The sequence below is a fragment of the Schistocerca serialis genome, chromosome 2 (assembly GCF_023864345.2).
Source record: "Schistocerca serialis cubense isolate TAMUIC-IGC-003099 chromosome 2, iqSchSeri2.2, whole genome shotgun sequence".
NCBI classification, from domain to species: domain Eukaryota; kingdom Metazoa; phylum Arthropoda; class Insecta; order Orthoptera; family Acrididae; genus Schistocerca; species Schistocerca serialis.
The window spans coordinates 20,558,121-20,702,299 of NC_064639.1; the positions used below are offsets into that span (position 1 = coordinate 20,558,121).

General features: G+C 42.7%; 1 protein-coding gene across 1 annotated transcript; it reads left to right on the plus strand.

Moving 5' to 3' along the window:
* Window positions 1-3,314: 3,314 nt before the first annotated feature.
* On the plus strand, window positions 3,315-119,196 carry LOC126456742 (F-box/LRR-repeat protein fbxl-1-like). The gene is made up of 7 exons (XM_050092488.1): window positions 3,315-3,679; window positions 39,666-39,891; window positions 68,896-69,203; window positions 84,645-84,830; window positions 105,882-106,061; window positions 114,062-114,292; window positions 118,864-119,196. The coding sequence occupies exons 1-7, from the start codon at window positions 3,495-3,497 to the stop codon at window positions 119,036-119,038; spliced, it is 1,491 nt and encodes a 496-aa protein (XP_049948445.1). The 5' UTR covers window positions 3,315-3,494; the 3' UTR covers window positions 119,039-119,196.
* Window positions 119,197-144,179: the final 24,983 nt, after the last annotated feature.

Sequence of the window (144,179 nt, forward strand, 5' to 3'; positions counted from 1 at the left end):
TCTCGTAGTGCGGAGACGGACAAGCGCTGCGCCTGCGCTGTTGTGCTTAGCGGGGAGCGCTCTAGTGGGAAAGCTGTGTACGCGCTGACTACGCGGAACTATGTACACACACATAAAATGTTGGGGTGATACGAAAAATTGTGTATTCATTGTCGTAATGCAGAAATGGAGTGATCTATCTGGCATCCAGAAGTGCACGATCATAGGCTTTTGAGCCGAGGGTGGAAGCATTTTTGAAACAGATAAGTGTGTAAACTGTTTGTATGCTACCGCGATTAAAGTATACCATGTGCGGCAAAATGGCACTAACCAGAAGTGGCGCCAAGGCAACTGTGTTGCACCACAGGTTGCCGTAGGTGACAGGGGTCAAAAATAGCTGCGGAGATGTGTACAGGTGAATAAACGTGTAAGTGTCGAGCAAATGACCACCCAGATGAACCCACGGGCTACCACCGGTGTCTCCTCGGCGATCGTTCAGCAAAAGTTGGTGTGTATGGGGCTCCACAGCAGGTGCCTGGTTCGTGCATCTATGCTGACTGCTGTTCATTGGATGAAGGCTGGAATTTGCACACCAATACCGCAACTGGATGTTCACCGGGTGACGTCAGGTGGCCTTCGTGTACAGTTTTGTAAGTGTGAAAGCAAACGAGGAGAAAGCATTACGGTCTTGTGGAATGTTTGTGCGTCATTCCCAGGGCGGTATTGTCGTGGAAGCCACAGTGAATCGACAGAATTGTGCACCTATCCTCGGGCCCATGTTTAACCGTATATACAGCTCATTTATTCTGGTAGATATGATACTGCGTGAAGAGTTTGACAGAGCACTGAAGGACCTGAGTCGAAACAAGGCCCCCAAAGTAGACAACATTCCATTAGAACTACTGACGGCCTTGGGAGAGCCAGTCCTGACAAAACTCAACCATCTGGTGAGCAAGATGTATGAGACAGGCAAAATACCCTCAGACTTCAAGAAGAATATAATAATTCCAATCACAAAGAAAGCAGGTGTTGACAGATGTGAAAATTACCGAACTATCAGTTTAATAAGCCACAGCTGCAAAATACTAACACGAACTCTTTACAGACGAATGGAAAAACTGGCAGAAGCCGACCTCAGGGAAGATCAGTTTGGATTCCGTAGAAATGTTGGAACATGTGAGGCAATGCTGACCCTATGACTTGTCTTAGAAGCTAGATTAAGGAAAGGCAAACCTACATTTCTAGCATTTGTAGACTTAGAGAAAGCTTTTGACAATGTTGATTGGAATACTCTGTTTCAAATTCTAAAGGTGGCAGGGGTAAAATACAGGGAGCAAAAGGGTATTTACAATTTGTACAGAAACCAGATGGCAATTATAACAGTCGAGGGGCATGAGAGGGAAGCAGCGGTTGGGAAGGGAGTAAGACAGGGTTGTTGCCTCTCCCCGATGTTATTCAATCTGTATATTGAGCAAGCAGTAAAGGAAACAAAAGAAAAATTTGGAGTAGGAATTAAAATCCATGGAGAAGAAATAAAAACTTTGAGGTTTTGCGATGACATTGTAATTCTGTCAGACAGCAAAGGACCTGGAAGAGCAGCTGAACGGATTGGACAGTGTCTTGAAAGGAAGGTATAAGATGAACATCAACAAAAGCAAAACGAGGATAATGGAATGTAGTGGAATTAAGACGGGTGATGCTGAGGGAATTAGATTAGGAAATGAGACACTTAAAGTAGTAAAGCAGTTTTGCTATTTGGGGAGCAAGATAACTGATGATGGTCGAAGTAGAGAGGATATAAAATGTAGACTGGCAATGGCAAGGAAAGCGTTTCTGAAGAAGAGAAATTTATTAACATCGAGTATAGATTTAAGTGTCAGGAAGTTGTTTCTGAAGGTATTTGTAGGGAGTGTAGTCATGTATGGAAGTGAAACATGGACGATAAATAGTTTAGACAAGAAGAGAATAGAAGCTCTCGAAATGTGGTGCTACAGAAGAATGCTGAAGATTAGGTGCATAGATCACATAACTAATGAGGAGGTATTGAATAGAATTGGGGAGAAGAGAAGTTTGTGGCACAACTTGACTAGAAAAAGGGATTGGTTGGTAGGACATGTTCTGAGGCATCAAGGGATCACCAATTTAGTATTGGAGGGCAGCGTGGAGGGTAAAAATCGTAGAGGGAGACCAAGAGATGAATACACTAAGCAGATTCAGAAGGATGTAGGTTGCAGTAGGTACTGGGAGATGAAGAAGCTTGCACAGGATAGAGAAGCATGGAGAGCTGCATCAAACCAGTCTCAGGACTGAAGACCACAACAACAATATTCTGGGCACAATGACATCTACCGGCAGGACAATGCGACATCTCATTGTGGTTCGAAGAGCCCCAGGATGAATTTGCCGTACTCGGTTGACCGCTGTACTACCCGAATTTAAACCCGATCGAGAATCTGTGGGACCACGTCAGTCGGGTTATTCCTGCTGAGAAACCCAGCGTAGCTGACCACAGCACGTGAATCGGCACAGTTCCACACCCCCATCGGTACCGTCAGAAACCTTACTGACTCTCTTTCTGCACATCTCACAGTGATTTGTGTCATAAAAGATGGTTACTCAGGTGTCAGACAGGTGGTCACATTAATGTATCTCTAACATAGTGTATAATAATGTACTGTGTTTGACCATACAGTTAACAGAATAACTACTAGTTTCTGCACAACTGGATAGTGCTGCTGCTCTGAAAATGTGGACTGAATTGACAAGTAACTGCTCCAGTTGCTAAAAAGTACTTACGTTTACTTCATGACCAACTTTGGCTCTTAGCCACACGGGATTAGCCGAGCGGTCTAGGGTGCTGCAGTCATGGACAGTGCGGCTGGTATCGGCGGAGGTTCGAGTCCTCCCTCGGGCATTTGTGTGTGTGTGTGTGTGTGTGTGTGTGTGTGTGTGTGTGTGTGTGTGTGTGTGTGTGTGTTCCCATAAGATTTCACACAAATTTGAACATTTTTTTTTGGCTCTTACATTGAAACAATTTTCTAGTAGAATCTGAAAACTGTATTGTGGTGAAGTAAAATCAAGTTTGAAAATTGCGCTACATTGAAGCAAACTCAAAATCATATGACTTCCCTTCAACGTAGCACAATTTTCTGGTTCCATTACAAAATGAGTTCAGTATAAACCCAAAACCAGTCCTCGAGTAAAATGTAGAACTTTTTATCAACTGGAGTGATTACTCATCAGTCAGAAATAATTGCTGCTAATGAGAAATTTGTGATCAGGCAGAGTAGAAAATTTTTGTTTCAGCAGCCGGAAGCAGTCGCCACTGACAGGTGGCGACACACCAGTGCGGCTGCAGAGACGGAGCAGAGGTTCGCACCGGCCACGTGGCACGGCGAGGTTGCAGACCGACCGCATTACCGGAGGCTGCCGCGGCGAGTCAGAGAGAGACTGCCGGTCCGATACACGCCGCTGTGCCGGAGCTCACCTTCGACAGTAGTAGGACAGCTCTGAGAATGGTTGCAGGAGATGGTCAGGGGAAGAATATTCATGATCTCCCAGATGAAATAATACTAGATGTATTTTCATTCTTCAGTTTTAATGAGCTTATAGACATCTTGCAAAATGTGTGTGTGCGATGGAAGAGATTGGCACACGACCCGGTGCTCTGGTGTGACAAAGAGTATATCGTCAGAGGAAGGTAAGCAGTTATTTTTAATGTTCTGTTGTTGCTGATAGAGTCATCAGTCCAAAGAGTGGCTTCAGGTAGCTCGGTTGCTAAACTATCCTGTGCTTAACTCCGTTTTCAAATGTTCCTTTACAAAGGAAAACAGAGGAGGATTGCCACAGTTTAATCCTCATACCGCTGAAAATGTGAATGAAATATTATTGGTGTCAGTGATGTTGAGAAACAGCTGCAATTGCCAAAATTAAACAAAGCTCCAGGGTCCGATGAAATCGCTGTCAGATTCTATACTGATTTTGCAGCTGAGTTAGCCCCTCTTTTAACTGTAATCTATCGTAGATCCCTCGAAAGTGAGGTATCTTGAACGGAATGATATCCTCGATGCCAGCTAACACAGATTTCAACACACTGATCATGAGAAACGCAACTCGCACTTTTCTCACGTGACATACTGAAAACTTTGGATCGAGGCAACCAGGTAGGTGCAGTATTTCTCAGTTTCCACAATGCATATGACTCATACCACACCTACACTTATTGCCAAAAGGATGATCGTATGGGGTATCGAGTGAAATTTGTGAATGGATTGAGGACTTTTTGGTAGGTAGCACACAACATGTTATTTTAGACGGAGAGGCTTCATCAGATGTAGAAGTAACTTCGGGTCTGCCCAGGGAAGTGTGTTGGGACCCTTGCTTTTGATGCTCTACATTAATGTCCTTGCAGATAATATTAATAGTAAAAATCAGGCTTTTTGAAGATGATGCAGTTATCTGTAATGAAGTACTATCCGATAAAAGCTCTCGATCTCGATAAGATTTCAGTGTGGTGCAGAGACTGGGAACTTGCTCTAAATATTCAGATATGTAAAATTGTGCACTTCACAAAACGAAAAATGTAGTATGCTATGACTATAATATCAGTAAGTCACTGTCGGAATTGGCCAACTCGTAAAAATACCTGAGTGTAACACTTTGTAGGGATACGAAATGGAATGCTGACATAGCTTCAGTGATGGGTAAAGCAGTTGATAGAATTGTGGTTTATTAGTTTCATAACATACATAACCATTTGATCCAGGTACAGGAGACACATCAAAAGTTGGGTAAAATTTACTGTAAACATAGAAAGCTGATCTTTACATACAGAATCATAATAATAATACAATTTTGTTTTATATGCACAAAAGGCAGAGATAATAATGACAACAGTAATAAAAATAGTATCTAAAAATGTAACACTAAATTGCCCAAACTCAAATTATCATGTCATCCTCTAAAAATCCTTCTATCGAGTCACAGTAGCATTTCTCTCCCAGAATCTGATGTAGCATTATTTTTAGGATCTCTGGCTTAACATTAAATATATTTTTGCCCATTAATTTATTATATATTGTCATCCTCATATACTGTGGAGCATGTTCATATTATTTCAATTTGTGTTTAGGGAGCATAAAATTATTTTTATTTGTTGTGTTGTATGTGTGGTTAAAATGATTTTCCTCAAATAATTTTTGCCTGCTGTGTAGAAAGATAATAATTTCATAAATGTATATGGAGGGTAGAGTTAGGATTTGCAGTTGTCGAAATAATGGGTGACAAGATTCTGTTTTCTGTGTGGTACACATGTATCTGATATTCTTTTTCTGAAGTTTCAGTATATGAGAAATATTAAAAATAAATTATACCATACCTAATGACAGATTCAAAATAACTGCTGTATGCTATTTTTCATGTAGACGTGTCAGTAGAATTTGCAAGTATCTGCACTGCAAATGCAAAACTGCTTAGTTTATTTGATAAGGAGTCAATATGTGTGTTCCAGTTCAAGTTCTTGTCCACATTTAGTCCTTGGAATTTGACAGTGTCAACTTCTTCGTAAGTTGATTATTGTGTGTTATTTTAAGCTCTGTGCATTTTAAGTGTTTGGTTTGGAAATGTACCATATGGGTTTTTGCAATGTTCAGTTTCAACCCATTTAACTGGAACCAGTTTTCTAGAGTATCCAGTGTGCTCACAATGAGGCTTGGAATTTTTTCTGCATCGCCATCTTCGATTAAAACAGAAGTATTGTCTGCAAACAGAAGTGATGGGGAATTGATATTTGTGGAGAAGTCATTTACATAGAATAGGAACAAGATTGGCCCCAAAATGGAGCCTTGAGGCACACCTTGTGATACAGTATTCCACTTCGGAAAATAACTCACCACATTTGAAGTGACAGTTACCCTTTGTTTTCTGTTCTGCAGGTAAAATGTAAGCCATTTGAGAATATTGCCCGTAATTCCATATTTATCTAATTTATAGATGTGCAAGGGATGTTTTACAGAGTCGAAAGTTTTAGTAAGATCACAGAAAATACCAGCAACTTTACTCCTCTGGTCCAGTGCTTTGCATATCTTTTCAGTAAAGTTATTTATTGCATCCAGGGTGTTTTTTCCTGGTTGGAATCCAAATTGATTATTTATAATAATATCATTTTTTACAATAAAATTTTGCATCTGATTTGAAACTACTTTCTCAAACACTTTCAATAAGATTGGAAGAATAGAAATAGGACAATAGTTTCCCATTTCTTCCCTCGACCCTTTCTCGAACAGAGGTGTGACTTCAGCATACTTCAACACATCAGGAAAGCATCCCTGTTCAAAATATTGCTTAATTATTTTAGTTAGTGGAGATGCTATTATGTGATACACTGCTTTTATCACTTTAGTCGGTATCCCATCCCACCCAACTGAATATTTTTAATGACAGTATAATATTTTCCACATGCTTTATTGAGACTTTTTTTTAAATCTGTGAGATACTCAGCTCTTTGCTGGAGTCCAAAGGGGTTTACTTTGCTCTGATACTCTACTGTATCAACATCTGACTTTGCCATACTTACGAAGAATTCATTTAAACACTCCGATATTTGAGCTGGGCTTACAATAAGGCTATCATTTACTTTAATCCTAGATATTCCATTTCTATTAATTCTAACACGTAACTCTGATTTGACAACAGGCTACACTACCTTTGTTTCACTTTAATGTTGTGAAATGAACTTATTGTTTGCCATTTGTTTGGCTGCTTTCACAACTTTTTCGAACGTAGCTTTATAATGTCATACATATTCAGTAAAATACCTGTTTTTATTATATCTCATTTCATTGCCTCTTCCTAACACTAGAAATTTTTATACCCAGAGTTATCCATTTAACTTTACCAGTGATTTTGTTACATGTGGTTCTAAGTGCGAACCATGGATGAAGGGTATCAGACGGATGCCATATTCCTTGACTTCCGGAAAGCGTTTGACTCGCTGCCCCACTGCAGACTCCTAACTAAAGGACGAGCGTATTGGATTGGTTCCCAAATATGTGAGTGGCTTGAAGACTTCTTAAGTAATAAAACCCAGTACGTTGTCCTCGATGGTGAGTGTTCCTCAGAGGTGAGGGTATCATCTGGAGTGCCCCAGGGAAGTGTGGTAGGTCCGCTGGTTGTTTTCTATCTACATAAATGATCTTTTGGATACGGTGCATAGCAATGCTGTGGTGTACGGGAAGGTGTCGTCGTTGAGTGACTGTAGGAGGATACAAGATGACTTGGACAGGATTTGTGATTGGTGTAAAGAATGGCAGCTAACTCTAAATGTAGATACATGTAAATTAATGAAGATGAATAGGAAAAAGAATTCTGTAATGTTTGAATACTCCATTCGTAGTGTAGTGCTTGACACAGTCACATCGATTAAATATTTGGGCGTAACGTTGCAGAGCGATATGAAGTGGGACAAGCATGTAATGGCAGTTGTGGGGAAGGCGTATAGTCATCTTCGGTTCATTGGTAGAATTTTTTGAAGATATGGTTCATCTGTAAAGGAGACCGCTTATAAAACACTAATACGACCTATTCTTGAGTACTGCTCGAGCGTTTTGGGTCCCTATCAGGTCAGATTGAGGGAGGACATAGAAGCAATTCAGAGGCGGGCTGCTAGATTTGTTACTGGTAGGTTTGATCATCACACGAGTGTTACGAAAATGCTTCAGGAACTCGGGTGGGAGTCTCTGGAGGAAAGGAGGCATTCTTTTCGTGAATCGCTACTGAGGAAATTTAGAGAACCAGCATTTGAGGCTGACTGCAGTACAATTTTACTGCCACCAACTTACATTTCGCGGAAAGACCACAAAGTTAAGATAAGAGAGATTAGGGCTCGTACAGAGGCATATCGACAGTCATTTTTCCCTCGTTTTGTTTGGGACTGGAACAGTGAGAGAAGATGATAGTTGTGGTGCGAGGTACCCTCCACCACGCACCATATGGTGCATTGCAGAGTATGTATGTAGATGTAGATGTGGAAAAGTTTCATTAAACACCCCAAGAAAACTGCTTAAATATTTGTCAAAGTTACTACTACTTGAAATACAGTTGTCATAAAGCCATTCAACCTCTCTTAACTTATTTCTAAATACAATTAATTTTTTTCATTGGAGTTACTTTTCATAGAGCTTCTGTTGCATTGAATTTCTTTGTTAATTTTTGGTAATTCTATGAATAATGCAGAGTGGTCAGAGTTCCTTAGATCTAAGCAAAATTTATGGACATCTTCAAATACACAGTTGGTTAGGATATTATCAATACAAATGGCTGACTGTGCATTTACCCTAGTGGCTTGCTTAAAGTTTACTTTGAAGCCAAAAGTTTTTACTGTCAGTCAATTTGGACACATCATTGCTTTCACCTAGGATATTATTGTTGAAGTCAGCAGCTGTTACAACCTTTTTTCTTTTTATTTTTTTAGATTTTCAAGGAGGCACTGAAACTTGGACAGAAAAGTTTCAATTGCAGCTTTCTCTGATACTCTGTAAATAGAAACTACTATGATATTTAGGTCCCTTAACTCGATACAGCAGCTCTCAAATATACTGTCTTCATTCAAATGATTAAAATTATTTCTTATTGCATATTTTATTTCAGAATGTGTAAGTATGCAAGAGCTTCCACATGATTTCTCACATCTACAAAAGCTGTTTGCTACTTCAAAATTTTCGATTTTGTTAAGAATTTTGATATTGTCACATGTAAGCCAATGTTCATTGAGGCAAATAACTTTGATATTTTTATACTGCAAAAGAATAATTTGTAATTCGTCCATTTAATGACTTTTGTTTTGAAAGTCAGCACTTAGACCATTTATATTCAAGTGCATTATGTAGGAACATTCTTTCTTATTTATGGTTTCAAGCAGTATTTTCTTTCTTGGGTATCATTTCGGTTTTGTCATTTTTGTTACCAAACACTGTTTCTCATCCCCATCATTCCTTATAAGTTTCCCCCTTTATTCAGAATTTTACAACTATCAGTGAACAATTTACTGTGAATTTTTGATCCTAATCTGTTAAAATGAAGACCATCTTTACCCAAGCATTTATTGCTTAAGAACTTATTAGGATTTACATACACGGCTCCCATATCATTACAGCTTTCATTTATATCACTATTTATTCTCGCTATTTAACTATCACTCACAGATCTTCTGTAGACAATACCACTCACTACCATTCTAAACGTCTTGTAGACGTATCTGTCAGATCAAATTAAATTTTTTGTTTTGTTTACAATTTCCTCTTCAGTGTTGCTTGTAAGGGAATTTGTACCTACGTGGATGAATATCCCCTTGTAATTCTTCCGAGATGCCTCTGCTGAACCATCCTTCGCGTTATATATGTTGTTAAAACGTTTCTTCAGTTGATGGGTCTTGAAACCTGGGCGAATGTCTATTGTGGAATTTGGCACTGCCACATTTTAGAGCAGAGAATTGCCCATAACAAGGAAATCACTGTTTTCATTCTGTTTTACATTACTGAGGTGCTTTGAGTTCTTTTTTCTGCATGTTACACTTGCCCATTTACATTAAATTGGAGTTTTTGTGATTTCTGTGCTAGTTTCTTCTGTAGGTGTTGCAGGTGCATTGTTTTGAACAGATGTAATAGTCCGCGTGTTTTTGATGTTATTTTCGTCAATTGCCACAGCTATTTCACAAAAACATTTTCTTCCCCTTTCAGGTCCCAATTTTTTTTGCTTCTGCACTGATAGTTCTGCTTTTAAAGTGTGAATGTTGCTCCGTAGGATTTTGATAATTTCTTCCTGTGAGCTCATGGGTTATTGGTAGAATAGTGGGGGAAGTGCAATCAGTCTAAAAAGGAGATCGCTTACAAGTCACTTGTGTGACTGATTCTAGAATATTCCTCAAGGGTGTGGGACCCATACCAAATAGGACTAACAGAGGATATTGAATGAATAGAGAGAAGAACAGCATGACTGGTCACAGGTTTGTTTGGTCAGTGGCAGAGTGTCACAGAGATACTGAAAAAACTTAGTGGACTCTCTAAGACAGGCGTAAATTATCCCGAGAAAGTCTACTAACAAAGTTCAAGAACTGGCTTTAAATGATTACTCTAGCAAGAGACTACAACCCCTTATGTATCGCTCACATAGGGATGGTGAAGATAAAATTAGACTAATTACTGCATGCACAGAGGCCCTCAAACAATCATTCTTCCCGCATTCCATATGTGAATGGAACAGGAAGAAACCCTAATAACTGGTACACTGGAATGTACCCTCTGCCATGAACCTCACGGTGTTTTGTGGAGTGTAGATGTAGAGGTAGAAGTCTCTTCACATTTATATAAACACAAAAACCTACATACGAGGGTAATCCCAAAAGTAAGGTCTCCTATTTTTTTTTATAAGTACATAGACCTGTTTATTTCTACAATGGTTTACATCAGTTTACAGCTTGAACATTTAGCTATTTTTCAACATAATCACCATTTCTGACGATGCATTTTTGTAGATGCTGTGGCAGTTTTTGTATGCCCACATCATACCAGCTCACTGCCATGCTTTTCAGAAAATTATGAACCTCTTCTTACACCTCACCATTGGAGCTGAATCACTTTTCGGCCAAATGTTCTTTTAACCTAGGGAACAGTTGATAGTCACTGGCCGCCAAGTCAGGACCACAGGGTGGGTGGGTGATTATGTTCCACTGAAACTGTTGCAGGAGAGCAAAGGTTTGCCGAGCAACGTGTGGGCGAGCATTGTCACGGAGAATGTGTATGCCCTTGCTTGACATTCCTCTTCTCTGGTTCTGAATTGCCCATTCAAGTTTTTTCAGAGTCTCACAGTACCTCTCAGTGCTAACTGTGGTCCCAGCTCTGACCACAAGGTGAAAGGAGAGGTTCATAACTTTCTGAACAGCACGGTGGCGAGCTGGTATGATGTGGGCATACAAAAACTGCCACAGCGTCTACAAAAATGCATTGACAGAAATGATGATTATGTCGAAAAATAGCTAAATGTTCAAGCTGTAAACTGATGTAAACGATTGTAGAAATAAACAGGTCTATGTACTTACAAAAAAAATAGGAGACCTTACTTTTGGGATTACCCTTGTACATTTGAATTTGCTCATTGTATTCAAGTTTGGTCTTCTGTATGGCTTTTACCCATTCACCACACTTTCCTCCATTCCTTGATGCCTCAGAATGTCTTAACAACCTGTCCCTTCTTTTTGTCAGTTTGTCCCAATTAAATACAGTTAACTACTCTGACAAGGCTTTGACTTCCCTAAATTGTGCCCTGAAATGGGGTTCATTCTGTCTGACATTTTGCCTGCCACCCTCACAATCTCTGCAATATCCTTTCAGACCTCATTCTCCTTCTGCACCTCTCTCCCTGTGCTATTTCTCCTACCCCTGTGGTTGTCTTCACTGTAAGACTTGCACCCTCCTACCACCACCTGTACTAGCCCTGTAACTGGCAGAACATGTACAGTCAAAGAGAGAGCCACCTGTGAAATGACACACATCATGCACCAGCTGTTATTTAAACACTGTTCGGCCTTTTACATTGGCACAACTACCACCAAGTTATCAGTTAAGGTGAATACGCATAGGCAGAGGGTGCACACCGGCAACACGCACTATCCTGTTCCAGAGAGTGCTCTACAGCGTCGAAGTGGTGACCTCGGTGTGATTATCAGAGTGTATTTTTTTTGTTATATTTTCAAAAACTGATTATTTTTGTTTATTAGTTTAAGTGTATTATCTGATGTACCCATTCCATTTTCATCATTCACCTGTAGAACCAGATTTCAAAAACTATTATCTTTGCCTCATCTATACTATTTATTATCCATGGAAGACTACTCTCCAAATGAATGCATAACAAAATGCTAGCTAACACATATACTTAGATTAGATGATAACATACTCACTTTTTCAGAGACACATTTCCTTCTTTTGGCAGTACTAATTTTATACCCTCTTTATTTCTGATGACTTAAATTACTTTCCAGTCCAGATAGTAAATGTATCTACAACATATAGAAACTAATTTTTTTAATCCAATTCCCTCCAGCATCACCTGACTTGATCAGATTGCACTTCATTACCTTTGTTTTATGTTGTAAGGATCAGTCTACATCTACATCTACATTGATACTCCGCAAGCCACCCAACGGTGTGTGGCGGAGGGCACTTTACGTGCCACTGTCATTACCTCCTTTTCCTGTTCCAGTCGCGTATGGTTCGCGGGAAGAACGACTGTCTGAAAGCCTCCGTGCGCGCTCTAATCTCTCTAATTTTACATTCGTGATCTCCTCGGGAGGTATAAGTAGGGGGAAGCAATATATTCGATACCTCATCCAGAAACGCACCCTCTCGAAACCTGGCGAGCAAGCTACACCGCGATGCAGAGCGCCTCTCTTGCAGAGTCTGCCACTTGAGTTTATTAAACATCTCCGTAACGCTATCACGGTTACCAAATAACCCAGTGACGAAACGCGCCGCTCTTCTTTGGATCTTCTCTATCTCCTCCGTCAACCCGACCTGGTACGGATCCCACACTGATGAGCAATACTCAAGTATAGGTCGAACGAGTGTTTTGTAAGCCACCTCCTTTGTTGATGGACTACATTTTCTAAGCACTCTCCCAATGAATCTCAACCTGGTACCCGCCTTACCAACAATTAGTTTTATATGATCATTCCACTTCAAATCGTTCCGTACGCATACTCCCAGATATTTTACAGAAGTAACTGCTACCAGTGTTTGTTCCGCTATCATATAATCATACAATAAAGGATCCTTCTTTCTATGTATTCGCAATACATTACATTTGTCTATGTTAAGGGTCAGTTGCCACTTCCTGCACCAAGTGCCTATCCGCTGCAGATCTTCCTGTATTTCGCTACAATTTTCTAATGCAGCAACTTCTCTGTATACTACAGCATCATCCGCGAAAAGCCGCATGGAACTTCCGACACTATCTACTAAGTCATTTATATATATTGTGAAAAGCAATGGTCCCATAACACTCCCCTGTGGCACGCCAGAGGTTACTTTAACGTCTGTAGACGTCTCTCCATTGATAACAACATGCTGTGTTCTGTTTGCTAAAAACTCTTCAATCCAGCCACACAGCTGGTCTGATATTCCATAGGCTCTTACTTTTTTTTTATCAGGCGACAGTGCGGAACTGTATCGAACGCCTTCCGGAAGTCAAGAAAAATAGCATCTACCTGGGAGCCTGTATCTAATATTTTCTGGGTCTCATGAACAAATAAAGCGAGTTGGGTCTCACACGATCGCTGTTTCCGGAATCCATGTTGATTCCCACATAGTAGATTCTGGGTTTCCAGAAATGACATGATACGCGAGCAAAAAACATGTTCTAAAATTCTACAACAGATCGACGTAAGAGATATAGGTCTATAGTTTTGCGCATCTGCCCGATGACCCTTCTTGAAGACTGGGACTATCTGTGCTCTTTTCCAATCATTTGGAACCCTCCGTTCCTCTAGAGACTTGCGGTACACGGCTGTTAGAAGGGGGGCAAGTTCTTTCGCGTACTCTGTGTAGAATCGAATTGGTATCCTGTCAGGTCCAGTGGACTTTCCTCTATTGAGTGATTCCAGTTGCTTTTCTATTCCTTGGACACTTATTTCGATGTCAGCCATTTTTTCGATTGTGCGAGGATTTAGAGAAGGAACTGCAGTGCGGTCTTCCTCTGTGAAACAGCTTTGGAAAAAGGTGTTTAGTATTTCAGCTTTACGCGTGTCATCCTCTGTTTCAATGCCATCATCATCCCGTAGTGTCTGGATATGCTGTTTCGAGCCACTTACTGATTTAACGTAAGACCAGAACTTCCTAGGATTTTCTGTCAAGTCGGTACATAGAATTTTACTTTCGAATTCAATGAACGCTTCACGAATAGCCCTCCTTACGCTAACTTTGACATCGTTTAGCTTCTGTTTGTCTGAGAGGTTTTGGCTGCGTTTAAACTTGGAGTGGAGCTCTCTTTGCTTTCGCAGTAGTTTTCTAACTTTGTTGTTGTACCACGGTGGGTTTTTCCCGTCCCTCACAGTTTTACTCGGCACGTACCTGTCTAAAACGCATTTTACGATTGCCTTGAACTTTTTCCATAAACACTCAACATTGTCAGTGTCGGAACAGAAATTTTCGTTTTGATCTGTTAGGTAGTCTGAAATCTGCCTTCTATTACTCTTGCTAAACAGATAAACCTTCCTCCCTTTTTTTATATTCCTATTAACTTCCATATTCAGGGATGCTGCAACGGCCTTATGATCACTGATTCCCTGTTCTGTACATACAGATTCGAAAAGATCTAATGAGAGTTGCTTGACCATTTTTAAATATTTTGTTGTTTTTTTTTTCATGTGATTAACCTTAATTTAAAAGTTCAAAACAGTTTTTTAAAAAGATTTACCTTGCACCCTTACTGAATGGCACCCATTTTTATTTGTGAGTGCACAACGGTTTTTCAATTTGGAGACACTAGCATTAATTTTAATATCTCTGCACTAGACTAAGTTACAACATTGCAACTGACATGACTGTTTTTAGAAAAATGTCCTCTGCAACATCGTTTATTACCCAAAACACCCTAAATTAAAAAATAACCAGTCAAAATTACTTCCAAAGTTTGGTATTGAAAACTCAGAAAATCCAATTTTTTGACCCAAAAATAACAACCAAGGAGTGATTATCAGAGTGTATTTTTTTTCTCTAGTTAGATATCATAAACTCCTAGCCTTAAATAGAGCAAGAACACTGACAAAGGTTTCCTTAAATTTTTATAAATTTTTGAAATTTGAAAATCATTATTTTTTTGTAAGGTTTGGAGCTATTTATCTCTGGTGAGACTGAATATAAAAATTTGTTTTGTTCACTTATTGTACACTTATATGATAGCAAAGTACTGTAAAAATTTCAACATTGATATTTGACTGTGAACAAAGATATGAATTTTTGAATACGATGAAATAGTTGATATTGTGCCCGTTTAAATGGTTTATTGTTCCATTGTAATAAAATTTAGTTGCCACAGTGGTAACACCGGTTCCCATCAGATCACCGAAGTTAAGTGCTGTCGGACCGAGCTAGCACTCGGACAAGTGACCTTTCCGTCTGCCGAATGCTGTCGGACCGAGCTAGCACTCGGACGAGTGACCTTTCGGTCTGCCGACAGCATTCGGCAGACCGAAAGGTCACTCGTCCGAGTGCTGTCGGCAAGTGGGGTGCACTCGGCCCTCGCGAAGCAAACTGAGGAGCTACTCGATTGAGAAGTAGTGGCTCCGGTCTCGGAAACTGACATTCGGCCAGAAGAGCGGTGTGCCGACCGCGTGCCCCTCCGTATCCGCATCTGATGACGTTGCCTGTGAGCTGAGGATGACACGGCTCGCGGTCAGTACCCTTGGGCCTCCGTGGCCTGTTCGGGGTGGAGTTTAGTTTAATATATTAAGTTAACACCGTCATCCTATATTTAGTTATTATTATTTATTTTAATAACAAAATATTCAACAATAGGAGCTTTTGCTTTGGTTCTATGTTAAAAAAAATTGCCCATTTACACCTAGGTTTATTCTCAAAAAAAGTAGCACATTATTACAAGTTCAAAATGATAAAAGTAAAATAATAAACATGAAAAATTTCCCTATTGTTGGTAAGTCTACTATTTTGTGCATGACAAATGTGTACAGGGGCTTGGTAGCCAGAGTTACAAGTCTGTACTGCAGCCCAGTAGTCGGTGACATAAACTGTGTTCCCCCACTACATTTGCTGGGTATGGTATTGTTTTAGCCGGTCTGTCCAGAAACCTCTGTTAGTATGGATCTACATACTTCATTGAGAGCATAGAATATTTTATGTACTTTTGTTTTTAGTGTAATTTGAAATCAACTAAAATAATTTTAAAATTTAATAATAAATAAATTTGAAAGCCTAATTGGAATGCAATAAAATGGATGAACAGTGCTCTAAGTTAAGTGTGTCACAAAACAGTGTATGGTTCAGTTTCAAAAAATGTAAAATATGTTAGTGACTTTGACGAAGATAGACAAACTTTGTCTAAAATAACAAGTAGGGTCTTCTGTATCACCAGTTTCTGAGTATCTTAAGGGAAAATATGTTCTGACATACAATCACTTTTCTGGAAAAAAAAAAAAAAAATGCTCTGATCCATTCAAAGTTTATAAAAAGCCAGTTACTAAAGGTTCGAGGGAAATAAAATTTGAACATTTGTCCTTGCTAAGTGAGAGTAAAACAGCTACCCAAATGAAACTTAATGTAAATCCTGGAAATTCCCCATGCCCAAATTGTTATTCAAAAATATTTGTGATGAATCCAGGACCAAAACTGTGTAATCTTGTAAATGACATTTTGGTTCCTAATGAAAAAGCTATTAGCAAATTGGATTTTGTTTTTCCTGATGTAGAAATATCTTCTGCCTCAAAAATAAGAAAACTGAGTTGCAGAAAAATAAAAGCAGCTATTGAAAGCAAGGTACAATGAATTTCAGACAATATTAGAAAAGACTTAGAGCCATGTTTATGTCATCAAAACGTCAGACTGGTGACTATGGGTGCAAAACCCAATGATGTTATCTACAAAAAGTTACTAGATTTAACAGGCTGTGACACTAACAATGATGACTGCATGATGATTTTGTATGATAAATGCTACAATAATGAAACTGCTCTCGAATTGTTTAGCGAATCTGAGGAGGAAATGCCCGACAGTGCTACCTTGAGACAGTGGGTCACAACTGCAGTGCTGAAATGCTTAAGTGATTAAATCTCAGGAAGAGTACTTTGAATCTTTAATTGATAACTTAGAGAATCACAAAGTCACCACTATGTTTCTAAATACCAAACTAAGTTTTTACTTTACGTTTGTGGTTCATGATGCAATACAAGGGTACGACTGGGTCAATGACCAGGTGACAGTGCATCCATTTGTTCTGTACTTTAAAAATGAGGACGAAATTTGCAGTTCATCAATTTGCATTCTAAGTAACTGCTTGGAGCACAGCACTTTGGTTTTCCATGTGTATGTAACAAATTACATAAAAGAAAAGTTGTCCAAGGCTGAGAAGCTCATACACTTTTGAGATAGAAGTGGTAGTCAATACAAGAACAAAAAGAATTTTCAAATCTTTGCAACCGCAAAGTAGATTTTGGGTTGGAGACCGAACATTGAAGTAGGAGGTACAACAAAATGTGAAGTGAGTAAATCCAGCATACAAAGAAAGACCACAGACAAATTTCTTACAGAAGAGGATATGTATGCCTTTTGCAAGCATAATATTAAAGATATCACCTATTTTCCCATCAAGAAAGAAGAGATAGTGCTTCATATAGAAACAACACTTCAAATCAGATCTGAAAACTGTATAGCAATTAAAGGAACAATGCAATTCCACTTTCACTAATGAAATATTAAATGGCTGGGTAACTGGAAGTCACCCGTTGGGATTTTTTGTGACCTATCAAAGGCTTTTGATTGTGTAAATCATCGAATACTTCTAGATAAGCTCAAGTACTGTGGTATGAATGGGACAGTGCTCAAATGGTTTAAATCATACCTAACTGGAAGAGTGCAGAAAGTTGAAATAAACAGTTCACATAATATGCAAAAAACTGGCGATTTCTCAAACTGGGGAACAATCAAGAATGGGGTGCCGCAAGGTTCGGTCTTGGGTCCTCTGCTGTTCCTAATATATATTAATGACTTGCCATTCTATATTCACGAAGATGCAAAGCTGGTACGTTTTGCCGGTGATACAAGTATAGCTATCACACCCAACAGACAAGAATTAACTGGTGAAATTGTAAATGATGTTTTTTAGAAAATCATTAAGTGGTTCTCTGCAAATGTGCTCTCATTAAACTTTGACAAAACACAGTATATACAGTTCCACACAGTAAATGGAATGACACCATTAATAAATATAGACTTCAATCAAAAATCGGTAGCTAAGGTGGAATATTCAAAATTTCTAGGTATATGCATTGATGAGGGGTTGAACTGGAAAAAACACACTGAGGATCTGCTGAAACGTTTGAGTTCAGCTACTTATGCTATTAGGGTCATTGCAAATTTTGGTGATATACATCTCAGTAAATTAGCTTAACGCGCCTGTTTTCATTCTCTGCTTTTGTATGACATCATATTCTGGGGTAACTCATCACTGAGTAAAAGACCGTTCATTGCACAAAAGCGTGTAATCAGAATAATTGCTGGAGCTGATCCAAGATCATCCTGCAGACACTTATTTAAAGAGCTAGGGATCTTCACTATAGCCTCACAATACATATATTCACTTATGAAATTTGTTATTAATAATCCGAATGAATTCAAAAGTAATAGCAGTGTACATGGCTACAACACTAGGAGGAAGGATGATCTTCACTACTCAAGGTTAAATCTAACTTTGGCTCAGAAGGGGGCAAATTATGCTGCCACAAAAGTCTTTGGTCACTTACCTAATAGCATCAAAAGTCTGACAGATAGCCATATAGCATTTGAAAGGAAATTAAAAGAATTTCTTAATGGCAACTCCTTCTACTCATTAGATGAATTTTTGGATATAGTAAGTGGGTCATTCTCCCCCCGCCCCCTCCCCCCCCCCCCCAAAAAAAAAATTAAAAATATTGAGTGTCATGTAATATTTTATGTAATGTCATATCTATGACACATTCCACATTATTACGAAGTGTCGTATTCACAATCTATGGAACAAGTACTAATCTAATCTAGATTCCTTGGAATTGCAGAATACTAAGTTCGATGTTACATAACATCAGATACCGAAATTTACCAGGATCATTGTGTCAGTAAAAGTACTTCTCTGTCTTTAACACTAAATGACACAGGAGCATGTGTGTGTGATAGACAATGGTGGCATGCAGAGGTTGAAAGTCATAAGTTTGGAAAATAATTATGTTTCTGTGCATTTTTACCACCCTGCTGGCCCAATAACACCATTCAAGAAATCGAATAGTGACAAAGTTTTTAAGGACTTCAGGAAGGCAGGAAGGCTGTGAGGGACACACGTGTATTCAGGGGATTCCTTGACGACACTGATCATTATTTAATCTGCAGTGAAATTGGGATTGCGAGGCCGAAAGTGCAGGAGTTCAGGTCCATATGTAGGAGGATAAGAGTGGAGAAACTTCAGGATAAGGAAATCAGGCACAAGTACATAACAGCGATCTCAGAAAGGTACCAGTTAGTTGAATGTAGTCAATTACAGTCATTGGAAAAGGAATGGACAAGGTACAGGGACACAGTACTAGAAGCGGCTAAAGAATGTCTTGGAACAGTAGTGTGTAAAGGTAGGATGAAGCAAACAGCTTGGTGGAACGACACAGTCAAGGCAGCCTGTAAAAGGAAAAAGAAGGCGTATCAAAAATGGCTACATACTAGAACTCAGGTAGACAGAGAAAGTTATGTTGAAGAAAGAAACAAAGGCAAACAGATAATTGCAGCATCCAAGAAGAAATCTTGGGAAGACTTTGGAAACAGGTTGGAGACTTTGGGTCAAGCTGCTGGAAAACCATTCTGGAGTGTAATTAGCAGTCTTCGAAAGGGAGGTAAGAAGGAAATGACAAGTATTTTGGACAGGTCAGGAAAACTGCTTGTGAATCCTGTGGATTCCTTGGGCAGATGGAGGAAATATTTTGGAGAGTTGCTCAATGTAGGTGAAAATACAATCAGTAATGTTTCAGATTTCGATGTACAATGGGATAGGAATGATGATGGAAATAGGATCACATTTCAGGAAGTGGTGAAAATGGTCAATAGATTGCAGTGCAATAAAGCAGCTGGGGTGGATGAAATCAAGTCGGAACTCGTCAAATTCAGTGGAATGTCAGGTCTTAAATGGCTACACAGGATAATTGAAATGGCCTGGGAGTCGGGACAGGTTCCATCAGACTGGACAAAAGCAGTAATCACACCAATCTTTAAACATGGGAACAGAAAAGATTGTAACAACTACAGAGGTATCTCTTTAATCAGCATTGTGGGTAAAATCTTCTCAGGTATTGTTGAAAGGAAAGTGCGACTATTAGTTGAGGACCAATTGGATGGAAATCAGTGTGGGTTTAGGCCTCTTAGAGGTTGTCAGGACCAGATCTTTAGCTTACGGCAAATAATGGAGAAGTGTTATGAGTGGAACAGGGAATTGTATCTATGCTTTATAGATCTAGAAAAGGCATATGACCGGGTTCCTAGGAGGAAGTTATTGTCTGTTCTACGAGATTATGGAATAGGAGGCAAACTTTTGCAAGCAATTAAAGGTCTTTATATGGATAGTCAGGCAGCAGTTAGAGTTGACAGTAAATTGAGTTCACGGTTCAGAGTAGTTTCAGGGGTAAGACAAGGCTGCAACCTGTCTCCACTGTTGTTCGTATTATATATGGATCATATGTTGAAAACAATAGACTGGCTGGGTGAGATTAAGATGTGTGAACACAAAATAAGCAGTCTTGCATATGCGGATGACTTAGTTGTGATGGCAGATTCGATTGAAAGTTTGCAAAGTAATATTTCAGAGCTAGATCAGAAATGTAAGGACTATGGTATGAAGATTAGCATCTCCGAAACGAAAGTAATGTCAGTGGGAAAGAGATATAAACGGATTGAGTGCCAAATAGGAGGAACAAAGTTAGAACAGGTGGACAGTTTCAAGTACTTGGGATGCATATTCTCACAGGATGGCAACACAGTGAAATAACTGGAAGTGAGGTGTAGCAAAGCTAATGCAGTGAGTGCTCAGCTTCGATCTACTCTCTTCTGCAAGAAGGAAGTCAGTACCGAGACTAAGTTATCTGTGCACCGTTCAATCTTTCGACCGACTTTGTTGTATGGGAGCGAAAGCTGGGTGGATTCAGGTTACCTTATCACAAGGTTGAGGTTACGAACAGGCTTAGATGGTGGGGTCATGTTACACGCATGGGAGAAGCAAGGTTACCCAAGAGACTCATGGATTCAGCCGTAGAGGGTAGGAGGAGTCGGGGCAGACCGAGGAGAAGGTACCTGGATTCGGTTACGAATGATTTTGAAGTAATAGGCTTAACATCAGAAGAGGCACCAATGTTAGCACGGAATAGGGGATCATGGAGGAATTTTATAAAGGGGGCTATGCTCCAGACTGAACGCTGAAAGGCATAATCAGTCTTAAATGATGATGATGATCATCATCATGATGATTTCAGTTCTTGAACTTGCCACAACAACTGGGAGGTCTTATTCTATATCCCTCAAGCTGTCTGAAGAAATAAGTGGTCTTAACAGAAACTACTAGGATTCAGAAGCACCACATCTTGAAAAATTACTGAACTCAACATTTGTATTATGTTGAAAAATTTTAAATAAATATTTTCAGTTAACGTACTTTAGAGTTTATGCATATAATTCAGTACCTTAACTTCAATTTGATTACGTCTAGCCAATATCACACATGAATTAGGCAACAGCCATAAGATCAATTGTAATGTGATGGGAATTATTTCCTCATTTTCAAAAATTCGTATCTATGTTCACAGTCAAATGTCAATGTTGAGTTTTTTACAGTACTTTGCTATCATATAGGTGCACAAAATGTGCAAAAATCAATCAGTCCCACCAAGGATAACTAGTCCCACACTTTACAAAAAATTAAGATTTTCAAATTTCAAATATTTATAAAAATTAAGGAAACATTTGTCAGTGTTCTTGTTCTGTATAAGGCTCTATATAAGGCTAGTAGTTTATGATGTCTAACTAGAAAAAAAATTGTTTCTTGGTTGTCATTTATGGGCCTAAAAAGTGGCTTTTCTAAATTTTCAATACCAAACTTTGGAGGTTATTTTGACTGGTTATTTTTGAATTTAGGATATTTTTGAATTTAGGATATTTTGGGTAATAAACAATGTTGTAGAGGAGACTTTTCTAAAAACAATCATGTCAGTTGCAGTGTTGTAACTTAACACAGTGCAGTGATATTAAAATTAACCTAATGTCTCCAAATTGAAAAACCACCATGTGCTTACAAACAAAAATGGCTGCCATTCGGTAACGGTGCAAGGTAAAATTTGTTTTAAAAACTATTTTGAACTTTTCAATTACAGGGTAATCACCCATAAAAAATCAAAATATTTAAAAATGGTCAAGCAACTGACTTAATTTTTATTGGATCACTTCATTAGGACTGGCCCTAAAGTAAGCTGCCAATTTGTGCAACAATTTGAAATTGTATATAGGTATCTGACTGGATATGTTTTTGGATAGCACTCAATTCGATGACTACGTAATCTGCAAAAAGTCTGAGATTCTTGATGTAGCTGTTACTTCCTGGTCTCCAAATTGAAAAACCATCATGTGATTACAAATAAAAATGGCCACCATTCAGTATCAGTGCAAGGTAAAATTTTTTTAAAAACTATTATGAACTTCTCAATTACAGCTGCATAGCATTAGTCCGTCCTTGTACTTCCCATGTTAATCTCCCAGACTTCATCAGTGATATTGTAATAATTACTTTAATTGTAAAATGTGATGTAGAACAGAAAACATTTTTTAAATTTTAAACTTTTCACACAATTTGCAACTGAAGATGCAATATATATTCCTATACTTTATGTACATTGATAACTTGTACTATTCAAATGTTTTTATCGTTGCTCATAAAAGATTAATATCAAATTCAGAAATGCATCTCCCTTCCAGTTCACCATTTTTATTGTCGATATAACAGTTCTTGAGAACATTGCACATCTCCAGGGCAGGATGGCGACCCACGAAATGCTTACTGCCATGTCCGAACAGCTGTTTCCTCTCACTAAGTTGCTGCAACTGCAGTCCCATGCCGAAGATGCATGTCATCTCTCAGTATCCACTACACAATTTGCACCACACAAGGAAACAGCTACTAAGGTAGCAGAGTAATTCTGGAGTGCACATGGGATTTTTTTGGCTAGGCAGTAGTTTGAGGTGCTCTGACGGACACTCACCATTCAATAAGCATCGAGGGGAGTCAAACAGCGTTCAGAATAAAGACATTTTGCCTGTCAATTTTATGAGTAAACTGTCGAAGTCTTCGTAATAATGTACCTGAATGTACTGCCCTCCAGGAAAGTTCTCACTCTCAAATTATTCTTGGGCTGAGAGGTAGCTGAAACGTGAAGAGTAAAGTTAAGAGATATTTAGCTAGCTGTGGAGTGTATATTGGAAAGACAGATTAGAGGCCATAGGAGGGGAAGTATTCGTTGCAGTTGACAAAAATGTTGTCTCTGAGGTCGAAGTGGGTGTGACAAAGAAGTCACATATAACAGGTGTAGGTGAAACCAAGTTAATTGTTGGATGTTTTTACTGTCCACCCAATTCTGCTGTGACACTTCTAAGAGTCATTAGAAGAAAATGTACCTTCATGCATAAATACTCAGATCGTGTAGTACTAACTGAAGGTGATTTTAACCTACCGAGAATAGACTGGGATGTCTGTCGATTCATTGTGGGAATATACAGACATCCAGTCATGCGAAACACTTGTGAACATGTTTTCTGAAAATTGTCTCGAGCAGCTAGCTCGGCAGCCCGCATGCAGTGGAAATATCGTAGACCTTGTAGCAATAAACAGTCTTGACCTTATTGACAGAGACAGTACAGAAACAAGGATTAGCGATCGTGATGTCATTGTAGCAATTATGAGTATGAAAGTTATTAATTCAGTCAAGAAGGCTAGGAGAGAGTTTCTGCTCAATAGAGCATATGGGCAGTTATTAACATCTCACTTAGACTGTTTATTGGCATCATTTACTTCCAGTACCATGGATGTTGAGGAATTATGGCCAAAGTATAAGCCTATTGTAAATCGTGGTCTGGAGAGTTACATGCCTAGTAAGCAGAAAACAATGGAAAAGACCCACCACGGTTTAATAACAAAATTCGTCGGATGCTGTGGAAGTAGAGGCTGTTGCACTCTTGGTTCAAAAGCGAGTGCATAATTGACGACAAGTGAAGGTCAGTAGAGATTCGTGTGTCTGTGAGATCTACACGCGAAGCATACAACAACTACCGACGTGATACTTTAGCGAGAGATCTGGCAGAGAACAGAGTAGAAAGATAGAACCCGTAGTGTTCGGATACAGTATTACTAGTGTCCTGGTCGACACAGTCGAGTCATTTAAATATCTGGGCGTGACATCGCATACCGGTACGAGCTGGAACGAGCGTGTGAGAACTGTGGTAAGGAAGGTGAACGGCTAACTTTGATTCATTGGGAGAATTTTAGGAAAGAGTGGTTCGAATGTAAAGGAGACTGCATATAGGACACCGGTGCGACCTCATCTCGAGTGCTGCTCTAGTGGTCGAGATCCGTACCGGGTCGGACCGGAGGAAGACGTCGGAGCAATTCAGAGGTGGGCCGCTAGATTTGTTGCCAGTAGGTTCAGACAATGTGCGAGTGTTATGGAGATGCTTTGGGAACTCAAATGGGAATTCCTGGAGGAAAGCCAATGTCATTTTTGAGAGAAACTATTGAGGAAATTTAGAGAACCTGCATTTGAAACTGACTGCCAAACGATTGTACTGCCGCCAACATACATTGTGCATAACGACCACGAAGATAAGATACCAGAAATTAGAGCTCACGAGGAGGGGTATCGATAGTCGTTTTTCCCTCGCCCTATTTGTGAGTGGAGCAGGAAAGGAAATGACAAGTAGTGGTACACAGTGCCCTCCGCCACATACTGTACAGTGGCTTGTGGAATATCTGTGTAGACATAGATGTAGATATGGCCCACCAAATGTGCAATAAAAATAAAACCAGCACACAATATGTGCCTGTTTATATTAGACTTACACTGAGGTGACAAAACTCACGGAATAGCAATGTGCACGTATACAGGTGGGGTATAAAAGGGCAGTGCATCGGTGAGCTGTCATTAATACTCAGCCGATTCCTGCCGAAAGGTTTCCGACGTGATTATGGCCGTACGACAGAAGTTAACGGACTTTTAATGTGGAACAGTAGCCGGAGCTAGACGCGTCGGACATTCCGTTTCAGAAATCGTTAGGGAATTCAAAATTCTGAGATCGGTAGTGTCTGGAGTGTGGCGAGAATACCGGATTTAGGGCATTAACTCTCACCGTGGACAACACAGTGTCCGATAGCCTTCACTTAATGACTGAGAGCAGTGGCATTTGCTCAGAGTTGTCATTGCTTACTCACGAGCGACACTTTGTGAAATAACTGGAGAAACGAATCGGGGACATACGACAGACGTGTCCGTTAGGGAAATTTGGCGTTAAGGGGCCACGGCAGCAGACGACCGATGCGGGTGCCTTTGCTAACAGTACGAGACTGTCTGCAGTGCCTCTCCTGGGCTCGTGAGCGTATCAGTCGAATGTTAGATTATTTGAAAACTGTGGCCCGGCCAGACGAGTCCCGATTTAAGTCGGTAAGAGCTGACGGTAGGGTCTGAGTGTGGCACGTAGCCCATGTAGTTGCAGACCCGAGTTGTCAACAGTGTGTTGTGCGAGCTGGTGGTGGCTCCACAATGGTGTGGGCTGTCTTCACACGGAACCAAACTGGTCCATTGGAGCAGTTCTGTTTGGCTACTAGGAGACAATTTACAGCCATTCATTGACTTCTTTTTTGCAAACAGTGGTGGAATTTTTATGGATGGCAATGTACCATATCACTGGACCGCATTCCGGACAACTCGAGTGAACAATTCGGCCACCCGGAATGCCTGAAATGCAAATCTCGTTGAACATTTGTGGGACGTAATCGAGAGGTCGGGCTGTGCACAGTACTGTGCTGTGGCAACGCTTTTGCAACTACTGTGTAAACAGCTACAGAGGCAGCGCGGCTCAGTACTTCCGCAGAGGAAATGTACGTAAATGACCTTGTGGGTGACATCGGAAGTCCACTGAGGCTTTTTGCGGATGATGCTGTGGTGTATCGAGAGGTTGTAACAACGATAAATTGTACTGAAATGCAGGAGGATCTGCAGCGAATTGACGCACGGTGCAGGGAATTGCAATTGAATCTCAATGTAGACAAGTGTAATGTGCTGCGAATACATAGAAAGATAGATCCCTTATCATTTAGCTACAAAATAGCAGGTCAGCAACTGGAAGCAGTTGATTCCATAAATTATCTGGGAGTACGCATTAGGAGTGATTTAAAATGGAATGATCATATAAAGTTGATCGTCGGTAAAGCAGATGCCAGACTGAGATTCATTGGAAGAATCCTAAGGAAATGCGATCCGAAAGCAAAGGAAGTAGGTTACAGTATGCTTGTTCGCCGATTGCTTGAATACTGCTCAGCAGTGTGGGATCCGTATCAGTTAGGGTTGATAGAAGAGATAGAGAAGATCCAATAGAGAGCAGCGCGCTTCGTTACAGGATCATTTAGTAATCGCGAAAGCATTACGGAGATGATAAATAAACTCGAGTGGAAGACTCTGCAGGTGAGACGCTCAGTAGCTCGGTAGGGGCTGTTGTTGAAGTTTCGAGTACATACCTTAACTGAGGAGTCAAGCAGTATATTGCTCCCTCCTATGTTTATCATGCAAAGAGCCCCTGAGAATAAAATTAGAGCCCACACAAAGGCATACTGACACTCCTTCTTTCCACGAACAATACGAGACTGGAATAGAAGGGAGAACCAATAGAGGTACTCAGGGTACCCTCCACCACACACCGTCAGGTGGCTTGAGGAGTATGGATGTAGATGTAGATGTAGATGTAGAGGACTCCAGTGACTTGTCGAGTGCATGTCAACTTGCTGCACTGTGCCGGGTAAAAGGAGGTCCGTCAGCAATTTAAAGGGTATCCTATGACTTTCGTGGCCTCAGTGTCTTATTGTATGTTCTGTTATTATAAATTACTTTTATTTAGAGTATCATTTGTTGGTAAGAAGACGTAGGGATATGTCTCACTTCTGTGTAGTGTTAAGCCCATTACAGGCTACTGTTACTATTGTGTGCCAGTTCATTAACGCACTTCCCTCAGTCACACTTGAAGTTACTTCTACACCTGCCGACGGCACTCCATCTGAGACAAAATGCTGCACTCTCCTCACTGAGAAGTCCTCAGTGTGGTCACAAATTGTAGTTGCTCAGCAATCGAGCCTGCACTAAAGTTTGGGCCACAATTCTGATAGTATACAGTTATGAACTTCTGAATGTACAGCTTTTATACTTTGCATGCTTTGGTTGTTTCTCTCTCACACCACCTAATGCCCGAGTGCAAAATACTGTGTAGCGAAGTAAGTAAGAAGTTCCTCTTCGTCATGCTTCTGAACCGACAAGTGATAGTCGTGTCGAGATGTACAGTTTTTAATTGGCAGCTGGTGCCAGAGCTCTCTTTGTTTTGCTGTGCTTTGCTGTGACAAGTTTTATGTTGTGATTCACAATTGCTGTGTAAATTAATGAAATGAGTGTGTCATTAAGTAGACAGCATAGTACTACTTTATTATCAACATAACTTATTTGCATTATTTTCTTTTGATTGGAAAGCTTGCTGTTAAAGTGAAACAGTTGAATTATTCTTCAACATGGTTGGCACAATTAAATTGTAAACTGAAATTCGTTTACTCCATTTCATAAGAATTCACTTGCTTAGGTTTTTCATTTTGATTTTGAATTGAACATACACTGTGATAAAAAGTATACAGACACCCCTAGAAATGTATGTCTTTCATATTAGGTGCAGTAGGTGCCACAGTATGATTTCATTTGTCTGAGATGCCAGATGTGAGTGCAAGTTGCATTTGTGTGTGTGTGTGTGTGTGTGTGTGTGTGTGTGTGTGTGTGTGTATGCGTATGCGTACACATGTCTATTGCTGACAAAGGCCTTAATGGCCGAAAGCTATAATTGTGTGAATCTTTTTGTTGTGCCTATCACAACTCAGCATCTCTGCTATATAGTGAGTAGCAACTTTCCTTCCCTAATATTGTTAACTCTGAAAGCATACTCTGGTTGGGATTTGTGGGGAAGATGCAGATGACAAGATGCCCAAATGAATAATGAAAGACAGGTTGTGTTCCACCAGATGGAAGGGCTGACCGAGAGCTAGATGGCGGGATACTGTATCCACTGACCTTACTGAGATAGAGATCTGATGGAGGAGAAAAACAGAGAACAGATACGTATGGAGGAAGAGTATTGAGGAGCTCGAGGTCCACCGAGACCTGTAGTGCCAAAACGAAGGGGAAATATGTTTCATTTTATCAGCCTCAGTCCTTCTTCTCACTGCACACAATACACTCCCTTGCACAAGAGCCCAATTTGACTGTGTTTACATCCCAGTATCAGTATCTGTCCACATTGCCTCTCAACTCCAGCATATTTGACAGATATTTTTATGAAAAATTTCAACACCAGTATTTATGAGTGGTATAACGCCATACTCGTCTTTTTGAGATATTTTGATTGCCATTTAAAAAAAAGAGGTTTTGATTGCCATTAAAATATATGCTGTTCCATTAAAACAAATTATGATTGGGAAAAGGGTTAACTGTGTTCACTCCATAACAAATTTAGATGCCCCTGTGCTTACTACCAATTGCTGAAAACCTCATGTCAGTATCTTGAAGCTGAAGGGGTTGTGCCTTGCATGAATCAAGCTGTTTATAATATTCTAGCAAAGTTTTGATAGAATTTAAACTCTTTTTAGATTAAAGGAGACTAGTCACTGAAAGTGTATGTCTGTGTGTGTGTGTGTGTGTGTGTGTGTGTGTGTGTGTGTGTGTGTGTGTGTGTGTGTGTCTTTGTCAGAATCACAATTTTATTGTCTCATGACATACATAATTGATTTAAAGTAGAGGATGCTTGTAATTGTAAATAATGTACCAGAGGTACATACAATGTAGAAAGAAACCTAATCTATAAAAATCATTACAAATTTGTTTCATTATTCTACAAAAGGAATCTTCCCCGTCATTCAGAAATTCCATGCATGAACAATAACATTTTTGCACTAGGATGGTGCATAATTTTATCTTCAGTGAACCTAGTTCCATACTGAGAAAGTTTTTCATTTTTAATTTATCATAAATTTTTATAGCTGTTTATTGAGGAGCCTGGGAGTAGAGATTTAGCCTATGATATAGCAACAGAAAATTATCTTCGTTTCTTGTGCCATATATAAATTGAAAATGGTTTCCCATAAATAATTCTGGATTGATATGGGCAAAGACAAACAGTTTATAAATGTAAATACATGAAGTAGTTAAAATTTTTAGACCTTTGAATAAAGGTCGGCATGACACTGTAGGATCAATAGTTCATATATTTATACTAATACTTTTTCAAACTAATAATATTCTATTTACACTACTTCTTCCCCCCCCCCCCCCCCCTCCCAAAAGATTATACTATATCTTATAATAGATTCAAAAGAGTTGTGGTAAACAACATTCCTAGTGAAACTTCCTAGCAGATTAAAACTGTGTGCCAGACCGAGACTCAAACTTCACAGAAGCTTTTCTGTGAAGTTTAGAAGAGAGGAAATGAGGTACTGGCAGAATTGAAGCTGTGGGGATGGGACGTGAGTCGTGCTTGGGTAGCTCAGTTGGTAGAGCACTTGCCCGGAAAAGGCAAAGGTCCCGAGTTCGAGTCTCGGTTCAGCACACAGTTTTAATCTTCCAGGAAGTTTCATATCAGCGCACACTCCGCTGCATAGTGAAAATGTCATTCGGAGAACTTTCCTAGTGTCCGTGTCACTTGCATAGAACAGTATTGTCATTGAGATAGGCTTATATGAGAAGACCGGGATAATTTTTTTTTCTAAAAATACCCCAAGGAATTTGACAGATTCTGCTTCTCCAAGTTCCTCGTTTTTATGGATAATTTGGAAGTCCGTTGATTTTGGTTTTTTAAACTGTAGTATTTAGTTCTTTTCCTGTTCAGTTGTAATCCACTTGCACCAAACCAGTGTTATAAACTATTTAGGGTGACATTCACACAGTATCTAATAATAGAATTAAGTAATTTCAGTACACATCTTATTTTTGAGGTAAGAAAAAACCTTCAATGTTGTACCGACCGAAAGCAAGTAAAAAGTGTGCAATATTCTAGCATTATCCTATATCCACATCTGCATCTACAGAGTGTCCCAGGATTTGGGAACGTGACAGAAACGATCATTGTAAACAAAAAACGTCACATAAGCATGGGCTCTAAAGTACATACCATAAGAGCTATGAATACACCCTGTATATTGTGTAACAAGTCCCTTGTACTGCAAGCTCTCTGCTTTCCGCATTTTGAGAGGTGGTGGTATGGATCAAAACAAAGAAAAAATTTCCAGTAAGCAGGGGCTCTTAAGTGCATAGCTTAAGAGCTACAAACATTTATTCAGTAGAAGAGATGTTTTTCAAAATAGCAAAGATGAACCAGTGGTCATAGCTTTTAAGGTATGACCATAGGCACATTTTACAGCCCATTCCTACAAAATTTTTTGCTTCAATCGATCATTCCTGTCGTACCTCCGAATATTGACTGTTCCTGTTGGGATATGCTGTACGAAGGAAGGATCGATATACTGGTGGACTTCCGGGAGGTTGACTTCTGGGAACGTACGCACTCGTAATTTTAAAAGTAAGCTATTCTGTGGTACACGACACTCCTCTCGCAGTGTTTACCATTTGAGTTGACTGGACATCTCCTCGATGCTTTTGCACTTACTAAATGAACCTTTACGAAGAAGAACCTACAAGATGTGAAACGTAGAGAAAATGTACATTGTTGCAACACAAGAAGCATCAAACACATATACACGCCTTACCACAGACTATCAAAATCAATAAATAGCTATGAAGTCACAGGGCACAAACTATTTAATAAGCTCCCACATGCTATACAGGATCTTCCTGAACATACATTCGAAGAAAGACTGCATGAATGGTTTATTGCCCACCCGTTCTATGATATCAATGAATTCTTCAACTGTAAAATGCAGTAATCCAACAGATGACCCACTGTACATTTATTGTAATATAAGCTAAAATATTTCAGTAGTCAATACCTTATCACACTGTATTATAAATTGTAACTTCATTTGACGTTGTCAATTGCTGTAATGGCCTAAAGACAATAAAATCTTTATTATTATATGACAAAATGTTCTGCTCTACTTTTGGGTATTGTCTGTTTCTTCTATCAGTCCTATTTGTTACAGATCCCAGACTCACGAGCAGTATTCAAATACAGTGAAACCTCGCACAGTGAGCACAATTCGTTCCGGAATCTTACTCGTAGTGCAAAACACTCTTTAAGGGAAATAATTTATCCCGTATAAAGTGATGTAAAATACGATAATGCGTTCCGTGCAGAAAAAGTACTAAAAGTTTTATCTTCCTTGTGCCATTTGTTCAAAGAAAATTATGCATACAGTATTACGTACGTGATAGGGACAGGGAATGTGAAGTAGGTGGTGACCTGGTAAAGATAGCTACCCAAACATAACACTATGTGCATTTCGTGCAGTGTTTCAGCATCACAATTGGCCTCATCTTAATGCGGCTGTTAGGCACGTTAACATGGTGCTGGAGAAGGCACTGGTGGCAGAGGGGATGGGTCACATTGCAATTGTGCCAGTACAGTCTTATCAGTAGATCAGGTTTCACTAGGCATGGCCTGCACCTCAAAAGATATAGGGAGGGGAGGCTGGCAAAGCTTATAGGTGACAGTGTAGTGGGAGGGGGTGGTGGGATCACTCGTGGAAAAATTCCTGTAGTAGTTGGTGTTAGAGCTGCACCTCTTTTAGATTGAAGTCAGCTGATAGGTATACCTGCTTAAAGGAAGCCCCTCTAACTAAGGAATCACCGTCAGAGGACGTCATGTTCCCGAGTAGAGAAGGAATTAGCGTATTTCATCAAAATGTAAGAGGTATTAGAGATAAAGTTAGTGAACTGCTTATAGATGTTGACTCTGAAATTATTGGTATATGAGAGCACCACATAAATAATTTGACAATTCAGAGGCTTCTTTTACCAGGATACAGATTAGCTGGCTGTTTTTCAAGCAGTTCCTTGCAGGATGGGGGAGTGGCTATGTACGTAAAAAATAGTATTCCATTCGAGTCCATAGACGTATCACAGCACTGCACTGAACAGATATTTGAATGTTGTGCAGGGGCAGTTGAATTTAATGAAACTAAACTTGTATTTTTTCTTGCTTATAGGTCCCCCAACTCCGACTTCAGAGCATTTCTGCTCAAGCTAGTGAGGTTTCTCGATTCTCTTTATAATAAGTACCAGAAATTAGTTATACATGGTGACTTCAGTGTTAATTTTGTATATGATTGTGCAAGAAAAATGGTGTTGGTAGATCTCCTAAATTCGTGTGATCTGATACAGACTGTGTTTTTTCCTACTAGGGTGCAGGGGAACAGTAGCACAGCCATAGACAATATTTTTATTCATTCTTCATTACCAGATGGGCATTCTGTTAGTAAAAGGGTGAATGTCCTTTCAGACCATGATGCACAAATTTTAGCTCTAAAAGGCTTGTGTACTCAAACGAATGTCACATATAATTACAAACTGTGTAGAAAAGTTAATACAGGGGCAATTGAGAGTTTTTTAAAACTCGTCAAGGAACGAGAGTGTCAGGATGTTTATAGTGCCGATAACATAGATGATGAATATAACGCTTTCCTTAACACATTGCTCCTGCTCTTTCAGAGCTGCTTTCCATTAGAACGTTCTACATGGAGTACTAGCAGTTAAAGGCAGCCTGGGTGGCTGACTACTGGGGTAAGGATATCATGTAGAACAAAGTGGGAATTATATCAAAATGTTAGAAGTAGTCACAAACAAGCTACAGTTGCCCATTGCAAGCTGTATTGTATGGCGCTTAAAAATATTACTAGGAAGGCAAGAGTATGTGGTGTGCAAATAGAATAGCTAATTCACAGGATAAAATTAAGACCATATGGTCAGTTGTGAAGGAAGTGTCTGAAGGTTGACAGTATAAAGTCAGTTCGTAGTAAAAATATTTCTGTTACTATTAAATCAGATATATGTACAGTATTTAACAATCATTGTCTGAGCATTGCTGGTGAATTAAATAAAAATTTAATTTCTACAGGGAATCATATAATTCTCTTAGAAAATGCCTTTCCAAGGCTGATGTCTGAAATACTCCTCTGTGATACTGACAAGGGGGAGATTTAGTCAATAATTAAATCACTGAAGACTAAGGATTCTCATGGATATGATGGAGTTCCTTGCAGAGTATTAAAGTACAGTGATGCACATGTAAGCCCTGTACTTAGCCATATTTGTAATTTTTCCTTTAGGTATGGTCAGTTTCCTGAACAATTAAAATACTCACAAGGGAACCTCCACATCGCACTCCCCTGAGATTTAGTTATAAGTTGGCGCAGTGGATAGGCCTTGAAAAACTGAACACAAAACAATTGAGAAAACAGGAAGAAGTTGTGTGGAACTATCAAAAAAATAAGCAAAATATACAAACTGGGTAGTCCATGTGGAAGATATGCAACATCAAGGCTAGTGTGAGCTCAGGAGTGCCGTGGTCCCGTGGTTAGCGTGAGCAGCTGTGGAACGAGAGGTCCTTGGTTCAGTTCTTCCCTCGAGTGAAAAGTTTTTTTTCTTTATTTTCGCAAAGTTATGATCTGTCCATTAGTTCATTGACGTCTCTGTTCACTGTAATAAGTTTAGTGTCTGTGTTTTGCGACCGCACTGCAAAACCGTGCGATTAGTAGACGAAAGGATGTATCTCTCCAATGGGAACCGAAAACATTTGATCGCAAGGTCATAGGTCAACCAATTCCTCCACAGGAAAACACGTCCGATATATTCTATATGACACTGGTGACGCCATGTGCATCACATGACAAGAGTATGTTGTCGATCCACCTAACTTGTGCACTTGGCGAATGGGTAAAAAGATTCTACCTTGCCCGATTTAGGTTTTCTTGTGGATGTGATAATCACTCCCAAAAAAGTGATGAAAACATAAGAGTTTGTCTCATAAACTGCAACAAATGAATGCAACGGTTTCACAGTCACACTGTTTTCCTGTGCTCTGTCAAAACATATGTTTTTAACATTTTCAAATTTTTCCGTGTGCAGACTGTCAAATCCTGCATATGTCCAAGCAAATCTGAACATGTTCTGGAATTTTGGAGAGCGAAGTTGGTTATGTGTAAGTGCCTGAACTTTGATAATTGTCTGAAAATAAAAAATTAAACTTTACACTGGAGGGAAGACTTGCACCAAGGACCTCTCGTTCCGCAGCTGCTCACGCTAACCACGGGACCACGGCGCTCCTGAGGTCACACTATCCTTGATGTTGCCTATCTTGCACATGGACTACTCAGTTTGTATATTTTGCTTATTTTTTCATAGTTTCACACAACTTCTTCCTCTTTTCTCGATTGATCTGTGTTCAGCTTTTCAAGGCCTATCCACTGTGCCAACTTTTAACTAAATCTGAGGGGGGTGCGATGGGGAGGTTCCCTTGTCAGAAGTAAAGCTGCTTTATAGAAAGGGATAATGTAGACAGTTTTAGACCTATTTCTATGCCATCAGTGTTTGCTAAAGTTATTGAAAAGGCTGCTTATGTAAGGATAATTGATCATTTTATGTCACACGATTTGCTATCAAATGTACAGTTCGGCTTTAGAAATCATTTAACAGCTGAAAATGCTATATTCTCTTTTCTCTGTGAGGTACTGGATGGGTTAAACAAAAGGGTTTGAATGCTAGGCATATTTTTTGATTTAACTAAGATGTTTGATTGTTTTGATCACCGACTATAGCTCCATAAGTTGGTCCATTACAGAATAGGGAGAGTAGCTCAATTGGTTCATCTCTTACTTTAGAAACAGATAGCAAAAGGTCATTACTCACAATGTTGAGAATGTCTGTGATGTGGGATCTGAGTGGGGTACTGTCAAATGGGGGGTTGCCCCAGGGATCAGTGTTGGGGCCGCTCCTGTTCCTTATTTATGTAAATGATATGCCCTCTAGTATTATGGGTAATTCTAAAATATTTCTGTTTGCTGACGACACTAGCTTGGTAATAAGGGATGTTGTGTGCAACAATGGCTTGGTTTCAAATAGTGCAGTTCATGACCCAAGTTCATGGCTTCTGGGAAATAAACTAACACTAAATCACAGTAAGACTCATTTTTAGAGTTTCTACACGTAATTCAACAAAACCTGACATTTTAATTTCACAGAATGGGCTTATGATTAGTGAAACTGAACAGTTCAAATTTCTGGGTGTTCAGATAGATAGTAAACTGACGTGGAAAAGCCCACGTTCAGGATCTTGTTCAAAGACTTAATGCTGCCATTTGTACTATTCGAATGGTATCTGAAGTAACTGATGGTTCGACATGAAAATTAGTCTACTTTGCTTATTTCAATTCACTTATGTCATACGGTATTATATTTTGGGGTAACTCTTCTCATTCTAAAAGGATATTTTTGGCTCAGAAATGGGTGGTTTGGGCAATAAGTGGTGTAAGTTCGCGAACCTCTTGTCTGCCCCTGTTCACTAGTCTGGGTATTTTGACATTGGCTTCTCAATTTATATATTCTTTACTGCTGTTTCTTGTTAGCAATATCAGATTATTCGCAATATCAGCTTATTCGCAAGAATAAGCAGCTTTCACTCAGTTAATCCTCGGCATAAATCCAACCTGCCTTTGTATCGTACTTCCTTGACTCGTAGGCAAAAAGGTGTGCAGTATACTGCTGCATCCATTTTCAATAAGCTACCACAAGAATTCAAAAATCTTAGCAGTAATCCACGCACTTTCAAATCGAAACTGAAGAGTTTCCTCACGGGTCACTTCTTGTATTCTGTTGTGGAGTTCCTTGAAAAATTAAGCTGATTCTTATGTTGTATTGTTGACTGCGTTTACTTAAACTTATGGACTGACTTTTTTTGGGGTGACGATTTTCAGTGGACGATGCAACCAATTCCCACACTTTCAGCATTTCTCGTATTGGACCAGAAGATTGCTGCTTTGCTGTTACTGCCGCCTCCTCTTTCTCCTCTTCCTCCTCCTTTGAAGAACTCCTCTCCACAACTCCCTGCCGTGAAACACACTGCAACTCTATAAGCTCTTCGGTGCTCATTTCTTGGCTGTAATCTTCCACAAGCTGATTGATATCACTGTTGTCCACTTTTAGTCCCGTGCTCTTAACAAAGACACAATCTCATTGACTACAGGCTCCACAGGTACTGACTCTATTGCCTCCGAGTCACATTCGACAGTGCACTCTGGCCAAAGTTTCTTCTGAGTAGAAGTGAGAGTTCTCTCGGTAATCCCATCCCACACCTTTTTGGTGATCTTGACACAGGTAATCGTGTGTAAGTGATATTTCCAAAACTCTCCGAGAGTGAGATTGGTAACTTCAGTCGACTCAAAGAAATGCCTGAAGAGTGCCTTAGTGTAGGGCTTCTTAAAATTAGAAATAATTTACTGGTCCATAGGCTGGAGTAACGGATTTTGATGAATTGAAATTCTTCAAGGAAGTGGTCTTGTAGGCCTGAAGGATTGGAGAATAGGCAGGAGCGTTGTCCATAATGAGCAAGATACAGAGTGGTAGATTAATCTCGAGAGAATATTTTTTCATCGAAGGACCGAACACTTCGTCGATCTGATCACAAAAAAGATCGTATGTCACCCGAGCCTTGTTGTCGGATCTCCACATCACATTTAACCTGCTCTTGTGCCCTTTACACTTTTTGAAGGCTTGAAGAGTTTCTGAATGGTAAACAGGGAGAGGTTTAATTTTCAAATAATCTCTCGCATTGGCACAGAATAGCAGTGTGAGATCGGCTTTGGTTGTCTCACACCTGGGTAATGCATTCTCCCCTGCTCTTACAAAGGTATGCTTCAGTATATTTTTCCAGAACAGACCTGTCTCATCACAATTAAAAACCTGCTGTGGCAGATAACACTCAGAATCTACGAGCATTTTGAAGTTTCTGATGAAAGCTCTCTGCTGCCTCTGTGTCCGCCATGCAGTGGACGCTAGTTCTTCTCTTAAACTTCTCGGACCACCCACCGCTTCCCTTAAACACTTCAGTGAATCATTCTCACCTTTTCACAAATTATGTTCTCATTAATAGTGTTTTGCAATTGCTTTTCATTTATCCATTTTATCCGTATAAGGAACAACCTGTCAGTATCGTCCAGAATACGAAACCATTGTTTGGATGTTCATGTCACTCACTTTGCAGCCTCTATCTCCTTAATCTTGTCCCGTTCTTGAGGATAGTGCAAATAGGTGATGCTAAATCAGCAATGCTCACACCACGTCTGCATTTTTCAATTATTTTACGTTTCATTTCTAAGGTCATTTTCTTACTCTTACGGTCATATTCTTGCAGCTTTAGCTTCTGGGACATTTTTAAGAAGCTTATTAAAATTTGTGCATAAAAAACACTGTGGGAACACTATTTTAGAAAAAATGTGTGATTGCAAGCTGCAGTAAGGTGGGTAGCAGAAAGAGCGCTAAGCCCGGACTGTGGTATGTACTAAAGACATTATTGATATGCTGCTGCTGACAATGAAAGTTGCTCATATTGGCAACCGTTTCCCCCACCGCGTGCATACGGCTGGTGATGTTGCACTAAATCGTCGTGACTCGTGCTTGTTATGCGTGTCTGTTTTTAATAATTTGTTTAGCTCATTATGTGAATTGCACATTGTGGGAGCTGCTTATTAAGTGAGGTTCCACTGTATTGGCTGAACGAGGACTTTTGGACTAGCTCCTTTGTGGGTGGTCAGCTAATCTCAGTGTGGCATCAACGTTTTCCTACACTTAGTTTTACAAGGATATTCTATTTTAAAATGCTGTGTGCACATATTCCAACATAATAAATATGGCTGCTTCCAGGGATTGTTTGGCAATTGTGTAATTGTCCAGTAATGGGTCTTTCTGTTTATTTATGCGCAATATGTTAATTTGTTTACTTTGGGGGTCAACTAACAGTCACTGCACCAAGTGTCAGTCCTCTGCAGTCATCATCTGCAAACTGACTGACGGGCCTCTTGATGTTCTCCACAAGGTCATTTATACACTCTGTGGATAGTTACGGTCCTACAGCACTCCTTTGGGGTATCAACTTCCTTTGTTATAATGCTATTGCAATTTTGGCTTACATGCCTTTGTCACACTTAAGATTCAGTGCCGTATTGTTCTTATTGTTCTGATTTTCATTCCAAAGATTCGTGTGATGCACTTCCCCCTGCCACTCTTTCCTGTGCAAGCCCCTACGTCTCCAAATAGCTGCTGCAACCAATGTGATCAATGTGATGTGCATTCCAGCCCAAGATGCTGGATTGGTGGTCATGTGTGCATGGTGTGTGTGTGTGTGTGTGTGTGTGTGTGTGTGTGTGTGTGTGTCTGTCTTTACTGACACAGGCTGTGGCCAAAAGCTACATGTGTGAGTGCCTTTTAATCTCATCTGACTGCAACCTGATGTGTCTTCTTTATGGTAACTAGCAGTCCGTCTCTTCCTACATTGTTGGTGTTCGTACCTCGAGTTTTGATTGTTTGATATATGAAAAATAACAAGTCTTCGCTTCAGCTTACGACCTTAGTGCACATCGACAGCAGGAATTAGTACCCTGTCACAACTAAATTTTTTTGTACCTTAACTATGTGTCTGAACAATTTCTTTTATTTCATCATCTGTGGAGCTAGTTGGTATATAAACCTGTACTACTGTGGTGAATGTTGGCTTCATATCCGTTTTTGGCCTGCATGGACTCCTATTTTGTATGCATTATTAAACCTACTCTTGCACTACCCTATTTGGTTTGTATTTATGGTCCTGTACTCACCTGACTGAAACTCCTTTTCCACTTGCCACAGAACTTCACTAATTCCCACAATATCCAACTTCAAATCATCCAGTTCCCTTTTTAAATTTTCTAACCTACCTGCCCAATTAAGGGATCTAGCAGTCTATGACCTCACCTGTAGATTGTATGTTTGGTTTTTCACGATGACGACATCCTCCTTATCAGACCCACGTGGAGACCCGAATGGGGAACTATTTTACCTCCAGAATATTTTACCCAAGAGAATGCCATCATCGTTTAACTACACAGTAGAGGCAGCACGCCCCCAGGAAAACTAACAGCTGTATTTTCCTGCCGCATTTAACTGTTTGCAGTACTGGCACAGTGAGGTCGTGTCGGTTCTTGTTACAAGACAGTGGCTTATAATCCAAAATTGCAATAGCACAATAAAAACAGTTACAGCTAAAAGTGAAAATGACATCTTTTAAGAACTCCCTTGGGATATTTCAGAGGTTACTAATATGTCTGAAGGTTTCTCTTTACTAAGAATGGCATACTATGTTCCATTTGTTAGGAGCTCTTCTGTTCAGTCACAAAACTGGTCCAATATTCCGTACGCTCATCTTTTGTTTATTAGGCTACAGTGTGGAACCCTGTCAGACATCTTCCAAAAGTCGAGGAACGTCAACCTGGGCACCAGTATTTGCTGCCTTCAAGATCTTGTGGATTAATTCACTATAAATGGACTACACAGTTAACGAGAGTAGTTTTACGCACGAAACTTATGTCAAAGTATAAGAATTCGATCATTATGTGTTTCTCATTGTGCGCCTCTCACACTGCAGGGCACAGAATGGGAGGAGCTGCTGCGGTGTCACCTGCTCCGAGTGCGCCCACTGCAGGTGTGAGAAGACGGACAGAGAGGTCTTACGGACAGCCGGTATGATGCCACAACTCCGGACACTTACGATGATGCGCGGTACCAGAGCTCGCATCTTACGTAAGATCTGCAGGAACTGTCCGAATCTCACAACTTTGCAACTTCACGGCTGTCAGAAGATGAACTACTCGGTAAGTTGAACCTTCAGCTATAGTGTGAGATATAAATGAGGGCCCACTTGTGCGAGTACTGTTTTTAACCAGATGGACAATTCCTGTTTTCTGTACTTTATAGTGAGGGATTGGACGGGTTAAAAGATACGTGTGCTTCTGAGAAACAGAAAGTGCACGTGATTCAAAATGTAGCAATGTGGGACCTCTCATCTTGCTTTGAGATCACTCTTAGAGTTCATACATGGCATGTTTCTTTTTTTTCCTTTTTTAATTTATTTTTGGACTACAGTTACCTGTTAAAATTATATTGTAGGTTACATTTCTCATATTATCGTTAACTAGCCTTTTCCCTGTGGCTTCGGTCACATACACTTTTGACACATATATTACACACACGTCCTCCTCTCGCTCGCTGTGTCCACTTCTTCCTCTCCCTGTCTCCCTCATCCTCCCACCTCTTCCCTACTCCCACCTCTTCCCTACTCTCTCTCTCTGCCCATCTCTTCCTCCCCTTTTCTCTCTCAGCTTCCTCCTCCTCCCTTTCTCACCATCAGTCTCTCCTGTGCCCCCACCCCACCTTGCTCAGCTGTGCCACTGCAAGTCGTGCAGATACTACTCACATGACATGCCAGTCATGCAGGGCAGCCTACATGTCAGTGGTAGGAAACCCTTTTGTGCCCATATAACCACTCCTGTGGAAGCTAGGAAGTTCTAACTGCCATAGTGCTGAATGTGATACAGCAAGCAGCATGTCTTCCAAATTTGGGTGAAATTGATTAAGATGCAATTGACAATTTGCTTATTTCTGTAGTGTGAGAATTTTTGATGCAATGACCAAACTCGGCAATCACGGTTAATAGAATAATAAAAAGTAGCAACCGGGATCACAAATTTGTTTTATATCTGGTGTCAGTAATTGGTTTCAGTCATTAAACCGACTTCAGACTGAGACCCCAGATGATGGAGGAGCCTGTGCCAAGCTCTGTTGTGTGATGCCTGTTGCTGTCTGGGACAGATACTACTTGATACTGGCTTCTCTCCTCATCTGGAGTCTCACTCTGAAGACAGATGTCATGTTCTCAGCTGTAATTTTTTATCATTATGGTAGAGTGTAATTAGTCTTGTCGAGGAAGCAGCTTCTCGTACAGCTTAGCTGCAGCGTGCTACCTCGGATGACAGTGAGGGAAACCAGACACGGATCAGCTCTGTGCAGCAGATTAATGACCAGGTCTTCTGTTTTTGTTTTAGGGTGCAGGGTCGTACGCACCCGTGTCAGAAATGGAGAATGTCGGTGCCAATGACGAAGGCACCCCTGACATCACGGTCAGTTCGAGAGCTGTCAGTATATGCAAAGGTACTATTGTGAATTTCCGTGTGAAGGTCGTGAAACTGAAGGCGATAGAGCGAGGCTGGAGGTAGTGACTTTAGGAAGCGAATGGAGGCTGAGGCGAACACGGGCCGCTGCGTGAAGTCGAGCTGGTAAAGGGTTCACACGCGTCAGGAAAGTGGCAGGTATTGTGAAGTTAAGCTGTCGGAGGAAGAGCCGAAAGTGAACTCCGGGAGGTAACAGAGAAAAGGGACGTGCCCCATGCTGGCGATCAAAGGAGTCATTGAAGAAGGAGGCATAGGGTGGGTGGCCTGCACGGCAGACCAACGGTGTGCTTACCTGCTGAGGAGAAAGTAGGATAGCGGTAGTTTGGCAGCTTCAGCATACAGACTCTCAGCCGGTCCAGTGAATAGGTGCCAGTGACCAAACAGATGCCACAATGGTGAATAGTATTGAAACAGGATAAGAGGGACAGATGTGCAGATGCAAAAACGAAACACCCCTAGTCTAGTTTTGAATGGAAAAGGGACCGGTACAAACAGTGGAGGGTGGTTCGATCTGCTCCCCAGGAAGTACCACTGAGGACACGTACAACATTGAGGGACTGCATACAGTGGGCTGTTAGGTAAGACACGTGAGAGGACCGAGAAAGTTTCCTATCGAGCGTGAGACCCAAGAATTTCATAGTTTCAACAAACTGAAGAGGTACAGGTCTGAGGTGCAAAGATGGCGGAAGAAACCCGTTGCGCCACAAGAAATATGTACAAACAGTTTTGTCAACAGAAGAACAAAAGCCACTGTCCGTGCTCTACAAGTAGAGACGATCGAGACATCGCTGAAGATGCTGCTCGATGAGCCGAGTCAGTGGAGAACTGGAATAGATGCAAAATCGTCGAAAAAAAGGGAGCCAAAGATGTCCAGTGGGAGTCAGGCCATTATGGGACTAATGGCGACAGCAAAGAGGACGACACTTGGGATGGAACCTCGAGGCACACTGTTTTCCCGGATAAAGGTGTCTGACAAGGCAGAACCCTCACGTACTTTGAAAACTCGGTCTTTTAAAAATTCCTGAAGGAAACGGGATATGCGGCTACCGAAGCCCCACCTGTAGAGAGGACAGAGGATACCGGTCCTCCAGCAGTTGTCGTAGGCTTTCTCCAAATCGAAAAACATGGCCACAATCTGGGAGTTCCGCAGCAAACCGTTCGTGACACGGGTGGACGAAATGAAGAGATGGTCGACTGCAACTAAATCCACAGTGTGCAATGTTTAGTAAATTGCGAGAATCATATGTTCCGTCACCTTGCAAACACAGCTGGTGAGAGAAATGGGGCAGTAGCTAGAAGGAAGGTCCTTACCGGCCTTAGATATGGGTATGACAGTGGCTTCATGCCAGAATCTGGGATGTGATGTCATCAGTCATACGACCACACCACCGCCTGAGACACCGATCCGCCGGATGTGATTCTCTCAATAAATGGAACAGAAGAATGGCTGTGTTAGCCAAAGAGTACACAGCCAGTCACAGTACTTACGCTTGCCACGAGGCACTGCTGGGCCATTTCGTGTGCAGCAGGAGAGTAATGCAGTTGTGCCAGTCCACAGTTCGTAGCCGCGCTCAGTGGTCAGCCAGTGCCGACGTTAGTCATCATCTGCAGCTCAGTATTGTTGCCATCGAGTCTTTGTTGCTTCATTCCAAGTTAGTCTTCAAATTCACCGGATTCGACATTTGAGATTACGAGACATTAAGTCATCACTGCACGATTTTTGACATGTATATTATGTCATTCTACAGACGCTTAGTCTAGTCGCGCCTTCTATAATTGATGACCAACTGATCGTGGACTGCAGCAAAGTTAAGTAATAACTTCTTTCTTATTTTGTACTCCTGCTAATTAATTGTGTTTTCCTGTTGTAGCTACCGAGCAGTCTTGGCATAGTTGAACCCACGTTTCCACCTCCTCGGCTACCTCATCTTCGCCACCTCGTGTTGACGGACTCGATTATGGTGGAAGATCGAGAGCCGTTGTGGGAAATGTGCCCTCTGCCCAGATGCGGTCGTACATGTTAAGCAGAAAGTGCTTGCCCTGCCCGAGCCTCCTCCACTCATTTCCGACGGATGAGAAGGCAGGAAAATGGCAGCCCAAGGTGTCGGAGATAGCAGTAGGGTCTACTGTGACATTGTCTGCTACTGTCAGGCCCGAAAATCCCAGAGATCTGTCAGAGATTGGCCCACATGGTGGGCGAGGGATGGAATGTTAAAAGAGCTAATGAATGAAACCGAACTAGATTGTTTGCTGTCCTGAAGAAGGTGATGACACTGTGCACACAACTGTTTACAATGAATGCAGTTTGCCATTGTAGGATTACGGTTAAAAATGCAGAGAGCACGTGTCCATACACAAATTGCGTCGCGGCACGCCTCGGTCCACCGAGGGACCGGGGGGTGCAGCGTGGTGAAGAGAAAGTGTGAGGAATGGAATGTTGTGTCACAGTAATGATAACATCTGTAAGATACTCTACCTGGTCAGCACAATGTTTGTCGAAGGTCACCAGAGAGGAGTAGAGCCTCCAGTCAGACTTAGTAAGCTGCCATTTGGGTGTGCACGTAGATGGGATAGGAGTCAGCAAACGGATATTACAAGGGAAAAACGTTCACTCGATTATGTGTCAGAGAATGTACGCCTCAGACAGTGGGCGAGCTGGTCAGTGCAGAAGGATAGCTCCAAATGGGAATAGGTGTGCGTGAAGTCTGAAAGGAACATGGGTGCTCCTACATTAAGGCAGAGTAGGTTAATTTGATTGAGAAGGTCAGCCGAGAGGTCACCTCTCCGACACATTCTGGTAGAACCCCAAAGGGGCCGATGCACATTAAAGTCACTGAGCAGCAGAATGGGGTGAGGTAGCTGCCCAATAAACTCTAGAAAGTCTGCCCCGGCGATATCAAATGACGGAGGGACATAAATGGTACAGAAGGAAAAGGTCAAGTGAGGAAAGAAAAGGCAAACTGCAACAGCTCGGAGATGGGTAATCGGAGAGGTGGATCGACTGTAAACATCATCCCCTACAAGCTACAAGGCTCCTCCACGAGGGGGAGGAGGTCAAAACAGACTGGAAAGAAATGCGAGAGCTCAAAGTGGTCGTGAGGATGCAATATTGTTTTCCCGGAGGCAGAGGACGAGTGGACACTGTGATTCTAAGAGCACCCATAAATTGTCGTCGTCGGATCGAAGAACGCAAACGTTCCACCGGAGGAGAGTCACGACGAGGAAAACACGGAGGGGTGTCACCTCGGCGGCTGCCGAGTGCCGGCCTACGTATACCTGTCAGTACGGGACACGGAAGCGGGAACATCCCACTCCGTGAAGTCTACAGGAGTGTCGGCATTCTCCGTCTGTCGGCCTGCGTATTCCAGGGCAGAAAAACAGCCGAGAGTGCACACCGGCGACACAGAGTTCGGCCAGGTGAGGGTATCACGTGGCGGCAGCGTCGCAGGGGAGACCGGCTGCCTCCGTTCCACTTCTCAGAGCCTTTCCGGTTGGCAGAGGAAGACTCTGATGTCGGCTGGCTGGAGGGATGTACAGAGTCTTTGTAGGAGTGTTCCTTCTGTCCTTTATGCCTGCCGGTTGTGTAGCAGGTGGCTTAACCCTGGGAGGCGAAAGTTTGTCGCACAGCTGGAGGAGGAGACGGGGACGCTACTGGGACACCGAGCAATTTCACAATCGCGGTGCTAAATATTAGGTCGGACGTCTGCACGGCCGTTTCCTCCGTAGAGCGAGAACTATACTGTAGGTGCCAGGCGGTAGGACGTGGGGTTTACGAGTAGCCGACAACTTACGAGCAGCCGGGTAATGCAGTTTTTCCTTCACTCATATCTCCCAGACAGCCGACTCGTCGAGATACGCGGGATAATCGCAGGAGGATTTGGCACGGTCGTCAGTGCTGTCGCTGCAGCAGGGAGAAGGAGGTGGGCACTCGCCCTCGTGAGCGTCACTACCGCAGGTTACACATCTGGCCGGGAGTCGACAGGACTCTCAGGTGTGGTCGTAACGGTGACACCGGTAGCAGTGCGTCGGGTTTGGAATATACAGTCTGACTGTGATAACTTCATCACCTGCTTTGATCTTTGACAGAAGAACCACTCTGTCAAAAGTGAGAAACAGAGTGCGTGCGGGCACTGAGGAGGCATCTACCTTTTTCATCACGCGATAGACTGCAATGGCACTCCGATCGGAGAGATATGTTCGGATTTCTGCCTCAGTCAGACCATCGAGCGGTGTAGTGTAAATATCACCGCAGGAAGAATTCCGCATTCGGCGGGCCTCGACACCGACGCGATAGCCGCGGAGGAGCGGAGCTGCGAACAGTGTCGCGCCTGAGAGTCAGAAGTAGCCTTCGAAAGCAAAGTGACATTGTGTAAATGAGAGCAGGAGTTCACAGGGCCAGCAGTTGCATCGACACCTTTCCGGGTAATATACGGATTTAGCGTAGTGACTGACCGTCTTCAATATGTAAAACCACGTGGAACCGTGGTGCAGCTGGGAGGGTCTTTTGAATCATTGGCCTCATTCCGTTTATGTTTTGTAGACGTTGAAGGTGAAGACGATTGGCTCGTTGCGAGAAAATCCCCCACGATTTTCGGCATCTCCGACGGCGTGCTCCTTACTTACTGGGGGGGCACATGTCAGAAGGGGGCACACTTGCCTCAGACGATTGTTCACACTTCAGATTGCACCTCACGAACACCTAACAGACGTTCCAATTGGCAATTTGAGAAGCTAGCAGCTCGGGCAATCATCTCTCCTCAGGCCCGGCCTCTACGAGGGGAGGAAGAAGAAAAAAGGAGGACCTCGAACGCCGAAACGGAGGAAGGATAGGAGAAGGGGAACAAGGAAAGAAAAAAGAAATGAAAAACAGTGCAGAGACTGTTCTGATATTGGCCACTGAAAATGCAAAACACCTTTCCAGAAACATTCCGGACACGTTCCCCGAGGGAGAAGAAATAGAACAGTGTGAGGATATATGTGCAGCACCGAAGGGAAACTGTGCTGCAAAGGCAGCGGCCTCACGGTAGCCGAGCACGGACCCGACGAAGAGTGGCGAGTCCCGTGAGGGGTTGGGAACTGGTGGTCTGGTACTTTGGTCAGCCCGAGTGTGGCTTTTAGGTGGTTTCCTGCACTCGTGTAGGGAAATGCTGGGCTGGTCCCCAATCTCCACTCGGTACAAATATCTGTAATATACGGTTACACAAAGGACAAAGTTTACACGATCCATAGTCGTGTGGCAGCCACAGCTCTCCTCCCTGACGTTAACTGGTGACTGTGGCACCAGGAAGGGTATCTGGCCTCAAATTTAAAATAAAAACAAAATCTGCCAAATCGTGTTAAATAGTAGTGCCTTATGATGGGGTAAATGCTAGGATAGACAGTCAGTGTTTGTGACGAAATTTTATTTTGCAGAACAACCTGATTTTTGATATTTCATAGTACCGTGCAGTCAATAAATTTCAGCATAAATAATAATACTTCCTAGGACAATGACCTGTACTGCTCTACAGTACTAAGTTCCTTAATTTAAAAAATTCTTAAATTTTTATCTAATTTTCAATAATTTAGAATGTACTTGTATTTAATTATTTAATTTTGCATGTGAACATGTAATCAGGAGTATACTGCATAAATTACACATAAAAAATAGGACATGTTTAATCAATTTACAAATGTATGTGAATTACTGAGAGACATAAGGAAATTTGTGTTAATTATATTACACTGCTTGATAAAATTATACAACCATAAATTATATGAGCCACTGAGAACCATAAGAGGCCAAAGCGTATCATCATTGATTGAGACTGTAGCATTTATTTATGCTTCTGACATCCATCAATCTTAGGCTGTGTCACGTTTGTCTGTGCTCTAGATCCACATTGTATGTATGAACAGTCACGAAAAGCTATCTCACTGGCTTCTCTGATATTCGGTTTGATGATGGTTTGCTTGAGGCCTTTGTGGTTCTTAGTGTGTGTGTGTGTGTGTGTGTGTGTGTGTGTGTGTGTGTGTGTGTCAGTTGTACAGAAAGTGCAAAATTGCTAAGCAGGAATGGCTAATGGATGAATGCAAGGCTACAGGAGCACGCATTACTGTGGGGAAAGATAGATGCCATGTAGAGGAGCATTAAAATGACTTTCGGAGAAAAGAGAAACAGCTGTACAAATATAAAGAGCTCAAGTGGCTCGCCAGTACTACGCAAAGAATAGAAAGCTGAACGGTGGAAGGAGTGTGTAGAAGGACTTTACAATGGAAATCAACTTGAAAGCAAAGGGATGATGACGTAAATGAAAATGAGACGGGGGATCTTATTGTGCGAGAAGCATTTGTTGGAGCACTGAAGGTTGAAATAAGGCCCCTGGAGAAAATGACATTCCCTCAGAATTATTGAGATCCTTGGGAGAGTCAGCCATGACAGAACTATTCCATTGTGTGTGTACAAGGTCTGTTCAAAATATTCCAGAACATTTGTAATTTAGAGTGAAATGTGGTTGGCATCCGCATATGCTTGTGTTTAATGTGTTTCATTGTTGTATTTCTGTTAGTTATTGTTGAGTGCTGCATTTAGTAGAATGTTGTGTTGCACAGTTTGTGAATTTCGAGATGGAAGAGCTAGAGGAGCAATGCATCTGCATTAAATTGTGCACGAAACTCAAGAAAATCTGCAGAGACACTCCAAACGATGCAGGAAGCCTACGGTGATGAGTGATTAAGTCGTACTCTGTGTTACAAATGGCTGACACAGTTTAAAAATGGCTGGACAGAAGTTAGAGATGACCCTCATTCGGGACACCCTCCGACGTCTACCACCGACACTCGTGTCGGTAACATCGACAAAATTGTGCGATCCAGTCACAGACTGACTGTCCGAGAGATTTCGGAAGAATGTAACATTTCAATTGGACCGTGTCATGAAATCTTGACACAGCATATTGGAGTGCTATGTGTTGCCAGCAAATTCGTCCCACAGCTCGTGAGTTGAGACCAGAAAGATCTTCGCCGTGCAACCTGTGAAGGGCTCTCGCATCGCACAAATGAGAATGAGATGGCCCTTAAGAGTATCACAACGGGTGATGAGATGTGGGTCTACAGTTATGATGTTGAGACTCAGGTTCAATCTTCACAATGGATCAGGAAGGATTCTCCGACACCAAAACTAGCTCATCAGGTCAGATCAAATGTCAAAGCGACGCGGACAGTTTTCTTTGACTTTGAATGATTAGTTCATCTTCATCACGAATTTGTTCCACAGGGACAAACTGTTAACCGATGGTAGGATTGGGACGTGTTACGAAGCCCAATAAAATGTGAGAAGGAAACAGCCTGAAAAGTGGCGAGACAGTTCACGGCTCTCGCTTCGCGATAACGCGTCCACACATCTCTCCCTGTTGCTGCATGACTGTAGCACAAAAAATGAAATCACTGTGCTGCCTGATGCTCCGTACTCTCCACACCTGGCCTCTGTGGACTTTTTTTATTTTCGAAGTTGAAATCCCTTTTGAAAGGACGAAAATCTGCAATGATAGACGATGTAAAAGAAGATTTTAAAACAGCGTTTTGCGTAATCCGTCTAGAGGCGTATCAGGACTGCCTCCACATGTAGAAACGACATTGCGAGCGGTGTTATCAATTGTGGTGGAGAGTATTTCGAAAGAGAGCGTGTAGAAATAGAAGGTAAGCATAGACAAATTTTTTGGACAAAGTTCTAGAATTATTTGAACAGACCTCGTAAGGTGTATGAAACAGGCAAAATACTCTCCGAGTTCAAGGAGGGTGTCACGATTCCAATTCCAGAGAAGGCAGTTGCTGTACTTACAGTTGTGTATTCTACTGGACCAACGGTTTACTAAACCATTGTTGCAAAATACTGACACCGTGAGGACAAGTCAACGAATAAGTCACAAATATCAGTTTACCTTATACTGTGTTTAAATCGTGCATACATACTTTGCCAGCAGATAGTGGCACGTGTACACATTTAGAGGCTGCAGGGAAGTGTACACGAGTAGAATAGTATGTGGTCGTGCATTTCTTGTGGGTGGAAGGGCTGTTCACAGGGGAAGTGTATCGTGAAATGGGTCCCGTGTATGTTGACAACTGTTTATCACAGAAATCTGCGTTCACTCGGATCAGGAGTTTATAAAGGGAAGGCAAAGCGTCAGAGATTGGGAGCGTGCTTGCTGTCCTGCAGTGGTTGCAACTGAAACCGAGAAGCAGTGTGTGGAGCAGATAATTCGTAACGAGTGGTATGTGGCGATCAGTGACGTAGCACGTGCTGTAGGCTGTTCGTGTCAAACAGCTTACACTATAATGGGTGAGCAGCTGAAGTTTCATAAAGTTTGTGCACAGTGGTTGCCTAGCATGGTGACTGAGGAGCACAAAATGAATATAATGGGCTTTTCTCAACAGCACCTCATTCGATACTCTGGGGAAGGAAGGAGGGAAGGAGAGGATTTAGTGGCACAAATTGTTGCAGGGGTCAAGTTTTGGGTTCACCACTTTCAACCAGAGACCAAACGACCATCCACGGAACGGAAGCATTCTACCTCCTCGACAATAAAAACACTGAAGGCCATTCCGTCAGCCTGCAAGATTCTGCTCACCACGTTTTGGGACACGTGAGGGCTGTACTGGTGAAATTCCGGCCTCACGGTGAGGCACCGAATGCCGTGTCATACTGCACCAGTGTGTGGGAACTCTTGACACACCATTCACCACAAATGTAGTGATTCCTCTAGATGACAGTGCCTGTCCTCGTACAGAAAGACAAATACGGGACCTGTTACCGATATTTAATTGGGAATGCTTTGAACAGTTGCCCTATGGTCCCAACTTACCCTCGGAAGACTTCTTTGCTGCCAGTTATTGAAGGCTTGTAAAAAGGTGGGATAAGTGTCTGAATGTACAGTGTGAATATGTAGCAAAGTGAAACAAATTTCAGGAAGTTACTTCGATTTTTATTGCCTCTAGCCTGTTTTGCAACTTATTTATTGACACACCATCACGCTTACAGAGGTACGGGAAAACTAGTAGAAGCTGGCCTCGAGGAAGGTCAGTTTGGGTTCCAGAGAAATGTAGAAACACACAGGGCAATACTGCCCCTGAAGTTAGCTGGCATAAAATACGGGGAGTGAAAGGATATTTATGGCACATACAGAAAGTAGACTGCAGATGTAAGAGTTTAAGGGCACGAAAGTTGCAGTGCCGTACAGTATCGATACCGTGCCAGGCAGAACGCATCCGCTGCCATCTTGAAGCCACATCTCTGGTCGTACACGTATGTAGCACCACTGCTGAACTGGATAAGAAGACACTGCAATGAGCCAACTAGTAGTCTATGAGTGAAGGTTATAGTGGCATTTCTGTATTTTGATCATTTATAATGATTAGGCTCTGTCTAATGGAATCTCTTGGACATGCTGTACGAATTTACGTAAACAGCAGTGCCACTGTGATTGTGCGTACTTCTAATCGTATCTGCTCTCTGTCTAAGCACCCGCTATTCCATGACACCCGCCACATGCGGATCCGACGAAAGGGAAGCAGGGCTGCAAAGCAAGGAAGATGGGGTTGTAGCCTAAACCAGGTGTCGTTCAGTCTGTTCACTGAGCGAGCAGTAAAGGAAACTGGGAATAAATTTGAAAATGGAATTAAAGTTCAGGAAGAAGAAATTAAAAGCTTGAGGTTTCCTGATGACTCTGTAATTTCTGTTAGTGTCGGGAGAGTGCTCGGAAGAGTAGGTGAACAGAACGGATAATGTCTCGAAAGGAGGATATTAGACGAACGTCGACAAAAGCAAGACAGGGTAGCAGAATATAGTCGAATTAAAACGGGCTGTGGCGAGAGAATTAGATTGGGAAATTGGACACTAAAAGTAGTGGAGGAGTTATGTTATCTGAGTAGCAAAATAACATAATTGCTGAATTAGAGAGGATGTAAAATGCAGGTTATCAATAACAAGAAAAGCATTTCTGAAAAAGAGGACTCTGTTAACAACAAATTCAAACTTAAGTGTCAGAAAGTCCACCTCTGAAACCAAATGATTAATGTTGCTGCCTTCAGTGTGGAGGTCGCAGGTTCAATTCCTGGTACCTCTTCAGATATCTTTTGAGATAGGGAGATATGGTACGGTATTCACTCAGCCCTTGTGAGGTCAAATTAAGAAGCAACAGCATCATCAGGATTCATCTGGTGGCTACAACGGCTGGAGCAATTGTCAGCATGCCGATCACACGTTCCACCGTCGTAGACCGCTCCTCGTAGTGCCTTTTAGGCAGCAGTTGGCCAACCAGAACAGGCTTGAGGCCTAATCCGTGAGCGGTGTTTACGTTTATGTTAGGAGACCTTTCCTGAAGGTACTTGTGTGGAGTCTACACTTGTATGTAATTGGGACGTGATTGATAAGCAATTCAGACAACAGTAAAACAGATCCTTTTGAAATATGGTGCTACAGAAGAAAGCTGAAGGTTAGATGAGTAACTGACAAAGAGGTACTCTGTGAAATAGAGGTAACATAGATTTAGGATTGTCTGACGACAATGCTCTCACCATTGAAATCCCTTTAAGGTCAAACGACGATAAAGGTATAAATAATATTTACAAAAGAAACTTCTCTGTGGACAGCTGTCATCTGTTCATAAGTATCTTAGAAAAGAAAAACTGGTTAGATGTTATGAAACAAACAAGTACAGATGAGGCATATAGTGTATTTTCATCGAATTATCTGATGAACTTTGATATGTGTTTCCCAAAGAAACTGACCAGAATCAAGTCTAATGGACACATAAAGTCAGGTTCTCGGATGACTCTTGGCATTAATAAATCATGTGAAAAAATGAAAAAACTCAATTCAGAGTTGAGGGAGTGTGCAGATACTGATTTTATAGAATATGTCAAAACGTATAGGAAAATATACTGCAGAGTAATTGCAAATGCAAAGTTAATAAGTAATGACATGGAAATAAAACAGTCCAGAAATAAAACTAAAATAGCATGGGAAATTGTGAGAAAAGAAACTGGGGTACCTATCAAAGATAAGGAAATTATTCTAAAAGATGAGGAGAATAAAATGTTAGATAAATATGCCATGCCCAGTTATATAAATAATTACTTTTTAAATATACCCCAGACATGAAGCAGGAATTTTGGGGAGCAGATGAGGAGAGCAGCACCCAAGGCACCCAGCAGTATGATGGCAGTCCCAACATACGAAAAGGAAGTTTTAAAAATGATTAAAAGTCTCAATTCCAAGATGTCAGCTGGAGTAGTTGAGGTGTCAATAATAATAGCAAAGAAAACAGCTAATCAAATAGCGAAACCATTGGTGCACGTAGCAAACGTGTCAATGGCTGAGGGAGTGTTTCCACAGAAACTGAAAATTTCTAAAGTCGTCCCCCTGTTGAAAAAGAGAATTAAGCTTAAAATAGAAAACTACAGACCTGTCTCACTTCTCCCAACTTTCTCAATGTGTGACTCTATATTTCATTTGTATCCGTAAAACCTTAATCTTAATATCCACAATCTGGTAAACAGTAATCAGCACAGTTTTCAAGCTGGGAGAAGTACCGAAACAGCTGTACTGGAATACACAAAAGAAATAATCGGTAAATTGAGAGAGGGAAAAAGTGTAGTTGGATTAAATCTAGATCTGTCAAAAACCTTTGACACTGTTGACCATAGCATACTTTTGGAAAAACGTGAAGCTATAGGTATTAGAGGACCGGTAAAAAAGTGGTTTGAGTCGTATCTGGAAAAGAGGATGCAGGTAGTTGAAATTACAGCACCAAATATTAACCAAAAAATTAAACTAAGGTCAGGTCCAAGGGAGGTCACTGTAGGAGTACCCCAAGGAAGTGTATTAGGCCCTTTGCTATTCCTCATTTACATTAGTGATATCCGGGTGTCAGAGAGAAAAGCTAGAATCGTGTTATTTGCTGATGATACTAGTTTAATAGTTAGTGATATGAAGCAGTCATTGCACAGTGCTGTGGACCATGTCCTACAAGATATACAAAAATGGTTTAGTGCAAACAAGCTAACAGTGAATGAAAAAAAAAACTAATTATGTGCAATATGGAAAAATAAGTGAACATGATGACCTAAATGCCACCATGGAGGACAAACAACTTGAGTACAGTGTGCAAAATTCCTCGGTATGCACAGTGATGAGAAGATAAACTGGAAGGACCATTTGGTGAGCTTAGCACTAAAACTAAATTCAGCATGTTTTGTACTTAGAATAATTTCAAGAGTTTGTAGTAATGACTGTACCAGATTAGTATATTTTGGCTATTTTCAGTCCATTGTGTCCTATGGGATAGTATTCTGGGAAAAAATAAATTGTCGTCTAAATGAGACTTTCAAATTGCAAAAATGCGCTATTCAGATAATGAGCCAGAGCCCACCTCAAACACATTGTAGGCCCCTTTTTAAAGCATTGAAAATTTTAACAATTCCATAATTATACATTCTGAAATTTCTGTTGATGATCAAAAGAAATCAGGACAAAATTAAAACCAATACAGACTATCATAATTACGATACACGGCAATGTAAAGATCTCCCCTTACAAGCTGTAACAAGGACCCGAAGTCAGAAACATGTTTGTAATCAAGGCATCAAACTTTTTTAATGCACTACCAAAACATATCAAAGAGCTGGAAAATGAAGATAAATTTAAAACTGTTATAAAGAGTCACATGCTTGACAAATGTTGATACAGTGTAAGTGAATTTCTAGGCTCAACTGTATTAGAATATAAAGAAGCACATGCTTGACAAATGTCACTACAGGATAAGTGAATAGCTCTGCTCAACTGTATAAGAATATATGATATCATAAATGTGACAAATGAAATCACAACATCAAGGAATAGGTCTGTTAAGCACATAAGAAATTATGTTATAAAAACACTTATTAGTTGTATATTGTATTAAACATAAGATAGATTCATATGAATTCAGCATAGAAAAACATTTTGTTAAGATATTATATAGTTGTTGAAATGTATCCTGACAAATCCTATATCACAAGTGTGATCATTCGGATGATAATAAATAAATAACTCCCTGGCACAATATGGCTAAAGGAAGGAGTAGCTCGATACAGCACAATCTGCGGCATTGAGGAGTAATTAATTTGGTAGTGAAGGGAAGTATATTTGATTATAATGCTTTACTTGGACTGAAGTTCAAAATACTTTTCAGTTACTGGTGCCTGCTATATGAAGCGGACTTTGAAGGAATATGAGGAAACTCTGTACACCATAATAAATCTCCATTTCATCGCAATAATATAATAGTTTTGTTGTAATACTTCCTTCTTTTGTTTACCCACCTCAGTGTAGAAAACTATTAGTAGATCAGTTTTCTTGGATTTAGTAAAATAATTTGTTCTTATTTTTAAGTCAAAGACAACTACCACTCATTGCTGTAATAAAAGGCTTATTACATTCTCTGAGTTTCTAATTGCAATCTTCCATTTGGGCTAAATGGGTCTTTAATGCTTCTTTTCCATATAACTTCCCAAACTCTGTGCAAAATAAATAAAAATACCCAGTTGCAATTTTTTTTAAATTGTGAATAATTCCTCTCACTACAGATAATGTGATATTGTGAATTGTGATAATTCTGATAATTCCTCTCACTACTCACTATGAATCTACATTATACATTCACAAATCATTTCCTATGATGAACAGGTGGAAAATAATTCTACTGGCAATAGGCAATAACTGAACATTTTCTTAATATAAATTACACGGTACAGTTACAGAGCCGTCACCTTTTTTTTTTTACTATACAGCTGCCGTGTTCTCACCTTTGCTGACTGTCAGCTAAAAAATCGTGGTGCCTGGTGTTGCATCAGATGAGAAAGATGATACCACACTGTCAGTATTGTAAACTCCACATGAAATGGAGAATGAGAAAACATTTGAGTAAATGTATCGAAAAGAAACTAAACTAAACTACGCCCGAACAGGCCGTGAAGGCACAACGGTACCAACCGGCTGCCGTGCCGTCCTCAGCCCACAGGTGTCACCGGATACAGAGGGGGACGTGGTCAGCACACTGCTCTCCCGGCCGTACGTACGTTTAAGAGACCGGAGCTGCCACTTCTCGATTGAGTAGCCTCGCGAGGGCCGAGTGCACCCCGTTTGCCGACAGCGGTCGGCAGATCGGATGGTGACCTGTCCGAGTGCTAGCCTGGCCCGACAGTGCTTAACTTCGGTAATCTGGTGGGAACAGATGTTACCACTATGGCAAGGCCACTGCCAAATGTATTGAGATGAAGCTAACGTAAATGCTGTGAAGTATAAAATTATGAATGTTTGCCTGATGTCATTTGGGCAGGGAATGTTAGTAAGACTACATATTTTAGAGGCAGACCAGAACTTAATTACAGGAAAGAAGGAAAGACATTCAAACAAGTGTAGGCTGAGTGGTTATTCAGAGATGAAGAGGCAGACAGCTGCATCAAACTAGGCAACTCATACAAATCTATGGATGTAAGAATTTGTAGGGAAATTGAACTGAACTGTTTTGTAGCCTCTGCCATAGGTAAACAGGTGGCAGACTTTGGTTCATTGGTAGAACACTAAGAAAATAGAATGAGTGCACAAAAGAGATTGCTTGCAAAACACTTCTGCAATCCATTCTGAGACCCATACCAGACAAGACTGATAGGTAATATTCAGAGGATAGAAAGAAAGGCAGCCCAAATGATCACAGGCTTGTCTGACCCGTGAGAGAGTGTCACAGATATACTGCGGATACTGAATTGACAGACTCATCTACATCTACATCTGCATCTATACTCTGCAAACCACGGTGAGCTACACGGCGGAGAGTATGTCCCGTTTTACCAGTTACTGGGGTTTCTTCCTGTGACATTCGTGTATGGAGCATGGGAAGAATGATTGTTTAAATGCCTCTGTGTGTGCAGTAATTATTCTAATCGTACCATCGCGCCACCTCTGTGAGCAATACGTAGGGAGTTGTAGTACATTCCTAGAGTAATTATCTAAAGCCAGCTCTTGAGGGATCATTAACAGAGTTTGTTGGGATAGTTTACATTTATCTCCAAGAGTCTTCTGGTTCAGTTCCTTCAGTATCTTTGTGACAGTCTCCCACAGATTAAAAAACCTGTGACCATTAGTGTTCCCCTTCTCTGTATACATTAATATCCCCTGTCAGTCCTATCTGGTACGGCTCCTACCCACTGGAGCAATATTTTAGGATAGGTCACACGAGTGATTTGTAAACAATCTCTGTTGTAAACTGATAGCACTTCCCTAGTATTCTACCAATAAACTTAAGTCTACTACGTGCTTTATCCATGACTGAACCTATGTGATTATTCCATTTCATGTACCTACAAAGCATATACAAGCACCTGGTTGTAGAGATGGCTGATTCCAGCAGTGACTCATTGGTATTTTGGTCATAGGTTACTACATTTTTTTCATTTTGTGAAGTGCAAAATTTTACATTTCTGAACATTTAGAGCCAGTTGCCATACTCTGCATCATGTTGAAATCTTATCAAGATCTGACTGAATATTTATGCGGTTTCTCTCAATTAGTACTTCATTATAGATAGCTGAATCATCTGCAAAAAGACTGGTTTTACTATTCATATTGCCTACAAGTCATTAATATACAACATGAACAGCAATGGTCCCTGGTGCACAGCCAAAGTTACTTCTACATCTGATGATGGCTCTCCATCCGAGATAACAGGCTGCACTCTCCCTACCAAAAAGTCCTCAACCCAGTCACAAATTTCATTTGATACCCATATGATCATACTTTTGACATTGCAGTACTAAGACAAATGCTTTTTGGAAATCGAGAAACACTGTGTCTACCTGGTTGCCTTGATCCAAAGCTTTCAGTATGACATGTGAGAAAAGTGCAAATTGGGATTTTCACATGATCAATTTTTTAAAAAACCGTGCATCACTTCTACAACGCTTCTTGTAGATGAGTGTGACCTGTGCCATTTTTTCAAAAATTCGGCACGGCTTTTTGTTCGAGGATCTACGATAGATTGTAGTGAGGAGAGGGGTTAACTTGGCTGCAAATTCAGCAGAGAATCTGACAGGAACTCCATTGGGCCCTGGAGCTTTGTTTAGTTTTAACAATTTCAGCTGTTTCTCAGCACCATTGACACTAACACTTATTTAATTCATCTTTCCAGTGGTTTGAGGATTAAATTGGAGCAATTCTCCTGGGTTTTCCTTTGTAAAGGAACATTTGAAAATTGAGTTAAGCATTTCACCCTTTCATCTACATCTACATCATACTCTGCAAGCCACCTAATGATGTGTGGTGGAGGGTACTTTCACTACCACTTTTTGACCCTGCAACCCTGTTCCACTCCTGAATAGTGTGTGGGAAGATTGATTGTCGGTAAGTCTCTGTATTGGCTCTAATTTCTTGAATTTTCTCCTCGTGGTTAATACACGGGATGTATGTCGGGGCGAAGTAATATGTTGTCGGACTCCTCCTGAAAAGTGCTGTCCTGAAATTTCAATAGGAAATCTCTCTGTGATGCACAATGCCTCTCTTGTAACATCTACCAGTGGAGTTTGTATAACATCTCTGTAATGCTCTCTCGCCAGCTAAAAGATCCCGTGATGAAATGTGCTGCTCTTTGTTGGATCTTCTTTATCTTCTCTACCAGTTCTACCTGATAGGGATCCCAGATAGATGAACAATACTCAAGAATCAGATGAACAAGTGCCTTATAAGCCACTTCTTTTGTGAATGAGTTATATTTCCTTAAGATTCTTCCGATGAATCTGAGTCTTGTGTCTGCTTTTCCCAGTATCTGTTTTATATGGTCATTCCACTTAAGGTCACTCTGGATAGTTACACTTGGATATTTTATGGCAGACACTGTCTCAATGTGTTTGTCATCAATAGTGTAGCTGTACAGTAGTGGATTTCTTTTTCTATGTATGCGCAATATGTTACATTTATTTATGTTCAGGGTCAACTGCCAGAGTCTGTTCCATTCATCAATTCTCTACAGGTTGTTCTGCAAATTCATATTATCTTCTGATGTTGCTACTTTGGTATAGACAACTGTGTCATCTGCGAATAGCCTTAAAGAGCATCCGATGCTTTCTTCTAAATCATTTATGTATATTGTTAACAGCAACGGTCCTATCACACTTCTCTGTGGTACTCCGAATATTACCTTTACACCTGTCGATTTAGTTCCATTAAGAGCAACATGTAGAGTTCTGTCTGCAAGAATGTCTTGAATCCAATTGCAGGTTTGCTGTGATACTCCGTAACCACATATTTTTTTCATTAAATGGCAATGAGGGACGGTGTCAAATGCCTTACTGAAATCAAGGAACACGGCGTCAACCTGATCACCATTGTCAACTGTGCTGTGGATCTCATGGAGGAATAGAGTGGGTTGAGTTTCACAGGATTCCTATTTGTGGAATCCATGTTGATTTTTATAAAGGAGATGTTCATTTTCCAAAAATGTCATAATTCTTGAGCATAAAACATGTTCCATAATTCTACAACAGATTGACATCAATGATATACGTCTGTAACTGTCTGGATCTGTCTTACGGCCTTTCTTAAAAACGGGAATGACCTGCCTTTTTTCCAGTTGTTAGGTATTTTTCATTGCTCAAGCGATCTGCAATAAATTACTGCTAGAAGGGGAGCAAGTTCTTTTGCATAATCTTTATAGAATCTTATAGGTATCTCATCTGGGTCTCAAACCTTTCCACTATTAAGCTATTGTAGCTGCTTTTCAGTTCCGTGATCAGTTATCTCAATATCTGCCACTTCGATGTTCGTACGATGATTGAAAGTCCACGGTGAAGCAACTTCAGAAGACCGAATTCAGTATTTTGGCCTTCTCTTTGTTATCTTCCATTTTGGTGCCAGTGTGGTCACCAAGAGAATGAATAAATGATTTTGACCCACTTACTGATTTTACATACAACCAAAATCTCGTAGTCTTCGTTGATCCATTATGGACGCTGGCATGAACTTCCTGATGCGATAATTTACCAACAGCCATATGTATTGTAGAAATTTATTTTATTTTATGAAATTCTATGTGCTATCAGTTTCGGCATTACATTGATGCCATCTTCAGGCCCCACACGTCATAGTCGTAAAATTGCTATACACGGAGGGAGCCATATAACTGGATCCGTGATTCAAATCATTGTGCAACAGCTCTTGGTGGCCAGGCGACACAGCCTCTCTTAGGGTTTTTTCTCAGATTTGTTGACAATGTCTTACTTTCAAAATCATTGAACGCTTCTCTCATTGCTCTCCTTACACTCATTTTCGCTTTGTTCAGCTTTTGTTTGTCACCTAGGTTTTTACTTCTCTTGAACCTGAGTTGAAGTGCTCTTTGTTTATGTAGTGCTTTTCTAACATGACTATTACACCATGGTGGATCTTTTCCATCTCTTAAAACATTACTCATAACATACTTGTGTAGGGCATATTGAACGATGCCTTTGAATTTTTTCCATTTGTTCTCCACATCTTTGTCCTCATCACCGAATATTTGATACTAACTGCTGAGATATTCTGAAATTTATATCCTGTCACCCTTGCTGAGCAAATATGTCTTCCTACCTTTCTTAACATTCCTTGTAGGACCCGTCATCATAGATTCTGTCACAGCCTTGTGATTACTGATACCTTTCTCTGCGTTAACTGATTTTATAAGTTCAGGTATGTTTGTTGCCAGGAGGTCTAAAACATTATCCTCTCGAGTTGGTTCTCTAACTATCTACTAAAAGTAATTTTAGGGCAAGACATCCAGGACAATGGCTCATGATTCTCTGTCTCTGGCACCACTTTTGATGGCATAACACTTCCAATCTATACCTGGCAAGTTGAAGTCACCCCCTATTACAGCGGCACAATCAGAAAAATTACTAATGATATTGTGCAAGTTCTGTCCGAAGCATTCTACAACTACAGATCCTGACCCAGGTGGTCTATGAAAGCATTGGATAACCATTGTTGACTGTTATTTGATACTCAATTTCACCCAGATTAATTCACATTCGGAGTCCGTGGTAACCTCACTAGATATTATCGAATTTTTTACTGCAATATGCACGCTGCCACCATTGGCGACTAACCTATCCCTAGGATAAACATTCCAGTCTGAACTTAGGATTTCATTGTCCCTGATGTCTGGTTTCAACTAGCTTTCTGTTCCCAATACTAACTGTGCAATGCCACCTTCAGTAAGCGATACTAATTCTTGGACCTTTCCTGGGATGCTCCTGCAGTTTACTAAAATCATATTAATCTTTCTATCTCTGATCTGCGAGGACCAAGAATCTCCGTGGTTGCTGTGGTTGATTTGACATGCAAATCATCTTTGCTCCCAAGGGAGGAGTTCTCTAACCTGAAACAGCTCCGTGTGCACACCACACGTACTCCACTACTCTAGTAGCCGCATCCTGCATTTATAGTTCAATTCTTTTATCTTGGCGGCTTGCGCATGCCTGCCCAGATGCGGGAGATTGCTGCGCTGCCAGTTGCAAACGATGTACACGCCAAGAGAAGCAGCGCCAACTTACGTTTAGGCGGGAGCGCGCAGTTTATGAAGTAAAGCCATCACGGCCGCACTAACCCTTTCGCTGCTAAGAAACGTGCTCCCCGCATTCCGTTTAACAAAAGTCCTGGAGTACTCTAAAATATCAAGCAAAATACCGACAAACACTGTTGGTATGACTACGAATTGCTCACGTTTCATCGAAGTACAATAGGAAATAAACAATTACCGCTTTTCTTTATTGCAAAAAAGCGGTTCGTGAGAATGATACAAACACCTTTCCTTGCTATCACCTGAATTAGGAGGCTTATTGCTTGTTTGGCTTAATTAATTAATAGAATATGAAGCAGTTGGTATAAAGAATGCTTTTTCCAAACTTTCTATAAAAAAAGTCTGCTATCAAGACTTTGCTTTTGTTCGATTACTTTATTTATGACTGAACATTTCTAAAACTTAAGACACTCGTCCGTGCTCTGCACTGCAGTCGAGTTCTGGCAACGTCGTTCTCTGTTCATCGGCTGACTGTGTTTTGTGACGTCAGATGCGCAGAAAGAACCTAAACTTGCCCGCCGTCGTAAATGACGCGCACTTTAGTGCACGCCTGACCTATTAATGGGAACCTTAAAATTCTGCACCCGATAGCGGAGGTCGTGAAATTTGCATCCGATACTGCCACAGAGTCGTCTGAGCCTCTGGTTTAGATATTCCACTCTGCTCCAAACCGGAGGACCACGATCGACCCTGGGTACGATGCTACAAATAGACAGCTCAGCCTGCAACCTGCGTGCAAATTCTGAGGCAGTGGCTACCTTCGCCTTACACGCTTAATTACGGTTATATCTGTTATTGGTTGCTGATTTTTAAGTACTTTGTCACACACAATGATGATGGTTAACATTCACAACAATCCTCACTGCAATCGACGGTCGTTACTGGCAGACGCGGTTCATGCGAAACACAAAATTCGGCACTTGTCACTTTCGGTTTTATATCACTCACAAATCGGTATTGATGAGGGTCAACCCCACAATGATAATGGGGACGCGCTCATTTGTTACACTTCTGTGAATTTACAATTTACTCCTCATTCGGCACATCCGCCATTGACACCATACTCGGCTCGACCACCCTTCTTGCCCATCTTCTCAGTACTGCCGCTCACTCGACACTCCTCTCACTGCCTCCTGCAGCGCTCGACAATCGACTCCTATCTACTATTGACCTGGGTGTCGGATACTAGTATCTGTGTTCGTGGGATCACAGATCCCTTACAACATTAATCTCATTTCCTTCTTTCAAGACATTGTCCATTCTGTTCAGCTGCTCTTCCAGGTCCTTTGCTGTCTTTGAGAGAATTACAATGTCATCGGCAAACCTCAAAGGTTTTATTTCTTCTCCATAAATTTTAATTCTTTCTCCAAATTTTCTTTTGTTTCCTTTACTGCTTGCTCAATGTACAGATTGAATAATATCAGGGATAGGCTACAACCCTGTCTCACTCCCTTCTCAACTGCTGCTTCCCTTTCATGCCCTTTGACTCTTATAATTGCAATCCGGTTTCTGTACAAGTTGTAAATAGTTTTTCGCTCCCTGTAAATAACACCTGCTACCTTCAGTATTTGAACAAGATTATTCCAGTCAACATTGTCAAAAGCTTTTTCTGAGTTTACAAATGCTAGAAACATAGGTTTGCCTTTCCTTAACCCATCTTCCAAGTTGTAGGGCCAGTATTGCCTCACATTTTTCAACATTTCTACAGAATCCAAATTGATCTTCGGTGACTCGGCTTCTACCAGTTCTTCCATTCGTCTGCAAAAAATTCGTGTTAGTATTTTGCAACCATGACGTATTAAACCGATAGTTTGGTAATTTTCACATCTATCAACACCTGCTTTCTTTGGGATTGAAATTATTGTATTCTTCTTGAAGTCTAAGGGTATTTCACCTGTCTCGTACATCTTTCTCACCAGATGGAAGAGTTTTGCCATGACAGGCTCTCACATGGCTGAGTGTTGTGGAGTGTTGTCTACTTCCCAGGCCTTGTTTTGACTTAGGTCTTTCAATGCTCTGTCAAATTCTTCAGCCGTATCATATCTCCCATTTCATTTTCATCTACGTCATCTTGCATTTCCATAATATTACCCTCAAGTACATTACCCTTGTATAGACCCTCAATATACTCCTTCCACCTTTCTGCATTTCCTTCTTTACTTAGGGCTGGTTTTCCATCTGCGCTCATCTTTACAGTTGACCTCTAGCCATCCCTGCATAAGCATTTTGCCCTCCCTGTCGATCTCATTTTTGAGATGTTCGTATTTCTTTTTGCCTGCTTCATTTATGGCATTTTTATATTTTCTTCTTTCATCAGTTAAATTCAATAACTGCTGAGTTACCCAAGGATTTCTGCTAGCCCTCATATTTTTACCTACTTGATCCTCTGCTGCCTCCACTATTTCATCTCTCAAAGCTGCCCATTCTTCTTGTATTGTACAGTTAACCATTAGGATTTCAATACTCTCACCTGTGGGAGACATTTCTTTCGATCTTACACTGATACTTCTGGGTTTCCTACATCTATTGTTATCTGGATTGGATGGAGAGTCGCCTAACCTGAGAAACCCTTGTGTGAATCCCACACACAGTGAGTTACCTCTGATGTGTAGTGCATGCCTGACCTACTTAGGGAGTCCCTACAGTTCTCAACCCTATGGTGCAAGTCCAGGAAGTTGTAGCCTAGTTTGTCACACAACTTTTGAATTCTCTGGTTCAGTCCTTCCACTCTACTCATAACCAAAGGGCCACCATCACTTCCGGGGACAATGCTGCAAATTGTGAGCTTCATTGAAACTCCACGCACAATGCTGGTCCTCTCAACCTTCTCTGCCAGTTGTCGGAATGACACAAGAATGATTTCAGAGCCCAGACGACAGACATCATTTGTTCCAATGTGTGCCACAGTCTGTAGTTGGCTGCAACTTATTCTTTCAATGACTCCTGGAACAGCCCGTTCAACATGTTGAATGAGGCCCCCCCCCAGGCACTGAGTGCACCTGATGTTCTTTCCCGTCCCTTGCTGCCATTTCCCTGAGGGGTACCACCATTCACCGTACATTCAAAGTGCTGACGATTAATTGACCCCTACCCTTTTGCATTTGCTTCCTCCCGACACTGGACAAAACAGGTTTCCCCACAACAGGTGTAGTGGGTCCCACTGGGTTTCAGTGAAAGACGGCACTTCGAACTTGTCGGTTAGGGGGATCGGTACGACAGCCTGAGTCCTCCTTGGTCACCGTCCGCCCTGTACAAGCCACGCAAAGTCAGTTGGACAGGTAATGACAGATCCTGTACTTTCTGCAGAGGAGGCAGGATCCACAGGAGAAGAGGTACCTCTGGTAGAGGTATCACAGGTACACGACTCTCGGGAGTTCTTCCGACACACCAATTCGCAGCAGCTGTCAATCGTTTGTCAGTAGTCGTGGTAATTTCCGACTGCTTCTGAACGTCGACCAACTCGTATAGTTTACATATATCTTGAGAAAGCCTGTTAAAAGCTTCAAGAACATGCTTGTAATGATAATTCTATAAATATACTACATCCCCTTATATATATTGCTCACATAAGGATTGTGAGAACAAGAGTAGGTTATTTACAGCATGCAGAGGGGCATTCAAACAATCATTCTTCCTGTGCTCCGTACATGAATGGAATGGAAAGAAACCCTAATAGATGACACAGTGGGTCATCCCCTCTTCCACTCACTTTGTAATGAAGCAGGGTTGCCCACTGATATCCTGTTTTGGTTTTACACTGCTTTAGTAACTTAGTTAAGCAATGAACTTGTATTTTTTTTTTCATTTTCACTACTCAGAATCCGACTACAGATTCTGTGACGTTCAGCCTCATTGTAGAGAATTCTACATCTACATCTACATCTACATTGATACTCCGCAGGCCACCCAACGGTGTGTGGCGGAGGGCACTTTACGTGCCACTGTCATTACCTCCCTTTCCTGTTCCAGTCGCGTATGGTTCGCGGGAAGAACGACTGTCTGAAAGCCTCCGTGCGCGCTCTAATCTCTCTAATTTTACATTCGTGATCTCCTCGGGAGGTATAAGTAGGGGGAAGCAATATATTCGATACCTCATCCAGAAACGCACCCTCTCGAAACCTGGCGAACAAGCTACACCGCGATGCAGAGCGCCTCTCTTGCAGAGTCTGCCACTTGAGTTTATTAAACATCTCCGTAACGCTATCACAGTTACCAAATAACCCGGTGACGAAACGTGCCGCTCTTCTTTGGATCTTCTCTATCTCCTCCGTCAACCCGACCTGGTACGGATCCCACACTGATGAGCAACACTCAAGTATAGGTCGAACGAGTGTTTTATAAGCCACCTCCTTTGTTGATGGACTACATTTTCTAAGCACTCTCCCAATGAATCTCAACCTGGTACCCGCCTTACCAACAATTAATTTTATATGATCATTCCACTTCAAATCGTTCCGTATGCATACTCCCAGATATTTTACAGAAGTAACTGCTACCAGTGTTTGTTCCGCTATCATATAATCATACAATAAAGGATCCTTCTTTCTATGTATTCGCAATACATTACATTTGTCTATGTTAAGGGTCAGTTGCCACTCCCTGCACCAAGTGCCTATCCGCTGCAGATCTTCCTGTATTTCACTACAATTTTCTAATGCAGCAACTTCTCTGTATACTACAGCATCATCCGCGAAAAGCCGCATGGAACTTCCGACACTATCTACTAAGTCATTTATATATATTGTGAAAAGCAATGGTCCCATAACACTCCCCTGTGGCACGCCAGAGGTTACCTTAACGTCTGTAGACGTCTCTCCATTGATAACAACATGCTGTGTTCTGTTTGCTAAAAACTCTTCAATCCAGCCACACAGCTGGTCTGATATTCCGTAGGCTCTTACTTTGTTTATCAGGCGACAATGCGGAACTGTATCGAACGCCTTCCGGAAGTCAAGAAAAATAGCATCTACCTGGGAGCCTGTATCTAATATTTTCTGGGTCTCATGAACAAATAAGGCGAGTTGGGTCTCACACGATCGCTGTTTCCGGAATCCATGTTGATTCCTACATAGTAGATTCTGGGTTTCCAGAAATGACATGATACGCGAGCAAAAAACATGTTCTAAAATTCTACAAGAGATCGACGTAAGAGATATAGGTCTATAGTTTTGCGCATCTGCTCGACGACCCTTCTTGAAGACTGGGACTATCTGTGCTCTTTTCCAATCATTTGGAACCCTCCGTTCCTCTAGAGACTTGCGGTACACGGCTGTTAGAAGGGGGGCAAGTTCTTTCGCGTACTCTGTGTAGAATCGAATTGGTATCCCGTCAGGTCCAGTGGACTTTCCTCTATTGAGTGATTCCAGTTGCTTTTCTATTCCTTGGACACTTATTTCGATGTCAGCCATTTTTTCGTTTGTGCGAGGATTTAGAGAAGGAACTGCAGTGCGGTCTTCCTCTGTGAAACAGCTTTGGAAAAAGGTGTTTAGTATTTCAGCTTTACGCGTGTCATCCTCTGTTTCAATGCTATCATCATCCCGTAGTGTCTGGATATGCTGTTTCGAGCCACTTACTGATTTAACGTAAGACCAGAACTTCCAAGGATTTTCTGTCAAGTCGGTACATAGAATTTTACTTTCGAATTCAATGAACGCTTCACGCATAGCCCTCCTTACGCTAACTTTGACATCGTTTAGCTTCTGTTTGTCTGAGAGGTTTTGGCTGCGTTTAAACTTGGAGTGGAGCTCTCTTTGCTTTCGCAGTAGTTTCCTAACTTTGTTGTTGTACCACGGTGGGTTTTTCCCGTCCCTCACAGTTTTACTCGGCACGTACCTGTCTAAAATGCATTTTACGATTGCCTTGAACTTTTTCCATAAACACTCAACATTGTCAGTGCCGGAACAGAAATTTTCGTTTAGATCTGTTAGGTAGTCTGAAATCTGCCTTCTATTACTCTTGCTAAACAGATAAACCTTCCTCCCTTTTTTTATATTCCTATTAACTTCCATATTCAGGGATGCTGCAACGGCCTTATGATCACTGATTCCCTGTTCTGTACATACAGAGTCGAAAAGTTCGGGTCTGTTTGTTATCAGTAGGTCCAAGATGTTATCTCCACGAGTCGGTTCTCTGTTTAATTGCTCGAGGTAATTTTCGGATAGTGCACTCAGTATAATGTCACTCGATGCTCTGTCCCTACCACCCGTCCTAAACATCTGAGTGTCCCAGTCTGTATCTGGTAAATTGAAATCTCCACCTAAGACTATAACATGATGAGAAAATTTATGTGAAATGTATTCCAAATTTTCTCTCAGTTGTTCTGCCACTAATGCTGCTGAGTCGGGAGGTCGGTAAAAGGAGCCAATTATTAACCTAGTTCGATTGTTTAGTGTAACCTCCACCCATAATAATTCACAGGAACTATCCACTTCTACTTCACTACAGGATAAACTACTACTAACAGCGACGAACACTCCACCACCGGTTGCATGCAATCTATCCTTTCTAAACACCGTCTGTACCTTTGTAAAAATTTCGGCAGAATTTATCTCTGGCCTAAGCCAGCTTTCTGTACCTATAACGATTTCAGCTTCGGTGCTTTCTATCAGCGCTTGAAGTTCCGGTACTTTACCAACGCAGCTTCGACAGTTGACAATTATAATACCGATTGCTGCTTGGTCCCCGCATGTCCTGACTTTGCCCCGCACCCGTTGAGGCTGTTGCCCTTTCTGTACTTGCCCAAGGCCATCTAACCTAAAAAACCGCCCAGCCCACGCCACACAACCCCTGCTACCCGTGTAGCCGCAATTCAGAAATAGTTTAAATAAAATTCCCCTTGTAAAATCTATTATTTCAGTACATTCTAATGTCCATTCTGAAAGTAATGAGCTAATTAGTTTTATTGGAAATGCATCATATTAACAGTTATGAACAATGACATATATTGTGCAATACATATTAAATAAAATTCGAGTGAGCTAATAGATCGAATTCAGCTAGAAGACTGCATCCAAAAGAAAGCCTAAATTTTACTGATTCCAGCAAAGTGTTTAAATTAATCTAAAGTCTATTAATTAAATAGATATTAAGACTTGAAATCTGCAGCCTGTATGACTTTAAGTGCCAATTGGGACCAAACTGCTGTATAATTCCGAGATCTGTTTTGATACTTTTGCTACCTATATTTTCTTCGTAAAATGACTCCAGTCTCAACTTTGTAAGTGCATTAATTAAGAATTAAGTAAATTTGAATATGTAAAAATTATTGTTCAAGAGGTGCCATGGTTATAAGTCGGGAATTCCCACGGCGGATGCATAAGTTAGTTCCCTGTATTTAAATTGATACAGCTCACTCATGTTATTTAAGTAATAAAACCCTATAGTTAACTTCAAAACCAATTAGAAAGGATCATTTTAACCCTGGGAAATTATAAAGTATGATATATTAACTTGACGATTAAGTGTAAGAGGCCTGGTCACATGAATATTGTGTGTGCGAGTGATAACAAATAAATCGCACTGTGGTTGACATAAATGTTCAACAGTGAATACGATCTTGACTTTTGATTTTGGAAAACTTAACCTAGGATCCTGGCTTCTTAATTTCAGTGTGATTTAGGTGAGACAGACGCAGCTACCGGGAAGACAATATTGAATAAGCAAAGCAAGGTAGGTCGAGAACACTGCGCACTATCTAATGGGTGAGGAAATGTTTCAAAACCGGTTCATCCAGTTGTGACATGAACTTTAAGTGGCACTAATACATGATACATGTCCCGGCACGCTCCAACTTCACTGCGGTTTGCTGAGTGTGGATGTAGATGGTGTTCTTACACTCATTTTCACATTAACGAGAATGCAGCTGTATAAATTCGTAGAGAATATTAATAGCAATACTGGTATTGAGAAGGTTGGTTTCAGTGTATGAAATATGACAATAGTAAATGAATAGTTACATCCCATAATGAGATGTAATCTATGGAAAATACTGATGTACTAACAAATACACTGCAATTTGTTCTCCCTGCAGCTCCTGAAGTACATATTTGAGAAGTGTCCGAAGATAGAGAAGCTGATAATCGCCAACAACTTACTGGCCGACCGACAGTACACGGAGTTGGTGTCACGCCTGGAACACTTGCAGAGCCTGGAAGTGTTCGAGAATCGGAGAGGTGTGGGGCCCGTGCTGCTGCGCTTCCTGGCAGACACCTGCTCGAAGTTGCGGGAGATAAACCTCAGCTGTGACTACCACCCACTGGAGGACGTCGAGTACTTCGTGAAGGCCAAGAGGGACACACTCACTTCTGCCACCGTGCGCTGGACCATGGCGGGGAAGAGGTGAGTCTGTCGGCATCTTTCTCCACGTTCTGGTACGTTACCTAAATTCACACAGACGTAAAATACTCCACGAGCCAGTGTACGGTGCGTGGCGGAGGATACCTTTTACCACCTCTAGTCACTATCTTTCCTGCTACACTTGTAAATGGAGCAAGCTGAAAAGTGGCTATCTGTTCTCCTCTGTACCAGTGCCGATTTCTCTTACCTTACCTTTGTGGTCATTATGTGATACGTATGTCGCTTGCTGTAGAATCGTTCTGCAGTCTGTCACAAATGCCAGTTATCTAAATATTCTCAATAGTGCTTCACAAAAATGATATTTTCTTCCCTACAGGCATTCGGATTCAGTTCTCAGAGTATTTCTGCAATACGTGTTGATCAAACCTGTAACAGATTTCAAATCTGAAATAATTGCATGTATTCCTTTAATACAATCTGGTATGGATTCCAAACACTTGAGCAGCTTTCAAAACACAAGTATTCTATTTGCAGACTTCTTTATAGCTAAGCTACATTTCCATAAAATTCTCCCAAAAAACTAAAGTCAACCACTTGCCTTCTCTTTACACACTCATTCCATTTCCTATCACTTTGCTACATTATGCCTAGATTTTCTGTCAGGTCACACACCACTAATACTGTATTCAGACATTACAGAATTGTTTTTCGTAGTCATTTTTATTAACTTACATTTCCCCACATTTAGAGCAAGCTGCCATCCATTTCATAAAATAGAAACTCTGTCTAAGACGTCCTGAATCTTCCTACAATCACTCAAAGATGACACTTTCCATAAACTACAGCATCAGAAAATTTTCAGTGTCAATGAACTTATTGTATGAAACTTCCTGGCAGATTAAAACTGTGTGCCAGACAGAGACACGAACTCGGGCAAGTGCTCTACCGTCTGAGCTACCCGAGCACGACTCATGAGCCATCCTCACAACCTCAGTTCTGCCATTACCTCGTCTCCTACCTTCCAGACTTCACAGAAACTCTTCTGTGAACCGTGCAGAACTTATTGTATAGCGTACGGGGCCTGAAGATGGCAACATGAACACGAATTGCCGAAACTGGTTGCTTTCAAAATAAAATAAAATATCTTAAAGTGTACAGCTGTCGGTAAGGTTTATTGACATTGAAAAGTACATACTAGCCGATGTCCCCTAATTGCAACGGACCGACTGAGATTGTCAGAAAATTGTTGCTGTTCACCCTATCTGTCTGGTCATTTGTGTATATAGATGTACAGAGGACAAGAGTGGTCCTAGCACACTTCCCTGGGGAAATCCTGATGGTTACTTTCTCTGTGAGGAACATTCACTGTCCTCATTGATGAGGATTTAAATTGGAAAAAACAAATTTTGGAATTCCTGAAACAACTTAGTTCACCCACATTTGCGCTTAGAAACATTGAAAATCCCACGGAAAGACAAAACAGTAAGCTGACATTTTGTATATTTTAATTCTATAACGTCATATGAAATAATTTTCTGGGATAACTCATCTTTAAAAAAGAAAGTCTTCATAACTCAAAAAGGGCTGTAAGAATAATATGTGTTGCTCACCTGTGATCAACTTGTAGACATCTGTTTAAGGAGTTCTGACTACTGCTTCCCAGTGTATTTATCCCCTCATGAAGTTTGTTGTAAATAATCCACTACAGTTCGAAAGGAGCAATGATGTACAAAATTACAATAGGAGAAGGAGAAATGACATTCATCACTCCACATTAAGGTTGTCTTTTGCACAAAAAGGGGTGCACAGTGCTGCAACTAACATTTTTGATCACTTACACAAGGACATAAAATGTCTGACAGGCAGCCAAGTAAAATTTGAAAACAAATTAAAAAACTTTCTACTTGACAACTCCTGTTCTGTACAAGAATTTCCATTATTGTAACATGTAAAATGTTGTGGGTAAGAATTACTAACTCACATCTGTATATTTAATACATAATAAAAAAAACTTATAAATGTTCAGCATATAGCCATATTTACAAATTAATTTGCAGTGCGAACATCAAATAAGACTCGTTTGACGATTACGATTTATCGTGCAAAAATGATCCGTGGAACACGAAATGAACTAACTAACTTTTCTATTACGTAAACACTCTTAGAGACGCTTACTTATCTGAGAACCTATTCTACGAGCTCGAACCTTCATTAACGGTCTGCTGTTTGGCACCGTGTCGAATGCTTCCTGCAGATCTAGGAATTTGCAGTCTGCCTGTTGCCCTCGATTTACAGTTTGCAGGACATCGTGTGAGAAGAGGACGAGCCGAGTTTCACCGGAATGGTGATATCTAGATCCCTATCGATTTTTGGATACGAGCTTTTCTCTCTCGAGAAGATTTGTTGTAATGGAAACTCCGGGTAGGAATATCGACAATGTAGGAAAAGACAGATTGCTACTTACCGTAAAGAAGACATATTAAGTTACAGACGAGCACAATTTAAAGACATTTATATAAAGCTTTCAGCCACAGCCATCATCAGTAAAAGAGAGACACGTGCCATTCGTACGTACAAGAAAGCATACCTCACGCAGACACGACCACCGACTTCAGTTTCTCGGGCCGGAATGCGACTGCGATGTGGGATACGAGCGACAATCTGGAGGGGCAAGGAAGGGGAAGGGGCGGTAGTGTACGAGTGCAGAGAGAGATGAACGCTGCCTAGCGGAGTGAGTGGGGACTCGAATGCTGACGAGTGCGGCGTTAGGAGGTCGTGGGACAGGTAGGTAGGGAAAACAAGGAGCAAACGAGGAGAGGAGCGAGGAAACGTGGGCAGGTGTAATGGCAGAGAATAGCAAACAAGGAGGGTGGGAGATGGGAATGGAGAGGAGATAACAGAATGTAGGGGAGTGGAAACTGTCGGATACAGAGTGCAGGAACAGTATGTTACTGTAGGTTGAGTTTGGGATAGTTACAGGAGCACAGTTCGGAAAGGCTGGTAGTGAATGGGAGGACCCAGATGCCCCAGGTAATGATGCAGGCGTCGAAATCGAGCAAATTATGTTCAGCTGCACGCCGTGCCCCGGGGCGGTCCACTTCGCTCTCGGCCACAGTTTGGCAGTGGCTGTTCCTCCCGGTGGACAGCTGGCTGGTAGTCGTACTGATATGAAAACTGTGGAGCGGTTGCAACAGAGCTGGTAAATGGCGTGACTGCTTTCACAGAAGGCCTGGCCCCTGATAGGGTGACAGCACTGGAATAGGGAGTGTTGGGTGACTGACTGAGCCAATTTTTCACCTCCGTCTTCCTCAGAGATATCTCGTCAATGTGCTAACACGAGGATCAGTAGTGTGTCACACAATTATGAGGCTAAGTAAGCAACATCGTTAAGCTTCAGAATCACCACTCTACCATTCCAGCATACCCCCATACTAAGGTATTTGGAATAAAACTGGTTGGACTGCATTGATTTGTACTATTTTTAGGTCGGGTCCTGCCTTCTATTGCACGATTCCTCCCACGTCGACTTACGAGGGTTGCCCAGAAAGTAATGCACCACATTTTTTTTTCTTCAACAACTCTTTATTGAACGTAATGAGAATTACACACACAAAATAATGGTGTTTCATCTGTTGCTGTTGTTGTGGTCTTCAGTCCTGAGACTGGTTTGATGCAGCTCTCCATGCTACTCTATCCTGTGCTAGCTTCTTCATCTCCCAGTACCTACTGCAGCCTACATCCTTCTGAATCTGCTTAGTGTATTCATCTCTTGGTCTCCCTCTACGATTTTTACCCTCCACGCTTCCCTCCAATACTAAATTGGTGATCCCTTGATGCCTCAGAACATGTCCTACCAACCGATCCCTTCTTCTGGTCAAGTTGTGCCACAAATTTCTCTTCTCCCTAATCCTATTCAATACCTCCTCATCAGTTATGTGATCTACCTATCTAATCTTCAGCATTCTTCTGTAGCACCACATTTCGAAAGCTTCTATTCTCTTCTTGTCCAAACTAGTTATCGTCCATGTTTCACTTCTATACATGGCTACACTCCATACGAATACTTTCAGAAACGACTTCCTGACACTTAAATCTATACTCGATGTTAACAAATTTCTCTTCTTGAGAAATGCTTTCCTTACCATTGCCAGTCTACATTTTATATCCCCTGTACTTCGACCATCATCAGTTATTTTGCTCCCCAAATACCAAAACTCCTTTACTACTTTAAGTGTCTCAGTTCCTAATCTAATTCCCTCAGCATCACACAACTTAATTCAACTACATTCCATTATCCTCGTTTTACTTTTGTTGATGTTCATCTTATATCCTCCTTTCAAGACACTGTCCATTCTGTTCAACTGCTCTTCCAAGTCCTTTGCTGTCTCTCACAGAATTACAATGTCATCGACGAACCTCAAACGTTTTATTTCTTCTCCATGGATTTTAATACCTACTCCGAATTTTTCTTTTGTTTCCTTCACTGCTTGCTCAATATACAGATTGAATAACATCGGGGAGAGGCTACAACCCTGTCTCACTCCCTTCCCAACCACTGCTTCCCTTTCATGCTCCTCAACTCTTATAACTGCCATTTGGTTTCTATACAAATTGTAAATAGCCTTTCACTCCCTATATTTTACCCCTGCCACCTTCAGAATTTGAAAGAGAGTATTCCAGTCAACATTGTCAAAAGCTTTCTGTAAGTCTACAAATGCTAGAAACGTAGGTTTGCCTTTCCTTAATCTACACACCCTATTTTTCTATGTAATCTCCATCCTGTTCTACAGCCTTCCTCCGGCACGAGACGAGGGCGTGTGTGCCCTGTCGGTACCAATCCTTGTTCTGGGGCCAGAGCCAGTGCTTCACTGTCTGAATCGTCTCCTCATTGCCCTCAAAATGTCTTCCACGAATTGCATCCTTTAATGGCCCAAACAAGTGGAAGTGCGAGGGGGCTAGGTCAGGTGCGAGAGCTGTCAACGGTCTCCCCGACCGCTGAAAATCGTGGAGCTCTGCCGAACTGCCTTCGTGTCACTTCACCCTCAGTGCCCAACAACTGACTGTACTTCTGTCAACAGCAGGTGCTCCTTAAACTCTGGACAAGCGTTTTTGAGTATTCCCCACAATTTCTTTTCCTGCAGCGAGTCATTCGATGACGGCACATCACTCGTAACGTCTGTCACCTACAGACGCCATTCTGAAACTGTCCCTAAGCTACGCTATCCGTCGGAAGTGACTGAAACTTGGCACACTCTCTCAGGAGACTTCAAATAATACGTATGTAATGTTTTGCATTTGTAGCATTGTTTCTGGCTGAAAAAATAAAATGCTTTGCATTATTTTCTGGGCAACCCTTGTATTAATGAGAGCATGTAGTTGTCTCAGAGATGAGGCAACAGAGCTTACCTCATCAGCTGTGTCATATCTACTAAGAAAGGTAAAGCTGTGCCAATAGACATTTTTGCTGGATCTGAGCTTTGCAGGTTTGTGTAGTCTGTACTTGAAGCAGCCCATTAGTTAGCTGGCTGGCACATACATTCCAGTGTCGACTACAAGCTCGACGAGAGGTGCTTGATAAGTTATGGATGGTGTTGCATAAAGTGTGAAACCTTTTATCTCTTCTATATCTGTCCCTCTCCTCTCTGTGGCAGTGTGGAAGCTAATTTCATCTCTGCAATCTAGCCATTGTCCAGACTCGAAATCAATGTAAGGCGGTCTTGCAGTAGTTTGCGCACGCACACACAACTGTTTTGAATTTAAATTCTCAGTTCAGAGGCAGTCAGAATCCAGATAGTGCCCAGCACTTTTAGCATCACTAACGTACATCTACATCTACATCTACATCTAATCAAGATTTCACAAATCACTGTGAGGTGCTTGGCAGAGGGTACCTCCCACTGTACCTGTTATTAGGGTTTCTTCCTGTTCCACTCTTGTACAGAGTGCAGGAAGAATGATTGTTAATGCTTCTGTGCATGCTGTAATTATTCTGATCTTGCAACTTCCTGGCAGGTTAAAATGGTGTGCCAGACCGAGACTCAAACTCGGGACCTTTGCCTTTTGCAGGCAAGTGCTCTACCAACTGAGCTACCCAAGCACGACTCACGCCCCATCCTCACAGCTTTACTTCTGCCAGTACCTCATCTCCTACCTTCCAAACTTTACAGAAGCTCTCCTGCGAACCATGCAGAACTAGCACTCCTGAAAGAAAGGATATTACGGAGACATGGCTTAGCCACAGCCTGGGGGATGTTTCCAGAATGAGATTTTCACTCTGCAGCGGAGAGCTTCTGTAAAGTTTGGAAGGTAGGAGACGAGGTATTGGCAGAAGTAAAGCTGTGAGGACAGGGCGTGAGTCGTGCTTGGGTAGCTCAGTTGGTAGAGCATTTGCCTGTGAAAGGCAAAGGTCCCGAGTTTGAGTCTCGGTCCAGCACACCATTGTAATCTGCCAGGAAGTCTCATATCAGCACACACTCCATGCTAGTTCTGCATGGTTTGCAGGAGAGCTTCTGTACAGTTTGGAAGGTAGGAGACAAGGTACTGGCAGAAGTAAAGCTGTGAGGACGGGGCGTGAGTCGTGCTTGGGTAGCTCAGTTGGTAGAGTATTTGCCCGCAAAAGGCAAAGGTCCCGAGTTTGAGTCTCGGTCCGGCACACCGTTTTAATCTGCCAGGAAGCTTCATATCAGCGCACACTCCGCTGTACAGTGAAAATCTTCCTGTGTGAGTGATATGTAAGGCATTGTAGTATATTCTTAGAGTCAGCATTTAAAGCCAGTTCTTAGAACTTCAGTAGACTTTCCTGGTATGGTTTACGTCTCACTTCAAGAGCCTGCCAGTTCACTTCTTTCAACATCTCTGTGACAGTCTCTTGCTACGGCTCAAACAAACCTGTGACCATTCATTCTGCCCTTCTCCGTATACGTTCAGCGTCTCGTGTTAATCCTACGTAGTACAGGTCCCACACACTTGAGCGATATTCTAGAATAGGTCGCACGAATGATTTGTAAGCAATCTCCTTTATAGACTGATTGCACTTCCCCAGTAATCTACCAATAAACTGAACTCTACTGCCTGCTTTCTTTACTCATTACTGAGTCTATGTGATCATTCAATTTCGTATCCCTATAAAGTGTTACACCCAGGTATTTGTATGATTTGGCCGATTCCAACAGTGACTCATTGATATTTTCGTCATAGGATACTACATTTTTTCTATTTTTCGAAGTCCACTATTTTACATTTCTGAACATTTAGAGCAAGTTGCCAATCTTTGTACCACTTTGAAATTTTGTCAAGAGCTTACTGATTATTTATGCAGCTTCTTTCAGATAGTATTTCATTATAGATAACTGCATCACTTGCAAAAAGTCTGAGATTACAGTTAATATTGTCTTCAAGGTCATTAATATACAACACGAACAGAAGTGTCTGGACACACTTCTGTGGGGCACAACCTGAGTTACTGCAACACCTGACAGTGACTCTCCATCAAGATAGCACACTGTGTCCTCCCTCCTGAGAATTCCTCAGCCTGCTCACAACTTACACTTCACAACCCATACAATGAACCTTTCAGTAATAAGGATAGCTACGGTACTGAGTCAGACGCTTTTCGGAAATTGAGACATGTTGCATCTCCGTGACTGCCTCGATCTGTGGCTTTTAAGATTTCCTGTGAGAAAAGTATGAGTTGGGATCCACACGATCAATGATTTCAAAATCCGTGCTGGTTGGGATGGAGGAGGTCATTCTGTTCAACATACAGCATTACATTTGTACTCAGAATATATTCTAAGATTCTACAGCAGATGGATGCTAAATATATTGGATGGTAGTTTTGTAGATCACTTCTGCCATCCTTCTTGTGGAAGTGTGTGTCCTGTGCTTTCTCCCAACTACAGGGCACATGTTTTCGTTTGAGTGATCTGCGATAGATTATTGTAAATTAGCCACAGGTCTGATATGGAATTTGATGGAGATTCCGTCAGGCCCTGTAGATTTGTTCAGTTCTAGTGATTTCAGTTATTTTTCAACACCACTGACACTAAAATCTATATTGCTTATCTTTGCAGTGGTGCAAGAATTAAATTGAGTCAGCACCCGTAGATTTTCCTTTGTAAAAGAACATTTGAAAATCAAGTTAAGCATTTCTGCTTTTGCTTTGCTACTCTCAGTATCAGTCCCTGTCGTGCCCACGAGTGTCTGGAGACATACCAGCAACAGCCTTTACTCGCGATCTGAATTTCTTTTGGTTTCTCGACAGGCCTTCGATAAATTTCTGTGACGGTAGTCATTACTCTCTTGACAGCCAAATTTGTAGCGCCTCTCTGTCCGTAGCCCAATGTTTTAAGAAAATGAACTGCTCTACTAGGTACATATCTGTCAAATTTATGGGCAATTATTTTTTTAAACCTAAGCCACAGTTTGTCTGCAGTATTCTCACTAGAGCTCAATGTTTTGAGTTCCTTACTGAGATATGGCACTACGTCATCTCTATCTAGTTTACTGAATTTGTGAATGTTTCTACTCATTTTGGTGCTTTTTGTATTTTGCTAATCATTGTTACTACAGCTGCCTCAGTCACTGATACCGGCCTATGTGTAAATCCTCAAAGAGCTCAGGTTTATTTATTATTGTTATATCCAATATATTTTTATCATGACTGGTCTTCCAGACAGTATGAAGTAGGTGGTTTAATAATGTTTTGCAGGGTACCCTGCCATGCCCACCACTTACAAAACTGTATTCTTCTCATCTACTATGAGAAATACACCACATCCATTTACCATTAGCCTACTCTTTCAATACGCATTTAAAGTTTTCACAAAAATCTCACTGCCATCAGTTTCCGGTTTTAACCGGATTTCTGCACCTAGCATTATGTGAGTCACTCTCATCTGAATCCTGCTGCAATTAATCAGTAGGATTTTAAGACTCTCACCTGTACGAGGCATTTCTTTGAATCTTATACGGACACTTCTGCGTCCCCTACATCTGTCATTGTCTGGAGTGAATATTGGGTTACCTAATCTAAAAAGCCCTTGGGTGCACTCAATACACATTCAGCTACCTGGGTAGCAGCCTCTGATATGTAGTGCATTTCTTACCCATTTAGGGGGACCGTACAGTTCTTGACGTTATCTTGCTATTCCAGAAAGTTTCAGAACCTTTGAAGCCTGTCATTCGACCCTTCCACTCCATTCAGAACTGTGGTGCCACAGTAAGTTCTGGGGTCAGTGCTGTAAACCGTGACCTTTGAACAAGGATGGTCTCCTCAGCCTTTCCTGCCATCTGCTTGGGATAATTTGAGTATGACCTCGGAGCCAAGATGACAGGCATTATTTGTTCCAACACCCACCACAACTGGTTCTCGGTTGTACCTCATTTTGTCAACGGCTGCCAGACTAGCCTCTTCGGTATGCTGAATGAGACCCCCCAGGCAGGTGAATCTTATCTTCCTTTACATCCCTAGCTGACATTTCCCTAACAGGTACCATTATTTGCCATACATTTGAACTACAAATTAGTGATAGACTGTACACTTTCACATTTCCCTTCTCTTGACCTGAGACAGAACAGGTTTCCGACAGTGAAAGTGAGTCTCACTGGCTGAGTGTAGTTTCAGGGGAAGTCAGCATTTTGAACTTGTCTGTTATTGAGATGGGTCTAACACACGTTCTTCCTGGTTCCTGTCTCCCCTGGAAATGTTGCCTAGCCCTCCCACTGACACGTCACCCACAGCCGAGTGGATGAATAGTCTTCTGTAGAGGAGACAGGAGAGGATAGTGCTGGAGGTAACTTTGTTACCTCTGGTACAAAACTCTGGGGAGCTCTCCCAACACACATATTCAAAGCAGTTTCCAATTGTTTGACAATAGTTAGGCAATTTCCATCTATCTCATCCCATGTTTGAGAACAGCCTTCACAGTGAGGCTCCGTTGTGGTGGGTGCAATGTTTTACTAAACAGCAACAAATAACTTTAAAATAAGTCTGCTGATTCTCTTTTAATTTCTGGATTTGTTAAGCTAAAAGTATTACTAATTCCCTTTAAGTGCTGAAGCAATAAGCATACAAAACAGTATTTCCGTAAAGCAACCTGGGACAAAAATTACTAATTTCATGAAACTTACTTTCAGAGTTATAGTCGTTAAAATTTACGATAAATGTGGACAGTGGAAATGTCGAGACATTACTGGCTGTCACCTTTGATCCAAGAAGTCACGAATATAGCATACTTAGCCATATTACCTCTGTCCACCACATTGACAAACTCAGTAAATTAACAAAACAAAAACAAATACAAAATTTGATTATAGTAATTTAAAGAATAACATGAAAGTAACAGGAAACACTTAGGAATTAGGGGATTTTGGGTAGTGATAAACAAAACAAATGACTTTCTGTGTTAACTCACATACCCAAGCAAAATAATACACAGGAATCAATAACATCTACATTGCATGAAGGCCACAAAAACCCACACAATTTGGTATTGTCATTTTTTATTAACCTGTTTAGGTAAACCGAGCTTTATAATACCAATTAATGAGTAAATCTGTAAGAAAATGTATCAAAAAAGTCTAACCAAAAATCCAAACCTCACTACAAATTCTCGTATTGGAAACTTCAATTGACCACATAGCTAGAAAGAAGTCCACGATACTAAGAAAGCAAAACTTGCTACAAAAATTGGCACTGAAACCTCCACTTGACCTATATAACTAGAATTCTGTCCTCAGTACCAAGAAAGCAAAACATGCTGCAAAAACTGTTACTGAAAACATGACTTGATGTACATGCATAACTGACACATTGCCAACCTATGAGCATCAGACACACAGCATTCACTGGCCCTGACACTCATGTTGTTGTTGTGGTCTTCAGTCCTGAGACTGGTTTGATGCAGCTCTCCATGCTACTCTATCCTGTGCAAGCTTCTTCATCTCCCAGTACCTACTGCAACCTACATCCTTCTGAATCTGCTTAGTGTATTCATCTCTTGGTCTCCCCCTATGATTTTTACCCTCCACGCTGCCTGACACTCATATATTTAGGTGTACAACTGAATCACATTCTGCTATATCAAATAAATCCATGACATTCTTCTTAAAATGCAAAAAATTAAAAATGTACTTATCAAGCAAAATCCCCCTTCACATGCGCACGCTTGCGCACGTGCACACACACACACACACACACACACACACACACACACACACACACACACACGAACTTCATTAGCAGGGAAAGGTGTGTGTGTGTGTGTGTGTGTGTGTGTGTGTGTGTGTGTGTGTGTGTGTGTGTGTGAGAGAGAGAGAGAGAGAGAGAGAGAGAGAGAGAGAGTGTGTGTGGGGCAGTGTGATAAAACTTAAGAATATATCTGAATCCAATTAAAAGAGATTGTCATATATCAAAATCAGATTTTAGGCACTGACATGTAGGTAAGAAGTATATCGAACAATGAAAAATCCAGGAAGCTGAAGAGACTGTGGACACATGCGTGCGTGCGCGTGTGTGTGTGTGTGTGTGTGTGTGTGTGTGTGTGTCTATTTTTACAAAGGCCTTATTTTGTGACAGTCTTTTTGTTGTGCCTATCTGCGACTCAGCATCTCTGCTATATTGTAAGAAGTACATCATTTTATATAAATCACCAAAATTGCTAAGCAGTGCACTGAAAAGTATCTTTTAAGAGAAATAGATCAAATATGGGAACCAGTGAGACAAAAGCGTATGATAAATGTAATCATGGTGAGTAACTGAAAATACAGGGCGGTATAATGAAATATAGGTGTGCAGAATGCTGACATATGAAATTTAATGCTGTGTAATATTTAAGCTGTTCTTTTAGGCTCCTGCGAAATCACGACCTTGGAAAATGGAGCATTCCAAAACAAAACAAAAACCACACTACGTTTTTGAGATGATTATTTAAACTCCCACATTCAGATGTGACTTAGACTTTGGGCTACACTACAGATCAGTCTGCCGCGGCAGCCAGTTTTCTTCCATTCACATTTGATGGCTTCCCCAACTGACAGTTAATTAAACATTCCACATTAACATAAACTTCAGGCTATGCTACATATGTGTTTGTCATCACAGTGAGTTTTCTTTGATTCACATTTGTTGGCTTCACCATCTTGCAACCAAACTGTGACATTCCAAAGTAGCCTAGGCTTATAGCTACACTACAGATCCTTGTGTACTGTGATCATTTTCTTCCATTCACATTCATTGACTTCACCAGTGCCCAACCACACTAACATTTCAACTGTACATTGATCATTCCATAATGCTTTGCTCAAGAATGTGTTTATTTTAGGAATGTCTTTTAATTTTGTTTCTCCCTGCCCAAAACTCTATAATTCTCAAGCGTCATGTTAGTTTCATGTTCTGTAGTGAAATAAAATGGTCTCCGGTTGTCAGTAGTAACCGAGTCCTTGTTTATAGTTCTGTCTGTCATTCTGATGCTTCACGCGATCACCTTTGTCTCATTTGAGCCCGACGCTTGCCTTCTCGTAGCTCTCTCGACGCTGTGGAAATGCTGCACAGTGCCACTACTTCTGGCCGTGTGACTTCGACTCCTCCTGCAGAAGGTCGAGGTTGTAATACCTCTTTATATTCGATGAATTATTCTGATACAATTCTACCCTTGAATGATGTTTACTAACTTTCTATCTTCATACTTGCAGAATCCATGCGCAAAGTAGTTTCATACAATAGCTATGCCATGAGCACATAATTATTCTTTGTAGTACTCTCTCTGGTGGTTGTCAGAAAAAGCTTCCGAGATTGTCTTCGTGCCGATTAGCCTGAGCTTTGTTTGAAGAATTGTAATCTGAATATTGAAATTTATGACAAAAGATAAATGATACGAAATTGTACGATTAAAAGGGAAATATACACACACACACACACACACACACACACACACACACACACACACACACACACACACACACACACAAACACACACACACACTCCTGGAAATTGAAATAAGAACACCGTGAATTCATTGTCCCAGGAAGGGGAAACTTTATTGACACATTCCTGGGGTCAGATACATCACATGATCACACTGACAGAACCACAGGCACATAGACACAGGCAACAGAGCATGCACAATGTCGGCACTAGTACAGTGTATATCCACCTTTCGCAGCAATGCAGGCTGCTATTCTCCCATGGAGACGATCGTAGAGATGCTGGACGTAGTCCTGTGGAACGGCTTGCCATGCCATTTCCACCTGGCGCCTCAGTTGGACCAGCGTTCGTGCTGGACGTGCAGACCGCGTGAGACGACGCTTCATCCAGTCCCAAACATGCTCAATGGGGGACAGATCCGGAGATCTTGCTGGCCAGGGTAGTTGACTTACACCTTCTAGAGCACGTTGGGTGGCACGGGATACATGCGGACGTGCATTGTCCTGTTGGAACAGCAAGTTCCCTTGCCGGTCTAGGAATGGTAGAACGATGGGTTCGATGACAGTTTGGATGTACCGTGCACTATTCAGTGTCCCCTCGACGATCATCAGTGGTGTACGGCCAGTGTAGGAGGTCGCTCCCCACACCATGATGCCGGGTGTTGGCCCTGTGTGCCTCGGTCGTATGCAGTCCTGATTGTGGCGCTCACCTGCACGGCGCCAAACATGCATACGACCATCATTGGCACCAAGGCAGAAGCGACTCTCATCGCTGAAGACGGCACGTCTCCATTCGTCCCTCCATTCACGCCTGTCGCGACACCACTGGAGGCGGGCTGCACGATGTTGGGGCGTGAGCGGAAGACGGCCTAACGGTGTGCGGGACCGTAGCCCAGCTTCATGGAGACGGTTGCGAATGGTCCTCGCCGATACCCCAGGAGCAACAGTGTCCCTAATTTGCTGGGAAGTGGCGGTGCGGTCCCCTACGGCACTGCGTAGGATCCTACGGTCTTGGCGTGCATCCGTGCATCGCTGCGGTCCGGTCCCAGGTCGACGGGCACGTGCACCTTCCGCCGACCACTGGCGACAACATCGATGTACTGTGGAGACCTCACGCCCCACGTGTTGAGCAATTCGGCGGTACGTCCACCCGGCCTCCCGCATGCCCACTATACGCCCTCGCTCAAAGTCCGTCAACTGCACATACGGTTCACGTCCACGCTGTCGCGGCATGCTACCAGTGTTAAAGACTGCGATGGAGCTCCGTATGCCACGGCAAACTAGCTGACACTGACGGCGGCGGTGCACAAATGCTGCGCAGCTAGTGCCATTCGACGGCCAACACCGCGGTTCCTGGTGTGTCCGCTGTGCCGTGCGTGTGATCATTGCTTGTACAGCCCTCTCGCAGTGTCCGGAGCAAGTATGGTGGGTCTGACACACCGGTGTCAATGTGTTCTTTTTTCCATTTCCTTTCCAGGAGAGAGAGAGAGAGAGAGAGAGAGAGAGAGAGAGAGAGAGAGAGAGAGTGTGTGTGTGTGTGTGTGTGTGTGTGTGTGTGTGTGTGTGTGTATATTGCTCCTTTATACAAAAGGTGTGTATTTGAAATTTGAGAATTAATGATATCCATCAATATATTGCGTAGTTGTTAATCAGAAGGGACCTTCCAAAAGACTGGATACGAACCTGCATTTAATAATCCAAGAGCTCCATTACTTATTCAGAAGGTTAAACTTCATCAAAGCCAAATATCCGCATAATCTGAGGTTTCCCGACTGATTATACAACGCTCCCAAAATTACGAGGCATTTTATTTGTACAGATTAGCAGACTGCCACAAAGCACGAGCCTGCAGAGAAGAAGAATCATCGCCTGATTTCATTCTAACAAGTAAAATTTCTGAATCATTTGAGTGACTGAGATATGATTGTGTTTCCTATTATGAATGACTGATTGCTTGAACGAATTGAGAACTACATAACTACATAATTATATAGGTAGGAGGAAAAATTACTCAGTCTGTAAGAGAGTGCAGATGTACGTCAACTATTTACACAAAGATGTAAACAGTGTATCGTTAAATCTTCTGTATTATATGTTCACTACTTCTCTGTGTACAACTTCAGTGACACCCTAGGTGAACAGATCTCAGGAAGTCTCAACATACATAAGTCTTGCTTTGATATTAGCCAATGACTGAGTGACAGTTCTAACAACTTTCATCATTTGATTTCTCTATTGACTTTCTTGCACACTTCTTTTCACTCCTCGTCCTTCAAGCCACCACTGAGCTGCGACGTCCCAAAGAAAAAGCGCTCTGCCACGGCAGGTGGAGTGTTTTATTCACTGTCGTGCCTTGCTGATGTCTGGAGCTGACATTATTTACAGTTCATCTGCACAGACGTAAAATTAGGGCACACACAGTGTAAGGTTGTCCACTTAATAAATACCTAAAATATGTTTTCCACTCTAATACAGCCGGTATTGGAAATTTTGGTATTTCTGTACATCCCGTATAATAAAAATTTTTAAAAAGCTTAAAGTGTGTCACTTGCTGACAGATGTGTGGTTCCCGTGCTGAAAGAGGCCGCCAGCTCTCTCAAGAAACTGCAGCTGCGCCTCTTTGACGTGGCACTCGAGGAGGAGGCCGCGACGTTTGCAGATCTCGGAGAGCTGCACAATCTGCGTGAACTGCACTGCAACCAGCTCTGCCCGCACCGGCCTCGCCTCATCTCTCTCGCCTTCCAGTAAGTCATTCCTCACTATTTATAGGTACGAGGCTGAGTCGATATAAATCAGATTTTATTTTTTAAAAATTCATTTATTGAAAAAAAGGCAGTTACAATTTATTTTTCCACATAATTCCCTGCTTTAGAAGTACATTTTTCCCAGGGAGAAGGAAGGTTTCTTTATTGCAGCATTATAGAATGCAGCTGGTCACGTCAGAAGCCAACTGCGCACGGATTCCTCCACACCCCCGTCATCTTCAAATTGGTGCTCTCCTAGAGCTTTTTTCAAGCTGTCCAAATAAATTGAAATCACATTGTGATAGGTGCGGGCTGTAAGGAGGACGACTAAGTTAAGTCCAGTGCATTTTCTGTAATTTGGAGATCACCAGAGCTGCAGTATCGGGTCCAGCACTGTCACAGAGGATGACGACCTGTCAAAGCAGTCGACCTCGTCTTTTGAGGCGATACGCAGCCCTCACCTTCTTCGGCAGCTCACAGTAGCGTGCAGCACCGATTGTGCATTGCTCGTGTAAAAATGCAGTGAGCAAAATGGCTTACCGGTAAAAATGAAAAATGGTGGAAAGAACCACGCCAGCTGACAGCTGAGCCCTGTCTTTCCCTGGGGCTTCCTCCCCCTTCCTCCAACACTCCTTACTGGCCCGTCTGGATGTGCGAGTGCAGTGGTGGACCGACACACAGGTCACAGCTGATGATCCGACTCAAAAGTGCATCACTTTATTTCTCAAACCTTGCTGTAAGACTTTGACAGACCTCCGAATGTGTCAGCTTCTGATTTTTGATCAAAAGGCGAGGTACCCATGTAGAACAAACTTTCCGGAGCTGTAGTAATTTGTGACGATCGCTCGAAAGCTCCCGTAACTTATTTCTGATACTCTCACCTATCGGTCGCCTTCGAGAATGTATCGAACTGCACAAATGTCTCAGTTTGTAATACTGGTCCGAGGATGATGATCGTATTGCTGATTTTCCACACGTTCCCGTTCTTCCTCAAAATCTTTATGCCAGCAAACACACGCATCCTTGACAGTATTTGATCACCGAACTGTGCAATCAGTCTCTGGAAGATTTCTATCACTCTAACTCTTTCACGAGCAAGAATTTTTGTAATAATTATGCATCGCGCAGTGGAGAGGTAGACCTGTCACTCAGATATCTTGCGCATTACGGACGGAGCTGTCGGAGGTATGCGATAGCCGGCTCTCCCTGCTCCTCACGGAACCATCCGACAATACTAGCAGCACAGGTCCGGTCCTACCAACTGTTGGTGCTCAGGAACAAAAATCCCATTTGTATTTGATTCACCCTCGTACCAACTCTGTTAAGAGTCAGGATGGTTTGAAGAAGACTGTAAAAAGAAAATGACAGAGGGAAATGAGGCAAGAAAGAAATGATAAACAGGGCAACAAAATCTAATATGGAAGATTTCACAAAGGAAAGGGAGGAAGTAAACAGAATCAACAGAAGAAAGAAATGAAAATCAGAGAAGACACGAATTATGGAGCTAGAATAAAAATGTAACGGCCAAGAAGTAAGAAAATTCTATGAAAGGGTTCGTGAACTAAATAAAGGCTTTTATTCGTGTACTGTATTCTGCAGTGCTAAAGAAGGAAATTTTATAGGAGGAGAAGAACAGATTCTGGAATGGTGGGCTGAATATTTTAGTAAACTGCTGATCAGAGATATACGGAAACCTCTTTATAACTTTCCCTCAGATAATGTTTCCCCCGTGTTCTGTCTTTCTTTTCCAGTCCCGACGAAAAGCCCGTTTGCCCACTGCTAAAGTTTCCTCTTTAGTATGTTTACTCTGTACAACACTTTCCTCCATGTAACATTCATATTTTTGGAACCCTAACCAATTATTTCTCTCCTCATAGCATTTAAGCCTTTGGTGGAGGTGCTTCATTTCCCGTCCTGTGTATTTGCACAAGCTCTGAAAGGTCACACTGGGCGTGAGTCACACGTCAGCGTCAGTGCCCGCGTGATGTGAGATGTGACACACATTGTGCTTGTCGTTTGTCTCACCGGCACTGTTTTTTTGTTTTTCGTGTGAGCAAACGGTGAACAGCTGTACGGTGTGTTTAACACTCCACCTCAATTACACTATACACCTGAGGTGCACTGCAGGCATACGTGTTTGGAACTGCAGATTGGTTCACGTCAACCAATTACACAGTACACACAGGGTATCCCTGGCACGAATCTGCGTGTTTACACTAGATGGAATAAAATGTGAAAATGGAAGGAGAATTAGTGATTTTTCGTAACATAATTCATTTGAATTAAAAATTTATGACAGGTGTGACCTTGAGGTTCCTATTTTTTAAAGTAATTATTGTTCTGTTACGTAGCTAGCACAAAATTATTTTATTACTGTTCTGAATTATGACCCAACTGTTTTGTATTATAATGGTTGTTTGCTCAAGGACACTTTATCTAAATTTATAACAATTATGGAAATTCCAGGATGGAGCAATACGTAAAATAAGGGAAAGGCAATTACCTATGGTCTAACAGATTGGTATGTGGAACATAGAAACACTTAAAAGCAACAACATTCATCCTAGCTTTTGAGCATTTACTCTTCTTCCAGCAGTAGTACACACAACCACACAGGCCATAAATTTACACACGGTAGACGTAGCCGTTTTTCGAATATTTCCCTGGCAGTGCCTGTAACCATTAGGATGAGGGCAGGATGATGATGTCAATGACTGTGATGAAAAAAACAAACGTTTTTGGGTTCACCCTGGATGGGAAGAAGGAATCTGGGGCCTGAAGATCCATTTATACAAAGGTGGCTGAAGGATTTGAAACATTCAAAACATTCAGAAGATTTATGATGACCCCTCGGGTACAACAATAGCACAACTTTCTCATTTGGAGCAAGAAATGGTTCTAATACAGCCCAGAGGAAATAGGAAGCAAACATGTTTGCTTGATTACTTCAAAGAACCCTGGGTACAGGATGTTCAATTTGTGTCAGTTCATAGATTTTTGCGAAAGTCTGACTGAAGTTGTATTTTACAAGTTCATTATTAAAGTAATTATTTGTAGCTAATTCTTTTTTAATTTTTACTATTTACTGTCTTCTTATGTAGTATAACCTCAGTAAAATTTGACTCAACTTTTATAATCATCAATTAGAAGTCTTCACCTTTACAGTGTTTACCTCGATGCAGTGTTGAGAATTCGTGGTCCCTTGAAAAAAAATATCATAGAGAGATTTCACTGTAGTAATACTGGAAGAAAATGAAACAGGGCACAGTCGGCCATGCACAGTGGTAGCTAGGATGAAATATTTGCACCCACAACAATAGTAGAGAACATTAGGTTGCCAGTTAAAAGCCTGAAGAATAATGGAGTCTCGGAGAACAATAACATTTCAGCAGAGATGACTGAAGGTGGTGGTGAACATCTGACACACCCTGTCCACCAGCTGATCTTTGAAATATGAGAAAAAGAAGTGATGTCAGACCAGTGGAACTTGGCCATTATTTGCCCGATTTATAAGAAGAAGGAGAAAGCAGATTGTGAAAATTACTGTGTTATCGCCTTATTTGATGTTGTGTACAAAGTCTTAGCCAAAGTCATTCCTGTGAGACTCATTCCATTTGCAGAAGAGATACTTGGAGACCATCAGTGTGATTTCTGACAGGGCAGATCAGTGACTGACTGTATATTTACTATAAGGCAAATAATGGAGAAGCACTATGAACATAATGTGGATGTACATCAGCTCATTGTAGGTTTCAAAAAGGCTTACAATAGCTTTAAAAGGAAGAAGCTATATCAGATTGTAATGGGTATGAAATTTCATTATAAACTAATGAGATTGGTACAATTGGTCCTCACCAGCATGAAATGCCAAGTGCAAATAGAAAGAAATTCTTCTAAAAATTTGAAGTTAACCAAGAGTTACGACAGGGGGATCTACTATCTGCACTACCTTTCAACATAGTGTTGGAGAAAGTGATGAGAAGGGGAAAGATCAATAACCCATGTGGTACTCTGTTTAACCATGTGAACCAAAACTGAGCATATCCCTATGATGATTGCATGTTGTCCAGAAAATTGAAAGAACTGGAACAAGTATTTGGCAGACTAGAAAAGAAAGCAGAAGAGTTGAGCATTTGAGTAGACGACATCAAAACTCAGTACTTCTTTGCTTCCAGGAGAAATGCTGCTGTTAAAGAGAAATACATCGAGTTGAACGGGACCAACTGTGAGAGATGAGAGAAAGTCTAGTGCTCAGAAGTGCCGATAATTGATAATAACAGCATAAGCGAAGAAATAAAAGGTGTGGATTGCTGTGTGAGATAGAGCTTACTGGCCCCCAATTAAGATTATTTAGTCACATAGACCGAGCAGAAAATTGAGGTGACTTTCTGTCAAGCAGTTATGAGGCAGGTTGTAAGATAGACTATGTGATCAAATGTATCTGGACACCTGAATAAAAATGACTTACAAGTTTGTGGAACCCTCCATCGGTAATTCTGGCATTCACTTTGTTGTTGGCCCACCCTTAGTCTTGATGACACCATCCACTCTTGCAGGCAAACGTCCAATCAGGTGCTGGAAGGTTTCTTGGGGAATGACAGCCCATTCTTCACCACAGAGCACTGCACTGAGAAGAGGTATCGATGGCAGTAGTAAGGCCTGGCATGAAGTCAGTGCTCCAAAACATCCCATAGGTGTTCTATAGGATTCAGGTCAGGACTCTGTGCAGGCCAGTCCATTACAGGGATGTTATTGTCATGTAACCACTCCGCCATAGGCGGTGCATTATGAACAGGTGCTCGATCATGTCGAAAGATACAATCGCCATCCTTGAATTGCTCTTCAACAGTGGGAAGCAAGAAGGTGCTTAAAACGTCAATGTAGGCCTGTACTGTGATAGTGCCACTCAAAACAACAAGGGGTGCAAGTCCATTCCATGAAAAACATGTCCACACTATAACACCACGAGCTATAAATTTTACTGTTGCCACTACACACGCTGGTAGATGACGTTCACTGGGCATTCGCCATACCCACACCCTGCCATCGGATCGCCACATTGCATACCGTGATTTGTCACTCCACACAATGTTTTTCCACTGTTCAATCGTCCATTGTATGTTTATGCTCCTTACACCGAGCAAGGCATTGTTTGCCATTTACCGGTGTGATGTGCGGCTTATCACCATGAATTCCAAGTTTTCTCACCTCCTGCCTAACTGTCATAGTACTTGCAGTGGATCATAATGCAGTTGGGAATTCCTGTGTGATAGTTTGGATAGATATCTGCCTATTACACATTACGACCCTCTTCAACTGTCAGCAGTCTTTGTCAGTCAACAGACGAGGTCAGCCTGTACGCTTTTGTGCTGTATGTGTCCCTTCACTTTTCCACTTTACTGTTGTTGTTGTGCTCTTCAGTCCAGAGACTGGTTTTATGCAGCTCTCCATGCTACTCTATCCTGTGCAACCTTCTTCATCTCCCAGTACTTACTGCAACCTACATCCTTCTGAATCTGCTTAGTATATTCATCTCTTGGTCTCCCTCTACAATTTTTACCCTCCACGCCGCCCTCCAGTACTAAATTGGTGATCCCTTGATGTCTCAGAATATGCCCTACCAACCGATCCCTTCTTCTAGTCAAGTTGTGCCACAGACTCCTCTTATCTCCAATTCTATTCAACACCTCCTCATTAGTTATGCGATCTACCCATCTAATCTTCAGCATACTTCTGTAGCACCACATTTCGAAAGCTTCTATTCTCTTCTTGTCGAAACTATTTATCGTCCACATTTCACTTCCATACAAGGCTACACTCCGTACAAATACTTGCAGAAACTACTTCCTGACGCTTAAATCTATACTCGATGTTAACAAATTCCTCTTGTTCAGAAACGCTTTCCTTGCCATTGCCAGTCTACATTTTATATCCTCTCTACTTCAACCATCATCAGTAACTCATTTGCTACTTTAAGTGTCTCATTTCCTAATCTCATTCCCACAGCATCACCCGATTTAATTCGACTACATTCCATTATCCTCGTTTTGCTTTTGTTGGTGTTCATCTTATATCCTACTTTCAAGACACTGTCCATTCCGTTCAACTGCTCTTCCAGGTCCCTTGCTGTCTCTGGCAGAATTACAGTGTTATTGGCGAACCTCAAAGTTTTTATTTCTTCTCCATGGATTTTAATACCTACTCCGAATTTTTCTTTTGTTTCCTTCACTGCTTGCTCAATATACAGATTGAATAACATTGGGGAGAGGCTACAATCCTGTCTCACTCCCTTCCCAACCACTGCTCCCCTTTCATGCCCCTCAACTCTTATAACTGCCATTTGGTTTCTATACAAATTGTAAATAGCCTTTCGCTCCCTATATTTTACCCCTGCCACCTTCAGAACTTGAAAGAGAGTATTCCAGTCAACGTTGTCAAAAGCTCTCTCTTAGTCTACAAATGCTAGAAACGTAGGTTTGCCTTTTGTTAATCTGTTTTCTAAGATAAGTCACAGGGTCAGTATTGCCTCACGTGTTCCAACATTTCTATGGTATCCAAACTGATCTTCCCCAAGGTTGGCTTCTACCAGTTTTTCCATTCGTCTGTAAAGAATTCGTGTTAGTATTTTGCAGCCGGGGCTCATTAAGCGTATAGTTCAGTAATTTTCACATCTGTCAACACCTGCTTTCTATGGGATTGGAATTATTATATTCTTCTTGAAGTCTGAGGGTATTTCGCCTGTCTCATAGATCATGCTCACTAGATGGTAGAGTTTTATGTGGCCTGGCTCTCCCAAGGCTGTCAGTATTTCTAATGGAATGTTGTCTATTCTCGGGACCTTATTTCGACTGAGGTCTTTCAGTGCTCTGTCAAACTCTTCACGCATTATCGTATCTCCTATTTCATCTTCATCTACATTCTCTTCCATTTCTATAATATAGTCCTCAAGAACATTGCCCTTGTATATATCCTCTATATACTCTTTCCACCTTTATGCTTTCCCTTCTTTGCTTAGAACTGCGTTTCCATCTGAGCTCTTGATATTCATGCAAGTGCTTCCCTTTTCTCGAAAGGTGTCTTTAATTTTCGTGTAGACAGTATCTATCTTATCGCTAGTGATATGCACCTCTACATCCTTACATTTGTCCACTAGCCATCCCTGCTTAGCCATTTTGCACTTCCTGTCGATCTCATTTTTGAGACGTTTCTATTCCTTTTTGCCTGCATCATTTACTGCATATTTATATTTTCTCCTTTCATCAATTAAATTTAATATCTCTTCTGTTACCCAAGGATTTCTACTAGCCCTCGTCTTTTTACCTACTTGATCCTCTGCTACCTTCACTATTTCATCTCTCAAACCTACCCATTCTTATTCTACTGTATTTCTTTCCCCCATTCTTGTCAATTGTTCCCTTATATTTTCCCTGAAGCTCTCTACATCCTCTGGTTCTTTCAGTTTATCCAGGGAAATAGAGGGTCTTTCAAAAAAAAAGTAAAGAATGTTTTGATCTGAGAGCTGCACAATTCTACCCCCAATCCCGCCACTGTGTCTTACACCTTCATTGTCTTCAGTGCCAGTATGACACAAACAGCATGTGTCATTTACTGTTTATTTGTATGATTTTTAAACGTGTGACAAAATTAATGATCCCACCAAGTGAGAGTGTAGAGTGTTTTTCTGTATGGCTGTGAAAGCTGGGAATTGAAGGCGAGAGAGGCAGAATATAATAAATTTAAGAAGAATATAATTAACTTTCTTGAGAATGAGGAGCTTATGTACACGGATCAGCACAGTTTCGCTTGTGTGAGTCAGCTTGCCCTTTTCCCACGTGACATACTGAGAATTATGGATGGTGGGCAACATGCAGATTTCCAGAAAGAATTTGACACGCTACCCCCTTGCAGGCTGTTAACAAAAGTACGAGCATATGGAATGAGTTCACAGATATGTGAGTGGCTCGAAGACTTCTTAAATAATAGAACCTAAGTATGTTGTCCTCGACGGTGAGTGTTTGTCAGAGACAAGTGTTTCTCCAGGAGTGCCCCAGTGAAGTGTGACAGTAGCGCTGTTGTTCTCTGTATACGTAAATGATTTTGTGGACAGGGTGGGTGGCAATCTGCAGTTGTTTGCAGGTGTCAAAGTTCAGTGACTGTATGAAGATGCAAGATGACTTAGACAAAATTTAGTTGGTGTGATGAATAGCAGCTAGCCCAAAATGTGGAAAAATGTAAGTTAATGTGGATGAGTAGGAAGATCAAACCTGTAATGTTCAGATACAGTATTACTAGTGTCGTGTTTGACACAGTCAAGTCATTTAAATATCTGGGATTAACGTTGCAAAGTGATACGAGGTGGAACGAGTGTGTGATCACTGTGGCAGGGAAGCTGAATGGTCAACTTCAGTTTATTGGGAGAATTTTAGGAAAGAGTGGTTCACCTGTAAAGGAGACTGCATATAGGAAGCTAGTACTACTCGAGTGTTTGGGATCTGTATCAGGCCGGATTGAAGGAAGACGTCGAAGCAGTTTAGAGGTGGGCTGCTAGGTTCGTTACCAGTAGGTTCGAACTGTACGTGAATGTTATGGAGATGTTTCAGGAACTCAAAGGGGAATCTCTGGAGGAAAGGTGAAGTTATTTTCGAGAAACACTATTGAGAAGATGTAGAGAACCCACATTTGAAGCAGGGTGCCAAACGATTCTACTGTCAGTAATATACTCTGTGTGAAGGGCCGTGAAGATAAGATAGAGAAATTAGGGCTCATATGGAGGCACGTAGATAATCATTTTTTCCTTGCTCTATTTGTGAATAGAGCAGAAACAGAAATGACACGTATTGGTACAGAACACCCCCTGCCACACACCATATGACGACTTGCAGAATATCTATGTGGATGTAGATCTAGATGTAGAGAGTGTGTGTGTGTGTGTGTGTGTGTGTGTGTGTGTGTGAGGGAGATTTAAAGAATTTGAGATGTGAGGTTGAAAGAAGAATGGAGAAAACAACATGAGTGGGTAAAGTGAGGAGTAATGGGGTAGTGAAAAGCATAAAGAAGCAAAGAAATCTCCTAAACTTCATTAAGAAAAGGGGAACAGATTTAGCGGAACACATAAAATGAGTAAAAGGATTTCTGACAACAGCTCTTGAAGGTTCAGTGAGAGCACAGAAGAAAGTGGGAAGGAGTAGAATAAAAAGGTAGGATGAAGTCAAAAGAGGAAGATTCCAGCGCAGGAAGCAGTTGACCTATGGAAAATGGTGTCAGCAAGTAGGCAATAGTCACAGCACCTTGTAATGATCATGAAGTGTGAGGTTCTTAGCATAATGTGGTTTCTGAATGCCAAAAAGTCTGCTGTATTGAAATTTATAAACACATAACAAAACATTATGGAAGTGTGTTGAATGAAGTTTTAGTTCAAAAATTGTGCATCACATTTAGTGGCAGACAGAGGAAAATTTATGATGAAGAACGATCAGCCAGACTGGCAGTTGCTACTGACAAACCCAGGAAAAAAATTCGATGCCATAAACGTTCCACTTTTGATGGACTGAACTTGTACTTTCCTGAAATTTCATGATCAGTTTTTTCAAATTGATTCTGGTGATTTGGGCTATAGAAAGTGTGTACCACATGGATTTTATCAAACTGATTCTGGTGATTTCGGCTATAGAAAGTGAGTACCAGGTGGTATTCTTGACATTTGGCAGCAACATTTCTCACACAGCATAACAAGTATGGTGGGGATTTTTGTAACCGCATTGTCACTGGTTGCAAGACGTGGGTTCCATGTAAAAGTACAGAAACAAAGTGCGTGTCATTCAAATGGCACCATTCGTGATTTACATCAAAACAAAAAAAAAAAAATAAACAAATTCTGATCACCAGAAAGGCTACAGCCACAGTGTTTAGGGATTGAATGGGCATCCTGCTCGTTGGCTGTAGGGTTAAAGGAGAGACCAAAAATGCTGCAGCCTGCCGTCAGACCCTTCGGAGACTGCGCCAGGCAAATCAAAACTGATGCATGGGTTGTTTTCCGGCAGCACTGTGGTTCTTCACGATAATGTTCAGCCGCATTCTGCTGCGTCGCCATGGCAGTTTACGTGGAAAGCTTTTGAACAGCGACGTCATAGCCCAGATCTGGTCATGAAATGATTATGATATTTTTCACAAAATGAAGAACTTTTTGAGCTGAGAGCACAATGGTAATGACAACAAACTGAAAGAGGTCAGTAGTGACTGGCTCAACAACTTGATGGCAAATGAGTCTGTGACAGGTATTTAAATTTGAGTGGCAGCTACATAGAAAAGTAGCTCAGCTACCAAAATATGTTGTAAAATAAGTTTTCTTCAATTATCTTCAATGAAAAGTGCTGGAGAAGCAAAAACCAAATACTTTTTTCCTCGACTCTCGTATTTGGTACTATTCGAGAGTGTACTTGTTCAAATGTCTTATTAGAACACAGCTGGTGACGTGTTTGACAACCGCCAATATTTCGATAGGCACACACCCCACCGTTTGAGAGCCACATATGCAATGAGAGATGAGAGTGTGCTGTGCAAGGAAGTTTAAAACCTCGGTATGCTGGTCAAAAAGGACACACACACACACACACACACACACACACACACACACACACACACACACACACACACACACACACACAGAGAGAGAGAGAGAGAGAGAGAGAGAGAGAGAGAGAGAGAGAGAGAGAGAAAGAGTAAATACTAGCTCCACTGCACAACCAAAGATGATGAACACCGGAAGTTATTGATTGTGAATATTAATTATCAGCAGGAGAGGAAGCAACATTAACTCTGTCTCTCTGTTGTTTCAGGAGAGAGAGAGAGAGAGAGAGAGAGAGAGAGAGAGAGAGCTGGATTGTAAATGGAATTTAAGCAAAAACTTCCATTTCTAGAGACGTCACCATTTAGTATTTGCTATTGATAACTTTTGACATCTATCATCACAGTGTTTGTCTGAATGTGACCTGCATATTGAGGTTTTAAACTTCCTCACACAATGCTGCCCTATTGCATTTGTGCTGCGAAAATGAAGGACTGTTCACCTGGCTACGTGTCATTGGTTGCCTAAAACATCTCCTGACTGTGCTCCCTCAAGTTGTTTGAATATCTTATACATCAGCAGAAATTCAAGTTTCACAAGTTTGTGATTGGCTTTGATACGACCTAAGTGAACATTTGCGTGTGCCAGCAGAGTGCCATTCTAAGTGCACCGTACACAAAGTTACTCACCCCATAAAGACATCACATTAACACCTTCACAGTGGCTGAGAGTCCAGACGCTGTTTCAGGTATGCCAAACCCAGCCGGAGCCACTCGTCAATGCTCAGATCATCTAGAGCTACGCCGGCACGGTAGCTCAGCGTTTTCGGCCAGAGGGTTAGCTGCCCTCTGTAATAAAAAACTGAGTTAATCGATCAACAACGAACTTCAATGGACGTCTTACGACGTCCGCCCCGAGCAAATGCAACGAACAAAATGAGATTAAAAAAAAAAAAAAAAAAAAAAAGAAAGAAAAGAAAAAAAAAACAAAGAGCTACAAAAAATGTGGGGATATCGATTGCTACTTCCCACCACTATTTGAGATAGTCCTACATATTTTTCAGTTGAAACTTCTGGGCTGAGAGGCCGTGGTCGATGTATAAAATTTCCACCTGACGTTTCGTCTCCATCTGCGGGAGACGTCTTCTGAGGTCGACCGGCTACTGCCACTGAGGCACCATGTACTCTCGCATTTATAGAGCGCATAGAGGGCACCACCATTCGTCACGTGATGCCGACGGTATGCCTATCTTTGGGAGGCGTCATCATTCTCGATTAAGAGTAATTGATTGTCACTCTGCTGGCGCAACGTCGACATCCATATTTTGTCCAACTTTAAAACTTCCTCTTTTCTATTAAAGTTGTTATGGTGTTTGTGAATTTCTATTGCTTCTCTACACATGCGAGCATGATAATGGGATGTTCGTGCTAGAACGCTTGTCTCATTAAATTTAATTTCGTGATTCCCATCTCGAAAAACATGCTCAGCTACGGCCGATTTTTCGATGTGTCCTAAGCGACAGTTACTTCTATGTTCGGCTAAGCGGGTGTTTACACTTCTTTTCGTTGTTGAAATATATACTTGTCCACAACTGCATGGAATTTTGTATACCCCAGGTGTTGCTAGGGGATGTCGGGCGTCTTTTGCATTTCTTAAATATTCCTTAAACTTCATGGTGGGTCACGGACCGTATCGAGAAAGTTCTGGCCAAGTATGAGTTCGAAACAATCTTCAGACCCACCAAGAAGATTAAGGAATATTTAAGAACTGCAAAAGACGCCCGACATCCCCTATCAACACCTGGGGTATACAAAATTCCATGCAGTTGTGGACAAGTATATATTTCAACAACGAAAAGAAGTGTAAACACCCGCTTAGCCGAACATAGAAGTAACTGTCGCTTAGGACACATCGAAAAATCGGCCGTAGCTGAGCATGTTTTTCGAGATGGGAATCACGAAATTAAATTTAATGAGACAAGCGTTCTAGCACGAACATCCCATTATCATGCTCGCATGTGTAGAGAAGCAATAGAAATTCACAAACACCATAACAACTTTAATAGAAAAGAGGAAGTTTTAAAGTTGGACAAAATATGGATGTCGACGTTGCGCCAGCAGAATGACAATCAATTACTCTTAATCGAGAATGATGACGCCTTCCAAAGATAGGCATACCGTCGGCATCACGTGACGAACGGTGGTGCCCTCTATAAATGCGAGAGTACATGGTGCCTCAGTGGCAGTAGCCGGTCGACCTCAGAAGATGTCTCCCGCAGATGGAGACGAAACGTCAGGTGGAAATTTTATACATCGACCACGGCCTCTCAGCCAGGAAGTTTCAACTGAAGACAACACCGGCTGTGAAAGCCTACATTGTATGAGTCCCACATATTCTCCAATGGGATTTATACTGGCTGATATAGAGGAGAAGTCAAGGTGTGGCAGGGCTATTGAATGTTCATGAAACTGGGTATGTATGCTTACAGCCCTGTCAACATGGCTGTTGTCATCTCAAATGACAGGAGTGTCCACAGCATACTGATCAGGAACATACACAGAAGGAAAACGTTTGGTTACTGAGAATGTGGAAATAAACACTGTTAATGTTCACAGTAACCTCAACAAAAGTGCTCAAGTCACGGTACATACTGCAGATTAAACACCTCATTGGGTCACCAGTACACTCGATACCTCGTGTCGTACAAAAATGAGCAGTATCACGACCCACTGGACCAAACCGTACAACTCCAACTGGGTACTGTCCAGTCCGTGTCATTTGGCTCGTCGAATGTGTGCAGCTCGTGGTTGCTCCACCTCTTCCTCACGGTCAGATGGAAGGTGTCAGTGTAAAACTATTGCTTAGGTGGTTGGGCTGCAGAGAATTTTCCACTGTGTTCGTGCCGGTTTCACGAGTGTGCAGAGTCGGAGCGAGCCAAGCTAGCACAGAATGTCACCAGGGTGCGATAGCGGTCAGGTGTCGCCGCCTGTAGTGTAGGCGTCACTCGTGCTTTGCGTCGTGGCTCGGCTGTGTCTCAGAAGGCAGAGAATGAGACGGGCCACCCAGAATGACGACGTCCAGACGGACGGTTGAAAGGAGCTGAAGAAAGGTGTCATTCTCTTCTGATCTGTTCTGAGATTCCTTTTGGATATGTTTTTCTGATTAACAAGAGATGCAATTATAAGCTCCCGTCTCCTTGGAGATTATATGGCTTAACTAATGATTATTATGTTACATTCCTCTTGTTTTAGTTGACCGTGTATATCGAGATTTCGTTCATTGTTACATGCAGTGGTGTGGTACTAACTGATGGAGACGCATTAAGAACTGGTAAAATTTAATTTTTTTCCCTTATCACACTGCACAAACATAAACACACTATTAATCAAACTGTGCCACTACTATTAAACACAGAGATAAATCCTTCGCTACGCAACCGCCTTCGGCTCACGCAGCCTACACCGTCCACAGCCTCTCAACAACTGCCTCTACTTAGCGACTCTCTGCGCCACTGGGCATTGTCGCCCACCAAAGAACAACCACTTACAGATACTACACACCACTATCCTCACACTGTGTTGTAATTGTTAGAAAGAACAACCGAAAACATAATGGTTCTTCAAAGAGTTGTTACATCATTTAGTAGTGTAAATACTACAAAGCTCTGTTCCCGCCCTCGGTATTTTGTAGACGGAGAAGAAGTCAGACTGCAATATTTGGCATTGTGTAGCAGGTCCTGTGCACCGAGAAAATTTGAGAAAGGCAACTGTGTGAGAAGACAATCGAGGTAAAAGTCATCGAGAATAATACTCGGATGACGGACCGCTCGTGAAGTTGTCGACTCAATTACAGTGCGTAACTCGAGCTGCAACTTTGAGCTTTACGTGCAGCTCTGAATGACAGCCTTCTGTGAGGCACCAAACACCGTACGTTCGTTACGTGCAGTTCTCTTTACAATGTTCATCTCGAAAATGCAGCAGTTCTTGTCAGGTACGAAATTATCGTCGAAAAGGCGCGACACTCGTCTTCCTGTCAGTTAGAATCTCGTTAGGACCTCTGTTCTATTATGCTGTGAGTTGTGCAGTAGCCTCTGTAGGCACAGCAGACGCTCTGTGTCGATACCCCAATAAATGCGGCAACTTCGCTGACGGTGTGGCCACGGGCACCTGCAGACGAGACACCTCCTCTGCGCCACTCTGCCACGCCTCCTGCTCAGCACGCCTTACTGCACCGCCTCGTGACCGCTCACTACCAGTTCCACACGTGTGCAGCGCTCCAGAGCGATCTGTGTACCGTTGATGTTGTTGTTCTTGTTGTGGTCTTCAGTCCTGAGACTGGTTTGATGCAGCTCTCCATGCTACTCTACAAGCTGCTCCATCTCCCAATAACTACTGCAACCTACATCCTTCTGAATCTGCTTAGTGTATTCATCTCTTGGTCTCCCTCTACGATTTTTACCCTCCACGCTGCCCTCCAATACTAAATTGGTGATCCCTTGATGCCTCAGAACATGCCCTACCAACCGATCCCTTCTTCTAGTCGAGTTGTGGCACAAATTTCTCTTCTCCCCAATCCTATTCAATACCTCCTCATTAGTTATGTGATCTACCCACCTAATCTTCACCATTCTTCTGTAGCACCACATTTCGAAAGCTTCTATTCTCTTCTTGGCCAAACTATTTATCGTCCATGTTTCACTTCCATACATGGCTACACTCCATACAAATACTTTCAGAAACGACTTCCTGACACTCAAATCTATACTCGATGTTAACAAATTTCTCTGCTTCAGACACGCTTTCCTTGCCATTGCCAGTTTACATTTTATATCTTCTCTACTGCGACCATCATCAGTTATTTTGCTTCCCAAATAGCAAAACTGCTTTACTACTTTAAGTGTCTCATTTCCTAATCTAAGTCCCTCAGCATCACCCGACTTAATTCGACTACATTCCACTATCCTCGTTTTGCTTTTGTTGATGTTCATCTTATATCCTCCTTTCAAGACACTATCCATTCCGTTCAACTGCTCTTCCAAGTCCTTTGCTGTCTCTGACAGAATTACAATGTCATCGGCGAACCTCAAAGTTTTTATTTCTTCTCCATGGATTTTAATACCTACTCCGAATTTTTCTTTTGTTTCCTTCACTGTTTGCTCAATATACAGATTGAATAACATTGGGGAGAGGCTACAATCCTGTCTCACTCCCTTCCCAACCACTGCTTCCCTTTCGTGTCCCTCAACTCCTATAACTGCCATCTGGTTTCTGTACAAATTGTAAATAGCCATTCGCCCCCTGTATTTTACCCCTGCCACCTTCAGAATTTGAAAGAGAGTATTCCAGTCAACATTGTCCAAGGCTTTCTCTAAGTCTACAAATGCTAGAAACGTAGGTTTGACGTTCCTTAATCTAGCTTCTAAGATAAGTCGTAGGGTCAGTATTGCCTCACGTGTTCTAATATTTCTACGGAATCCAAACTGATCCTCCCCGAGGTCGGCTTCTACTTGTTTTTCCATTCGTCTGTAAAGAATTCGCGTTAGTAGTTTGCAGCCGTGACTTATTAAACTGATTGTTCGGTAATTTTCACATATGTCAACACCTGCTTTCTTTGGGATTGGAATTATTATATTCTTCTTGAAGTCTGAGGGTATTTCGCCTGTCTCATATCTTGCTCACCAGATAGTAGAGTTTTGTCAGGACTGGCTCTCCCAAGGCTGTCAGTAATTTTAATGGAATGTTGTCCACTCCCGGGGCCTTGTTTCGACACAGGTCTTTCAGTGCTCTGTCAAACTCTTCACGCAGTATCATATCTCCTATTTCATCTTCTTCTACACTCTCTTCCATTTCTATAATATTGTCCTCAAGAACATCGCCCTTGTATAGACCCTCTATATACTCCTTCCACCTTTCTGCTTTCCCTTCTTTGCTTAGAACTGGGTTTCCATCTGAGCTCTTGATATTCATACAAGTGGTTCTCTTTTCTCCAAAGGTCTCTTTAATTTTCCTGTAGGCAGTATCTATCTTACCCCTGGTGAGATAAGCCTCTACCTCCTTACATTTGTCCTCTAGCCATCCCTGTGTACCGTGTTTACTCGAATCGAAGCCACACTTTTTTTCCGGTTTTTGTAATCCAAAAATCCGCCTGCGGCTTAGAATCGAGTGCAAAGTAAGCGGAAGTTCTGAAAAATGTTCATAGGTGCCGCCACAGCTAACTTCTGCCGTCGAATATATGTAGTGCTACACAGGCTTGCTTTGCAGGCACAAAGATAAATACTGGTGCGAAAACCTCTGCATCAGTAAATAAATTAAAAAAAAAAATGGAAGATGAGCTTTTTCCTCCGCCCCGAGTTTCGACCACTGCATTTTCATACATTATCCAACGAAGTAAATACAAATACCGTATTGTTCATCTTCGAATGTAGCAGCATTTCAATGTACTATGAAAATCCGACTGGCAAGACTGTTTGGGGTTTTTGTCAATATGGCCAACTCTACATTCTGAATTTTTACCTACCTGTGAGAAGAGATGATTGCTAATAGGAAATTTTATGAATTGTGAATCACATGCGGTATTCTCTTCACCACAATATAATAATACGAATATAAACATTTTGCCATGTATTCTTTCGTGTTTGCTGCTATCTCATTTAAATCCTGTCTGCGTAATAAACTACGAAACTAGAGTGAGACAACAGCAAACGCGGAAGAATGTACATATCATGTCATGTTTATATTCGTATTAAATGGTTCAAATGGCTGTGAGCACTATGGGACTTAACATCCGTGGTCATCAGTCCCCTAGAACTTAGAACTACTTAAACCTAACTAACCTAAGGACATCACACACATCCATGCCCGAGGCATGGCGACTGTAGCAGTAGTGCGGTTCCGGACTGAGCGCCTAGAACCGCTAGACCTATTCGTATTATTCTTATGCCTATTAGTGATACAGTCAGAAATGAAGCACGGCAATTGACTAGATTTTTAAATCTAAGATGACTAATTTCTGTGCAGAATGTAATGTACTAAAGAGGCGTCTGCAAAGATTTTCAAACGGAGAAAAATTTTCGCTAAACTCTCGTTCAGAACATCTTCCCCCGCCCCCCACCCCCCGCTGCCATTGTAAGCGGCGGTAGCGCGCACATAAGCAAGACATGCCGCGAGCGGCGACAGGCCGTAGACACTCACTATCATAATGCTACAAACAATGCGTGACACAGTACAGTAATGCATTTTCCGCTCAGAGTGACGTAAACACCTATAACAAATAGAACGGCACTTACGAGATCAAAGAAATATAAGCAATCAATTCAAACCAGACGAAGCACGTGAAAAAGGAAGGGTACCCGTATAAATACCGACGGAGCGCCTGACGCATAGCAATGGCTACCTGGTAAAGCTTAATTGCTAAGCTTACGACTCGAACCAAACTACTGTAGCTGTATCGTCATTCATTCGACCTAAATTGTGTCTCGTATTAAAATGAACCAACTTTGTTTCGATTTGGAGGTGCGGCCTAAAACTTTTCTCTCCCCTTGAATTTCGAGTCTCAAATTTCAGGTGCGGCTTAGATTCGGGAAAAATTTTTTTCCTTGCTTTCGAGTCTCATTTTTCAGGTGCGGCTTCGATTCAAGTGCGGCTTACAAGGGGAAGGCCTCAGACACGGCCAACCGATTCGGCTCAAATTTGGCAGGTCGCTTGTGTACAACCTAAAACGAAGGAATCTAAGTTATTTTGGGTCAACACTCCCGCGTTTTTGAGAAAATCGCCCCTAAAAGTTGTGAAGAGCAATCGACTCGAAATTGGAGGGATCGATAGATAATTGTAAATAGAACATTTTTCATCATCGGGTATGGGGTCCGTAAACGCAAACTTTTCCAGAAATCGAGGAAAGAAACTTTTATAACTGCCGCTTCTGTGCCCACGTGGTAAACGCTATTCGGCGACAGCGCTGATAGCGCACCGGCCAAGGTAACTGGCTGGGTCTCGAAGAACCCGGGTTCGAACCTCGAAAAAATATTTCACAACAAACAATAACTAGTTACTACAGCATAAACAGACGAGCTAATCACCACAAACTACAGACAATACTCGTCATATGTTAGTTACGGAAGGACTGTATTCATTCATAAATCGTATTTCATTCGGCGCATTAACGATGGAAAAATCACTACATGTATCGGCGAGGTTCGCGGCAGCCTATGACGGAAAACAACTCTTTCCGATTGACTTCTATAAGGCTCGTGCTGCACACCTTCACTCTTCCAGGTTCTCAACTATGATATGACGAAGAGGCAACCGGGACAACAAAACTCTCCGCGCGTACATTCTGTCCCGTGCCTCGCTGTAAACAAGCGTCGCACGGTTGGCTGTCTGTGATCCCTCGTGAGGAATTCGCAGCACTCTTGCTCGGAGTTGTTTTCATGTGACGAGGCTTAAAAGTTTAATACTTTACTAACTCACGGCGTTTGGGAAATTAGTTTGCTTACCTTATTATTATCATTCGTTATTGATTTACTTACCTTATTAACCGTCCTATCCTTATCAATTGAGATATGGAAAAATACAAATGAAAATAATAACATCCGCTAGGTTTCTTCGAGATTCGAACCCGGGTTCTCCCATTCCGAGCCAGTTACCTTTGTGCTATCGGCGCTGCCGGCGGAAAGCGTTTTGCACTTCGGTACAGAAGCGGCAGTTGTAAAAGTTTCTTACCCCCATTTCTGGAAAAGTATGCGTTTTCGGACCTCATACCTGATGATGAAAAATGTAATTACAATTATCTATCGATCCCGCCAATTTTGAGTTGATTGCTCGCCATAACCTTTAGGGGTGATTTTCTCAAAAACGAGGGGGTGTTGACCCAAAATACATTCCTGGAAATTGAAATAAGAACACCGTGAATTCATTGTCCCAGGAAGGGGAAACTTTATTGACACATTCCTGGGGTCAGATACATCACATGATCACACTGACAGAACCACAGGCACATAGACACAGGCAACAGAGCATGCACAATGTCGGCACTAGTACAGTGTATATCCACCTTTCGCAGCAATGCAGGCTGCTATTCTCCCATGGAGACGATCGTAGAGATGCTGGATGTAGTCCTGTGGAACGGCTTGTCATGCCATTTCCACCTGGCGCCTCAGTTGGACCAGCGTTCGTGCTGGACGTGCAGACCGCGTGAGACGACGCTTCATCCAGTCCCAAACATGCTCAATGGGGGACAGATCCAGAGATCTTGCTGGCCAGGGTAGTTGACTTACACCTTCTAGAGCACGTTGGGTGGCACGGGATAAAAGCGGACGTGCATTGTCCTGTTGGAACAGCAAGTTCCCTTGCCGGTCTAGGAATGGCAGAACGATGGGTTCGATGACGGTTTGGATGTACCGTGCACTATTCAGTGTCCCCTCGACGATCACCAGTGGTGTATGGCCAGTGTAGGAGATCGCTCCCCACACCATGATGCCGGGTGTTGGCCCTGTGTGCCTCGGTCGTATGCAGTCCTGATTGTGGCGCTCACCTGCACGGCGCCAAACACGCATACGACCATCATTGGCACCAAGGCAGAAGCGACTCTCATCGCTGAAGACGACACGTCTCCATTCGTCCCTCCATTCACGCCTGTCGCGACACCACTGGAGGCGGGCTGCACGATGTTGGGGCGTGAGCGGAAGACGGCCTAACGGTGTGCGGGACCGTAGCCCAGCTTCATGGAGACGGTTGCGAATGGTCCTCGCCGATACCCCAGGAGCAACAGTGTTCCTAATTTGCTGGGAAGTGGCGGTGCGGTCCCCTACGGCACTGCGTAGGATCCTACGGTCTTGGCGTGCATCCGTGCGTCGCTGCGGTCCGGTCCCAGGTCGACGGGCACGTGCACCTTCCGCCGACCACTGGCGACAACATCGATGTACTGTGGAGACCTCACGCCCCACGTGTTGAGCAATTCGGCGGTACGTCCACCCGGCCTCCCGCATGCCCACTATACGCCCTCGCTCAAAGTCCGTCAACTGCACATACGGTTCACGTCCACGTTGTCGCGGCATGCTACCAGTGTTAAAGACTGCGATGGAGCTCCGTATGCCACGGCAAACTGGCTGACACTGACGGCGGCGGTGCACAAATGCTGCGCAGCTAGCGCCATTCGACGGCCAACACCGCGGTTCCTGGTGTGTCCGCTGTGCCGTGCGTGTGATCATTGCTTGTACAGCCCTCTCGCAGTGTCCGGAGCAAGTATGGTGGGTCTGACACACCGGTGTCAATGTGTTCTATTTTCCATTTCCAGGAGTGTATCTTAGATTCCTTCGTTTTGGGTTGTACACAAGCGACCTGCCAAATTTGAGCCGAATCGGTTGGCCGTGTCTGAGGCCTTCCCCTTGTTAGATTCGAGTAAATACGGTACTCTTTTGAGGGTCTGACTAATATTTCACCTGTGCGGCTTAGATTTACATTCACAACAGGTGTTGTTTTGAACAACTGCAGGCCCGGCTGCCTACCACTGCTGCAGAAGTTGGACCTGCCGCACGCCACCGACCTCCCGGATGACGCGGTGGTCACCATTTCTCGGGGGTGCCCGTCACTGCGCCACCTGAGCCTGACTTTTGCGACGAGTCTCACAGACGGAGCACTTGCCGAGATCCACCGTCTTAAACACTTACAGATGTAAGTACCTAACGTCGCTGTTGCGCAGTTTTTGAACATGTTTTATGCTCACGTACAAAGGAAATTCAAATATTAATTTGAATTTTTTGTTTATAAGTTCACTTCAGAAAAACTCATACACACAAGTTATTTAATCTGTGTGTAGTCTTCTGAATGGGAAATACATTTTTCCCAGGGGATAGGTAGTTTTCTCAACCCCGTTTTCACAAAATGAATGTGGCTGTAACAGCAGGGTTCACACAAACACTTTGACAGCGCAATTGTTGTTAGATCTGTGTCGTCCGACTGCTTCTTTTAGTGGTCCAAACAAATGAAAATCACAGGACAATAAGTGCGGAGTGTAGGGAGGATGTCCTAGTGTGGCACACGACAGCTCCCGAACTTTTTGTCGAGTCCGGGCTTCCGTGTGGGGCCGAGCACAGTCACGCGGCCTAGTCACGCCCCAGATTTGGTATTTTCTGACGATATTCGCTTTCCGATCTATGCAGAAAATGGCAGTAGTATACGGCGCTCACAGTACAGCATTCTTGGACAAAACTGATGAGAACTTCCTTAATATAAAAAAAGACTGTCGCAATAACCTTCCCCACACAGAGACAATTTTAGGCACTCCGTGGGTGTAGAGTCGTCAGTGGGTGTAGATTGGTCTTTTTTGTGCCATTTTGGGCTGCTTTTTTCGATTCCCGTGCGTAATAGTGTACCCACGTTTCATCACAGATCAAAATCCGGTGCACAAAATGTTCCCCTTCACTTTGGTAGCGTACCAGTAGCTGTTTGTACGCCTCAAGATGATGAAATTTGTCGTCTGTGGTGAGAAGATGGGGTACCCACTTTGTGGACTCTGTTTGAAATCCGACGTTGTCACTAATGATCACCTGAGCACTACCGTATGTAATGTCTCTTGCTGCGGTCTCTACGCGATATTTTCAGAAATATTATAAAAATATATAACTCAGTACATATCTCGAAATATCTCTTCTTATCTTTTATCAATGCAAAGTAGTTTCAAGCCCTATTATTCCTTGGAGCGTGCATTTACTCCATGGAATACCTTCTCTGCTATCTATGTTTTCTCTTATGAAAAGAATGAAGGAGATCTTGCCGATTAGCCGTGAAAGAACGAAGATGTATATGTATGTATTGTTGAGCTAGTCGCCATCTTGATGAGATTCTGTATGAGAAGGAATTTAATACATGAACTAAACTAAAGGAAGTGTGTTCGCGTGTTATTTAACTGATTACTATTGACAGTGTCTGCTTACTATGCTGTGTTGCACGGGATCAGTGGGGAACGTCTGATTTACATTGGACGAACCTGCCGTTTTGTACGCTCGAGATATCCAGTTTATTACTTTCAATAAATGGGCTAACACGGTCTTACCAGCACATCTCCGGTCTTCCCTGTGTGGTCACCGAAAGTTAATAATTATTACAAATGTTTTCAGAAGATCGACTGACAATTTTCGTCGCACCGAGACTTCGAAATTGCTTCACTGCCTTATGGAATTTAAGTTGAGCTCAATTTAATCAGGATAGGACAGCATTGAACTGTGTGAATGTGATAAGCCTGCTTTGTGAATGAAAATTCCCTAAATATTCGCGTGTTTTTTACTATCCTGATCTGTGAAGCTCAATCGGGCCGGTGTGAGAGAGGTTTTTAAATTTCAGATCCCACAAAAAATATTAAACGTAGCTTATGCCAAACTTGTGGCAGGCATCCCACAGAATCACGTGGGTAGCAGCACGTCAGCGTTTACCTGTGGGAGGAGATTTAATGGCCGGGCCAACCTGTGACGACGGTGGAGCACCCAGCGAAGCAAAAGCCAGTGTGAGCTAGATCTCCACGCCTCGTGGACAGTTACGCCTATTTCCGATTCTGTCAGCCGCGGACCACGCGGATCGAGTACAATGCGTGGCCCCCCACTGACACCTTGACGGATTTGAACGAGTGCCGACTGTTTGCTTCGTCCTGTCGTGTCCACGAATCAAACGGTGCCAGTGAGATGAGCCGGCCGCGGTGGTCTAGCGGTTCTAGGCACTACAGTTTGGAACCGCGCGACTGCTACGGTCGCAGGTTCGAATCCTGCCTCGGGCATGGATGTGTGTGATGTCCTTAGGTTAGTTAGGTTTAAGTAGTTCTAAGTTCTAGGGGACTGATGACCTCAGAAGTTAAGTCCCATAGTGCTCAGAGCCATTTGAGCCAGTGAGATGAGACGTAGTTTGCACATTCGGCGGCACGCGACGGCAGTCCGACACAGTTCCGGGCTCGTCGTCGTGCACTTGACGTCTGCGTAGCCACCCGGAACGGCTCCACTGTATACCGGAAGCATCCCTGACGTGTCACGGCATCACCCGGACGGACGCACTTCGGCTCGTACTTCTCGGCCTGCGAATAATCCCAAGGACGACATCGGTATTCCACCTGTACACCTCGCCTGTGCTCACTCGCTCGCCATTCCCGGTGAATTAGTGGAGGAGGTACTACCGTCACACGCTGCCTCGGTGCCCGACACCGGCAGAACATCTGCGCAGTCGTACAGCCGACCTCCGACTGCACGCGCCGACACGGCACAGTACCAGTGGGTATTTGCTCGAGCCGATTTACACTCTTCCACATTATACAGGGTGAAAAGTATTTATACCGACAAACTCTGGGAGGTTGTAGGGGACATCAAAACAAATATTTTTCCCTAATGTCATTTTTTCCTATGAGGAGTATTTAAACCGGTAGAGGAAGATTTCTCTGGCGGCAAATTAATTAAACCAAGAAACACTTTTCCATTTTTTTATGACCAAGAGACAACACATTAACACAACCCAATTTCAATTACAATAGATTTTCAGAAATGCCTCCATTGACACACGTAAACAAAGGTTACACCGTCGGATCATGTTATGTCTGACACGGGCAAAACCCCAGCAGTATCCTTAACTGTTCCTGCTGCTGCTACTATCCGGGCAACCAGATCCTCTTCTGATGCAACAGGAGGTGCGTAAACAAGGTTGCGCACCTCTCCCCACACAAAAAAAGTCCAGAGGGGACATATCTGGGGATCGAGCAGGCCACGGTACAGGACCACCTCTGCCAATCCACGTTTCTGGGAATCGTCGGTCAAGGAATCGACGCACACGACGACTGAAATGTGCCGGCGGCCCGTCATGTTGGCACCACGTGCGTTGTCTTGTAGGGAGCGGGACGTCTTCCAGCAATTCTGGCAATGCTCTGGCGAGAAAACTGTAATAGTGCCTGCCATTTAATGGCCTAGGTAGCACATACGGCCCAATTAAACAGTCCCCAACAACACCGACCCACACATTAACGAAGAACCGCACTTGATGAGCGCTAGTAACTGTGGCATGTAGGTTATCCTCACTCCAAACATGCGAATTGTGCATGTTGAAGACTCCATCGCGCCCGAACGTTGCTTCATCGCTAAACAACACAGAGGATGGAAATGTAGGATGCATTTCACACTGTTCCAGGTACCACTGCGAAAACTGTGCTCTGGGTGGATAATCAACTGGTTCCAGGTTGTGGACACGCTATAAGTGAAATGGACGTAACAATTGCTCTCGAAGGACTGTTCTTACATTCGTCTGATTAGTCCCAATGTCACGTGCAATTGCACGAGTGCTGACTGAAGCACCCGGCTCCACATGCTACAAGACAGCTTCCTCAAACTGCAGCGTTCTTACCGTGCGACGGCGTCCCTGTCCAGGTAATGTGCTAAATGACCCGGTCTCACGCAGACGTTGGTACACAGCAGCAAAGGTCGTATGATGCGGGATACGGCGATTAGGATATTGCTGTTGCTAAACCCGCTGTGCAGCTCGTCCGTTGTGGTGCGCTACGTAGTACGCACAAACCGTGTCAGTGTACTCACTCCAGATGTATCGCTCTACTAGTAAACAGAGACAATGCACTACTACACTGGTGGACAGCAGTTGCCCACAACTGAAGAGCGTAATAAACCCTCTAACATCTCAAGATCGCAATACGGCGTCTAACAACTGACGAGCATAATACAGCCTCCACAAGTTTAAATAATCCTCATAGGTAAAAATGACATTAGGGAAAATATTTGTTTTGACGTCCCCTACAACCTCCAGGAGTTTGTCGCATTAAATACTTTTGACCCGGTATTGTGCGTAGACGTGGCACGGCCACCACTTACGCTGCCATAGAGTGCACCGCACGATCACCGTGACGAGAACATTTTGCAGATCAAATGTAAGGGCGAGCCGACTAAAGTCTCCGTGGACAGAATTGAGACAGCTTTCACCTCAACTACTCCGATTCTCGTTCAGTTCTTCAAACCAGTGGAGGACTTGAATGCGATTTTCACTCTGCAGCGGAGTGTGCGCTGATATGAAACTTCCTAGCAGATTAAAACTGTGTGCCGCACCGAGATTCGAACTCGGGACCTTTGCCTTTCGTGGGCAAGTGCTCTACCCCTGAGCTACCCAAGCACGACTCACGCCCCGTCCTCACAGCTTTACTTCTGCCAGTATCTCGTCTCCTACCTTCCAAACTTTACAGAAGCTCTCCTGCGAAACTTGTAGAACTAGCACTCCTGAAAGAAAGGATATTGCGGAGACATGGCTTAGCCACAGCCAGGAGGATGTTCCCAGAATGAGATTTTCACTCTGCAGCGGATTGTGCGCTGATATGAAACTTCCTAGCAGATTAAAACTGTGTGCCGCACCGAGATTCGAACTCGGGACCTTTGCCTTTCGTGGGCAAGTGCTCTACCCCTGAGCTACCCAAGCACGACTCACGCCCCGTCCTCACAGCTTTACTTCTGCCAGTATCTCGTCTCCTACCTTCCAAACTTTACAGAAGCTCTCCTGCGAAACTTGCAGAACTAGCACTCCTGAAAGAAAGGATATTGCGGAGACATGGCTCAGCCACAGCCTGGAGGATGTTCCCAGAATGAGATTTTCACTCTGCAGCGGAGTGTGCGCTGATATGAAACTTCCTAGCAGTTCGAGTCTCGGTCCGGCACACAGTTTTAATCTGCTAGGAAGTTTCAGTGGAGGACTTGTCCACGGACGACACTCCCCGTGTGACCTGTTAGGCAGATCCCACTCCCCTAGCCATCAGCGGTGCACGGGTACCGCCAGCTGCCAGTGCGCAGCCACACCCACCTTGTCCCGTCCCCGACCTGGCCGGGCAGCCCCCGAGACCGTGCTCCAAACGGGCACTCCGGCAGCCGGCAGACTGCGTCACGCGAGCTGGCCGCCGCGTCCATTTCGAATGCCCGTGCCGCACCGTAATGACGCCACACCACACGACACGGCCAGCTTGCACCCTGCCTGCCATCTGCTATTAACACACTGTCCCCGGCAGGCCACTTCACTGGCTGTGATCTCGTCTCCAGTTCTCCAGACGTCTCCTCCCGTCTCGTCGGCCGACTGCCCGTCACAGCTCCCGGGCCCACTGTCGTCGCATCGGGCACTGGGGCCACTGTCGGTGTGCGTGTCACGTTCCCGCTGAGCTCCAGATACTACCCCGACCGCGTCCGGGCTCGTCCGTCGCAGTTCCCGGACCCGTGTTCCGGTCCCAACGACACAGCGAGCCTGTGCTCTCCGTAGTCATGTAGTGATGTAAAATTATGATGTAAAATGTGCCCATATAAATCAATAAATATATGAAAATGCACCACTCATTAATGAAGACCCTGTACTTTTTCCCCTTAGCTGCAAAGGCCCAGAAGATTGTGCCACGGGACAGAGCTGAGTGAAAGTCTGTTCCCTTGCATGTACTTGCAACAGCTGCTGCACTTAGTGTGCACAGGAAATTACTCACGTGTAAATGCCGCTCTAAGTCAAGAAAACGTCACACCACGAAGGAATTGTCCAGAGGGATGGAAACTGGCAGATGTGATGTACGTGCACAGACAAACAAATCATTAAAATTTCAGAAAAGTTGGATGATTTATTCGAGAGAAAGAGCTTCAGAAATTGAGCAATTCGACTACGCGTCGGTCTACCTCTGGCCTGTACGCAAGCAGTTATTCGGCTCGGCTTCGATCGACAGAGTTGTCGGATGTCGTCCTGACGGATATTGGGTGCCCAATTCTGTCATCGAAATCCTGACAACATTAAAGCCCTGCCCGTAATGCTCCAAATGTTCTCAGTTGGGGAGAGATCCGGCAACCTCGCTGGCCGAGGTAGAGTTTGGCGAGCGTGAAGACGAGCAATAGCAACTCTCGCAGTGTGCGGGCGGGCATTATCTTCCTGAAATGTAAGAGCAGGAAGGGCAATCAAAAGGAGCGTAGAATATCGTTGACGTATCACTGTGCTGTAAGGGTGCTGTGGATGGCAACCAAATAGTGTCGACTTACTGCTATGCCACAAGTTTTCCGAGGATAACAACCGAAAGTGACCTGCTACGAAAACAAGTGGCACTCCAGACTATCAGTTCCGGTTGTTTTGCTGTCGGTTGGTATCCCACTACACTCCGGGGTGTCCCCAGGCAGGTCTTTGCTGGTCACTGTGGCTCAATTTCAAGCAGAGCTCATCACTGAAGACAATTTTATTCCAGACTGAAGACGCGTCTGGAGGTACCCCGGATAGCAGAGGGATATCAACGTGTCTGTCACCCGCCATACGGTGCGACAACCGGAAGTGACGGTTTGAGGTGCCATTTGTTTTCAGCACTCCTTCGGTTGTCATCCTCGGAACACTTGCGGCACGACAGTAAGTCGATGCTACTCTACGCCCCGTTTTGTCGCCGTTCGTGGCGAGCTGTCCTTGGCTTACGTTTCAGCAAGATAATGCCTGCCTCCACAGGGCGAGAGTTTCTACTGCTTTTCTTGGTGCTTCGCAAACCCTACCTCGGTCAACAAGTTTGCCGGATGTCTTCCCAATTGAGAGCATTTGGAGCGTTATGGGTAGGGTCCTCCAACAGTCTCAGAATTATGACGATCTGATGGATCAATAGGACAGAATTTGGCCCGATATTCCTCAGGAGGACACTCGACAACTCTGTCATCAGTGCCAAGCTTGCACAGGTGCCAGAGATGGACCAATGCGCTATTGATTTGCTCAATTTGTGGAGCTCTCTCTCCTGAATGAATCATCCAGTTTTTTCTGAAATTGTAATGTGGTGTGCGTACTGTAAGACATTCGGTACACACACCATCAGATTATTTGACTTGTCGATCTAACGAAGTAGGCGAGTGTCAGCAATATGTCTCGTGGTCTTATTGTGGCGTGTTTATCTTCTGCCGTTAGGTCGGACGGTAGATATGCCACTTGCACGCTTAGAGTGGCAGGTTGACGGTGACCGACTTCAAACATAACTTGATTAATTTTCTCACACATTTATTAAAATGATAACAAGCATAAACATTACGTAACTTGATTCTGGATGCTATTTACAATTGACAATCTGAAGTTCCTTTGGTCTTGGTACGTTAATCTTATTCTCACATATCTCTGATACTTGACAAAGTGTCTATACATTTATCTTCGTGGCTATGTACAGGAATATGATAATCTTATTAGGCGCACACTGAAACTTGACTATAGACTGGTACAGACTAATGCAGACTGACTAATCAGAGGTCTGTACACTCGTTATAATACCTCGCGCGTTCAGGTATCACTGCGCGAGTGTGATCCGCGAGGAGAAAAGGTTCTACGTTAGCAGCAATCTCATTGGCTGCGTTACATATTAATACGCAGATCGGCGGAAGCAGAATTTGGTCCGTCTCTAAGGCAGCGCCATCTCGTAGTGCGGAGACGGACGAGCGCTGCGCCTGCGCTGTTGTGCTTAGCAGGGCGCGCTCTAGTGGGAAAGTTGTGTACGCGCTGACTACACGGAACTATGTATACAACATGTAACCATTTGTTTGTCTGTACATGTACTGATTTCTGTCCCATTTGGATAATTCATTGCCTTTCTTTTTTGTAGTACTGTGTATTACACAGCAAATTTCATGTTGTCACCAACATCTTAAAGTGTTACATTATTTTTCTGTTTGTTCTTCTAGACTGGATCTTTCCGGATGCAGTGGGCTGGGCGGATCTGCCGTGGCGCACGTGGCGCAGCTGCCGGCCCTCCGCACGCTGCTCCTCCAGTACATTGACGACCTGACAGATCTGCAGCCGAGCCTACGGCACGTCCTGGACTTGAAGCAACTGCGCTGCCTCGATATCCTGTACAGCGGCCACATCAGAGCTGTGCCATTTGAAGAATTTTCTGTGAGGCTCGTGAACCTCAGGTAGGTTGCTCCTGCTGCTTCTGTTCACCGTCCGAGCCCGGTTCTGATGACTTTGCGTTTCTACCGTATGACCTCGATGACTTCCACGAGACTGGGAACGGAGTGCTAGTATTAGAGAGAGTGTAAGGCAGGGATATAAACTTTCAATCCCAACTTTCCAGTTTATATATCAAAGAAGCAGTCAAAGAAATAAAAGAAAGATGGAAGAGTGGATTAAAATTCAGGGAGAATGGATATTAAGAATATCATTCACTGATGATACTCCTATTGGCTTGTGAAAGGGAGGAAGAATTTCAGAACCTGTTGAATGGAAAGAACAGTCTAATGAGAACACACTACAGATTGAGAAAGAAACCAGGAAAGATGAAATTAATGAGCATTAGCTATATCAGATTAGTTATGGATTTAACATCAAAACTGGTGTCCATGAAGAAGTGATGCAGTTCTGATACATTGGAAATAAAGTAACACACGATGCATGAAGCAATGATGACATACCAAATGGCTGTAATTAAAGTGCAGATACTCGCAGAGGTCCAGTGTGGGCTGTAATTATCATATGGAAGCGAAACTCGATTTGTATTCTAATGCGTTAACACAGAACAGTTTTACGCTGGAGAAAAATTAGTTTCAATTTTGGCGACCAGGTGCGAATCTGGTGCTGCGAATGCAAATAGTTCCCACTTATTTGTTTTCTCTGTAAGTTCAGTGGTAATCCGTGTTCCCACTTCTAACTTATGCTTCCATCTCTGTTAGAGTGTGCTAACTATGTATAGATTGTCAACAGTTAGGCTAAAGCTGTTGTTTTTCTACCTTGTGAGTCAATCATTGCAGAAGCGCAGTTCCCGTGTGAAAACGAGCCACTGTTTCGACCGCTACAGCGTTTTTTGGATAGTGTGCTTTCCTTTTGCGTGTGAAGTGACTTGTGTTGTATTTATCTATTTTTGTATTTATGAGGGAGATAGTATTCGTGGATATTTGCTGCATTTGACTGAAAATTACATAAATATTACAAGGTAAGTTAGTGGAAGCAGAACTGAAGTATTCTGCCCATTGGCTGTGGCAGAGTATAATAAAATAATGGGAGGAGTCGATAGATTTGATCAGCTGCGTCAACGGTATGCTGTAGGCCGTCGTTCGTGGAAGTGGTGGCACAAACTGTTTTCCTTTCTTGTGCATTTGGCAGTTGTCAGCTCCTACGTTATGTGGAAGCTACAGAAGACAAAAGCAGACCAGCTAACATTTAGACTGCACTTGGCAAGGCAGCTTATCTCTGGCTTCTCAAGTCGTAAGAGAAGAGGAAGGTCAAACACCAATAAGAGGTGTGTCTGGAGTACCAGATGAAGTTCGTCTGGAGAAAGTTGGAACTCATTTCCCTACAAAAGGTACAACAAACAGAAGATGCCGCCAATGTAGCACCAAGAACAAAGAAAAGCGAACAAAAGTAATGAGTAGCAACTGTCGTGTACCTTTGTATGTAGCACCATGCTTCTCTAAGTTCCATAGTACATCACCTTATTGAACTCAAAGGACAGTATGAACTAATACAAATATAAATGTAATGTTTAACATGTTTTTGTACTAAAAAATAAAGGAAATACATTTGTTTTAAATTAGCAAGTGAAGTTACTCCACAGTTCCAATAGTTCCCACTAATTTTTTTACACTCATAGGCTAAACTCTCATTTCAAGATTTAAACTATGATTTTATGAACGGTTTCTTAGCCCAATAAAGTGTTCATAAAAAATCTACAACTTCCGGAAATAATTTGGTCACTAAAGGGTTAATTCATTCTGTACGAGCACTGGAGATGTCGAATGAGATGCTACTTCTGTAAAACGATGTGATCAACACTTGCTCACAGTAGTTCCGGTGGAATTTAAGCGATGTGTTCCTGCGTACTGGCCTTCAGATCAGGTAGAGACCTAATGTGCCTCTGGTAAAGGTATTCTTTTAGGTATTCCCAGAGTCGAGAGTCATATGGATTCAGATCAGGTCATCTTGCAGGCAATGCATCTGAAAACCTCTCGATATAATATGTTTTAAGGAAGGTTGCACTAAGCAGATCTTTCACTGGGTGAGTGACATGCAATGTTGGCCCATCTTACATGAAAAGAATGGTTTCCACACAGTTGTGCTCTTCCAAAGCAGGAATCACGTGCTGTACAAGGAGGTCTCCATAACGTAAAGGCATTACAGAGGGCCCCCCACCACCCCCGACAGGCTCTATGGATGTAGCCTATTCAGAGAACGGACCAAGAATAAAGATGCTTGTGACTCCACACCAAGCAGTCATATACAGCAACTGCAGTGGTTCTTGGTGCACAACATGCAGTTTAACAGTACCCTTAAATTTGGCAGTTCTGTGTATTTACTGTACCCTGTAGTGTAGAATGTGCCTCTTCACTCCATAGAAAATTGCCTGGTCGCATGTCATCGACTTCTATCTGTCCGAAAACTGAAGAGCTAATTCAGTACGTTGCTGCAGATATGATGATTTGGTTGCTGCACCGTCCGGATCTTGTAGGGGCACCAGTCTAAATGCACGCGTTTTAGCTCACGCAGGCTGGCGTGAGGAGGGAAGGACTATACTGACGTGAGGTCTGGAACATGACAGGGAATGAGAATTCAGAAAGCGGACGTAATTACTTTCATACTTAACTTTAATCCATTGATGATGAACGTCGCTCTTGACGGTACATGATTCACAATATTATTTGTTCAGAATACAGTCTTGAAGTAATTAGTTACAGTAACTGAATATGGCGCCTTGCTAGGTCGTAGCAAATGACGTAGCTGAAGGCTATGCTAAACTGTTGTCTCTGCAGATGAGAGTGTCTGTAGTAAGTGAACCATCGCTAGCAGAGTCGGCTGTACAACTGCGGCGAGTGCTAGGGAGTCTCTCTAGACTAGATCTGCCGTGTGGCGGCGCTCGGTCTGCAATCACTGACAGTGGCGACACGCGGGTCCGACGTATACTAACGGACCGTGGCCGATTTAAAGGCTACCACCTAGCAAGTGTGGTGTCTGGCGGTGACACCACACAAAAACTGTCCACACCATTGACCACAGGATGGACAATTCTCGTGGAAGGGCACAAACACTAGCATTAGCCGGGACACGTGCTGCATACTGAGTTGCAGCAACAATAACTGTGTCAATAACTTCCACTGCGGTAGGATGCATTCCTCTTCCAGGTGCCACACCAAGCCCACCCACGTTTTTGAATTTCATCGTCATTTTCTTTAAAGCATTTAATGACATCTGGCCCCTCTGTCAGTGCAGCACTGGAATTGCTGCCGTTCACATGAAACTGTTTCACTAACAGCACACAGTCTTTCTCCTCAATTATCACTACTGTTCACTCACGTTACAGCTTGTCAAACGATAGTGTGGATGTCGTACAAACGGTGTACTGTGCCAGATTTGCTCGTAGTGGCCGTAGTTGGAAGTAATTGTTTTTCCAGCATAAATTGGTCCTGCATTAACACATTAGCATACCTACCAAGATTCACTGCCATATGATAATTCAGCCCACACTGGACCTGTGTAAGTGGCTGAACTTTAATTATAACCAAACAATACGTATAAAGCAAATTAGCACAGGCATAGAGGGCATTTCTGGCCAGGAGAAGTCTGCTGGTATCAAACATCAACCTTAATTAGAAGAAGAAATTTCTGATAATGTACGTTTGGAGTACAGCATTGTATGAAAGCGAGGCACAGACTATGAGAAAACTGGAAGAGAAGAGAAGAAAATTGATAGAAGAGTGTTGAAAGTTAGGTGGGCTGTTATAAGAAATGAGAGAGGGGTTATGTGCAGATCAGTGTGGAGAACACTGACAAGAAGAGGGATAGGATGATAGGAGAGAAACAGGATGATAGGATATGTGTTAGGACATTGAGCAATGACTTCCGTGGTACTAGGAGGAGTTGTGAGGAGTAAAAAGTGTAGAAGGAGAGTGTAATACATCCAACAAATAATTGAGGACACAAGATGCAACTGAAATCAAGAGATTGGCTCACGGGAGGACTTTGTGGTGGGTTGTATTGAACCAGTCAGAAGACTGACTGGAAAAAAGGAAAAATTTTGAAAATATCTTGTAGGATGGTCCTCAGGTATTTAAGGCACAGAGGAAAAAAACACTTTCTTTAAAATCATCAGTCGCAAAATAGTGCATTATTCCAAATTTCATTGGATTTGATGTATTCGAGAAATAATTAGAATGAAAAACACAATAGAAATCATTTAGTACTTACCTCAGCTGCATGTTGAGACCAGTTTTCACTGTTTTTGTAGGTTCTTCATTTCTCCAAGTCCTTTATTGAGATATCAGTCAAAACACCATATGCTACCCACATATTTCCACAGTTAAAACCTGTTTAATATGAAGATAGGTATTAACTAGAATTTGTATCTCCTAAGTTTAAAAATTCTGATAAATTTCCTTTGCACTTCATTTATGACACAGTTCACCAATGTTTATGGTTTGTAGTATTACAAGAAATAGGGTGTAATAAAATACAGAAATACAAATGTTGCAGTTACTTTTTCTCTTTCTTTTTCCAGAGAACTACATGTGACGTATGAGGAAGAGGATGAGGTTTTCTACAAAAATGTTTTTGCTGAGATGCAGAGTCAAATGCCTCGGCTCAGGATAATTAATACTTTCCGATGGACAGAGAATGACTTCCTAACAGATTACGAAACGGATGATGATGATGACACTGACATAGGGTACTGAGAAATAATTTTGGTTTTCAGACTGCAGAATGTAACATTGGAGCCCCTGGATGAGTGAACTGTTTGAAAAGCAAGTAAAAGACAAAATATGGATTTATGAAATTATTGTATAAGAGCCAAGAAAGTGTTGGCCGAAATAAAAATGCAATTTTTCGTGTTTAAAAAAATTTTATTTCACAAAAGAATTCATTATGTCAGCCACTGAAACTGATTTTATTTCCCTCCATATTGAAGCTCATTGTCACAATTATCATTACACAAATGGGAATTTTTGGCACCATAGTGAATGTCATATTCATACCTTTTATTGCCATATCCTTGTGTTGATGAAATTGTCCTTTAAATCTGAATGGGCAGGCAATCCTACCTCCATGTGTCCTGAATATCTGTCAGATGCCTGTTTCACACTTTTCAGTTATTTCATATGTGCACTATTTTGATGTCACCTGCAGATAGTAATACACTAACGAAAGGACACAATGATTTTTATTTGGGATGAAATGGAAATAAATTAATAAAGTGTCAAACAATGGAAAATCCAGGACGGACTCGGCATTTCCGCTATATGTTGAGTAGCAACTTTCCTTCTCATAATGTTGTTAATAAAGTGTCAGTCATACATACATTACATGCTTTCCATGTTGCACTGATCCAGAGCTCAACTGTCAGATCTGACCAGTTTTCATATTCTAGAGGTTCTGAAACACATTGCTGCACAGTCAGTGTCACCAGAAGTCACACTTCACTGCCATTCCATTGTTCAGTATTTCTAATCTATATTTCACGATTTACATATAATTAGAAGTTATAAAACATAAACATTAACAACATCACAATTGGAGGTCTCATTAGGAAAACAATTTTTGTCACACATTGTGGATTGGCACAAATGTGGGTTTGGTGATCCACTCCATGAATGATCTGTCACCCTGCTGATGTGTGTGCCAACTTACACATTATAAATATCTTGTGGTCACCATTCTCGATTTTGCTTGCTGACAGACCTGCAAAGCTGTGAGTCTAAAGCGTAAGCGACCCTCCACAGCAGGTGGAAACACGCACTCACCGTCGCGCCTTGTCGTCATTCTTATTTGTCTCGTAATACACAATTTGTGGGAGACGTGTCAGGATTTAAAATAAGAAACATTTTTAAAGAGAAATGCAATAGTTTACATTATTTTATGTATACTACTGAGATACTGCTACACAAATGCATACTGCAGTTTCCAGTATACAAAAATAAAATGCATAATTACCATCTTAAAACTCTGAAACTGTCCCCATTGAATTCGTCAATAGACTAATGACACTTTTCCACTAGAATGGTAAAAACTAATCTTTTAAATGAACCAAACTCCATGTTAAATATATTACTGCCTTTTATTTTATTGTAAATTTTAAGTCCCTTCTACCCTGGTGTTTGGGTAAAAAGTTTTCAGTAGTGTTTCAAGAGTTTAAAATTCTCTCTGTGGTGAGTATTTTAGTTGTGGACGAAACAGAGTTTACTGTATGCTGACTTTTATATAAGAATAACATCACCTCATATATGTAAAGGGAGGGTATAGATAGTGTATTGAAATCTTTTAACAATAGTTGACAGGACACATGTTGTTTGGTAACACTTATGTTCCTAAGTATTTTCTTCTGTAATACTAGGAGTCTCATTTGTTGAATTTCCCCATAAGATTATGCCATAATGAATAACTGACTCAAAGTAGAAGTTATAGACTACCTTTCCAGTCCGTGTTTCTCGCACCTGCCAAAATACAAATTGAAAATACTAAGCTGTTAAGTAGTCAATGTGTGCCTTCCAGTTTAGATATTTTTGGAGATTTAAGGTGTAAAAACGTCATACGTTTTGCTTCTATGACATCCTAATCATCGTATGTTACCTTTTAACGATTTAGCTTCAAATAGCATCATTTCGGTTTCTCCATTCCCGTCAACCTACAGTCCCCACACCCTCCGTCCGACAGTTTTCGCACCCTCTGTCCCGTCACCTCCTTCCCGTTCTCGCCCGCTCACCCTCTTTGTGTGCCACACTCTGCCAATGCGTCCCCCCGTCTTCCCCCTTCCCCACTCCTGTCCTTTTCCCCTCACCTCCCAGCCCCACAACCTGCTGACACTGCGCCTTTCGGCAGTCTGGTCCTACACAGTCCACCAGTCAGCGTTCCTCTCTCTCCCCCCCCCCCCCCCCCCCACCCATTTGCTGCTGTCCCCCCCCCCCCCCTCCTCTAGAGATTGCTGTTTCCATCCCACATTACAGCCACATCCCAGTCCCACCTGTCAGAGATGGTGGTCGTGTGTGTGTGTGTGTGTGTGTGGTGTGGTTGCTCGTGTGAGTGAATGTGTGTGTGTTTCACTTTCTGAAGGCTTTGACTGGAAGCTAAATGTGTAAGCATCTTTTCATTGCGCCTGTCAGCAAGCCAATGTGTCATCTTTACAGTTAGTAGATCTATCTTTTCCTTATACTGTTGAAATTCAAACCTGGAGTTTCCATTGTTTGATTTTTGCCTAACGGGTTTTCTACAATCGCACAACTCTGCAATGTTTTCCTTTGTTACTATTCTCTATAGTATTATTCTTCTCTCTGTGCATTTCCTCTCTTCTTTCCAGTGTTTATTCACCGCCTTTCAAACTGGACACACTTCTGAGCAACTCTGTACGAACGATTTCTTCCACTAAAAATGTGGCTTCGTGACTGCACGGGGTGTCGGTGCAGCATCTGATGCTCCAAGTTCTTCCCACTGCAAATGATAATTATTCCTATTGATCCCATTTTATCCCTCATCCTCACTTATTTTTACATTTTATTCTCCACACCTACCTGTGCCACACGAACTTTGATCCTCAGTCTAACTGATCCCCCGTCCCCCACTTTTCCTTTACGCACGCATATCCCGTTCCTCGTCGGTTCCTTTTTTCGCGTGTTTCTGTACATTTTTAACGTATCTGTGCATGTTTTTGCGTGTCGTATTTTTTTACTCCTCTTTTCTGTTATTGAGCTCCCCTCACGACAATCTAACTCCTTCATTTGCCCATTTCCGTGTCCTTCCCGTTTTACCTACAGTGTCCCTACCACAATGTACCCGCTCCATCTTTCTGCACCAGTTGAGAAGAGTATCCCTTTCCCTGGCTAAAACCCAGTCCCACATCCTGTTTCTTAAACGCTGCCTAAACCACAGTACACCCCCCACCCGTACAATGGTCTAACTGCAAAAATTCCTTTCTCTGGATCCCACCCCTGCTTTCATAATGAGCATCTTCTCGGGTTCCGCTGGTCCCTGGTCCTCACTAAACTGGTACTGCAAATACACATCTGTACGGCATAGGCATGCCAGAACTACCTCAGCAACCCTCCAAGACAAGCTGTATACGTCGTGTCTCTGAAACTGAATCCCACACTGTCCAGCACCTGGAACGGCATTATGAGCACCGCTTTCATAAGTCATCCAACCTGCTGACATGCTACTGCCACCTCAGTGAACCAGTATCCAGTCCCTATCCTCCCCACAGCGCTCCAAACCCTGCCTAGCTGATCTTTTCAACTTGCCACATCCCAAAAACTCCCTGGTAACACTGCACCAAATCCAGAGCCAGAATATTCCCCTAACACTGTTGTTAACCTTTCCTCCAAAACCCTCAGCCCCACAGAAGTTTTGGTCGTAGGTAGAGGCCTCACCTTCCGCCCGACACCTGAACTTGACCTTGATGATGTGTCAAAGACCTACTCTCCTTCTCCTGATTCATGAAATGGAAACACGTCTTTTGCCACCAGTCTCTCCAACCAGAGCCAACGTAATCCCAACACTGATCCCTGTCTCTCCTAGTTCATAGCACTGTCCAACCATGATCCTCACCCCCCCCCCTCCACCCTCCACCTAACCAGCCACTGGTCACGATCCAGGAATTCCTTACCTCCAGCTTGACCTGTCCCTTCCTCAGAACACCAGCCTTTCAGCAGAAGCAATGTAATACACTACGGGCCATTAAAATTGCTACACCAAGAAGAAATGCAGATGATAAACGGGTACTGATTGGACAATTATATTATACTACAACTGACATGTGATTACATTTTCACGCAAGTTGGGTGCATAGATCCTGAGAAATCAGTACCCAGAACAACCACATCTAGCCTTAGTAACGGCCTCGATACGCCTTGGCATTGAGTCAAACAGAGCTTGGATGGCGTGTTCAGGTACAGCTACCTATGCAGCTTCAACACAATACCACAGTTCATCGAGAGTAGTGACTAGCGTATTGTGACGAGCCAGTTGCTCGGCCACCATTGACCAGACGTTTTCAATTGGTGAGAGATCTGGAGAATGTGCTGGCCAGGGCAGAAGTCGAACATTTTCTGTATCCAGAAAGTCTCGTACAGGTCCTGCAACATGCGGTAGTGCATTATCCTGCTGAAATGTAGGGTTTCGCAGGGATCGAATGAAGGGTAGAGCCACGGGTCGTAACACATCTGAAACGTAACGTTCACTGTTCAAAGTACCGTCAATGTGAACAAGAGGTGACCGAGACGTGTAACCAATGGCACCCCGTACCATCACGCCGGGTGATACGCCAGTATGGCGATGACGAATACACCTTTCCAATGTGCTTTCTCCGCCGGCCGAAGTGGCCGTGCGGTTAAAGGCGCTGCAGTCTGGAACCGCAAGACCGCTACGGTCGCAGGTTCGAATCCTGCCTCGGGCATGGCTGTTTGTGATGTCCTTAGGTTAGTTAGGTTTAACTAGTTCTAAGTTCTAGGGGACTAATGACCTCAGCAGTTGAGTCCCATAGTGCTCAGAGCCAATGTGCTTTCTCCGCTATGTCGCCAAACACGGATGCGACCATCATGATGCTGTAAACAGAACCCGGATTCATCCGAAAAAATGACGTTTCGCCATTCGTGCACCCACGTTCGTCGTTGAGTACAGCATCGCAGGCGCTTCTATATTGAGCTAACAGTCATTAGATCTGGACCAACGCGAGCAGCAATGTCGCGATACGATAAACCGCAATCGCGATAGGCTACAATCCGACGTTTATCAAAGTCGGAAACGTGATGGTACGCATTCCTCCTCCTTACACGAGGCATCACAACAACGTTTCACCAGGCAACGCCGGCCAACTGCTGTTTGTGTATGAGAAATCGGTCGGAAACTTTCCTCATGTCAGCACGTTGTAGGTGTCGCCACCGGCGCCAACCTTGTGTGAATGCTCTGAAAAGCTAATCATTTGCATATAACAGCATCTTCTTCCTGTCGGTTAAATTTCGCGTCTGTAGCACGTCATCTTCGTGGTGCAGCAATTTTAATGGCCAGTAGTGTATATAGATTTTTCCTTGCTACTGCAGTGTTATCTTGAAGCTGTGAGAAAGGAGGACAGGCCCACCAAGGTGCGGAAGCAGAGACGATGCTGGGGGCAGACAAAACTGGGAGAGATGCTGTTACTACAGGAAGTAAACCGTAAGGGGAAAGCCTTGCGAAAATGCAGACGCGGCCCCAGGGCGCTAGTTACTCTTCGGGGAATTCACACGTAACTTCATATGTCGTCTAAACGCTGTGCTAGGTTGCCACCGTAGAACTTTGTAACCTACGGGCATGTAGTAGTGTATAAAGCCAGATTGATACCAGCCTTGAGGCCAGCAGCGTCAGTAGGCTCACAAGGCTTAGGAAGAGAGCGACAACGCCAAAAAGCTGTTGACCCAGCAGTCCCCACTCCGGGGAGCCCGAAGGGTGGGGCTAAATGACGTGTGACGATAATGTTGCAAGTCTTATTTGGCAGAGCAGTTACGTTTAGCTTTCAGCTGAACAATGTTGATACCAAATACGGACTTAGTGCAACTGCATTATCATCCCTGCCTGAGGAGCAGTAGAGGGGACCTAACTAAACCGCGATTGGCAGGCGCCTGCAAGAGACCTGCGGGTTTGGCTGGGTGGCTTTAAGTGGGAAAAACAGTGCCCCCACGCGACTCTGTAAAACTCCTAGATCCCGCATCTTGGCGGAGTTCTCAGTCAGACGATCTGGGCGCCGAATCCGCGTCCGTCGACTCCAGCCTCGGTCCAGCTCCGCGTAAGTCTGCTCTCTCTCACTTGGAGTGCCTCAGTGAACAGTGTCACATTCAGTATGTTTTGTTTCGCAAGTAAGTTGTTGCCTTAAGATGGTGCTAGTGTTTGCTACTGTGGTTAGCATCCACTCCTGGGACTTGTGCACTGGCTTCTGTTGTAACAGTGTTATTCGTGCTTTTTCTAACCCTAGCCTCCAGTGTATTAGTTAGTCCTCTCTGGAATAAACAACTATTTCAAACACCTGTTTGTCCGAGAGTCTCCACAACGAGTTCCCTACCGAGTCTCACCACCTGCATTCTAGTAAACGCGTGCACCAGTGTTGGCTCAGATAGATGGAAGCATTCAAATGCCTTCACTGTGAATTGTCCTTCTGTGTACTGCTGTGTACTGCTCGGGAGCGCAGACTGACCAGCAACCCCTTTCCTTCCTCTGCCAACTGTGTCAGGACACGACAGCAAGTACAGCCGTACAGAGCCTCAAAACCAATCATGACCTAATCGTCGTGCCGAGTAAAACTGTGAGGAACGGGAAAAACCCACCGTGGTTCAACAACAAAGTTAGGAAACTACTGCGAAAGCAAAGAGAGCTTCACTGTAAGTTTAAATGCAGCCAAAACCTCTCACACAAACAGAAGCTAAACGATGTCAAAGTTAGCGAAAGGAGGGCTATGCGTGAAGCGTTCAGTGAATTCGAAAGTAAAATTCTATGTACCAACTTGACAGAAAATCCTAGGAAGTTCTGGTCTTACGTTAAATCAGTAAGTGGATCGAAACAGCATATTCAGACCCTCTGGGACGATAATGGCATTGAAACAGAGGAAGACACGCGTAAAGCTGAAATACTAAACACCTTTTTCCAAAGCTGTTTCACAGAGGAAGACCGCACTGCAGTTCCTTCTCTAAATCCTCGCACAAACGAAAAAATGGCTGACATCGAAATAAGTGTCCAAGGAATAGAAAAGCAACTGAAATCACTCAAGAGAGGAAAGTCCACTGGACCTGACGGGATACCAATTCGATTCTACACGGAGTACGCGAAAGAACTTGCCGCCCCCCCCCCCCCCCCCCCCTTCTAACAGCCGTGTAACGCAAGTCTGTAGAGGACCGGAAGGTTCCAAATGATTGGAAAAGAGCACAGGTAGTCCCAGTCTTCAAGAAAGGTCGTCGGCAGATGCGCAAAACTATAGACCTATATCTCTGACAACGATCTGTTGTAGAATTTTAGAACATGTTTTTTGCTCGCGTATCATGTCATTTCTGGAACCCCAGAATCTACTCTGTAGGAATCAACATGGATTCCGGAAACAGCGATAGTGTGAGACCCAACTCGCTTTATTTGTTCATGAGACCCAGAAATATTAGATACAGGCTCCCAGGTAGATGCCATTTTCCTTGACTTCCGGAAGGCGTTCGATACAGTTCCGCACTGTCGCCTGATAAACAAAGTAAGAGCCTACGGAATATCAGACCAGCTGTGTGGCTGGATTGAAGAGTTTTTAGCAAACAGAACACAGGATGTTGTTCTCAATGGACAGACGTCTACAGACGTTAAAGTAACCTCTGGCGTGCCAGAGGGGAGTGTTTTGGGACCATTGCTTTCACAATATATATATATATATATATATATATATATATATATATATATATATATATATATATATATATGACCTAGTACATAGTGTCGGAAGTTCCATGCGGCTTTTCGCGGATGATGCTGTAGTATACAGAGAAGTTGCAGCATTAGAAAATTCCTGCGAAATGCAGGAAGATCTGCAGCGGATAGGGACTTGGTGCAGGGAGTGGCAACTGACCCTTAACATAGACAAATGTAATGTATTGCGAATACATAGAAAGAAGGATCCTTTATTGTATGATTATGTGATAGCGGAACACACACTGGTAGCAGTTACTTCTGTAAAATATCTGGGAGTATGCGTGCGGAACGATTTGAAGTGGAATGATCATATGAAATTAATTGTTGGAAGCCGGGTGCCAGGTTGAGATTCATTGGGAGAGTCCTTAGAAAATGTAGTCTATCAACAAAGGAGGTGGCTTACAAAACACTCGTTCGACCTATGCTTGAGTATTGCTCATCAGTGTGGGATCCGTACCAGGTCGGGTTGACAGAGGAGATAGAGAAGATCCGAAGAAGAGCGGCGCGTTTCGTCACGGGGTTATTTGGTAAGCGTGATAGCGTTACGGAGACGTTTAGCAAACTCGAGTGGCAGACACTGCAAGAGAGGCGCTCTGCATCGCGGTGTAGCTTGCTGTCCAGGTTTCGAGAGGGTGCGTTTCTGGATGAGGTATCGAATATATTGCTTCCCCCTACTTATACCTCCCGAGGAGATCACGAATGTAAAATTAGAGAGATTCGAGCGTGCACGGAGGCTTTCCGGCAGTCGTTCTTCCCGCGAACCATACGCGACGGGAACAGGAAAGGGAGGTAATGACAGTGGCACGTAAAGTGCCCTCCGCCACACACCGTTGGGTGGCTTGCGGTGTATAAATGTAGATGTAGATGTAGACCTGCAGACAAAGGTTCTTCCACCACTGTTGTTATGAATCACAGTTAATAGAAGGCGGAAGGTCTCTGCCAGTTACCTGACTCCTCCACCTGTAAACTCTGCCAGAATGATCCCATCCCTGAAGTCCAACGTAACCTTCAATCTGCTTAAAGTGGTAGGCCCTTCCGGCAACCACTGCCCTAAATCCGTATCACGGTCCTGGGAGGACCGCCTGGGCGTCAGCAGGCGCCTCCAGCGGCTCCAGCGGCTGCGGGCTACACGACACCACGCCCGGCCCGAGATAGCGCAGCTCTGGACAGGTGGTAGCAACTCGGCTCCAAGGGCAGCATCTGCACGTACCACAATGGAGCAGCGCCAGCTTGCCTCTACTCAGCACTTCGCATCACAAACACAGCGAGTCATGACGACCCCTAACTCTGCCGATACTGAGAGCAGTATTTCAATAAGCGATGCGTTACAGTTGATCCCTCAGGCCTTTGATGGCACTAAGTCAACATTAAATGAATTTATAAATAATGTACCTACCACCTTTGGACTATGATGTGAAGGAGATCATCCTATCCTTTTAAAATTTGTCAAAACAAGAATCCAGGGTCCTGCACAAAGCAAATTTCTCGTGCGCGAACTACACTACTGGCCATTAAAATTGGTACACCACGAAGATGACGTGCTACAGGCGCGAAATTTAAGCGACAGGAAGAAGATGGTGTGATATGCAAATGGTTAGCTTTTCAGAGCATTCACATAAGTTGGCGCCGGTGGCGACACCTACAATGTGCTGACATGAAGAAAGTTTCCAACCGATTTCTCATACACAAACAGCAGCTGGCCGGCGTTGCCTGGTGAAACGTTGTTGTGATGCCTCGTGTAAGGAGAAGAATCGCGTTTCATTACTACAGGAACAATGTTGACTTCTCTCCAAGCAACGTTCACCGCTTGAAACCTCTCTTCGGAGTCCAGTAGCTTGTTTCCGACAGACCACAGATCATGCACATTAACCCTTCACACCGGCACACTGACGATGCGTCACAGAAATTGCGTCTCGTTTGAATACTACGGGCTCCATGTCGACTGCTCTCCAAGCTACTAACGTGGATACCTTCAGCACATGGAATCTCTCATGGGAGGCCAGCAGCCTTTTTCCGATGCTCAACTTTCCATTTGTTGTTACCCTCGCACCTTCACATCGATGATGCAACACAGAATTTCTGTCACAAATGAATGCTACAGGCTCCATGCCAACTTCTGTCCAAGTGACTAATACGGCTACGGTCACCGCATGGAATCTCTCTTCCGAGTCAGTAGCTTGTCTCCGGTGCACCACTGCCCATTTATTGTTACCCTCGCACCCTCATATTGATGATGCGACGCAGAAACTGCAATGCGATTGAGTACTGCAGGTTCCATCCTGACTTCTCTTCAAGTGAAGCGAGTAGTCTGTTTCTGATGCACCACTGCCCGTTTATTGTAACCCTCGCACCCTCATATTGACAATGTGACGCAGATATGCCATCACGATTGAATACTACAGACTCCACGCTGACTTCTCTCCGAGCGTCTGACACGGCCACAGTCACTGCATGCGACCTTTCCTGGGAGACCAGTAGGTTGTTTCAAATGCCCTACTGTCTGTTTACTGTGACCCTCACATTGACGATGCGACACAGAAATTGCGTCGCGTTGAATACTACAGGCTTGATGTCGACTTATCTTCATGTGACTTACGTTACTACGGTCACCACAAGGAACTTATCCTGGGAGGCCAGCGGTTTGTTTCTGGTGCACCACTGTCCATTTACTGTAACCCTCGGAGTATCACATTGACGATGCAACACAGAAATAGCGTCGCGATTGAATACTACAGGCTCCATGCCGGCTTCTCTCTGAGCGACTAATGCCACCACGGTCACCACAAGGAACTTATCCTGGGAGGCCAGTAGCTTGTTTCCGATGCACCACTGCCCATTTACTGTAAAACCTCTCACCATCACATTGACAATGCGACACTGAATTTCTGTCTCGATTGAAAACTACAGGCACCATGCCGACTTCTCTCCGAGCGACTAACGCGGCTACAGTCACCGCATGGAACCTCTCCTGGGGTGCCAGTTGCTTGTTTCTGTTTTGCCACTCCCGTTTACTGTATCCTTCACACCCTCACATTGACGGACGACACAGAAATTGTATCGATTTTCAAAACTGCAGGCTTCATCCCGAATTCTTATCAAATGACTTACGTGGCTACATTCATCAAATGTAACCTCTCCTGGGAGGTTAGTAGCTTGTTTCCGGTGCACCAATGCCCATTAACTGTAACCCTCACACCATCACATTGACAATGCGACACAGAATTTCTGTCGTGATTGATACTACAGGCTCCATGCTGATTTCACTCCAAGCGACTAACGTGGCTACAGTCATTACATGGAACTTCTACTGGGAGTCCAGTTTCTTGTTTCCGATGAACCACTGCCCATTTTCTTTAACCTTCGCACACGTACGTTAATGATACTACACAGAAATTACGTCGAGCTTGAATGCTACAGTTTCTATGGTGATTTCTCTCCAAGCGAGTGACGGTGCTACGGTGACCGCACGAATGCTCTCCTGGGAAAGCGGTAGGTTGTTTCTAATGAACCACTGCCCGCTTACTGTAACCCTCGCTCCACCACAGTGACAATGTAACACAGAGATTCCGTCGCAATTGACTACTACATGCTCCATGCCGACTTCTATACGGATTAGCCGCGACAGCAGCTAAAACACCTACTCGGGCATCATTATTTGTTGCAGGTCGTGGTTGACGTTTCACATGTGGCTGAACACTTCCTGTTTCCTTAAATAACGCAACTATCCGGCGAACGGTCCGAACTCTTGGATGATGTCGTCCAGGATACCGAGCAGCATACATAGCAGACGCACGTTGGGCATTTTGATCACAATAGCCATACATCAACACGATATCGACCTTTTCCGCAATTGGTAAACGGTCCATTTTAACAGGGGTAATGTATCACGAAGCAAATACCGTACGCACTGGCGGAATGTTACGTGATACCACGTACTTATACGTTTGTGACTATTACAGCGCCATCTATCACAAAGCGAAAAAAAGTGGTCTAACTACAACATTCATATTTCTTTACGTACTACACGAATATGTAATAAAAAATGAGGGTTCCTATTTTAAAAAAAACGCAGTTGATATCCATTTGACCTATCTAGCGGGCCAACCATAGCGCCATCTGGTTTCCCCCTTCAAGCTAGACGAGTTTCGTTCTTTAGTTTTTTCGTTTGATGCTTATTTCGTGAGATATTTGGCCCGGTCACTGTCAGTGGACCACCCTGTATCCTAAGTGCTGTTCGGAAAGTATGTGGCAACTCAGTGACGGACTGGAGCTGCATTAACCTACTCTTTTCACTGGATATAATTGTAATTTTCTGAACAATTCATGTTTAATAAGTGACAGCGGTTTTGGAAAACTTTCGTTTGCGGGTCGGTTACTTTATGCGATAATTAGGGTGTCTCTCATCGTTTACTTTGTGGGAAAGCTGCTTCTTTCCGCCTCGGCCTATACTACAGCAATGAGTGAATGCTCACATTCATGATACCTCACTGGATGTACTACTGCAACTGCAGCTAAAGATTCAAATCCCGCTGGAAAAGTATATTTCAAGTCAGATGGTTTTGTTCCTCCTCTACTGTCATTGAAAACGATCACAACGAAATAAAGTGTAGTAATCCTACGAAACTCTTAAGTTCATACTTTGGTGCTGAGCAGATGAAAAAAGTAGTTTTTCACAGTTACCAGTTCGCCACATTCCACTAATTATGACTGCTTTATTAATTGTTGGTCCACAGGCGCTTTTCTGCCGCTTATTGTAACTGTCTTTTGAAAGTTAGAAGAATAGAAACATCAGATTTTCGCCGTATGGGATGTTCGAATTCAACTTAAAGTCTTCACGTTTCGAGCAACGGCAGAATATCCGTCAGAAAAGCTAACAACAAGAAGCTAGGTCATGTCTGTGTTCTGGAGGGTGTGCCAATGTCAATTATCTCAATAACAATAATGTATAGCAAAGATACGTTGTCAAGTCAACCACTGGAGAAGATCCGAAATTGTGAATCGCTTCTGGTGAATACGCTTCCAAGGTTTTGTTCCGATTAAGACAGTAAAACATAAATAATTTCGGAGCTATTAATTTATGACGTATCGTTTGCACTTAGTGCATCGTTGTGTTACAAGTAATTACACTCTAGCCCCTAAACCTAGACAGAGAAGTGCGAATAAGACTCACTGACTTATAATGAGGGTACTCCGGCCCTTGCCACCCACAGCTTTGACACGATCCTGTGGTCACTTTCGAGGTCACCCACAGAACACATCAGGTGGTATCCTTCCTGGAAGTATAACTGAATATGTACGGCAACTCTGTGACCGACGAGTTACCTCCTTGATGGTACAGAACTATCCTGCTACATTCACTTGATATTATCATGACATTTCAATTGTAGTGTATTCATCTCTTGGTCTCCCTCTACGATTTTTACCCTCCACGCTGCCCTCCAATGCTAAATTTGTGATCCCTTGATGCCTCATAACATGTCCTACCAACCGATCCCTTCTTCTTCTCCATGGATTTTAATACCTACTTCGAATTTTTCATTTGTTTCCTTTACTGCTTGCTCAATATACAGATTGAATAGCTTCGGGGAGAGACTACAACCCTGTCTCACTCCCTTCCCAACCACTGCTTCCCTTTCATGCCCCTCGACTCTTATAACTGCCATCTGGTTTCTGTACAAATTGTAAATAGCCTTTCGCTCCCTGTATTTTACCCCTGCCACCTTCAGAATTTGAAAGAGAGTATTCCAGTCAACTACAGTTCACAACTAATAGTTGTGGTCAGAGTCAACATCTGCCCCTGGAAATGTCTTACAATTTAAAACCTGGTTCCTAAATCTCTGTCTTACCATTATGTAATATATCTGATGCTTTCTATTATCTCCAGGATTCTTCGATGTATACAACTTTCTTTCATGGTTCTTGAACCAAGTGTTAGCTATGATTAAATTATGCTGTGTGCAAAATTCTACGAGACGGCTTCCTCTTTCATTTCTTACCCCCAATCCATATTCACCTACTATGTTTGCTTCTCTCCCTTTTCCTACTCTCGAATTCCAGTCACCCATCACTATTAAATTTTCGTCTCCCTTTACTACCTGTATAATTTCTTTTATCTCATCATACATTTCATCAATTTCTTCATCATCTGCAGAGCTAGTTGGCATATAAACTTGTACTACTGTAGTAGGCATGGGCTTCATGTCTATCTTGGCCACAATACTGCGTTCACTATGCTGTTTGTAGTAGCTTACCCGCACTCCTACTTTTTGTTCATTATTAAACCTACTCCTGCATTACCCATATTTGTTTTTGTATTTTTAGCCCTGTTCTCATCTGACTAAAATTCTTGTTCCTCCTGCCACCGAACGTCACTAATTCCCGCTATATCTAACTTTAACCTATCCATTTCCCTTTTTAAATTTTCTAACCTACCTGCCCGATTAAGGGATCTCACATTGCACGCTCCAATCCGTAGAACGCCAGTTTTCTTTCTCCTGATAACGACGTCCTCTTGAGTAGCCCCCGCCCGGAGGTCCGAATGGGGGACTGTTTTACCTCCGGAATATTTTACCCAAGAGGACGCCATCATCATTTAATCATACAGTAAAGCTGCATGCCCTCGGGAAAAATTACGGCTGTAGTTTCCCCTTGCTTTCAGCCGTTTGCAGTACCAGAACAGCAATGACGTTTTGGTTATTGTTACAAGGCCAGATCAGTCAATCATCCAGACTGTTGCCCCTGCAACTACTGAAAAGGCTGCTGCCTCTCTTCAGGAACCACACGTTTGTCTGGCCTCTCAACAGATACCACTCCGTTGTGGTTGCACCTACGGTACGGCCATCTGTATTGCTGAGGCACGCAAGCCTCCCCACCAACGGCAAGGTCCACGGATCATGAGTGGGGGGGGGGGGGGGGCTACTGGGCCTATAAGTAAGGCACATCTGCCGCACATTTTCGCTAGCTGCGAGATAATGTTCTTGCCTACCAGGTGCAAGTTGCTTTCGTTCGCCTTTCGAGATTCGCTGAAAGCCATGTTTTCAATTCCGTTCGTAGCAGAGCTAGAAGCAGGTAGGTAGAAACTCAATAAGGCAATCGTAAGACAACTCTCCAGCAAAAGTCGTCTTCCTACATTCAGTACCCCCTTAGCGTCAGAGCGAAAACCTTATGGTACTACGAATATTCATAATCCCACTTTTGACTTCTGCCGACATATATTCTGTTGTTGTGGATACGTAATTTGAATTATGAACTGCCACATTTTCATAAGACTTGAGTATGATACAGGACATGAAGTAAATACATACCTTTTCGGAGTCAAAAGTCGGTAATATCCTACTAATCCGTATTAAAATAGGCACAATCGTGTTACAAGTGCTTAATGCTTTATTAAGGTAGACTGGCGTCGAGATGTTTCTGTAGTAAGTTGAATTCAATTTGCTTTTAGTAAAGTGAATATTTAATTGCGTTTTACGTTAGTTTATTGAACATAACAGTAATCATCAAAGAGAAATTAATCAGCAACAGTATATTCGTCCACAATATGTAAAACAATCTGACAATGCTAAAGTAGTTTACCAATTCTACTCCTGTAGAAACCTACTGGATCTAACGATGTCATTAAGCCAGTGTAGTTTGAAGAGCATTTTCGTCTAGAAATGAATTGCCTTCACGGTTGATCGATCAAAAGCGGGAAAGGTAAAAGGTTATGAGTAAACGATCAGAGGGACAAGTGCCTAAAATATGACTTCCCTATCAAGCTTATGGCTAGTTTTGTTTCTCAAATCAACAGAGTGCATTATCATGTAGTATCAGACGTGATGTAGTTTTGTCGGCCGATTTTCTTACACTGCGAACGAAAGTTGTCTCAATTCTTAACACCAAATTCCAGCTGTGATGGACAAACCCTTGATGAAGAATACGTTGTGCAAAACACACATTTGGAGCTAGCAGATGCAAAACATTCTGTGCACACTACTCTTTGCTCGAGTTTACGTCTTTTGGTGGGGCTCAGCCTTTCATTTCTTCTTAGGCAGTTAACGATAAAGGCACCATAACTCGTCACCAGTAACAGTACTGCGTAGGAATGCTCAATGAGCGACCTGACGACGGTCAAGCAGAACTGCAATAAAAGGCACTTCGTTGATTTTTGTTGTTTCGAATTAGTGCATGCAGTACACCTACATCAGACTTCTGGACTTTGTCTGCTGAACGTAAATGTCGCATGATGGTTAAATGGTAATCCATCACTTATATCAGTAGTCGAGACTTCCTTAATGTGGAAAATCGTTCAAGCCACAACGATCTTTGTTGAAGCAAGAACTTCTTTATCTGGCATATTTTTTCCAAAAGCAGTCACTCCACACACAGTTCAAATCTTACGAGCTGCCTCCTCTGCATTCACCCCTTTATTATACCAAAAGTAAATATTGTGTGGCAGATGTTACACCTTTTTCCACTTGCGACCCAATTTTACAACGCTTAACAGTAGTTCATGATTTTCAAGTATGCAAAATCCAATGCTTAACTGCAAGATGATAACTAGAACTTCAGATTCGAAAATGGCAGTTGATACATACACTGGCACCCAACTTCAGGCGCCGGGTGGCGTCTGGCCGGAGGCCGGTAGCCGCTGCAGCGCGGGGAAACACTCGAGCGTAAGCTGTTGTGATCGCGACGCAGCCACGAGCTGTTCTGCGGAATTGTTTCTGGAAGTATTAGTTATTGCTTGTGGGTAGAATGTGAAGCCAATTATCTCCGATGCTCAATCAGCCTCAAAACTTAAGACGACGGCCGAAAAGAGACAAAAAGAAAATTATAGAACTGGACGCGAACACGCGACTGTAAGATTAGAATTCGTGACGGTTACCGCTAGACCACGGGCTCACCCAACACAACCATCTCTCGCAAGTAGACAACAGTTTCTGCTGACACTTCCGCATGTAACAGTGTTGCCACATTGTCTGGATGGCCTGACTTAGCGTTGTCAGGGGCGGTCGGTTTTATTCTCCACCTTAAGTGAACGACTCGGACTCAGTCTCTGTGACGGCCGGCCTGCGGTCACTTTTTATGTCTAAGACTGTACATTCAAAAAATATTGTGACTTGAATGACTAGTGGCAGTTGAAAAATCTAAAAGCTATTCTATTCACGACACGCACATGCTGAGTAAATATACCGGGTGATCAAAAAGTCAGTATAAATTTGAAAACTTCATAAATCACGGAATAATGTAGATAGAGAGGTACAAATTGACACACGTGCTTGGAATGACGTGGGGTTTTATTAGAACCAAAAAAAAATACAAAGTTCAAAAAATGTCCCACAGATGGCGCTTCATCTGATCAGAATAGCAATAATTAGCATAACAAAGTAAGACAAAGCAAAGATGATGTTCTTTACAGAAAATGCTCAATATGTCCGCCATCATTCCTCAACAATAGCTGTAGTCGAGGAATAATGTTGTGAACAGCACTGCAAAGCATGTCCGGAGTTATGGTGAGGCATTGGCGTCGGATGTTGTCTTTCAGCATCCCTAGGGATGTCGGTCGATCACGATACACTTGCGACTTCAGGTAACCCCAAAGCCAATAATCGCACGGACTGAGGTCTGGGGACCTGGCAGGCCAAGAGTGACGAAAGTGACGGCTGAGCATACGATCATCACCAAACGACGCGCGCAAGAGATCTTCCACGCGTCTAGCAATACTTCGTTTTTTTTGTTGCTTTTTTGTTGTTGTTGTAATAAAACCCCATGTCATTCTAAGCATGTGTGTCAATTTTTACCTCTCTATCTACATTATGCCGTGGTTTATTAAGTTTTCAAATTTGTACTGACTTTTTGATCACCCGGTATATTTTGAGGCTAGACATAACATTGCGTATGAACAACTATATAAATATATTTTTCTACTTTTTTTGCTTTTTTAATATTTTTTCTGTTTATGGTTATTCTTTCTTTCGCACACATGGTGTGCATATATATAAATTTTTCACTTTTTCTTATTTTACCCTTTATTTTCCCACACACACACACACACACACACACACACAAAAATAACTTACAATATGATAAAAGTGTCATACTACTACTATGCGGACTCTCTGTCTCTCTCTCTCTCTCTCTCTCTCTCTCTCTCTCTCTCTCTCTCTTATGATAAAAGTGTCATACTACTACTATGCGGACTCTCTGTCTCTCTCTCTCTCTCTCTCTCTCTCTCTCTCTCTCTCTCTCTGTCGCTCGCTCCCTCTCACTCCCCCCAGCCCTTTTCTCGTAACAAGTGAGTAGTGTAAGTATGGGAGACTTTAAATCCCGTCATCACAAACATCCCTATTATCGTCATGAGGCAAGAGGCCGATTTTAGGCTGCGGTACAAAGTACCTCGTGTCCTCTCGATCGAATACTGGTCTGCCATACCATATGCGGTGCTTGGAAACAAGTCAGGATGGAGCCTATAGTATTCAATCTCGACGCAATTTCTTTGTCGCATCGTCAATCACAGGGTGCGAAGGTTACATTAATTGGCAGTGGTGCATCGGAAACGGGCTAATAGCTTCCCAAGAGAGGTTCCATTCAAGAGACCGTAGCCCCGTTAATCGATTGGAGAGAAGTCGGCATGGAGCCTGTAGTATTCAATCGCAAATGAATTTCTGTGTCGCATCATCAACGTGAGCGTCCGAAGGTTGCAGTAAATGGGCAGTGGTGCATCGGAAACAAGCTACTGGCAATCCAGGAGAGATTGCATGCGGTAACGGTAGCCGCATTAGTTGCTTGGAGGAAACATCGGCATGGAAACCGTAGCATTCAATCTCGACGCAATTTCTGTGTAGCACCGTTAACGTGAGAGTGCGAGGGTTAAAGCAAAGGGCAGTGGTTCACCGGAAACAAGCAACTGGACACCCAGAAGAGTTTCCATGCAGTGACTGTAGCCGCATTAGTCACTTGCAGGGAAGTCGGCATGGAGCCTGAGTACTCAACCGCGTCGCAATTTGTGTGTCACATCGTCAATGTGAGGGACCAAAGCTTGCAGTAAACGGGCAGTGGTGCATCGGAAACAAGCTACTGAACTCTGAGGAGAGGTTCCATGTGGTGACTGTAGCCGTATTAGTCGCTGGGAGAGAAGCCTGCATGTCGCGTCGTCAATGTGAGTGTGCGGGAGTTAGAGTAAATGGGCAGTAGTGCATTGGAAACAAGCTACTCGCTTCCCAGGAAAGGTTCCATTTGGTGAATGTAGCCACGTAAGTCACTTGATAATAAATCGGCTTGAAGCATGTAGTATTCAAAAGCAACACAATTTCTGTATTGTCCGTCAGTGTGAGAGTAACCGCGCGACTGCTACGGTCGCAGGTTCGAATCCTGCCTCGGGCATGGATATGTGTGATGTCCTTAGGTTAGTTAGGTTTAAATAGTTCTAAGTTCTAGGGGACTGATGACCACAGCTGTTAAGTCCCATAGTGCTCAGAGCCATTTGAACCATTTTTCAACCAATGTGAGAGTGCGAAGGATACAGTAAACAGGCCTGGCAAATCACAAACAAGCCATCACAGGAGAGGTTCCATGCAGTGATTATAGAAGTCTGGAGTTCTGGATGACACTCGGTCGGAAGTAAGGAAGACTTTGAACCAGGCAAAGAAAAGGGCACGAAAGGGAGAGACTTCTATTTCCAAAATATATTGAGAGGAGCTGGGTTGCCTGCATAATCGAGGATATGAGCAGCAACCAACTAAGAGAACTTTATATTAGCAGGGGCAAAATCGCAGGAAAATCAGAGAGATGCACTATAGATGGGCAAACTCGTTCATTCTTGGGAACTAGTTCACTGCTGATCGTTCTTTTTTGGGAACCGTTCATTTTTACTCGTTCACCATTCATTTGTGCTTGGTATACGGTCCTTATGAAAAGCTGAAAACTAGGAGTGTAGGTGACTGAAGGATGGAGGGCACCAAGAGGGGGCACTTGCCTCCCCCTGGGGGTATAGAGTTTTTATTCATTACAGAATTCTTACACACTTTTAGAAGTAATTTCTATGATTGTGCGCCGGCCGAAGTGGCCGTGCGGTTAAAGGCGCTGCAGTCTGGAAACGCAAGACCGCTACGGTCGCAGGTTCGAATCCTGCCTCGGGCATGGCTGTTTGTGATGTCCTTAGGTTAGTTAGGTTTAACTAGTTCTAAGTTCTAGGGGACTAATGACCTCAGCAGTTAAGTCCCATAGTGCTCAGAGCCATTTGAACCATTTTTTATGATTGTGCAGAACCTCTCGTTCAGCCAACTGTAGCGTTGTGTGGCTGATCGCAGGGAAATAATATAGGGTGGCGTACGGAAAACCGGCCCCGAGTACAGACTGCTCGCCAACTACGGACGATGTGTTACCCGTTACGAGCAGATACAACAGATACAACAAACAGACAAACATATAATAATTAGGCAGTGAAGAAATAACAAGCTAATGCAAGCAACAACTGCAAAACAATCGATGTCGATGTGTAGAGAGCTGGAGAAGAGAACATGAAAATCTCACGCGACGCGCATGGGCTATATAGCACATGTAGTCTTGTAAACCTGTTTGTGGCTGTTTCCCAACTTAATAGACCACAAGTGTCTTGTATAAAATTCGGCTTCCGCTACATAGCAATGCTACGTTCTAAACAATAATCGTTTACACGCTGTGTATACTTCACGTTGTCTCTGAGTTTGTAGGCGAAGGACAGACTCTTTGGAAGCATAAAATAAAATGTGGTTTTCTCATCATACTTGCGTCACACGCTTAGTAAAAATTAGGTTTCTATGTCGCATTATTAAAGTTAATGCAGCAATAATAATAATAATAATAATAATAATAATAATAATAATAACAATAATAATAATAATAAAATTAAGTTCGCAGTAATAAAGTTTTTGGTTTGAAAGCTCCTTCTGAACAATTGTTTTTGAGATAATAAGTAAATACGATTTTATGGTAATCTGAGTCTTTTCAAATGGAGAGGCACCGCTTTTCCTACTGAGCCAGAATGACCCACAACCCACTTTTTTTTTTTTCACAGAAACCAAACTAGCAGGTAATGCAAATTGGAAACAACTAAACTTAAAAATAATTAGAGCCTTCCTAAATGTAATGTTTTGTATATGAAAGATACACGAAAATCGTTTTATATGAATTTCTTACACTACAAATTAAGCAAATTATTGAAAGTTAGTTGCCAAATCAAGTCGATGAAACCAAAAAATATATGAATAACAAAAAAAACTTGCCTTGTTATAAGTATGTCTTCTGCTGTTCATCGATATAATGAAGTGAGCTGAAATGCCCTTTTGTTACCTGAAAAGACGTACCTATTACATACAACGTAACTTTTATGTAATTTACGTAACTATAAAATACTCTCTGATTACCGGTCGTGGACGCTGAATAGCCAGAGCCAAGTGCAAGAAAAGTTTGGAACACATGTAAAATAGGCGAGTGCAGTGAACGAAACGAACAACTGGATACTGAACTAACTAGGAGCAGTCGGCGTTGGAACTGAGACAGGTGGTCATGCGAAGAACGACGAGTGCGGCCGAGGGAGACCGAGACTGAGGCGAGCACGCGACCGAGGCTGGAACGAGAACTGCCGAAGTGACCGCCGCGACCGAAGTGAACTAGTGAACTATGAACCGATCGTTCCTCGTTCCCGGGAACTGTAAGTAGACCGCCGCGACCGAAGTGAACTATGAACCGATCGTTCCTTGGAATTCGTTCCTCGGTCCTTTCGTTCATCTTGGTGAACCGTTCCTTTGCACCCGTTCGTTCGCGAACTACCCATCTCTAAGATGCAGAGACAAGAGAAAATTTTTGGAAATTTGTGGTAAGCTTCTATGGGACCAAACTGCAGAGATCATCGGTCCCTAGACTTATACACTACTTAAACTGACTTCGCTAAGGACAACAGACACACTCATGGCCGAGGGAGGACTCGAACCTCCGACGGGGGCAGCCGCGCGGATCGTGACAAGGTGCCTCAGACCGCGCGGCTACCCCGGAAGAGCAGGGAGAGAGGCTGTAAGAAGTAAAGAAGACTTGTCAACAGATGATACGTCCAAGTGTTGTAGCAAACAGTTTTCGCAAGTATACACCATTCTCGCCGACTTTGGGCTTTCAAATAACGAGACAAACATCTATAAAGCTGCCTTGGCATTATTGCCCAACGAAAGAAGAGAGACATTTGGTGAAAAATATTCCAGAATGAAATGAGCGCAGATTTCTGCGATTCAAGTTGTACTACCGAAAGTGGAAGTGCATGGAGTCTTTGTATGTCCATCTTTCCAGAGATGGTTGCGGGACTCGGCTGTTCGGTTCAGAATGTCAAATCAAACACCTTTCAGCCGCCTAATTTCCAAACATTTTATTTGGCTACCAGTTTCAGCAATTTACTACGCTATCTTCGGGCTCCTGACGTGTAGGGCGATTCCACCTCGGTTCTGGTCAAACCAGGTGCCAGCACTGAATTTCTGGTATCTGTAGATTTCTGCTTGCTACAGCGATCACTTCAAGCACCATCTTCTACATCTACATGGATACTCTGCAAATCACAATTAAGTGCCTGGCAGAGGGTTCATGGAACCACCTTCACAATTCTCTATTATTCCAATCCTGTACAGCGCGCAGAAAGAATGAACACCTATATCTTTCCGTACGAGCTCTGATTTCCCTTATTTTATCGTGGTGATCGTTCCTCCGTATGTAAGTCGGTGTCAATAACATATTTTCACATTCGGCGGAGAAAGTTGGTGATTGGAATTTCGTGAGAAGATTCCGCCGCAACGAAAAACGCCTTTCTTTTAATGATGTCCATCCCAAATCCTGTATCATTTCTGTGACACTCTCTCCCATATTTCGCGATCATACAAAACGTGCTGACTTTCTCTGAACTTTTTCGATGTTTTCCATCAGTCCCATCTGGTAAGGATCCCACACCGCACAGCAGTATTCTAAAAGAGGACGGACAAGCGTAGTGTAGGCAGTCTCCATAGTAGGTCTGTTACATTTTCTAAGTTTACTGCCAATAAAACACAGTCTTTGGTTAGCCTTCCCCACAACATTTTCTATGTGTTCCTTCCAATTTAAGTTGTTAATAATTGTAATACCTAGGTATTTAGTTGAATTTACGGCTTTTAGATTAGACTGATGTATCGTGTAACCGAACTTTAACGACTTTCTTTTAGAACTCATGTGGATGACCTCACACTTTTCCTTATTTAGGGTCCACTGCCACTTTTTGCACCATTCCGTTATTTCTTCTAAATCATTTTTCAGTTTGTTCTGATCTTCTGATGACTTTATTAGTCGATAAACGACAGCGTCTGCAAACAATCGAAGACGGCTGCTCAGATTGTCTCCAAAATCGTTTATAAAGATAAGGAACAGCAAAGAGCCTATAACACTACTCGATGACTTTCCGTCAATTACTATGAACTGTGACCTCTCTGACAGGAAATCACAAATCCAGTCACATAACTGAGACGATATTCCATAAGCACGCAATTTCACAACCAGCCGCTTGTGTGGTACAGTGTTAAAAGATTTCCGGAAATCCAGGAATACGGAATCGATATGAAATCCCTCCCCCCCCCCCCCCTCCCCCATGAACCATGGACCTTGCCGTTGGTGGGGAGGCTTGCGTGCCTCAGCGATACAGATAGCCATACCGTAGGTGCAACCACAACGGAGGGGTATCTGTTGAGAGGCCAGACAAACGTGTGGTTCCTGAAGAGGGGCAGCAGCCTTTTCAGTAGTTGCAGGGGCAACAGTCTGGATGATTGACTGATCTGGCCTTGCAACCAAAATGGCCTTGCTGTGCTGGTACTGCAAACGGCTGAAAGCAAGGGGAAACTACAGCCGTAATTTTTCCCGAGGGCATGCAGCTTTACTGTATGATTAAATGATGATGGCGTCCTCTTGGGTAAAATATTCCGGAGGTAAAATAGTCCCCCATTCTGATCTCCGGGCGGGGACTACTCAAGAGGATGTCATTATCAGGAGAAAGAAAACTGGCGTTCTACGGATCGGAGCGTGGAATGTCAGATCCCTTAATCGGGCAGGTAGGTTAGAAAAATTTAAAAATGGAAATGGATAGGATAAAGTTAGATATAGTGAGAATTAGTGAAGTTCGGTGGCAGGAGGAACAAGACTTCTGGTAAGGTGACTACAGGGTTATAAACACAAAATCAAATAGGGGTAATGAAGGAGTAGGTTTAATAATGAATAGGAAAATAGGAATGCGGGTAAGCTACTACAAACAGCATAGTGAACGCATTATTGTGGCCAAGATAGATACAAAGCCCACACCTACTACAGTAGTACAAGTTCATATGCCAACTAGCTCTGCAGATGACGAAGAAACAGGACAATGCATGACACCGAAGAAAATCGCAGGAAAATAGGTCACTTGGACCACCTCCACTAAACTAAGTCAAAAAATGGTTCAAATTGGTCTGAGCATTGTGGGACTTAACTTCTGAGGTCTTCAGTCCCCTAGAACTTAGAACTACTTAAACCTAACTAACCTAATGACATCACACACATCCATGCCTGAGGCAGGATTCGAATCTGCGACCGTAGCGGTCGCGCGGTTCCAAACTGTAGCGCCTAGAATCGCTCGGCCACTCCCGACTGTCAATTCTTCCTATGAAATGCCGCCAAGTTTGAATTTTGGCGGTAAACAAAGGTCAATTCGTGTCTCTACTAAGCTAAGGAAATGACGCAACAGAAAGGACACTTGTACTAACCTCAGTCACCCGATTGCCACCTCCTCTTAAAGATACTTGGGAAAATGACGTGGTCATAAGTCTTTATTTAATCATTTTCATACAGTACGGCCATCCAGTGCGTTTACCAAGAGCTCCGGACTTAGTACACAGCGCCACCACCAGAGGGCGCCCTCATCTGTGACATAATCCAAGATGGCGGCAAATAGTGTGTTCGCCAAGAGATCTGGACTCAAACTGACATAGTACACAGCACCAGCACCACAGGGCGCTACTGTGACTTCAGGTGATGATGCAAGTACTATTATCCAAGATGGCGGCATACAATGTGTTCACCAAGAGCTCCAGACTCCAACTGACTTAGTACACAGCGCCCCCACCAGAGGGCTCTGTCAGCTGTGACATAATCCAAGATGGCGCCATACATTGTATTCACCAAGAGCTGCAGACCCTAACTGACTTAGTACACAGTACTTGCACCAGAGGTTGCTGTCGTCCATGACGTCATCTAATGATGTGACTACCGTTATTAAAGATGGCGGCATAGATTGTGAGGCCTAGTACATATTGACACCACCAGAAAGAACTACCGTGCACTTGGAATGAACATTCGTGAGTGGCTTGCCCACCTTGACTTGGAAGGAAATAGTTAAACTCTCCACCAGGATCCTCAACCGACTGACATCTC

Bases quoted from the DNA above. Each gene is read 5' to 3' on its own strand.
- LOC126456742 (XM_050092488.1), top strand. From the start codon at position 3,495: ATGGTTGCAGGAGATGGTCAGGGGAAGAATATTCATGATCTCCCAGAT. The intron at 39,892-68,895 runs GTAAGTTGAACC...TTCTCCCTGCAG, and splicing joins GTCAGAAGATGAACTACTCG to CTCCTGAAGTACATATTTGA. The intron at 106,062-114,061 runs GTAAGTACCTAA...TTGTTCTTCTAG, and splicing joins CGTCTTAAACACTTACAGAT to ACTGGATCTTTCCGGATGCA.